This window comes from Heterocephalus glaber, unplaced genomic scaffold, assembly GCF_053883595.1.
Source record: "Heterocephalus glaber isolate CG9 unplaced genomic scaffold, H.glaber_assembly_v1.0 deba00001461, whole genome shotgun sequence".
In the NCBI taxonomy this organism is placed as follows: domain Eukaryota; kingdom Metazoa; phylum Chordata; class Mammalia; order Rodentia; family Bathyergidae; genus Heterocephalus; species Heterocephalus glaber.
This window is the reverse complement of record NW_028258308.1, coordinates 42,109,675-42,253,853: the sequence shown is the minus strand read 5'-3', so window position 1 is coordinate 42,253,853 and position 144,179 is coordinate 42,109,675. Positions and strand designations below refer to the sequence as shown.

Sequence of the window (144,179 nt, the reverse complement as noted above, 5' to 3'; positions counted from 1 at the left end):
GGGATGCAGGGATGGTTCAACATATGCAACTCAATCAATGTAATACACTATAGCAATAGAGCCAAGGACAAAAACCATATGATTATCTCCATAGATGCAGAAAAAGCATTTGACAAAATCCAACATGCATTTATGATAAAAACCCTACAAAAAATTGGAATAGATGGTCTCTACCTCAAATTGATAGAAGCCATCTATGAAAAACCAACAGCCAGTATCAGACTAAATGGTCAAAAACTGAAATCCTTCACACTAAAATCAGGAGCAAGACAAGGATGTCCACTGTCACCACTCTTGTTCAATATAGTTCTGGAAACATTAGCCATGGCAATTAGACAAGAGAAAGAAATAAAAGGAATAAAGATAGGCAATGAAGAAGTCAAATTGTCATTATTTGCAGATGACATGATACTTTATATAGAAGAGCAGAAGAACTCCACCACAAGTCTTCTAGACTTAATAACCAAATTCAGTCAAGTAGCTGGTTACAAGGTCAACACAAAAAAATCAATAGCTTTCCTCTACACCAATGACAGACTCACTGAGAGAGAAATAGGGCAAATAATTCCTTTCACAATAGCATCCAAAAAACTGAAATACTTAGGAATCATCCTAATGAAATAAATCAAAGACCTCTTCTCTGAAAACTATGGCACTCTGAAAAGAGAGATTGAAGATGATATCAGAAAATGGAAAGACATCCCCTGCTCCTGGGTAGGAAGGATTAATATAGTGAAAATGGCCATACTTCCAAAACTGCTATGTAGATTCAATGCAGCTCCAATTGAGATCCCAGCAGCAAACTTCATAGTCCTCGAGAAAATAATCCAAAAATTCATTTGGAACAAGAAGAGACCCAGAATAGCAAAAGCAATTCTAGGTAACAGAGACATGGCAGGGGGTATCACAATCCCCAACCTGCAACTCTACTACAAAGCTACTGTGATAAAAACAGCATGGTACTGGCAAAGAAACAGACCTGAGGACCAGTGGAATAGATTAGAAGATGCAAAAACTACTCCAGACACACTCAGCCATCTCATCTTCGACAAAGGAGCCAAACACCCTCAGTGGAGGAAAGATAGCCTCTTTAATAAACGGTGCTGGAAAAATTGGGCTTCAACTTGCCAAAGATTAAAACTAGACCTGTATCTCTCACCATGCACTAAACTAAAATCAAAATGGATTAAAGATCTAAATATTAAAATAGAAACTCTGAACCAGTTGGAACACAGGTTAGGTATAACCCTGAAGACATCGGTGTAGGAAAAGATTTTATGAACAAAACCTCAGTTGTCCGTGAATTAGCACAAACAATCAACAAATGGGATCTCTTCTTATTAAAAGGCTTCTGCACAGCAAGAGAAACCACCAGCAGTGTGAAGAGACAACCCACAATGTGGGAAAAAATCTTCACCTGCTCTTCCTCAGACAAAGGTCTACTATCTCGAATCTATAAAGAACTTAAAAAGATCAGACCTCCCAAATTTAAAGACCCAATCCAAAAATGGGCATCTGAAATGAACAGACATTTCTCACACAAAGAAGTAGAAATAGCAAATAAATACATGAAAAAATATTCAACATCACTGGTCATTCAAGAGATGCAAATGAAAACAACACTGAGTTTCCACTTCACTCCAGAAAGAATGGCTGCTATCATGAAATCAACAAATAACAAATGCTGGCGGGGCTGTGGGGAAAGAGGAACTCTTCTCCACTGCTGGTGGGAGGGTGGACTGGTGCACACACTGTGGAAATCAATACAGAGATACCTCAAAGAACTAGGAGAGGAAGTCCGATTTGACTCCACTATTCCACTGCTGGGGATCTTCCCCAAAGAATTAAAAGAATCATACCACAGTGATATATGTGCACTCATGTTCATAGCAGCACAGTTTGTAATAGCTAAAACTTGGAAACAGCCCAAATGCCCATCAACTGGAGACTGGATAAAGAAGATGTGGTTTTTTTTATAAAATGGAGTACTACTCAGACATAAAAAATGAGAAATTAGAGACATTTATAGCTAAGTGGATGCACATTGAGGCCATACTCTTAAGTGAAATAAATAGGACACACGTGTAAATACTGAATAGTTTCTCTGGTGTGAGAAACTGAAAGTGTAACTAAGGACTATGTATAATAGGTAATGTGAAATAGGAAGAAAAGGGGCAAAGGGGAAGGAAGTGTGAGGGCTAGGGGAAAGGATAGAAGGGAATGGGATTAATATGAGAAAATGGAAAAATAGGAACAAAATCTTTGTAAATAGGGAGGACTGGAGGGGTTGAGGGGAGGGCTGGGCAAAGGTGAAAAATAAGAACCAAGAGAGACTATGTAAAGGTGCAAATTTCTAATGATGAACGTCATTATATTGTATACCTAAAATGTACCAATGATTAGAATGAATAATCGGTAATGCAAAATAGGAAGAAAAGATCCAAAGGGGTAGGGGTAGTGGGAGGGGCAGAGGAAAGGAAAGAAGGGAAAGGAAAAATGGTGAGAAATGGAAAAAATGGAAATAAAGTCTTTGTAAATAGGGAAGGGAGGGCTAGGAATGGGGAAAAAATAAGAACCAAGATGCATTATGTAAAGGTACAATTCCCAATGAGAAATGTGGTTGTGTTGTATACCTACAATGTACCAATAAAAGAATTTAATACAAAAAAAAAAGTGTTCTGATTTTCCTGGGAACTGTTTTTTGGTAATATTTGTAAGTATTTAGATCTTTCTTTTAAAAAAATACTATTGAATAAAATATGATTTCTAATATCTATGAAATAAAACTTCTACATAAAACTCGATAGTGGACTCTACATTGAAATTGGATTGTGCATTTTCTATGTGACAAATGGATTAAAGCCAGAGATTTGCTTACTCACTGTGGAGCATATCAAGGAGAGAGAAAAGAAATGTAAATCATACAGACCTGCAGTCTCTTCTCCACACTCAAAACCAGAGTTCTGAAAATTTAAATTTTAAAAAACAAACTTGTAGCAAGTTTCTTAAGTTAAAAAAAGGAATGGAGAATAGCTACATTTTCTGTAGAAAAATTTTAATGGATTTGAGCATGAATGCTACCACCTGATCTTTTGGCAGTGGTTATGAGATATAGAACGTATGTCTGTGTTGTCCTTCTGATGTCTATATTCCCTAAGATAGCCAGTGTAACTGATGATATTGCTGAAATCTGCTTCCTACTTCTGAAAATAGGTCATAAGAAACACAGCTTTCTGCCTACTTCTCCCTCAGATTGCTTGTGCCATTACATGTCTTGAGACTCACAGCCGCCCTATGCAGAGGTCCAGTGATCCTGGAAGGGAGGCCCCCTGCAACTGGCCTGATTGTGAGCCATCCTGGAGGTGGACCCTTTGACCTCCTCCTGACTACATCCCCAGCAGGTACCCTAACTCCCAGCTGAGCTGCTGCCAACCTTTTATCTGACCCACTGGAACTGTGTGAGAAGCACTTTAATCACTGGTCAAGCCACTAAGTTTTGGGTAAGTGTCAAGTACATATTTCTTTTTAAGTTGCTGCAAATTATCCAGTTCAAAGCTTCAAAGCAGAAATGTAGGTGCATCCATTAGGTAGGCTATCTAAGGAATAAAATATTCAGAATAGGCTACTTTGGAGGGAACTTCCAATGCCATGTAATCTAGAATCGCTGTTGGTGGACTGCCCAGGGATAGAATGGGACTCTGTAGGCCCCAGTACTCCGTGTGGACATGAGCAGGATGCTCCACACTCCACCAGCTCCCCACTTCACTTCACTTATTTTTGCTGCAAATTCCTCATTTCCTACAAATAATGGATAATTAGATTATTCAGTCCAAATCAGGAAACACAACATAATTGAACAGTAAAAAACCTGGTTTTGTAATTTAAGCAAATTTCAGTGTTCTGATGAAGCCAAAACCATTATTAGTCCTTCCAATTGTTCTAAAGAGCTGCAGATAATGCTTAATTTCAGGAAAAAAAAGTTATGGAATATAAATCTTGAATTAATCCTTAGTCATGTGTAACTTATTATATTAGCTGAATTTCTTATGCTATTAGTAAGCTTTGTTTTAATATAACATTGAAGTTTGTTCTTGGTTATAAGAAGCAGCAAAAAATGTGAAAGTAAAAAACATATTACATTCTTTCAAACTTCGTGGTAGCACAAGGCGACATCAAACAACAACTAAAGATACTGTGTAAAAGTAGCACCACAAATGTGGTCATTTCTCGAACAAATAAAACTATTCATGATCTTGCCTCAAATTGAGAACAAGGAAAAATATTTGCATTCATTATAGCTTTACACATTTTAATGTGTTTTACTTAAATTGGTTTTTATATTTTTATTAATTATCCAGTAACTTAAAGTTTGAAATCAGGGACTTAAATGTGTGCACTTGTGTGTCTTTGATGGGTTTTTCAGGTACAGCCCTACCAACAATAGGCAGAGGGCAGCTGGACTGAAGTGTGCCAATAGACAAGCTCGCTTGGCACCAGTCTTGGTAGAAAATGTGACATGGAGTTAAAAGAAGTGTTTAGAACATTTCTTTTACCAAGTCTCAGTTACTTGCAAGACTATTGGGATAATTGTTAAAAACAGCGAATGAGAGACTACACAAACACTGACTTTATGTGAGCAAAAAACTGATTTAATTCTGGATGGGTCCAGACAGGCTGATATGGAGAAAGATGTCAGCAATTGGCCAGAGAAGAAGTTAAATTTTTATGGGATTTGGGATGGGGATTATAACCCTAAGAAAATGGATAGAATGCTTGAGGTCAAATTCCCAGGATGGTCAGATAATGCTGGACTTCTTGGCTCCAGGGGGATGTTATGTCCTGTGGTAAATTTTCTTTATGGCCATCTGCTCTGTTTATTGAGTATAGCATGGCCTTTTAGTGGTTTCCTATCATTGGTGGAAGGTAACATGTTTGCTGAGAGGGTCTCACTCAGATCAAACATGACAATAATTATTAAAATAATAACACTACTTAGATAAAGGTTGAACAAAGCTGTTGAAGTAATATACTTAGATTTTTTTCATATTATTAAAATTCCTTTCATTCTCAACTATTTTTAACATAACTATTAGGTTGATTTCCTCTACGGAAGACAGGATAATTCTGAATTAATAAATTAATCTAGCACTAGTATTTTCTCTCCCCTATATGTAGTTCTGATACTACATTTTCAAATATGGCCTTGTGGAATGTGTGAATAAAATATTAGGAATCTTGAGCTCTTGGTGCCAGTTAATTTTTTAAAAAGACACCCCAGGAGAATCTTGTCTATATCTGGAGACTCCGTGAGGACAGAGGTCAACAGAGGTAAGGTACCAGGCCCCAGAGAACACCTGGTTCAAGGTCTTGCTCCACACCTGTCCTTTCAGGTTCATTCCAAGAAATCAATCCTTCCCAACACAGACTTGGCTCAGCCAGGAAGCCCTGCGGTTTTCGAGCTAGGGTTCCTGACCTAGAAATTCCCATGCTACTTCTTTAAAGAAATAATATTTTCCAGCTGGGTAAGGAGCTCCACATGTATAATCCCAGGTCTCTGAAAGGCTGAGGCAGGAGGACTGTGAGTTTGGGCAACTTAATGACTTAGCAAGACCATGTCTCAAAACAAAAAAGGGCTGGGGACTCAGGAATTAAGGCCCTGGGAAGGAGAGGAGAGGAGAGGGAAGAGGTGGGCAGAGGGCAGAGAAAGGATGAGGACCAGCTTTTTCTAGCCAGATCAGTGATCAACTTTGCCAAAAGTTCCTGAAACACAGACATTTGTTAGCCTGAAAGTCAGGTTCATGAAAATACCAATTTTCAGAGTGTAGCCACAGCAGCATCCAGAGGATATAGAACCTGTGTGTGTGTGTGTGTGTGTGTGTGTGTGTGTGTGTGTGTTACAAATGCCCCACCCTGGCTTCAGGGGACAGAGGAACACACCCAGGCTGGAGTTGAAGCAGCCTCACCCCACAGTCCTTCCCCTTCAAGGAGGGGTCCCACTGGCTGCTGCCTTTTTGTGTATGAGTAAACTGCTTACACTCTGTCTCCAGCACCTTCTATATGCCAGTTCAACCCATTTCCCCAAAACCTTGCAAGCCTGGGGCCAGTGAGAAAGAAAGGTGTATCCCAGGAGAAGCCAGCCAGCTTCCTCACCCCCTGCAGATAGCTGCAGGCTCCAGGGATGGCACCTGGCTTTGTTGAGTCCTCCATTTTCATTGTTAATGCCACAAAGCGGGAAAGAGGGGAAGGATGGGTAACGTAGAGGAGGTGATCAGTTCTGCCTGTGCACTTGTCCTGGGAGAGCAGGCGGTCCTGCTTCCTATTCCAGGCTGTGTGGTTTCCTCCTGGGCTCCCTGCTCCTGGGGCCTGACCTGGCGAATGCATAGTTCCAAACACCTTAATGAGAAGAGAGCAACCACACACATCTGTGAACTCTGCAGTGTAATTGAGCTACAGCTAATGTTTATTGTGTGTGTGAAAAGTAGAGGATTAATGGTTATTTGACTATCTTTAGATGGTTTCTTATTATCTTTCACTTTCTTTTATGATGCTTTGGCAGAAGTTACAAAAAGGATCCAAAGCAAGAAGATCAGGGATCCAAGCATCTGAGAGTCATAGGATTTATGTTTGGAGTGTGTATTCTTACAGCTTCCTTAGGAATACATAATACAAGATGTAGAGGCACGTGCAAAAGCAGTTATTGACTCAGGAACTCTCTCCATGCTCAGCAAAGAAATACTGCAGAAAATTCATTATAGTTTTCCCAAGTGGTGCCAATTTTGTGTTTATTTTATTTTTTTTTAAATTTTCAGTGCTTGAGATCAAAATTAGGGCCTCATGAATACCAGGCAAGACTGAGCTATACCCACAGCCCTGGACTCTTAAAAGACAGGATCTGGCTCTGCTGCCCAGGCTGGCCTAGAGCTCCCCAGTTAAAGGGATTTTCCTTCCCCAGCCTCCCAAGAAGCAGGGACACCAGGATTCAACCAATATGCTCAGCTTCAACTTAGCTTTGCACCCTTACTTCCAAATATACTTATCAGAAAAAACTGGAACTGAAATAAGGACACGAAAATACATGGAGGATCTTTTGGACTATCCTTTGGAAGGTAAATTATCTTTTTTTTTCCTTAACAAAACTGTGTAGAAAAATGTTTCACCATCTTGACTTCCAATACAAACCATCCTCTGGGCTAGCACAATGCCATTTCTTGTGTTCCTCTGTTCTTGAGAAATCTCTTAAGGTTAAGATCACAAAACAGGCTTTCTTTCCCCAGTGAGTATTAAATCTGGAGCCCAGGAGAAGAGTTCCCAAATTGTTTTTCAGTAAAAGCTTTCCATGTGTCTGACATTTTAACTTCATTTTCATAAGAAATTTGGGCATATGTAAATTTTCCAAATCTAGACTCCAGGCTATTCCTCTTTGCTATAAAACCTATGCAGCTCACAGCTGCAGAGAAAGAAATTTCAGTAGTTAATCTTCAGAGTTACCTTCAGAAAGAACTCTATGGAAAACATGCATACAATGTAGGCATCAGAATTTCCTTGCTGGGTGAGAAATGCCTGCCAAGAGTATACCTGTGGATAGAACTGCACAAGCCCATGGACTAATTACCCCCAGCCTCTTTCCTTTAGCACTTTAGGAGCAGGGAGCCTCTGTCCACTCCTCAGCAGCCCTGAGGAGGCCAACAGCTCATTGCTCTGTTCCTCCTGCAGGGTTTCCTGCTGCCTGAAAACAGAAATACCACTTTTCTTAGGAGGCTGGGCAACGGCTTGTCACCTCAACTAGAGGACACACAAACAAAAATAACACAACAAAAGGAGAGAAACCCCTTTAGGATAAAATCCTTTTGTTCTGAGTAAGTATTTTTTTTCCTTTTGTTCTAGCTAGCAGTTTTCTTAGAGGAACCTGAAAGAAAAGGAAAAGGGGGGCTGGAAAAGACATACGTGATTGAAATTAGCTGTTATCTCCAGTGTGCCACTGGACTGCACATGGGGTAATGAATTAAATGAAGTAGAAACCATGGCCTGAACTGGAAATGTGCTTTATGCCTAATGTAATTAATCTCTATTGAAACAGCTAAGTCATTTAATTTGTGTTGCATGAATAATGAAATGAAAGGGGCATATATGAATTAACTTCTTAACCAGCAGAGAAGGTACAACCTCCAGGCTTAAAAATTGATTAGGCTTTTCCTGGCAACTCTTTAGATCTATGTTCATCAGCCACAGTCCTTCTGCCATTGGTTGGTCAAAGATTGGTCTTTGTTTTTGCCATGTCTAGTTCACCTACTGCTTTTGCAAATCTACATTACAAGCACCATCATCCAAGGTGTATGCATGTGTAGTGTGCATAGTCCAGAGAGCTGCTAGCTACAGTTCTGTTTTTCTCCCTATAAAGCATTTAATCTTTTCCTTCCAAGATGGCCTTCCTCTCTATAGCCGGAAAGGACAGATAGGAGAACCATCCTATAGACATTTATATATTGGTCTGCGCCTCTGCGATCACCATGCTCCTTTGAAAGCACTGGTGTGACACACAGCCTCAGAAGGGGGCAACACCAAGAAGCTCATTCCCCTTCTTGTTCTTGCTAAGCCTGGAAATTCACCCCCACTTCCTTAGATTTCTTTAACATTTAGCAGCTTTACTAAAAGCTTATTAATAGCACATGGTAGCTGCAAATAAAAGCAAAGCTGCATTGTAAATATACTACAGCCAACTGCTGTGCCCTCAGTAGCTTTCCCACAGATGGTCCCTCTCCTCACCCTGCCACCAGATGGCAAGTGCTTGCTTCATCATATTTGTGTCCAAACATAGGCAGAAGTAGGAGGGTAAGGAGTTGAATATTTCTCAAAAAAAAAAAGAAAAGAAAAAAACCTAAGAATTTTCTGGGACAGTCCAATTTAGATTCATATTTAGAAATGTAGGGACATGGTTCTCTAGAGGGACACTGTTGGTAATGTGTGGACATATATAAGCATATGCCCTTTCAGGTAATCTCTGCTACTTTTTGCCACCTAACTCTTTTCTTATCTGTTCCTCCTGTCATCTCTTCAATCCTGTACGCATTCACTGCTGAGTCAGGGAGCAGGACAGAGCTCTGATGATCACTGTTGAAAAAAAAGTAGAAACTTAAGGCAGCAGTGATAGAGCATAGAGACAAGGAAAAAATGGAAAGGGGAGGGATCTGGTGGTTTACAAGAATGAGGAAAAGCATTGCCAATTATAGCTATTGACTAGTTTGAGCTAGATCAGAAATGAAGCCTTGGCAGGTGTAGTCTGTCAGCATCAAGTCAGCAATCTGCACTGCAGCCCTAACAACTGTTTTAGTACAATGGATGTTAAAAAGGAGAGGCCACCATAAGAGTGTCAGTCTGGTGTTCTAAGGGTTCAAAGCATTTCTTCACACCTTCATAATATTTCCTCTTTCTCATCACCAACTGTTTCAGAGATAAGAACTCACTTTAACATTCTCTGTTCCCAACTTCCTTTGTAGGAGCTTCCTGAAATGGTGTGCTATTAATCCCGGGAAACCAAAATACCACAGTGATGTACTTAAAGCATCCAAGAGACACACAGTGTCTCCTCAGCCAAGTCCACTTGCTCAGCAAGTGGGCCTGTCCTCTACCTCTCTTTTCAATGGGCCACTGGACAGAATCCAACCTAAATAAATATAAAACTAATTCTCCTTAGTCAAAAGCAGAGTCTCCAGGTGCTGCAGAACAGACATTAAGACTGGTAAAGAAGGAAGAAGGTTTGGAGGGAAACCAGGAAGATCCCCATGCCCTAACCCATTTCCATGGTGGGCATGAAATCAAGTGCTCCCCAGACCCAGAAAAACCCTCTTCACCAGAAAAGAACCTGAGAGAAAACCCTGTTTAACACACTCAGTCCTGTTCTTTGCTAGTCATCAAATGTGACACTTCAGAGATGAGGCCATCAGAGCCATTGTAGAACCGAAATTGCTCTGTCTTGGGTCATTGGCTGTGAAGAAAGCCAGCTTCCATGCTATGATGACACTCAAGTGATACTTGGAAAGGTCTATGGCCAAGGAACTTAGGCTTTCTGCCAATGGCTATGTGATTAAATCCATCTTGAAAGCAAGTTCTCCAGCCTGTGGATGATGTAGTCTTGGCTGACTTCTCACTCAAAGGACAGGAGCCACCCTGAATGAGAACCACCCAGTTAAACTGTTCCTGCATTTCTGACACTGATTGTGAGGCTACAAATATTTGTTGCTTTAAAGCCCAGTAGGGACTGTGCTAGGGTCTCCCCTAGACTATGCCTTCTTTTTAGTCTTGTCTCTCACCTTCACGTCGAATGTCCCTTGTGGGCCTTGCATTGGTTTTCTGTGGAGCTGACATCATGGTGACAATCCTCCATACTTCCTCGTGCTCTACACTTTATTCACTTGTTAGCCAACTGTGGTGACAAGGATGGCATGCTGCCCAGAAGGGCAGAGAAAACAACCAAAGGACAATGTGCCAGCCAGCTGTGGTTCAGACCTGGCTGCTCCCCAAGGGCCATCTGTTGGTGACTTGATCTACAGCCTGAAGGCCATTGGAAGGTCCTGGAGCCTCCAGGAGGTGGAGCTGGGAACTTAGGTCACTGAGCATGTCCTTGAGGAGCCCAGAGTCTCTACCCCTTCCTCTCTCACTCTCTTTTGCTCCTGCCCATGAGGTAAAGGGGCTTCCTTCACCACACACTCCCACCATATGTCCTGCCTCCCCAAGGCCCAAAGCTTCCTCTTTCTTAAGTTTATTGGTTCAGGTATTTTGTTACAGTGAAGAAAAACTGACTGATCCATAGCTCCAGCAGAATACATGGACCGACCGAGGGGACAGTGTGTTCCAAGACTGCACCTGTGTGGGCCTCAGAGCTCAGAACCCCTTTAGGGACCTGAGAGATCCGCTGGTCATACAGTCAGCATCTGAAATACAAGACAGTGGATTTTAATGTATTTTTTGAAGTATTGTAATTCTTTTCAGATTGTACATCCATCAGCAACTTATTTTTTTAATTGGTGCATTTAGTAATTCAGAATAGCAGGATTCATTTGATTATCTTAGTGCATGGATATAACATATTTTGGATATTTTAACCCCCATTACTTCCTTCTCTCTTTTCTTCCCTCTCCCCCATTCTCTCCCCCATCAGTAAAAGTCAATCTTTTTATCTTTAGGAAACTAACACTTGTCATGTTTAGGTGGTTGTATCAAAGAAAAAATATCACAAAACTATCTGACAAGAGTTACTAATATATTCCTCCATTTTCCAACTATATGTCAACATGTGGCTGAATTTTCTTCAACCAAAATAACACAGCACAACAGACTGAGTGTGAAGCAGATATGAGGGTCCAGCTGTCCTCTGTTAATACAGATCTTAAACAGATTCACAAAATATAAAACAATGCCAATTTCTCAACAGTTTTGTAAAAACTAGTGTTTTTTATGAAGATATTTATGTCAAATAATGAATTTATTATATAAAAAATTAGTAAAATACATTTTTTAGTTTTTGTTTTAGTTTTTAATGTGATAAATCTTGGTGGACATAGGTCATACAAACAAAATCTTTATGGGGTTCTCAATAATTTTAAAAAGGGTAAAAATCCTAAAACCAAAATGTTTGAGACCCACAGTTTGAGAAGCTCTCCAGCCCCTGCCCCTTGTCAGCCAAAGCACTTGGCCTGACAGTCACCCTTTTTACTGCCCCAGGGGCTTCTCTGGTGCTTTCTGTTACCTCTAAGCCTTGCTTTTCAAAGCATCTCGATTCCCTTTGCAGATCCTTCTACAGTCAACTCCAAATCAGAGATCCTTTGTCTTGCCTCTATAATTTCCTAAAGTTACATGAAAAAAAATCTGTAATTGTGTCATTGTTTATTTTCTAAGGAGTGTTTACCCAGCTTTCCTAAATGTCACAGTGCTCAGTGGCCCTTCCAGGTCAAAAACTGTGGCTGCAATGGAATTAGTATGAGAAAATGAAAAAGTGGAAACAAAGTCTTTGTAAATAGGGAAGGGTCGAGGGGTTGAAGGGAGGGCAGGAGAATGGGGAAATAAATAAGAACCAAGACAGATTTTGTAAAGGTACAAATTTCCAAAGATAAATCTCATTATATTGTATACCTAAAATGTACCAATAAAATTAATAATAATAAAAAAGCCCCATGGCTTCAAGCGGAGAGCCAGGCTGCTCAACTTTACCTCCAAACTAACACTCTGAACACACCAAGATGCTCCTCAGGAAGGGAGCTCTGAATTCTTGATCATCTAGGTTCTGTCCAAATTCATCTAATGTGGTCACGTGTGTTTTGAGGAGGAGACTGTAGAGAGAATATGAAATTTTACAAATGTTATGCGTGGAGCAATATAAGAATATGTCCATAAGAATGGAGACTCAAAGTATGTGAAAATGGAAGAAAAAATAGCTTTGTCAAGTTTGAGAAATTACTATATACTTTCCTTATTCTAAAAATAAAAAAGAACTCTGCTTTTGCAGTTAAAGGTGATTTCATGATGAATGCTGGAAGGGGCATGGTGAGCCTTCTGGAAGCTTAGAACATTTAATGCTGGAGTGCTATACCTCTATTGGTCTGCATAGGTCTACTTTCCTCCTCCCCATCTAGAGTTTTCTTCATTTCTTTAATGATCATTATAATTTGTGCACTTTCATTATAAGTAACCTTGGATTCTTTTTGAAAACAAATTTTCAGACAAATTTGATAGATTCAGCCTTCCTAATGCATTGACTCATGTGACAATGGCAGGAGACTGAGACACTGTGTGCCTGTGACTGCTCCACATTATCTCAGCTTCTTGTCACGAGGGCACAGAAAGGGGGCACTGGGTGGCAGTAGAAAACAGGGTCTGGTATGCTGTTTGTTGTTTATGTGTCTTTCCCATGATTCATTTTCTCACATGTATATGGGAATGATGATAATTCTCAAGGACCTTGAGACTCTTGAGTATTCGAATGTTTTGATGAAATGCATCTGTCCTCTCATTTGGGATGAGGACCACTTACCCATGCATAACCAGGTTTAAAGTCTCAAATAAGTCTGTCCAATGGATTGAAGTCTAGGAATCCTTGATCTCAGATAGGCACTTGGGCCCTTCACCTGGCAAGTGCCCTCTAGGGAGGACTGGAGTCTCAAGGATAGCTGGGGAAAGGCCTGGGGGAGGACCTGCCCAGCACCAGTGGCTCCTGTGCACCTAAATTAAAAGCTTGGTAGTCTGGTTGCTGTTTGAACACAGTGCTTCCTTGTTTTGGAAAATAAAACAATAGTTATAAATATTTACATTTGAAGCCAAAACATTTTGACAATAATTGCAGCTGCTAAATGATGTATGAAACTTGTGAAATCAAATAGAGACAGATAGAAGACAAACATGCGGCTGCTCAGAAGGAAGGGTTCCATGACTTTGATTTAGCAGTTGAGCCAGGTTTCCTAGAGTGTGATTATACAGGAAATACTTCTTTAGGGAGTGTGGTTTCAAAGTATGATACATTTAATTGCCATGGGATCATTAGCATTTTGCTGTCATTAACCTGCAGCTGACAAATTACCTACTTAGAGGAGATATATTCTAATTTAAACTGTTGGAGGAGGTGGTGTACTCCATGCAGCTGGGTCAAAAGCCAGATTATGGATAAAAACAGAACTCTGGGACTCAGAGAAGCATCATCTCAGTATCTCTTTAACACTCCAAAATATAGAGGAAATTCTCAAATGATTAAATGCACTAATCAATTGTAGAGCATCTATCTCTTTTTGTAATTTTTAACATTTGGTCAAAGTGCACATGCAGTGGGCAAAGCCTGTTCAACACTGAGACCTCATTCTGTGGAAATGGATCACTTGTAAACTGAGTGACTAATCTGTCTTCCTAGAGATTTTCTCTTCCCTGGTAAACAAGCATGGCATGGGTTCAGTGCTACACGAAACTCTTCCGTGACTCTTATTAACTAATTGTCTGAGGGCAAGTCACTTCACTTCTCTGAACCTGGGGTTTGTCACCTGTGAAATAGAAAATAAGGAACTGGCTCTATGGTAATGCTGTTTATAATGAGATAATTCAACTAAAGAAGCTGGCAGCTTAATAGAAGCTGGATAAATAGTAGCTATAATTGCTGAAAGGGTTTTGAAGAAAGTTTTGAAATAATTGACTCCAAATCATTTTTATTGAGAGTTCACTAGACATAGAGACTTCCACAGAGCAAAGATCTAGGTGGTGAGACATGAGTTTTTCCACTCACCCCACCTTCCTGCTGAAGTGTAAGTGGTCATCTCTAGGACCATAGCAGTGAGCATAGATCTGCAAATCCAGTGGAAGGACTTCTAGCTGGAAAAAGAGAAGGGAAAGTCAAAGAAGGCAGAAGGCCACACTTCCCTGTTCAGCTCAGCCAAGACCTAGGATATTCACAGACATTAACAGAACTGGTTGCCTACCAGTGCCTCCTGGGTAGGGGACAGGAAGAACAGGGAGAAGCTGAGTTGGGTGTGACCCTTACCAAGGCCTCAGGGAGCCCTAAGTCTTGTGTCCTGCAGATGCTGACAGGAGGCGCTGACAGCATGTGTGTGCATGTTTGTTGGTTGGGGGTGAGGCAAGGGGACTCAAGGGAAAGGGTTCACTTGCTTAGAGCTGCACAGTATAAGTAGAGCTCCAATAAGACAATAAGAGGCAACAGTGGTGATAAAAAAAATTACTAAGAATGAGCAGATGAGGGGGCCTGGCCAAAAAACTCCAGGCCACTTGGCTTCTGTGAGAGTTAAAACTTCAGTTCAAACCCTAATGATATGCCAAATATGCCAGGTAATGGCCAGGGGCAGAAAGCAAGCCCCTGGTTGGAGAAAATGAGTGCATAAGAATTACTGAATTCTTTCATTTTCCCTGGATCTACACCCTGGACAGTGCTACTGATAAACAGATGATGAGCGAGGATGTAAGAAGGTGTGATTGGGGTCCCTGGAGCTCGAAACAGGCCTAAGGCCAAGGAGAAATCGCTTTGTGCTGGAGAGGCTGAGATAAGCTTCACTGCAGTCTGAAAAGAGATTTGACTTAGATTTAAAAAAAATAAAAGGGGGACTGCGTAATAGAGTTAACACACACTTTAATGGCAGTTTAATTAGATTTACCATGGGGAAGATGTCCCAAAGGAGATGGGATGCTTCTACATTTAGGAACCTGTATGATAACAAGAATAAAGAGAAAAATGCACAGAAAATGAAACACTGTGGAGACCAGAGCAGTTATTTCTCTTCCCTTGTTCCTCGGGGTTTAAATGCCTCTAGTGTTATTCTCCTGCAAGTGTCTAAGTGCCTTTAATGCTTATAGGAGTGAGCATGTACATGGGGAGGAGGGTCATAAAACATGTTTTATATTGGAGGAGCAAGTGTCATAGCTCCAAGAATGACTTTTAATTGATTCTACTTTTTGTTGAATAAGAAGAAAAGGCATTTTTCTCTCTACTGTGTGTGTTGGGGGCGGGCTGGATAGTCTGTGTGATCAGGAGAACCAAGGACACTCATAGATACCATTTCCCCTCAGCGCTCCAGAGACTGAAACCTCAAGAGACCTGGCATATATATTTTTAATCAGTTGTCCTATAAAGAGGCTAAAGTCTTTTTATGGGCGGCAGGTGTAAAAAGAGCATGTGGAAGGAATAATTTGTGAGTCATTTCTGCAGTTCCCACATAAAAAATATGGCCAGACACTACCATCATTTTTACACCTGCTGTGGGAGCCTGCAAGCACCAGCTTCAGGCAGCCAAGTGCTTTCTGTAGACTAAATCATCAGAGGACCCAAGTCCTGTGGGTGGCAAAACTCTGATCAGAAGATCCTGAGGAGGTGTTGAGTCTTCTTGAGCATGTTTCTTGGGGGAAAAGGAATTGAGAAATGTATCCACATGTATTCAGAAATGAAGGCTTAAGTTTTCCACATAGGATTCTTCCAGGGACGTTAGGCAGAACTGGGAACTGCCCACACATAACATAGAGGTATTTGAGAACTCTTTAAAGAAGTTTAAACTACAAAGAGTTCTCAACAAATAAATATGCCCCCAAAAACAAATTTAGTAGTACTTCAATGAATTCACTGAGCCTAATATGAGGGTGTAAGTTGATACTCGGGCCGTGCATATCTCAATGCAGTCTGAAAAACATGTGTGAGAATGGAGCAGAGGACATTGTCAGTAACACAATTTTATGTGATTCACCTCAAGTGTACTGAAAAACCTCCTGAGCATAAAGTAGAGGTGAATCTCCTGCCTAAGAACCTGAATTTTAACAGCTCCCACTGCTCACACACATGCACGCACACACACATGCACGCACACACACACACACACACCAAGTGATTCTCAGAAAACCCTTCGAAATATGGAAATTTTACCAAAGAAAGAGAGAGAGAAAGAGAGAGAAAGAATGAGAAAGAAAGAAAAAGAAAGAAAAAAGAAAGAAAGAAAGAAAGAAAGAAAGAAAGAAAGAAAGAAAGAAAGAAAGAAAGAAAGAAAGAAAAGAAAGAAAGAAAAGCAAAGTATCCTCCTCTTAGGACTTCACAATGACCTTTTTTCCTTTTCTTTAAGAACTGAGAAAGTGTGCTTTGTTGTTTAACTAAGGTCATGCTCGAAATTGACCCGAAGTGTCATGACAGAATCTGCTCAGATTGGACCAATGACTCATTGCCAACATTTTCAAGAATGATCTAAATGCTTTTCATGTATTATCTCATTTAATCCTTACAACAATCTTACCTGGAAAGCATGTGCTTTTATTATCCCCGCTTTGCATGTAGAAAATTAGATGAGATTTCTTAGATCAGGTCCTGCCCACCACAAACTATGGTCAGAGAGAAGACAAATTAGAGAAGCAGGAAAAGACTAATGGTCTTGTACATTTTCTGGCTAACTCTCCTCTGTGTAGAGAGATGAACAATATTAACTTTTAAAACAGATTTATATAAGGGATCAGAGTACTCTTTAGTCCTAGAAACAAACATAACAATTCCTTGCAGATCTAATAAAGATCTAATATCCCAAATTTCTCTTTTTCATTAATTTTTATGTATTTAGGAATGGGAGTCAGGAGAGATGGTCAAGCTTCCTTTAGTTACTTGTTTCTATATATAGAATAAAACACTGGAACAGTCCTGTAATACCCATGACAGCACTCTCCATGGATTTATTAAAAAGACCCCCTGAGAAGAAAGTTATAAAATCTCATCAAGTCAGCACTTCCAGCTGTATTATTGACATCCATTTTTTTCCATTGACTGGTGTGCAGAGCCTCAATTTCTCTAACATAAGCAGAATACCCATTTCTTTGCAAGGAGATGCCATGGGGTATGGCTAAAAATAAGATTTATCAGCAAAATCATTTCATAAATTTCCAGATACTGTTGGGAAATCTTAGACAATGGTTTCCTATATTTGTACTTCTCCTTAAATCACTTATATCTTTCAAGTCATTTCATTTGTACAGGATTCCTCCATGTGCAACATACAACATGGAGTGCATCTCCCAAGAGGATCAGAGAACAGATAAGAAAAAGGAGAGATGCTAGAGAATATCCAAGTCTCCATTTTTCCTTCTTCTATCTTTCATAGATTCTAAAAGAGGATAATAACACTTCTAAAAACAAAGTAAAACCAATATGTTGAACTTTATAAAATTATTGTCTCCATGATTACACATTATAGCTTCATGTTTTATTTTAGAAAAGAAGACATGAAATAGTTCCCTGATAAGATTTGTAAATTCCATTACTAAGTTGTAAAAAACAAAATGGGTCCCTTTGTAAGTACCAGAGAACATCTAGTAGGAAGACCTCCCTATGGCATGATCCAAAGCCAGAGAAATATGACAAAAATAGGCAACAATAGTAGTAAAAAAATTCCAAAGGTAGTCTCTGTGGGACCAGCCAAAGTTTCCAAGTTTTTAAGAGGTAATAAAAGCTTTAGTGGATTCCCCTTTATCATCAAATGTGGTTAACCTCAGGTGTGGCCTACGTAACCCTGCCAGTCCTGATATTTGCATTTCTGATGGTTTTATTCTGAGAGTTTCATTAGATAAATGAAAAGAAAAGTTTTGCCTTTCCCTTCAAATTCTTGTTCTTTTATTTTCCTTCTGCAGACATTTGCCTGTTGTAATTTTAGTATCCTTAGCAGGGTGTTAGTGAGACTATTTTTGTAAACGTTTTTTAGGGGGGGAAATACTGTGAAGTCAGCACAGAGCAAATATTAAGTAAACATAATTTTGAGCCCTCAGACAGTAAACACTTATCTTGCTCATAATCACTATTTTTCCTGGAACAGAAACTATTTCACAGTGATTACTTTCTTCAGATAAATATCCTCCACGGCATTGCCCTTTGGGAGTGTACGGAGGTTAGTTGCTGCCAAGTAGAAGTGATGAGCTTCCAGACATGTTCATGTGTTTTGTTTGTTCCAGTGTTTATTTGTTTCTTTTACAGGTGTGAGAGGTATTTGGTGAAAGCCCTTGGGTATCAGTTGTAGTTCGCCCCAGCTGTAAAAAGGGAAATGCCAACATGTGTCTGTTTTGATGCTTTCATGTTTTTTCTAGAGAATTTGGATTTTACTTACTCATCCCGATGTGCTGCCACTCACTGCCTTCTGATTCCCCCACCCTGCTCTTGTCACTCTATTTACCCTCAGTGCAGATGCCCCCATGCTCTCTCCACTCTGTCCTCTTCTGCCACCAGTCCCCAGGGCCTTTCCATATGCCCAACGACCCCTCACGTGCAGACACCCACATTTTCACCCCTGCATGACACCTGGGAGGTGGTTTAACACAACTCTATAAGTACAGTTTCAGCTCACTGCAGGCCCTCCACAAATGTGACCCCTCTTACCCCTGCAGTCCTCTCTTTCTACCTGTCCAAGGATCTTTGGGTCCTAACCCAAGATAGACCAACAAGGTAATGGCTAACACAAGAGAGAATTTACCCAAAGGTTGCATTGCAGCTACAAAGGAACAGGATTTACAAATGGAGAAAGTCACAGATTTGTGACTTTAAAAAATAAGATTTGACTTTTCTTTTATTGGAGTATAAAAATTATGAACGTTATTACTTTTATTTACTCTCCTGGCAATTTAAAGGTCTTAGTGATTGATATGTCTCCAGTCAGAGCACTGGCTCCTGTCCCCAACTGGGGCTTCTGTGCCTATCCAGGGAACCAGCAGCACAGTGTTTGTGTGTAAGTCATGTATTTTCCACTCACCCACACTGCACTGCCATCCCCAGGAAATACTTTATACATATTTCCACAGACTCTCTTTCCCTGAGAGCCTGCCAGCTTTTCAGCGAGAGCTGCTCTTCAGGGCTGATAACAGGTATAAATGATTCTCTTTGCTTTAAGTAAAACAAAGCAGTGTGATTCTCATTTCACTCCTCGAGCTCTGTGCAGGATTTCAAAGGCTCTTCTGAAGGGGGCCAAGACAGGACAGACTTTTCCTCTGCCCAGACACTAGTTATAGTCAGAAGACAGCAGGAAGGTCTTGGCCACAGCAAGCTGCTTCCATAGTTCGCTTCTTTAATGGAAGGCTCTGAAAAGGGAGTAGAGATACTCAAATTGGTGAAACTTAAAGTAAAATTTTACAGGAGCAGGAGGAAGCAGCAAAGGGAACACACAACTTCAAAACCTCAGACCTTCCTTGTCCCTCCTCATTTTGCTCTGGAGGACCTGCTTTACTCTTACTATAGATCTCAGTTGCCCGAATACAGCTGTATCTATAAGGTGCTACCACGGTATAAACACAGGGTGCATTTTTCTCTCCAGCAAAAAGTCCTGAAGCAGGTAGTTGATAGTTTTAATTCACCTATTCAGTGACACTGTTAGGGACCAGGGCTCAAACTCGCAGTAAATCCTTGTTTCATCTTAGAAAATGCCTTCTGTCATCAGGCTCTTTCCTTCAGAGATGAAGATAGATATCTATTTCCTCTAGAAACATTACACCCACATCCAAGACAGGAAGGAGAGAAGGGTGAATATCCAGCCACTTTGACACTTCCATCAGGAAAAAAAAAATATCCCAGAAAACCTCTTCTTCAGTTCTATTACTCAGAACACTATATGTGCTCAGTGCTCCCTGCCAAGTGGCCAACAAGGTAACCATGTGTCAGTTCTGCCCTCTTTGATTGTCCTGGCAGGCAAAGCAGTGATGACCACCATACTGAATGTATTATGAGCTGTTGGTGACCTTGTTCCTCCATCTCCATTTCAGTTATTCATTTGAGTCAACTGATGGCAATCTCCAACAGTGACTCAGAATTCTTAATCCTTGACTGTACTCAGCCTCCCCCCAGCCCAGCAGATCTTAGAGAAGGGCCAGAACCAACCATGCTACCTGGGATAAAATAATCAGTTATACTGAGATTAAATTAAAAACCTTCTGTGGTGAAGGCATCAGAAAAATCAAGGTCATCTCTCTCATTGGGGGGAATCATAGAGAATGGGTTCATTTCACTGGGTGTAATTATTTCTTCCCCTACCAAAATTTTAATTATCCAGGGACAGACAAAGAAAACAAATGTTCACTTGTCACTAAACCAGTGAACTTAAGTTACTCTCTGATTCTGTCCTTTGCTGAATTCTGCCTCCACTAGCCTCTCACTTTGGAGTGCTTCTCTGAAGTCCATCTTTGACTCTTTGGGGAGCACCTGCAGACCTGAGAGGGACCAGTCATTGTCTCCCTACATCCTTGGCTACTGAAGCCCACCCAGAGAAAAGACAATTCCTTCAGAAACAGTGTTCTGACAATAACTTGTGGGTAATTGTCCAATTTTGTGGCATTTTACTCTTTTCTAATAAGTGCACAAAGTGATTTTATTAGCCAGTCTTTTTGGTGTCAGGCTATTTAGGAGACATTTTATGGCAAACCCATTATTACAAAGAAATAGAACACAAGTGAAATTTATGCTTCTGTTTCAAGGTGGAGCAAAGGTGATTTTCCTTAAATGCATTATCCACTGCTTATATAAAATTAATTATAATTGAAGGTCACAGAAGAAATAGCCCAGGTTTCTGGAGTTCTGAATCTTCCAACAACACATACCAGTGAGGTTTAGACCTAAATTCATACACACTCACTGTGGCTTCTATGTTATGGATTAGCATACAAACAATTTGTGAATCAGGTCCCAGGTAGTTTGTGGTAGGGAAAGCCAAATGGTGATAGTGTGCTGTTATGGCTTTTCTCACTCAAGGTCTGAAGCTAACCACTGAATACTGAGAATTATTTCTCTCCTCTTACTCCATAATAGGACTCACTATGTACCATCCTTGACTGAATTGAGGAATGGTCACATTCATACTTTGGAAAGATGCCATGGTTGATTATTGAGGTCTGTTATGGCTCTTGGTAGGAAGGAATGTCATGAGTATTTCCAGGTCTTCTAGAATCTCTCTAATTGGCTACCCTTAAATAAATTAAACTACAAAGCAAATCTGACAAAATCCTGATAATACACATTCTTTTTAGTGATTCAGATTTTGCATTCTGAATTCTAAAAGTTACTGATACTATTAGAAGTTTTGAATATATTCATATATGATTTGGCAAAATGGTTGGGCAAATGATTTTCAATGTTCCTTTAGCCTATAGTTTTCATAACTGAATAAAGCACTGATTTTTCTATCGGTAACTCTCTTCATCTGTCTGCCTCAGTTTTACCTTAACACATTTTTAGGAGGACGATATGTCTGAAGGGTATAGATACAAACATTACCTGTTTGGTGAGGTTAACAGTCAGTTTTTCTTCATGCTGAACTCACATGACATATTTAAAGAGTTAAATGGAAGCAAACAAAAATCCTTTAATCCAGAATTCTACATCCGAAAAAAAACATACTTCAGAGATGAAGAAGCTACTAAATATCCCAAGATACATAAAAACTGCAGGTGTTGGGTTGGGGATGTAGCTCAGTGGCACTGCACCTGCCTGGCAAGTGCAAGGTCTTGTGTTCAATACCCAGTACTGAGAAAAAATTTTAAAAACCAAAAAAACCAAACTGGAAGTGTTTGTAGCTGGTAGACCTCCTTACAAACAATGCTAAAGGGACTCCGTCAGGCTAAAATGTATATCTCTAGACAGAACTCAGGCGTTGAATCCTGCTAATGGAGATAGTCACATATTCTCACAATTTTAATAATAAGGAAGAAAAATTACCTGAAAGTAGTTTTACTTCTGAACTATTGATTCTTAACCAATTTCTTCAATTTTCACAGCTTTTTGAATGGAGAATTCTATACTTTGAAGAAAGAAGGGAAAAATGTGCTAACATCAAAAATAATTATTTGATGTTTTTGATGTTTTAGTGAGTGAAAGTTATAGAGAAACACTGTTCCAGTGCTATGGAAAGGCAACATTTTTCATCACATTATTTACTGCCTCATTTCTTCAGAATTTTTAAATAAATAGGTTCTGAATCTGTGTTTCGTGAAGTGTAGCTCTCTGTTGTTGTTTTTTGCTGTTACTGACACAAAAGCACTGATGCCGCCCACCCCTAGGGCAACAGAGAAAATAAGCTGTCAACCCCGAACTGGTAACCATGAGTCAACTGAGACTTTATCCAGGCCTAGCAACATGGGAGAAGAGGCCAGGGCTGAGAGCCTTATTTTTACCCTGCCTCAGCCCTTTAGAGAAGACACAAACACTAATCTCTCTGGTAAGGATGACTTCTGCCATGTTATATGAATAGTGAATAAATGATTAAATGTCATTGCATCAAACTGTCAGTCTATAAACTTTTTCCATGAGGCAAAAACATACAAAGTATTAGGCTCAATACTGTGCCAAATACAGAGTTATCAGGCAAGAATCTAACTTTTAAGTAACTTACACTTTGAGGGAAATCTCTAAATATCAAAACAAAGCAAATATGCAAATCTTAAGTAAATATTCTGTAGTATAATATTAAACATTTCATATTTACTCTGTGTTCAATGAGTGAACTTGATTTTAGGACCAACCAGCCTAAGTTTAGAGTCAGAATCCCTTGAATTCCAATCCTTTTTATATTACTAATAAACAGTTGTGGGACACAACTACAATACAGTCTCTCTGTGATTTACTTTCCTTGTTTGAAATGAGGCTAGCAGTACCTTCCTCAGAAAATTATTGTAAAGAGAAACCATATGATGTCTGTGTATTAGTCACACAGACTATGGGCACTTTGACTTTCTGCCCACAGTGTGTGTGGACTCTGCCTCAGTAGGACTGAGTTGGCTTTGGTTCAGAACCCTGCCATGTGTGTCTTTCGTTCTGGATCCAGACTGAATGAGCAACAATCAAGTAGATCTCATGTGGATGACAAGACTGCAAAAGGGCGGACAGAAATATGTGGTGCCTTTTACTTAAAAGCTGGTACATATTCCATTGTCAAAGCTAATCACATGGCCAGTACACCATGGCAAGATAGGAGACAGAATATATAGACAGAATATATTTTATGAACCAGTAATCAACTCTGTCACTGTATATAAAGTGTGTTACAACGAGTTAAACTCCCTCCCCTCAAGCATTTGCTCTCATTGCCATTACCAGCACTCTGTCATCATCTTTCAATCCTTTATCAATCTGTTCAGCTCCAGAAAACAATTATACAGCTAGCTATGTACAGTAAGAGTAGACCTCTTTGAAGATCCATACGTCAACATTTGCTTGGATATAGTTTTCAAAGACAGTGAAAGATCCCCAGAAATAGATTCCCTACTGATATCCCAGACATCTGCTACCTCATCCTTTTCCAGCTTTCCTTCTATTAAGTTTCTTTGATCATGAATGTTGAAAACTATATCTCTCTTCTTCCTTTATACCAATATTGTCCACATATAATGTTAACCTGTGTTATATACTGTTTTCTAATAGCTATATTTTAAAAGTATTTTAAAACATTCAACAAAATTATGTAAAAATGGCTTAATCTCAACATGTAATCAATATAAGAATATTGTTATTTAAGAGGCTATTTGATACTTTTTCTTCATATGAAGTCTTCAAAACTTGTGCATATGTTATGTCATGGTGCATTTTAATTTAAATTACTCATTTGAAATTTCTCAGCAGTTTCATATATGGTCACTGATCACCATGCTAGAGTGGAGCTTACATCGTGTTTCTCCTTTCTCATGTATTATTGTGTGTCTGATTTTCTTACTTCTATTAGAATGAATTGTATTTACTTTTGTCTCTCCCACAGTACTTTGATATTTATTGAATGTTAAACTCTTTTGAGAAATGCTGGGATTAAACTTAGGGCCTTACACCTGTTAAGTACACATGCTACCACTAAGCTATATTCCCAGTCAATGGATAGGGATCTTAATCTAGGTTTAACCAGGCATTAACTACAAACACAAAAACAAAAAAGCCTCACATTTAGTGTGAGAGTTTAAAAAAACCAGAAAACTGAAGTAATTTTTAGAATAAACCTTCAGTCTTACCTGCAGATATTTAAGTCTATATTTGGTTTATACAGAACATTCAAGATACAATTTAAAGGCTAGAGTATCTTAGAATGTAACACATACGCAAATGATTTTTTAAGTCATTAATTTGATCAACCTATGAAGCCAAAATTCTATCACAAGGTAGCTGAGGTTTATTGAAGCAATTCAGCATAACTTTTATAGATACTACTTAACAGAAATGACTGCAGTGATGTTATGTACCTATAAATAAATCCATAAGAAGCAACAGTGCATGTATGGCAGTAAGTTGTGGGAAGAATCGGTATGGCCACTAGTGAGATTGGACACTAAGTAGGACAACTCATGACCTGGAGGTTAGGTTGTATTATGTATCAATGACAAATGGTTGTCTCTTGTCATCTGGGTTACTGATGCTAATGATCCTGAAGGTCCTCTCTATACTGAACTACTTATCTTGTGTTTTGTGAAAAGCTGGTTAATTATGCACGAGTGAGAAATATGTTACAAATTTATGTCATATGCAAGACAATAATTTGAGATAGTTGAAGACAATATTAAAACTTTTTTAAAAGGATATAAATCCACTCATAAAAAGAATATCTCAAACCTTAGAATTTATGTGGCAATAAAAGTCCACACACAGCTGCCTCTCAGTGTATATTAGGTCCTACTCAGCAAAAGAGGCTTAGTAGAGCACTTGAATTTGTTCAGGCACTCTGAGCTTCAAAATTGATTTTCCCACTTCCTAGCAGTGGATTACTGAACAAGCAAGTTAGCCAAGTCTGAGGTACTTTCTGTTGTAATTTTAATTTCTAAAATTGATGTAATATCAGTAAGTTTTCATAGGCATGGTTATGCTGGGGTACAGTAAACATGTGATTATATTAGCTATTCTTCTTAATTATTTTCAAAAAAAAAAGTGCTGTTAGCTACTTTTGAAAAGTCAGCAAAATTCCTTATTTGTACCTGGGGGAAAAACGTCGACTCAGTGAAAGACTGGACAATATACTAGAATGTCTTATATTCTTACTTTGTGCCTTATTTTGCCTTGATTTCTAAACATTCTTCAATTGACAAATTCTTGAACAAAATATTATCTAATAAATACATTGTAATTAATTCTTTAAATATGTTCCAACAGCATTTTTTATCTTCTATCTTGGGGGTTAAACATTATAAGAAGTATAGAAAACAGATGACTATAGAAATTTACATTCTTCCTTCACTGTGTTCATTATAGTGCTTCATCTACAATGTGGACTCCTGACTCTTACATCTCAGAACTGTTTTTCAATAATGCCAAGGCCATTATTGTGTTGGACTCTATCAATTACAAATGATGATTTATCATTTATATATATCCAATACAGCTCAAATCAGAAGAGACCAAGAAAGTTGATCCTATAAAGTAATTAACTGCTTTGTCTTCCAGGAATTGAATTAATCTATTTCCCAGCATAGAAAGTCTAGTTGATTATTTCTACTTGTGGCCTGGTATTTTTTCTCGCTGTTATATAATAAAGAATCATTGTAGTCATTTACACTTATCTTGCCAGCAAGAACACTGCCTTTGCCTACTAAGAAAATATTCCAATCCAGAGTGATTTATAATTGTACAATACTGTCTTGCGATATCAAAAAAACACTTTGCTGAAAATCAGAGGAAGGTATTCAAACTGGGGCTTATATAAGTGAAAATGGGGTTATGAACAATCACTGTCAAAGAAAATAGCTAATTCTATCAGTTTGCTCCAACAAAATTAAGCCTATTTTTTCATAGAAGTGGTTAATATATAATAGAAGCAACTCTGTCAAACATATGTTGTGTGGCATGATTCAGACATTGATTGACTTGACAGACTCTTCTTAACTTGATTTCAACTTTTTACCTGGTTGTGTATAATGGCAAAGAGTGCCAGCATTTTAAAATTCAATTTTGCTTTCTGTACCTCCTGTGAATCAGGAGTCAACCAAAACAAATTATAAAAGTGCTATTTTTACAAAGGAGGGACAAGCTTCCATGGGAGGATAAAATGAAATTTATAATCATCATTTCATCATATTGTATGAACACTTATACATGCCCAGCCTAAAATCATGCTAGTGAACTTTGTGATTCAACTATAATCATTTGGCTAATTCTGACATCAATTTAAGAGCTACTTCAATTCATCCTGAGAAGCAGTAATATGGTACCAAAAATCTCAAGTTGCCCAGGACTGAGGGGGTCGTTTCCTGAGAAGATAGACTTTCTATGTTAATCCAAGGACAAATGAGGATGATTGCCACACCAGAACACCAAACTCAAAGAGATACTTTATGATAAGGTATTAAAAACAAAGGTGTTCTGCAGAGCAAAGAGAGCCTGAGTCATTCATTATATGGTTTGTTAGTGTTTGTTAAGGTGCTTAGGATTGAACCCAGAGCCTCATGCATGTTAAGCCTGCATGGTACCACAGAGCTATATATTCAACCTCATGTTATATGTTTTTGTAGTTATATTTTCTTATGCACCTTCAATGAATCTTCATTAGCTACTAGTCTTAGCACCAAATACTGACACAAATTTTTCACATGTAGATCAAGATAAATGAATGGAGAAAGATATACCATGCTAACAGTATTTAAAAGAAAGTGGTAATAACTGTATAAATTTCAGACAAAGCTGACTTTAAAGCAAGGAAAATGGTCAGAAATAAAGAGGAGCATTACATAATGATAAAAGAGTAAATTTTTGAAGAAAATGTAACAATATTTATTTAATGTGTAAATTGTACTAAAAGCACAACATCAAAATATGTAAGACAAAAACTGATAGACGCTCAGGAAAAATTATTATTAATAATATTATAATATTAATGATATAATTATTATTATTTGAGATTACATCAATCAAAATGGATGTAATGAACATCTATAATCTACTTCGTTCAACAACAGAAAACATTCTTTTTAGTTTACATGGTACATTTGCTAAGACAGACAACATAAGAGCCATTAAACTCAAGACATTTAAAAACAGAAATTATACTGTGGTCTCAGACTACAATTAAATTACATGAGAAATTGATAACAGAAAGATATTTGTGAACTCTCAGAATATTTGGACATTAAGCAACATACCCTGTTAATAATACATAGGTCAAAGACTCTCAAAAGAAATTACAAAATATTTTTAATAAATGAAAATTAAATTACAATTTATCAAAATGTATGGTACCCCAAAATGAATATTTACAGAGATATTTGTAACACTGAATGTATATATTAAGAAAAAAGAAATGCTGAAGATCAGTCATACAGGTTTCCATTTTAGGAAAAGAGAAAAAGAAGACCAATTTTGTTTAAGCAGAAGAAAAGAAATAATTAAAAATCATTAAAATTAAAATCAATATAAAAATAGAGAAAAATAAATTAAATGAAAAGATAATTCTTTGAAAAGACAAAAAGCAAACAAACGGACAAAGAGAATGTACCCAATTACTAATATAAAAAGGAAAGAAGAGACAAGTATACAGATCTCAGTGATATTAAAGCAATAATAATAGAATATTATTTCTGAAAGGGGCACCTAGCCCAGGTCTTGATGAATTATATAAGAAGTTTAGAGGAACTCTAGTAGTGACTCCATAAATTCTTTAATGAAATTGAAAAGGAACCAACACTTCCAAAGTCATCCCTAGAAGGAAGCATTACCCTGATAGCAAAACTAGAGAAGGATCCAATCGAAAAAGAGACCTACAGGTCAATCTCCTTAATGAGCATAGATGCAAAAATCCTCAATAAGATACTGGCGGACAGAATGCACCAAATCATTAAAAGATTATTCTGTTTGACCAAGTAGGATTCATCCCAGGGATGCAAGGGTGGTTCAACATACACAAATCAATAAATGTAATGCACTACATAAAGAGAACCAAGGACAAAAACCAGATGATCATCTCAATGGACCAGAAAAAGCATTTGACAAAGTCCAACACTCATTGATGATAAAGAAAAACAATTCCTCCAGGAAATTGGAATAGAAGGGCTTTATCTCAATCTAATAAAAGCCATCTATGACAAACCAACAGCCAATATCATACTAAATAGTAAAAAAAATGAAAGCTCTCAGTCTAAATCAAGAACAAGAAAAGGATTCCCGCTATCATCACTTCTGTTCAATATAGTTTTGGAAAGAGGCAAAACAATAGAACGAGAGAGAAATACAAGCAATATGGATAAGAAAGGAAGAAGTTAAATTATCATTTTTGGTTATGACATGATATTTTACATAGAAGACTACAGAAACTCTACCAAAAGAATCCTAAATTTAATAACCAAATTCAGGGCTATCATGGCTTTCCATCAGGGTGTACTTTTATCATGCTTTTTCCTCTTTTACCCAGCCCAAGCTTACTCTCTAGAGATAGTTTCTCCTTCACTCTTCACTTTTATTTTCAATTAAACTTTGCCACTGCTTTTTGCTCATTTCATTCAATTCTTTGTTTGAGCTGAGAATAACCTGGAATTTAACTCCAGAGGGAGAGACAAGCAACACAAACACTGTAATATTGATTTGGTGAGCCACTTTTAGAAGGAGCTACCCAATAACATTTTAGTGTAGCCACCCAGCACTAAAGCTCAGGTACCAAAGATCAAGGTAAGGCCCACAATGAGCACAATTTTTGTTTTTGTCTATGAGATTTTCCTTCTTCTCTTTTACTTTCCCTCACTCTCCTAAACTGGAATCAGAAGACTCTTCCCAAGGCACCAGGGAGGAGCTTCCTGGCCCAGTGGTGAGGATGGGGGAGGGAATGTAGGTTTTTGTTTTTCTTTCTATCTGCTTGTGCTCACTCCACAGGTCCTTACTGTCTGTGCATTTGTTTGTCATACTTTACTACTCTTTGTGGAAATTAACCTGGTCTCAGCTTACCCTGGTTTTGTAAATGGCTTTCTTTTTTCTTAGCTCCCCTGGGTGTGGTGACACCAATAAGTACGTTAGACCCTTCATGGAGACAAGAGCTGGAAGTGGGCTTATGTGAACTACCACCATCTTTTCCTTCCTTTCTTTCTTACTTTCTTGTTTGCTTGCTTGCTTTTATTTTATTTCTCTTTAACTACCTAGCCTTACAAGCTAAGCTTCTGATTTTGAAGAACAAGAGTGAAGAATGTCTTTTCTTTTTTAATTCTTTCAAATGTCACAGTGGCTCTTCCCCACATGGAGGAGAAAAATTTTCCATGTTAAAAGGAATCACCTGAGGCTTTTTCATGAGCAGGACAATGGCCAGGAGAACCTGATCAACACAGTTTTACTAATTCACTTTCTCTCTGTCTTAAATCCTGCCTAGGACTAGAGTTTCCTTGCTGGATTTCTACCTCATTTAAGTGCAGTTAACTTAAAACTCTATGCCTGATGACTCAAGCAGATCAAATAACATTTAAAATTTAATTAAAGAGACTGTGAGTATACACAAGTAGAGCCACCTCCTTCCTTAGATTTTGTTATTGTTTGTTTTACTTCAATGTTTGTTTGTTTATGTGTTTTACTGTCAGAGTAAATCCAAGACACAATTTTCCCAATTGGCTCCATTCTGGTTAAGTAGAGTCATCAAGGGGCTCAGAATAAAAATAGAGCCTTCAAAAGACTATAAGTGCAAGTTAGACCATCAAAGGGTTCAACTAAGTGGCTAGGGAACTTTGCTTGGGGAAGTTCTGCCTTTACTTCACAGGAGTTAAGGGATTAGGTGAGGCCAACAAGTAGCTTCACCTCCTTCTTGATAATGAGTTAGTGGATCCAAGTATGGAGACAGAACCCCCTTAGGGGGCTTTCTTCTGTGATTAATGATGCTGGCATCACTCAGACAGAGACATGTGTCTATTGTGTATTAGGATCTCACGAGAGATATTTTGTGGAACCCTTGAGTCTCCTACTGCTGCATGTGATGTTATTTTAAGGACTCAAGACCTAGTTATCTCCTTCTCTCTATAGGCCCCAAGCTAAGCCAATGGGAAACATTTTGGAATTTTCCACTTCATAGATTTCATTTATTTTGTTACTAGGCTGTATTATTGATGTGTGGAAAGCTCTGATACTGACAATCTAAAACAGAAAGAGAGTATCTATTACTGTTATACAGTTCGGGCTCAGTTCAAACTGGGAGATGGTGAGAGATGAGTATAGGATGATACTATAAACTATGAGACTATTCTCTATAGCATACCTGCTTAAAACATACAAAGTGGAAAGAAATGCCTTATGTTCAGGCTTTTGTGGCTCTTTATCCAAGGGAATGCTCAGGAGCTATCTATGTGTTTAGAGTGGCTCCCAAAAAGGAGAATGATATTCTGGATGACTTCATCCAGAAACCCTCAATAGTCTCTCAGGGGAGGGGATGTGGATCTCTCAGACCTATTTGATGAGACTGAGAAGTCTCCTGGACCCCTCCTTATAGTCCTCAGGTCAATAAATAAGGCCCCTTTTTCACTTTCTGATGTACAAGAGGCTAGAAAATATGCAAATGAACCATGTGCTTTAAAAAGGGAAAGAAACCACTCTGGAGAGGTTATTCTTGCTTAAACAGAACTAAACTGGGACTATAGTACTAGTCCAATATGCTAGCTGCTCTTATCATGAACAGGGAATGTGAGAAATGAAAAGATGCAGTGAAAAGTCTGTAAATGTGGGGTCTTACAGGGTACAAAGAGAAATCCAGCTGACTTCCATAACTGATTAGTAGAAGTCTTTCCTAAATATATTAATATAGATCCATCTTCCAGAAAGGGAGAAGCACTAGTGGGACATAATTTCATTTGTCAGTCAGCTCCAGATATTTGCTATAAGTTACAAAAACTTTATATGGGGCCACAGACACTTATGGATTAATTGCTGGACATGGTCCTTTTCTTTGTTCAACAACTGGGACCTGGAAGAGAGACAAACAGAAAGGCTAGAATTATGGTTGTTGTAATTGTTAATGCTTTAAACCCACCTATTTCATCTAAGATAAAACCCAGTGATAGCCAGAGAAAGAGTTCCTCTTTCAAGTGCAAGAGGATTGAACACTGGGCACAAGATTGCACCAAGCCTCAGCCTGGGCCCTGCCCTGCATGTGAGGCAGCTAATGTTCTTGACTCATGGCACTGAAAGTCTGACTGTCCACCCTCCCAGAGAGGGACTAGGCCAGTCAGAACCCTCATTTCCTGCTCTGATGACTAATGAGGCCCAGGGGAACCTGCAATGCCCCTGTCCACAGACACTGCCATCTCCTCCAAGGAACTCTGGGTAATCTTAGGCATCACGGATGAGCCAATTCAACTGCTTATTGATACAGAAGTGTCTCATGCTGTTTTGATTTCCTTCTCTAATAAACTGTCCTCTATGTCTATAGACATAGTTGGGTTTGAGAGGACCCTTAATCAGAGATTCGTTACTTTTTCTCTGATGTGTTACTTTGAAGGCCAAATGTTTAACAGCAAGTTTCTAATTGTCCCACAGTGTCCTATTCTCTTGCTAGGTAGAAGTTTATTAACAAAATTTGGGGCAATTCTCAAATTCCAGCTAAGGCCAAAACAGATTTTATTGTTGGGACTACACCATGTCTCCCTGACCAAATTAGCATGATATAATAGAATGCCTGGTAGGGCAAATTCAGCTATGCAAGTAGTTATGAGAAGAAAAGACCCCAGCCAATTTCCTAGCTGAAAGCAGTATCCAATTAAGTAAGAAGCACATAAAGGTCTGCAATTTCTAATAGACAGGCTTCTCAAATATGGCCTTCTGCATCCTTGTCAGTCCCCTTGCAATACTCCCATTCTCCCTGTAGTAAAGCCCTCAGGAGATTATAGGATGGTTAAAGACCTCTGCCTCTTTAATGAGGCTGTCATTCCAACTCATCTGCTAGTGGCAGAGCCACATACAATTCTTTCCCAAATTCCAGGGTGCACTAATTGGTTCTCAGCCCTAGATTTAAAAGATGTTTTTTTCTCCATAGCCCTACATCCAGACTCCAAATTTCTTTATGCCTTTGAATGGGAGACTCTCATTTCACAAAAAGCAGCAATATACTTGGACAGTTCTCCCACAGAGATTTAGATATAGGCCTCACTTTTTTGCTCAGGTGCTAGAAAAAGACTTGAGGAATTTAAAGCTTAAAAAGGGAGCCATCCTACAGTACATAGATGAATGTAATTTGTAGTCTAACTCAGGAATTATCTAACTATAACAATGTACAGACTCAAATTTCTGGCTAAGAGGAGATACAAAGTCTCCAAAGAAAAGGCTCAGATATCCCTTCAAAAGGTTCAATATTTAGGATATATTCTTACACCTGGGGAATAAAATCTGCTTAGGGACCAGATCCATGTTATCTGTGATGTTGAAAATAACAGCTTTGCTCCTTCCTGGGGAAGGCTGGCTTTTGTAGGATGTGGCTACCTAATTTCAGACTAATGGCAAAGCCTTTATATGAGGCTGTCAAATGTCCTCAGTCTATGCTCCTGGAAAGGACCAAAGTAACTGACAATGACTTTAGGAAAATAAAGCATGTCCTTACTCAGGCTCCGGCACTTGGAATAGCTGACTTAAGTAAACATTTCTTTCTCTGTGTATCAGAGAAAGGAGGATTCACTTTGAGGTTCTTGACCCAAAGGCTAGGATACCAAGTATCCCCAATGGCATACTTTTGAATAGTTAGGCAGGGTGGTCATCCAGCAGCCACTCCATCTAAGATCAGTGGCAGTTATAGCTGTACTACCAGAGGAAGCTGCAAAGTTAAATTTGGGACAGAGATTAAAAGTCCTAGCTCTTTATCCGGCCAGAGATATTCTGGAAACAAAAAGTTGCCTGTGTTTAACAGAAAAATTGCTCACTAAGTATCAGACCATCATCTTAGACACCCCTGAGGTTATTATATATTGTGTGCTACTATTAACCCTGCTTCTTTGATGAGTACAGGTGCAGAAGTTGCCCTTCTTGTGAAAAGACATCTCTCAGACCTATTCAAGTAGGCAGAACATCAGTGATCTGCCCCTACAAGACCCTGAAGTGGTGTGGTTTACTGATGGAAGTAGCTTTGTCCAAGAAGGACATCAAATGCAAGTTATGCAGTTGTCAGTACACAACAAGACATTGAAGCTAAACCTCTTCCTCCAAGAACCTCTGCTCAAAAGGTAGAGCTAATAGCTCTTACTTGGGTATTGATATTAGGAAAAGGCACAAGGTTAAATATCTATACAGATTCCAAATATGCCTTTCTGATATTACACACCTGTGTAGAAACCTAGAAGGACAGTGGCCTACTGACTAATAAATAATCATCTATCAAGAACAGATAGGAAGTTCTACAACTTTGAGAGTCAGTCCATCTTCACAAGGAGATTACAGTCATACACTGTAAAGGGTGTCAGAGAGACATGTCTCCTTAGGAAATTAAAAGGCTGATAGGGAAGAAAAAGCACAGCCTTACAGCACCTTAAGACTCTAGCCTTAGTTCCATTTGGAACTAAGGATTTGGGCTACCTTAGTCTCTACAGAGTGACAATGGACTTTCATTTACACCTCAACTTAGGGAATGGCAAAGGCTTTAGGAATAAAGTACCACCTCCACTCCATCTGATGGCGTCAATCTTTTGAAAAGGAAGAGAAAGCCAACTAGACCCTAAAGAGAACTCTGTAAAATTTTACTAAAACTTCTTGGGGCTGAGGATTTAGCTCAGTGGTTCCAGCACTTGCCTTGCAAGCACAAGGTTGTGAGTTAGATCCCCAGTACCAAAATAAATAAATAAATAAATAAATAAAACCTCTGAGTGCTGGCTCCAATTGCTACCAATAGTGATCATAAGGCTTCATAACATTCCCATAACTGGGCTAAATTTGAGCCCATTTCAGGTATTACATGGGAAGCCATTTCTATCCTCTGATATGATAGACCCAGAGATCATGAGACTCTTACAATAGCTCATTAATCTTGGCCAAGTACAACAGGCTATCCAAATGTATGGGAACAGAGTCCTGCTAGCTTCTGGCCCAGAAGGACCACCTGCTTTCTATCCTGGAGATCAAATACTCATAAAAACTTGGAAAGAGAAGATTCTCCAGATCAATTAAAGCCAAAATGGAAGGGCCCTTTCTCAGTGATCTTTGCCACACCTACTGCAGTAAAGGTGGCAGAGGTAGATGATGGAATTCATTTTTCAAGAATAAAGTCAGTCCCACCTGAACTGTCTGAAGAACAAGTCCACCCAAAAAGAAAAAGCCACTCCTGTGAGCCTCTGGAAGACTTGAGATTTCTCTTCAAAAAGAAATACTCCAGGGCTCCATTACTGGAAATATAGAAATCTGACTGGTTCCTCATATTTGGACTAATAATAAAGTTTCTTTCTCCTATCAAACAGGCACCCCAGTGGTCATTAACTCTCCTCATGATGTTTTTTGACAGATTTTTCTTTCTTCAACCCAGCCAGGTAGGCTGAGCACCCAAAGGTAGTTGGTGAGCACATAATCCCCAGTAGGGAAAGTCTAAAATCTCTTCCAGTTTGAAGAAGTTATAGAAGACAAAAAAACTCTACTTCCTCAGCATCCCATAAAGAATTATATGGATTTGTGTCTCTCAGGGGAAAGTAGGAGAGTAGGGAATGGCAAAGTAGGTGTGGTCTGTTAATTACAAGATTCCTGAACACATACACAGAACAGTACACAAAGTCCTGCACTTGTACTTCCTGTGAGAACTTGAGGATGGCCTAGACTTGACATCAGCCTGAGGCATGGGATCCTAGTACCTCCTTTCAGGACCCATATGTAGAAGTTTATGTGGGTTTCCTCTAGATTTTGACAGCATGAAAGAAGAGGTGAGCCATGAAGAGCTTGCTATTGTGGGTTTCCTCATGATATCCCACCTTGAATTGTCCAGGGTCTTCTTTTATCTTGCCTTTTCCTCCTTTATTTGGCCCAAGCTTGCTCTGTAGAGTTAGTTTTCTCATCACTCCTCACTTTTACTTTTTCAAATAAACTTTGCTGATGCTTAAAAAAATAAACAACCAAATTCAGTAGCATAGCAGGATACAAAGTCAACATTCAGAAAGGCATCGTATTCCTGTACACAAAAACAAACTCATTGAAAGAAAAATTAGGTAAACAATGCCTTTGAAAACAGGATCAAGAAAAACAAAATACTGAGGAATGAACCTAGTGAAAGAACTGAAAGACTTTTACATTGAAAAATTACTGTACTCTGAGAAAGGAGATTGAAGAGGACATCAGAAAATGGAAAGATATCCCTGGTTCTTTGATATACAGAACCAGTGTAGTGAAAATGGCCACACTTCCAAAACTGTTATACAGATTTAGTGCAATCCTAGTCAAAATACCAATAGCATCCCTCACAGAACTAGGGAAAATGACCTTAAAATTTATATGGGACCAGAAGAGACTTAGAATAACAAAAGCAACTCTGGCCAACAAGGGCAAGGCAGGGGGCATCATAATTCCTGATGCAGTGATAGCACAAAGCAATCATGATAAAAATAGCATGGTACTGGCCAAAAATAAAAACAAAAACAGTCCTGACTATCAATGGAACAGAATAAAAGATGCAGAAACAGCTCCCAGAAATCTCTTTATCATTGACAAAGGGGCCAAATAACTTCACTAGAAGAAAGATAGCCTCTTTAATAAATGATGCTGAGAAAACTGGCTTTCCACATGCCAAAAATTGAACCTAGACTCATATCTCTCATCATGCACTAAACTAAAATTGAAATGGGTCAAAGGTCTAAACATAAAAATAGAAACACTAAATTTCCTGAAAGGTAGAATAGGTAAAACTCTTGAAGACATAGGTGCAGACAAAAACTCTAAGAAAAACCCCAATTGCACAGAAAATATTACAAAGAATCAACAATGGGGATCACATCAAATTAAAAGCTTTTGCAAAACAAAAGATACCACCAGGAGTGTGAAGAGACAACCTATGGAATGGGAAAAAACTTTACCAGCTACTACTCAGACAAAGGATTAATACACAAAGAATACATAAAGAACTTTAAAAAAAAAAGACCTGCTCATATTCAAAGACCCAATCCATAAATGGGAATCTGAAAATGAATAGACATTTTTCAGATAAAAAAGTACAAATAGCAAATAAATGTATGAAAAATGCTCAACATCACTCATCATTTGAGAAATGCAAATTAAAACAACACAGATTTCATCTCACTCCTGAAAGAACAGCTGTCATCAAGAAATCAACCAATAACAAATGCTGGTGAGGCTGTGGGGAAAAAAAGAACCCTGTTCCATTGTTGGTGGGAGTGTAAATTGATACTACCCATTTAGAAATCCGATAAACTTGAGTCATTTGTAGGTGGCTGCACCTCAAGACTATGATTTTAAGTGAAGTAAATAGGACATGCAAGTTTAAGCACCTAACAGTTTACCCTGAGTGTAACTAGGGCAGCACTTTTGTTTACATACTGACTGTCCCAAGCATCACTTGAGCAAATGTCATTTCAACCAGTCAATTTTTGTATTGAATAAACTTGATGAAATTGTCCTTTTTATATTTGCTGTTAAATTATCTTATGAAAGTTAATCAAAAATATACCATTTTTGGTCATCCTGTATTTAAATAATTGGACTGGTGAGCAGTTAAATATCACATTCTTTCTCTTGTGTGAAAACCATAGAGGTAAATAAGGAGCAAAATAGGGGATAGATATTGGGAAGTAAGAAGAATGTGTTCAAATGGGAAGAAGAATAAGAGAGTGGGAGGGGGAAGGGAAGAAAGGGAAAATAGATTTTAGAAAAGAACAGAAGAGAAAGATGGAAACAACTCTTTCTGTAAATGGGGAGAGGAATGAGAAAATAAAGAATTAAGATATAGTATCCATTAAATAAATTAAATCAATAACTAATAACCTTACAAAGTAGAAAGCATCTGTTGGGTACACTGGTGAATTCTACCAAACATTTAAAGAAGAAATAATACAAATTCTCTAAAATCTCCTTCAAGATATTACTTCTTAGTCAGTTCAGTGAAGTCAGTATCAGACCATAATATGCCACCACATACCAGAATTTTGACAGCATCAAATGTTGGCAAGGATGAAGAGCCATGGAAACTCTCATCTTTTGCTGGTGGGAACACAAATCAGTGCTGCCACTTTGAAAGACAGTTTGGCAACTTCTTACAAAGCCCATGAGATATTCTCACCATGAGACACAAGTTGTGTGCTTTGGTATTTATTGAATTGATTTGAATAATTCTGGCCATGGAAAAACCTGCATGAAGATATTCATGGCAGCTATATTCATAATTACAAGACTTTTGAGTAACCAAGGTGCTCTTTAGAAGATCAGTGGTAAAATGAACTGGTCTATCTAGAAAATAGAATAATTATTCAGTGCCAAAAAGAAACAAGCTATCAAGAAATGAAAAAACATGCAGAAAAAAATTCAAATTATTAATAAAAATAGTCAGTCTGAAGTGATTCCGTCTGATTCCAACTACATGGCATTCTGGGAAAGTCAAAATGGTGAAGACTGAAAAGTTCAGACAAGCGAAGAACAAAGGAACAAGGGAAGAAGGGAAAAATAAGCAGAGTGCAGAGGAATTTTAGGGCAGTAAAATGACATTATGGTACTATACAACAGATGTATGTCATTATATTTTACTCAAAGGCATAACACCAATAATGAGCACTAAAGTAAATTATGGACTTTAGGTAATAATGATAATGTCAATAAGTGTTTATCAAATGCTATGTGCTGCTCCACTGCTAGTGTGTGGAGAGATATACATGGAAAACATCTGCATCTTCCTCTCAAATTTGCTATGAAATTAAAATTACTTTATAAAACAAAATTTATTAAAAATGAAAAGGAGAAATTACCAATATTTATCAGAAAATTATTAGAAATCAATATCAGATAAGAAATTAACACTATCATAAATGAAAGAAAAAGTACTACTATAAATTTTCTAGACATTTAAAGAATATTGTGAACAACTATTTCCCAATAAATTTGATATTTAAGTAAAATGGACAAATTCCTTTAATTCCTACCACAGCTCAGTAGAGAAGAAATCGATAGAGTGTACCCTTGACTTATGATCTCAATTCATTCCCGATGGCTGGTTGTAACTCAAGTTGGTCAATTGAAGGCTCAGGCTCTTCTCCCCAGCCTTCAAATTCCCTCTCCTGTATACAGGCAGATCTCAGTATCCTTGGAGAAACATTGGCCCAGGATTTCTCAATTAATCTCACATGGGAAAAGATGTTGTAATGTTCCTTCCAGAACTCTTTAAGGGTTAAATCTGTATCTGAGACCATCTGGAAGCACAGGTTGCTGGCATTCTGGTTGTAATTCAAAACCGTGTTTTCAGTACATGCTGAATCAGCCCGCTGCAGACAGGCAAGTCTGCGGACACTGTAGAAGGTTGCAAGTCACACGGAACACATCGAATCAGCCCGTGCCCTGGCAGAAATCCACTGGACCACCCCCCCCACCTCCTCTGGCCTCTTCTCTGTACAGCTACCTGGTTCCACACTACAAAGATGCAGAGGACACCAGACCACCAGACCACTGCACTGGATAAGTTGGAGTCATCTTCACTTCCCATCAGGACCAGGATTATCTTCAGGGGAAGGGCAGCTGGAACCTGCAATACAACTCTGCAGAATTCAACCCTTCAGGAGGACAGGGAGCTCAACTTGAGACTTGCAACCAGAAATCTGCCTGAATCTCATGGGTCTGCAACTAGCTTGCTGAGACTCATTGACTTATATCTGCACACTGCTACCCACTGTTGTCTATTGTGACAGCAGAGACATACCCTGAAAGAGGCCCTTCATCTTCATTGTCATTTTTTATTCCCAAAATTAGTATTATTAGTTTTTTTCTCTTTTCTTTTCTTTTGCTCCTCTTATCTTTAATTTTTTTCCTACTCTTTACAAATATTTGTTTTTCTCTCCTTTTTTCTTTTTTTCTTCTTTCTTTTCTCTTTCCTTTCCCCTTCTCTTATACTCACTCTCTTGCTCTCCCACATTGCTCATCTTCCCTTTTTGTCCCTATTTTGGTCCTCATTCAGAGTTCTTCTTTATTTTCTTGTTATTCTCCTTTTCCTTCTCACCTGTGTCCTCTGGCCACACTGCTAACCTTCCCCTATCCTTCTTACCATCTGTCCCTCCCTCCCCAACCCCTTCTAACTCCCCATCCCAAAGGGTAAAGTTGTTATATTGAAGAGTTTATTCACTATATGTTGGGTTGGTCCTCAATCTTGATTTAGTTCACACAGTTAAAGGTGATAGATTAATAACTACCACAAAATGTCATTTTCGAAGATGTACTTGATGCAATAGTGTTGCTGATTGTATTACTTGGGCTAAGGTGTTGTTATTGATCTAGTCAATGAACTTTTCTAGTATAAGGAAATTTAGATAGCCTTAGAGTCATTAGAGACTCAAAACTTAAAGACCAGATATATCTGGAAGACACCTCTGAGAAGCAATCATTCCATAAGTGTTCTAATTACAAGCAACAAAGATACCTACAATAAGCAATTTCAAACTATCAACCCAGGAGTTAAACCAAGGACAGTACCAAAAACAAAAATGAGAAGATATTTAAGCAAGGCACAAACTCAGACTTCCACCACACCAAGGGTAAATCCTGGGGGAAATGAGATGGAAGAGTCCCATAACCAACCACCTGGATACCCTGAACTGATAGCACAGGAACTAACAAAACAGATGAATGAGGCTCTAGAAAAATTCAAAGCAGAAATAATCTCCCAGATATCCACAGAGATAGTGAGCAGAGTGAAAGACATGATTAGAGGATCTAGAACAGAAACAGATTTAAAAAAAGATGAGCTCAGAAACATGCTGGAAGCCAGGAATACCCAGCATAAGAAAGAAATGGAAACCATGATCGCCCAACATAAGAAAGAAATGGAATCCTTGAAAAAGATTCAAACAGATATTCAGGAGATCAAAAACTCCACTCCAAGTATCCACAGCAGATTAAGGGAATCTGAAGATAGAATATCAGATATAGAAGACAGGATCACAGTTAGAGATGATGAAAACAGCGATTTCTTAAAAATAGTAAGGGACCACAAGAAATCAACCAGACAACTGCTAGACGATGCAAAGAAGAATAACATAAGATTGATAGGAGTCCATGAAAAAACAGGAGAAAGCACAATTGATATAAAAAAAACTGTTCACAGAAGTAATAGTGGAAAACTTCCCAGACAGAGGTAGAGAATTGGACATACGGATAAGTGAGGCATATAGAATTCCAACTAGCCATGATCAAAAAAAATCTACATCTAGACGTATAATAGTCAAGATCCCAGAAACCCAACAGAAAAACAAAATCCTACAAGCAGTTAGAGAAAAGAAACAAATCACCTACAAAGGAAAGCCCATCAGAATCACAGCAGACTACTCAACACAAAACCTCAAATCAAGGAGAGCCTGGAGTGAAGTATTTCAAGCCCTAAAAGAGAATAACCTCCAACCTAGACTGTTGTATCCTGCAAAATTATCTTTCAAAATCAATGGGGAAATTAGATACTCACATGAAAAATAACACCTGAGAAATTCCATGAACACCAAACCAGCACTACAAGCAATTCTAAACAATATCCCAGAAAAAGGCAATGAAGGTCACAACTCCATGAGGCCCAACAGAGGGAAGCCACCAGGCAAGGTAAGACACTAAAGGGAAAGGGGGGAAAAATAAGAAATAAAAGAGCCAACAGAAGTAAAAGATCATGACAAGGATAAATCAATATCTATCAATTATAACCCTCAATGTTAATGGCCTCAATTCACCAATCAAAAGAAATAGACTGGCAGAATAGATTAAAAAGGAAAATGCAACAATATGCTGTGTACAAGAAACACACCAAACTCAAAAAGAAACTCATAGACTGAAAGTAAAACGATGGAAAACAGTTCTCCCCATGACAGGAACCCACAAAAAAGCAAGGGTAGCAATATTATTTGCAGACAAAGTAGATTTCAAACAAAAACTAATTAAGAGAGACAAAGATGGTCACTACATCCTTGTGAAGGGAACAATCCAAGAGGAACAGATGACAATCCTAAATATATATGCACCAAATATAAATGCCCCCAACTATGCAAAACAAATATTAATAGACATGAAAAACAAACACTAACTCAATTGTAGTGGGGGACCTCAATACCCCACTATCACAAATAGACAGGTCATCTAGACAAAAAGGAAATTCTAGAACTGAACAAAGCTATTGAACAAATGGACGTAATAGATGGTTACACAGTGTTCCATCCCACAAAATCAGAATACACATTCTTTTCAGCTGCACATGTGTCATTTTCCAGAATAGACCACATGCTAGCTCATAGGACATGTCTAAGTAAATGTAAAAGAACAGAAGTTACACCCTGTATATTATCAGACCATAGTGCAATAAAATTGGAGATCAATAGCATAAGAAATTGCAAAACCCCAACAAACACATGGAAACTGAATAACTCCCTCTTGAACAACCAATGGGTCACAGAAGTAATTAAAGAAGAAATTAGACAGTTTCTACAAGTAAATGATAATGCCAGTACAACATACAGGAATCTATGGGACACAATGAAAGCAGTTCTACACAGGAAATTCATAGCAGTGAATGCCCATATTAGGAAAACAGAGAAAACTCAGATAAATAACCTAATGCAGAACCTCAAGCTCCTAGAAAAAGAAGAGCGTAATGAATCCAAAACTCATACAAGAGAGGAAATTATAAAGATCAGGGCAGAAATCAGTGCAATGGAGACTAAGAGAACGATACAAAAAAAATCAATGAATCAAAGAGTTGGTTTTTTGAAAGAATAAATAAAATTGATAAACCTTTAGCCAACCTTATCAAAACAAAAGGAAAGAAAAGGCACAAATACATGCAATTCAGAATGAAAAAGGTGAAGTCACAACAGATCCAACAGAAATCCAGAGGATCATCAATACCTACTTTGAGAACCTCTACTCCAATAAAATGGAAAACACAGAAGAAATATGCAGATTCCTAGATACATATGAATTGCCAAAGTTAAATGAAGAAGATATAGAAATTCTAAACACTCCAATTACAATGAGTGAAATTGAAAATGTAATAAAATATTTACCAACAAAGAAAAGCCCAGGTCTGGATGGCTTCACTGATGAATTTTACAAGACATTTAAAGAAGAACCAATGCCATTACTCTTTAAACTCATCAAGAAAATTGAAAGGGAAGCAATACTTCCAAATTTATTTCTCGAAGCAAGTGTTACTTTAATTCCAAAACCAGGGAAAGACCAAACCCAAAAAGAGAACTACAGGCCAATCTCCCTAATGAACATAGATGCAAAACTCCTCAACAAGATACTGGCAAACAGAATACAGAAGGTCATCAAGAAGATCATATACCCTGACCAAGTTGGATTTATCCCAGGGATGCAAGGATGGGTCAACATTCGTAAATCAATAAATGTAATACACCATATTAACAGAGTCAAGGACAAAAATCATATGATCATCTCAATAGATGCAGAAAAGCCATTCAACAAAATCCAGCACCCACTCATGATAAAAAATCCTACTGAAAATTGGAATAGAAGGTCTTTATCTTAACCTGATTAAGGCTATCTATGAAAAAACCAACAGCCAACATCATACTAAATGGTCAAAAACTGAAAACTTTCATGCTAAAATCAGGAACAAGACAAGGATGCCCACTATTACCACTCCTGTTCAATATAGTTCTGGAAACATTAGCCACAGGAATTAGAAAAGAGAAAGAAATAAAAGGAATAAAGATAGGAAAAGAAGAAGTTAAACTGTCATTATTTGCTGATGATATGATACTTTACATAGAAGACCCAAAAAACTCTGCCACAAGACTTCTAGACTTAATTGACAGATTCAGTAGAGTAGCTGGATACAAGGTCAACACTCGAAAAACAATAGCCTTCTTGTACACAAATAACAGACTCACTGAGAGAGAAATTAGGGAAACAATTTCTTTTACAGTAGCAGCCAAAAAAATGAAATATCTAGGAATCAATCTAACAAAGGAAGCAAAAGACCTCTACACTGAAAACTACAGCACTCTGAAAAAAGAGATCGAAGAGGATACAAGAAAATGGAAAGACATCCCTTGCTCCTGGGTAGGAAGAACCAATATAGTGAAAATGGCCATACTTCCAAAACTGCTATATAGATTCAATGCAATGTGAATTGAAATTCCAACAATATACTTTGCAGAACTAGAGAAAACAATCCAAAAATTCATTTGGAACCAGAAGAGACCTAGAATAGCTAAAGCAATTCTAAGCAACAGAGACATGGCTAGGGGTATCACAATCCCCTACTTGAAACTATACTACAAAGCTACTGTGATAAAATCAGCATGGTACTGTCAAAGGATCAGACCTGAGGATCAGTGGAATAGATTAGAAGACTCAGAAACAACTCCAGACATGCTCAGCCACCTCATCTTTGACAAAGGAGCCAACCACCATCATTGGAGGAAAGATAACCTATTTAATAAATGGTGTTGGAAAAACTGGATCTCAACCTGCCAAAGATTAAAACTAGACCCATACTTATCACCATGCACTAAACTAAGATTGAAGTGGATAAAAGGTATAAATATGAAGACAGAAACACTAAACTTGCTGGAAGATAAGTTAGGTAGAACTCTTGAAGATATTGGCATAGGAAAAGACTTCATGAACAAAATCTCAGCAGCACGGGAACTAGCAGAAAGAATCAACAACTGGGATCTCATCTTACTAAAAAGCTTCTGCACTGCAAAAGAAACCACCAACAGAGCTAACAGGCAACCTAAAATGTGGGAAAAAATTTTTAGGTGGTGTACCTCAGACAAAGGACTACTATCTAAAATATATAAAGAATTGAAAAAAATCAGACCACCCAAGTTCAAAGACCCAATTCAAAAATGGGCATCTGAAATGAACAGACATTTCTCAGACAAGGAAGTAAAAGCAGCAAACAAATATATGAAAAAATGTTCAACATCACTGGTCATTTGAGAGATGTAGATGAAAACAACACTAAGATTCCACCTCACCCCAGAAAGAATGGCTGCTATCAAGAAATCAACAAATAACAAATGCTGGTGGGGTTGTGGGGAAAAAGGAACCCGTGTCCATTGTTGGTGGGAGTCCAGACTGGTGCAACCACTGTGGAAGTCACTATGGAGATACCTCAAAGAACTAGGCCTAGAGGTCCCATTGGACCCACCTATTCCCCTGCTGGGTATCTTTAGAAAAGAATTAAAAGAATCGTACCACAGTGATATATGTGCACCCATGTTCATAGCAGCACAGTTTGTAATAGCTAAAGCTTGGAAGCAGTCCAAGTGCCCATCAACTGGAAACTGGATAAAGAAAATGTGTTTTTTTTTATAAAATGGAGTACTACTCAGCCATAAAGAATGAAAAACTAGAGTCATTTATAACTAAATGGATGCATATCGAGGCCATACTCTTAAGTGAAATAAATAGGACACACATGTATAAATACCAAATTATTTCTCTAGTGTGAGAAACTGATAGTGTAAACAAGGGTTAAAGTGATTAAAATGAATAATTGATAATTTGAAATAGGAAAAATGGTCCAAAGACAAAGGAGTGAAGGGAGAGGAAGGAGAAAGGAAAAACTATGAGAAAAGAAAAATAAAATGGAAATGAAATCTATGTAAATAGGGAAGGGCAGAGGGGATGAAGGGAGCACAGGTAATGGGGAAAAAATAAGAACCAAGATATATCATGTACAGGTACAAACACCCAATGATAAATGTAATCTAATTGTATACCTAAAATGTACCAATAAAAGAACTAAAAAAAAAAAAACCTTGTTCATAAGTAAAAACTAAAATTCCAGTTGTAACTCAAGTTGTTCACATGTCAGATCAGTCAAGACACAAGGTTCCACTGTAACTGGACAAATCCTATATTTATTAAGAAATTGAATTCATGGTTAAATACCTTTAAACAAACAAACAAACAAATAAAAATTCAGACCCATATGGCTTAACTGGAAAACTTTATAATACATTTAAGAATGAAATGATACCAAACCCACAAAATTCTTCCAGAAAAAAAATACAAAGGGAAGGAGCATTTTCCAATTCATTAATGAGGCAAACATTACCTTGGTGGTAGCCAAGAGCCACAGGGGCCTCTTGAGATGTGTCAAGTCCAAACTGATACACATTGTTGTATAAAATAAACAGCAGATTTCAAGAATTTGCCGTGAATCACTTCTCAGCCTTTTGGCTATGATCAAATAGAATTTGCAGTGACAAAAAAAATTATAAAATATTTGTTAGTATTTTATAGTGATTATAAAGTTGTGAATACCGATAAATTTAGATTAAGTAAAATATCAAAATTAATTTTGATTATCTCTTTTTACTTTTCTTAATGTGACTACAAGAAAACTTTAAAGTATATATGTGCTTTTCTTTTTACTGTATATCTATCTGGCAGTGCTATAAACCAAGATTTCTCATAAATACAGATGCAAAATTTTTTTTTTCTTTTGGTTCTGTGGATTGAACTCAGGACCTTGTGCTTGCAAGGCACCACTGAGATAAATCTCCGGCCTGAGATGCAAAAATTATAAAAAACCTGAATTAAAAGGTGAATTTAAAAATACACAAAAACCAGAACCTAACAAAATGGGGTTTATTATAAAAATGCAAAATAAGTCAACATGTGAAAATCAGTTAGTATAATTCACCATATACTAATAGGCTAAAGAAGAAAAAAACACATGATCATTTCAATAGAGGCAGAGAAAGTACTTGAAAAAATTTAACATCTTTCATGGTTTAAAAAATGTCCAAAAATAAATAACCAAAGTAAAAATTAAAGGGAACATTCTCAACCTGATAAAAGGTATCTATGAAGATTTCACAAACACATTCCATGCTGCTTAATGGTGAATGATTGAATGTTTTCCCTTGCTATCAGAAATAAAGTAAGGATGTTATTCTTACCATTCCTATCAGCATATAATGGAAAAAATTCACCAATATAGTAAAAAGCAAGGAAAATGAATATTAAACAAATATAGCTAAAAAACAAATGAAAGTGTCTTTATTAACAAATACATAGTTATCTCTGTAGGAGATTAAAAATCTACAAAAAAGCTGCTAGAACTAATTCAGTTTAGTAAGGCTATAGGATATTAAGAAAACATGCAAAGGTCAGTGGCATTTCTATAGAATGAGTTAAAATGGAATGAGATAAAATGAATGAGTTAAAATTGGAATTTTTTTTCTGTACCAGAGATTGAACACTCAGGACCTTATGTTTGCAAGGCAGGTGCAGCCCCACTGAGCTAAATCCCCAACCCTGTTTTGTTTTTTTGAGACAGTCTTGCTATGTAGTTCAGGGTGGTTTTTAACTCACTGTGTAGCCCAAGCTGGCCTCCAACTTGTGGTGATCCTTCTGCCTCAGCATCCCAAGGGCCAGGATTACAGGTGTACACCACTGTAACCAACTAAAATTGAAAATTTAAGACTGCCCAAAAATGTGCAATGGAAATAAATCTAACATACTTTCCAAGACTTAAGAGCTATAAAGCATTGATGAGAGAAATGCAGCAGACTACATTGAAGGCATATACTGTGCTTACAGATTAGATAACTCAATGTTATTATTTTGTTCATTCTATCTTAATTCTCTTGTAGACTCAGTACAATCCAAAATACCCAGTAGGGTTTTATTTTGTAGAAATCAATAAGCTAATTCTAAAATTTACATGAAAATCCCATGGAATTAGAATAATTAAAATGATTTTGAAATAGAATAAAGTTGTAGGACTCACATTGCTTGACTCATTTTAAAGTTATAGTGTAAGCCAAGGGAATAGACCACAGATCAATACAAAAAACAGAGTATCCAGAAGTACATTCACACATAATATGAACAATTGATTTTTTGACACAGATGCCAAAGTAATTCCGGGAAGTATTTGTCTTTTGAAAAAATAGTCCTGAGACAACTGGATATTCATATCCAAAATGATGAACCTTAACTACTGCCTGTCATGATAAAAAAAAAAAACTCAAAATAGGTCATAGACTGTTATGGCTTGTGTCTGATGTTCCCCATTTCCTCATGCAATCATAAGGGTTGGATCTAAAGAGTGTGATGCTGAGATCAAGGGTGTGTGATTACTAAATTAGTCCACTGATTGTTTTGGCACAGTTCTGGGTAGGATTAAGGGTCCCCCACCCTGAGTGTGCATGTTAAGGCATACTAGCCTAGGTAGGGTGTGCTACCTAAGGGCAGGTAGCCCGGATAGAATATAAGGGACAGAAAGAGATCTTTGCTTGTCGCTTGCTGCTTGCCACTTTGCTGCCTTCTGCCTGCCAAGAATAGTTTCTCCTTTATGATGTCCCTGTGCCATGCCTCTCTGCTTTAGATCTAGCCAACTTTAGATTGAAATCTCTACAAACTGTGAACTGAAATAAACCTTTCCTCCTTTAATTTTCTGTATTTTGTCTCAGCAATGAGAAAAGTAACTAAGACATAGACCTAAATGTAAAAAGTAAATCTATAAAATTTCCAGAAGAAAAATCATCTTGCAACCTTGAGTGAGGCAAACATTTTTTAGATTAAACACTGAAAGCATAAACTACAAAAGGAAATAGGTAAATTGGACATCATCAACATTGAGCAACGTTGCTAAAATTAAAAGATAGGACAGATGAGGGGAAATTATTTGTAAAACACCTATGTGATAAAACACTGATATTCAGAATATCATACAAACCTTTTAAAGTCCAGCAGTAAGAAAACAAATAACCCAATAATAATGGGTAAATGATCTACACAGACACTTCAGCAAAAGCGTAAATGGACAAATAAGCACACAAAAATGTGGTGAACATCATTAGTCATAAATAAATGCAAATCATGGCTACAATAATTTACAAGTAAGCATCTGTTAGAATACTTTCAATTGCAGGAAAAACATGACCCTAACATATGCCTGCAGAGATGCCCACCAGCAGGGCTCTCGCAGCTCCTCAATGGGCACAGTGAGCTCAGCCACTTTAATGTCAAAACTCCACTTAGTATTTGACCAGAAGTTTCATTCCTAGGTATTCACGCAAGAGAAATAGAAACATATATCCACAGCAAAATTGTACAGAATTATTTCTAGTGACCTTACTGTCAAAATTGGAAGTTATCCAAATTTTCATTAACTGGAGAATGGATATATCAATTGTAGTATATCCACACAATGAAATAGTTGTAAAAATACACATGAAATAATGAGTTACTGAAAATTATTTAATATAGATGAATCTCAGATGCCCAGTGCTATGTGAGAATATCCAGAATCAAAGCACTCTAGAAATATCAAAACAAGAGGTAATGAAAACATGTCAGTATTTTCTAGGAGCCATGGTTAGGCATATGCAATTAGCTACAAATGGGCAGAAGGAAATTTATCAGGTAGTGAAAGCATTCTATACTTTTATCATGGCTGTAGACATACAACTATATGTGCTTATCACAATCCATTAAACTGTACCCTAATAAAGGTATGACTCCCTGTTTTAAATTGCAGTTCAACAATCCTGATTTAAAAATAAAAAGTATGTATAAGAAATATTTTTGTTTATTATTTCAATATGAACTTGTGTTACATAACAGAATTGTGTTTGTTACCTATCATAATTGCTGTTTCATATTCAAATTTGTGAAAATTAAATCATACATTTCAATCTCATAAAAATGCAGTCTTGGCTAACTTTAAAAAGAATATTCTCTTATAGGAAACAAACCTACATACATAATTCCTTTTATATGGTTATAAAAGTAGGCACATAACTGCTTAATTACAAATGCTCAATTGTTTGAATCAATAATGCATAAGAGAATTAATCAACAATGAGAACATTAATGAGCTAAGATAAATGTTCTGCAGTCATTTTTTCATACTAGGGGTATTTGCTCTCTAAATTACTGCATAATAAGTTTTTGTATAAATAAAAAAAGAATTTTAATAAGAATAAATTTATTTGAAAAAGAAGAGGATATTTCGAGGAAAAAATCTTTGGTTTTTTTTTTTGGAGACAGGGTCTCACTAGGTAATTCAGGCTGCCCTTGAACTCACTATGTAGTCCAAGCTGGCTTCGAACTCATGGTGATCCTCTTCCTCAGCCTCTTGCATGCTGGGACTACAGGTGTGTACCAACAGGCCCAGCTAAAAGAAAAAATTTTAAATAACAATATTAAATAAAAAATACCCTGATTTTAAGTCCCAATTCATTGAGATTTCATCATACCATATGTTACTCTTCAGAGTAATTATCCAAATTTTTCTTTCATTAAATCCAAATGAAAAGATATTTAAAAATAATAGTTCACATTTATTCTCACCACATACCCAACGTTCTTGTAAACATTTTACATCTATCAACTCATTTATTTTTAACATTAACCCTATTACCCAGATGGCAATTATGGCCATTTGGCATTGGGGGAGTCTGAGGGACAAGAGTTTACAAAATTTCTACAGAGTCATGGGACTATTTAAAGGTGAATCTGAATTGAAACACAGGAAGCCTCCCATTTTAATCACTTGTGATCAGTTGTTTTCCAGGTGCTTATAAAATAGCAATGATCACTGTACTCTTTCCCCATAGTTTACACAGGATTCCTAGGCTGTGGGTACATGGACAAGGACAGAGTAGCTTTAATATTGTCAGAGTATTAAAGGTGGCCCTTTCCTATTTTTCAAAGTCAACTTTGGTAATATTCAGAACTTAGAAAGACTAAAACAGTATCTTTCATCAAAAAATCGGCAGTTTTCTCTCTGATTTCTCAATATGCTTAACCCTTGTAAGCTAATGTCCTTCCCCAGCTGTGGTTGCATTAGCTAGTGCTGAGCAACAGGAACTTCCTTGTCTCCCCTGTGAAGAACAGGACACATCTGTCACCATTCCTGCATGATCAAGGAAAGACAACCCCCTTTTTCTGCTCTCAATCTTCCCTTCCATGAAGGATTCTTGTTATGAGATTTATCTTTTGTCCTTTTAATCATTGCCCCTCCCTGAAATGTAATTTCAATGTTACTCTGCTGGCATTTACAACTTTCTTCTTCTTTAGAGGAAACAAAGACAAATAAGCTAAACTTCTACTTCCTCACTTCCTCCCCAAACCCTGTGATTGGCATCTTTCTTCTTTCTCATTAGAACCGGTCTCCCTCAGGTAAAATTTAGCAATAACTTTCAGTTCCATAACCGCTGCCTTTTTCAGAGAGTGTCTTCATTCAACAGCATGGTGTCAACTATCAGATTAATGTGGTTAACACCTCCATTGTTCTGCCTCTCACTTTCCATTCAAGCTGAAACTCTGTCTGCCATGCTGCGCAAGGACACTTACTTGATATCTGTGCATCAAATCAGATTAAATAAGATGTTTTATTTAAAACAAACCATACTCCTCTCCCTTCTTTTCATATATTTGTCAAAAGCAAAATTCTTTAATTTCTTTTTTTCTTTTTCTTCTTTTTTGCAATATTAGAGGTGGAACTCAGAATCTTTACTCCAAGAGACCTCTTAGTCCTTTTAATTATAAATAGTACTTTAGTTCTCACCCAGCATCTCATCCCATGACTAAGTTGCCAGGGCTGGGCTTCAACTGTCTGTCCTTCTCCCTTAGGTTCCCTGAACAGTGGGACACAAGTGTGTGTCACCAGGCCCAGCTAAAGGCAAACATTTTACATTAATAGTAATCTTTCTCTTCTGATCATGTATGTTCATACTGCCTTGTTTCTATTTCCTTCACATTGTTTAGATGGGCGCCTCTCTCTTCCAATGATTACTGGACAGTCTAGTCTTTCAAATCTTCAATCTTCAATTATAATTTTGATATCTCTTTTACTACCCCCTTTTATTCCAGAATGCATATTATCATCACTATAATTTTGTCACTATTTTATTTTGAACAGATCCTTCCCAGTAATCAGATTACTATGTCCATTATTTTCTACACAAATCTCAGCTCTTCACGAGAGATTAAAATAAATTAGTGTACTTTACTTTTCAATTGTAAGCATCTTTTATTTGGGTCAACCTAGCTGTCCTTTCCTTGGGCCATATAACTTTTTGGTGCGAGTAATCATTCTTCTTATCCTATCCTTACCAGAGAGGAAACAAGACTCAGCTCTGCTCAATCATGTATCTCATCCACTCCTGAAATATTGTGACTGGATCAAGAGTTGTCACCTGACCCAAACTAAGCAAGTGGAATCCACCCATGAAATGAATGATGAACTTATGAGGAGCAATCTTCTACAGAGCTCCTGAGCCACAAGAATAATTGGCTGCATGTATTTTAGTAATGAGTGTATACTGCTAGGTGTACTCAGAAAGGGAAGAGACAGAACACGAATGATATCATTTAAGTGTGCTAAGGCCAAGTGCCAGGAGCACTTTTGGATTTCTCTGTTACAGGAGCTATTACATTCAATTTTACATTAAAATTTTTGTGTTGGATTTCAGTCACTCACACCTAAGGCTCCATTTACTCTCCAGTATCAAGGTATACATTATTTGGCTTATTACTACAAGGCCATTTATAGGCTCTGGAGATAAAGAAGAGTTAAAGGCCATGTAGTATTCAGTAAATTCAAAACAGGTCATATATGTCTGAGTTTAGTACTTGCTTGAAAAGAAGTGTTGCAACAATTCCTTTCACAATAACATCCAAAAAACCGAAATACCTAGGAATTGACCTAACAAAAGAAATCAAAGACCTCTACTATGAAAATTATAGCACTCTGAAAAAAAGAGATCAAAGAGGTTATCAGAAAATGGAAAGACATCACTTTCTCCTGGGTAGGAAGAATCAACATAGTGAAAATGGACATACTTCCAAAACTGCTATATAGATTCAATGCAATCCCAATTGAAATTCCAGGAGCACACTTCACAGACCTTGAGCAAACAATCCAAAAATTCATTTGGAACCAGAACATAACTAGAATAGGAAAAGCAATTCTAGGCAATAAAGACAAGGTAACACAATCCCCAACTTGAAACTATACTACAAAGCTAATGTGATAAAAACTATATGGTACTGGCAAAGAAACAGACCCGAGGACCAGTGGAACAGATTAGAAAGATGCAGAAACCACTCCAGACACACTCAGCCACTTCACTTTTGACAGAGGAGCCAAACACCTTATGGGAGGAAAGGCAGTCTCTTTAATAAATGGTGCTGGAAAAATTGGGTTTCAGCTTGCCAAAGATTAAAACTAGACCTATATCTCTCACCATGCACTAAACTAAAATCAAAATGCATTAAAGATCTAAATATTAAAACAGAAATGCTGAACCGGCTGAAACAGAGGTTAGGTCAAACCCTTGAAGACATTGGTGTAGGGAAAGATTTTATGAACAAAACCTCAGTTGCCCATGAACTAGCACAAACAATCAACAAAAGGGATCTCTCCTTATTAGAAAGCTTCTAAACAGAAAGAGAAACCACAAACAGTGTAAAAAGACAACCCACAATGTGGGAAAAAATTTTCACCTGCTGTTCCTCAGACAAAGGTCTACTATCTAGAACCTATAAAGAATTAAAAAAGATCAGAACTTCCAAATTTAAAGACCCAATCCAAAAATGGGCATCTGAAATGAACAGACATTTCTCACACAAAGAAGTAGAAATAGCAAATAAACACATGAAAAAATGTTCAACATCACTGGTCATATGAGAGATGCAGATGAAAACAATGCTGAGATTCCACCTCACCTCAGAAAGAACGGCTGCTATCATGAAATCAACCAATAACAAATGCTGGTGGGGCTGTGGGGAAAGAGGAACACTGATCCACTGCTGGTGGGAGTGTAGGCTGGTGCAACCACTGTGGAAATCAGTATGGAGATACCTCAAAGAACTAGGACTAGAAATCCCATTTGACCCAGCTCTTTCCCTCCTGGGTATCTTCCCCAGAGAATGAAAAGGATCATACCACAGTGATATATGTGCACCCATGTTCATAGCAGCACAATTTGTAGTAGCTAAAATTGGAAGCAGCCCAATTATCCATCAACTAGAGACTGGATAATGGAAATGTGGTTTTCTTTATAAAATGGAGTACTACTCAGCCATAAAAATGAGTGATTAGAGACATTAGCTAAATGGTTGCACATTGAGGTGATACTCTTAGTTAAAATAAATAGGACACACATGAGTAAATGCTGAATAATTTCTCTAGTATGAGAAACTGAAAGTGTAAATAAGGACTAAAAGGTATAATAGATAATGTGAAATAGGAAGAAAAGGGGCAAAGGGGAAGGGGAAGTGGGTGGGGTAGGGGCAAGGAAAGAAGGGAATGGAATTAATATGTGAAAATTAAAAAAATGGAAACAAAGTCTTTGTAAATAGGGAGGTATGGAGGGTTTGAAGGGAGGGCAGGGGAAGGGGGAAAAATAAGAACCAAGATAGATTATGTAAAGGTGCAAATTTTCAATGATGAATGCCATTATATTGTATACCTAAAATGTACCAATAAAATCAATAAAAATGAAGTGTTGCAGGCTAAGAAGCTGCAGAGAATGAAATGGTTCATTCTAGTGGGGTCAGCTGAGAAGGCTTCCAGGCATAGGACATACTTGAACTGGACCCCAAAAAACAGGAGGTCATCAATTTCAGTTCATAGCAAGCATACTTTATTATTGCCTTGTTTGTTCAAGTTCGTTTCTGTAATCCTTTTCAACTCTTTAAACTATTCTAAATTTCCTTTTTCATGAGACTCCAGTTCATAACTGCTTATTTCCTACTTTTCTTGAAAGGAGATTTTTCCACTGGAATTACTTCACACAGACATAGTGCACATCCTAACTGTACCATGCCCTACTAAAAGCAAATGTTGTAGAATTGTCTCTTCAACTTCCACCAGAGCACCTGCTCGGGTGGGGAGAGCGTTTGTCCCCACACATTTCACATGTTGGAAGCCTGGTTCTTTGTGCCATAATGTTGGTCCATGTAACCTTTGAGAAAGGGGCCTAGTGGAATCCCATAAATGACCAAGGGTACACTGAAAACAGGGAGGCAGGACCCCAAGTCTCCAGAGATATCATCTCTCTGTCTTGCATGTGCTCCTCTTATCTGGCTTGAGGGTCTTACAAGAGTTGAGCTGATGCCCCTACCATGCCTTTGAACCTGTCCCTACCATGCTCAGACCTGTGAGTTAAATAAACCTCTTTTCTTGAGAAAGTTAGCCTGTCTCAGGTATTTCATTTCAATTACATAAGTCAGATTAATATAGTAACTAGCACAAAACTGGGCAGTTAGTAAGAAAAGAAAGCAGATGCCACGTTCATGGGAATTTGACTAAATGTCTGTGTAGAATTGATTAACTTCATTACTAAAGAATCTTGAAATGTTCCTGTTATTCTCAAGTAAGAAAACCTAATAACTAGTAGAATATCTTTCTCTTCCATGGAACTATTTTAAGTACACACAGAAAAACAGATTAAATTGTGTTTGGCTGGCAGGTCTAAATTGAGACTGTTTCTGTGCCTGTTTTCACCTCTGAGGTTTTAACTGGAATCATGGGATTAACATCATTAAATAATTTAGTTTATTGGGAAAATACAACATTTGGAAAGATGATGAAAAGAGGAATAAAAGCTGAAAGTGCTCAAAATTATTACACTGAAATAGTGAGTGTGCTAAAGTAGCAGTGAAAACATGGAACACACCGGAAATTATATTACTAGACAACAGCAAGGAGCCATCAAAGCCATTAAAACACAAGACTCAGGGAGGTCAAGGCTTAGAAAGTTGAATTGACAAAGAGTTTCTGACTGCCTCGCTATGGGAGACATAACTGAAGGTCACATTCATGAGATTAAATGTGTGGAAAACAGTTCTTTCCATGGAAAGGGTAACACTCGCTAATGTGAGGCTAATCAATGTGTAACAGTAATTTCACAAATAGTATTACTGTGTAAAAGTATGACAAGATAGAGTTACAGAAAAAAATCATATCTATGTAGAGGGAAGATGGAACTATCAGCAAAGAAAGCACAATTCAGCAGACAAATGTCTGGTGGCTTAGATTAGCGCAGATACATTTTGTGAGCTCCAAAGCTGATACAGTCTGGGGACTATCTTTAAAAACTGCAGTATGGGTGTAAAATTTGATATAGGAATGAATATATATTGATAGGAAAAGAAAGGACAACAAAATTATAAATATATATGTATTTACAAGTATCCAGAAAAATATAACAAAGTGACTAATGTCCTAATACACCTATATGGTATCTTTTTTGCCCTTTTTTGGGTGTGCAATATTTGACTGCTTTCCCATGTGACAGACTTGTTTTGTTTTTGAGACAGTCACTATATTGTCCAGACTGGCTTTCAAATGACCCACCTGCCTCAGTCTCCCTGAGTATCTGGGACTACAGACACATCCTATATGCAAGATTATTTTTAAAAATAATATTCTGCACACAAATTCTAGAAATAATCTCTTCTTTAGTTTTATTGATCAAACATTTTTCTTATTAATAGTTTAGAAGAGTTTCTGCTTTTTCACTCATGTAATGAGTGGGTAATATATACAATGATTATGGTGATTGTCAGGTTTGCGAATCTTTTACCAAATGTCTTTTATATATGAACTATTACAAATATGGTTGCTCTTTGTAATACTGCTAGAGGCTTAAGCCTTACAAATAAGAATTCTGATGATTCTATTTTTCATAGTTTCCATCAAAAGAAGACAGAATGCATAATATTTTCATAATTGCATGTATTGCTGTTATGCTTTATATCTAGGTGTGCCCCCAAAGCCTCATGCACCCATAGGTGGAGCTGCTGGGAGGTGACTGTAACATGGGGGTGTGATACTCAGTGGATTAGTCCACTGGTGAATACAGCTAAACGTGACTTGGGAGGTGAAGCCTGGTTGAAAGAGGTGGGTCACTGGGGGCATAGCCTGGAATGGTTTATCTCCCTTAATCTTTCTCTCCACTTCCTGCTGCACTGCCATGAGCTGTCTCTCTCTCCCACGTCCCACTGCAATGCCTTGTATTGAAACCACTACACACTGAGCCAAAATAAACCTTTCCTACTTATAGTTGTGGGTGTTGGGTATTGTGTCTCAGCAATAAGAAAGTAAGTTAATTGTTTATGAATATCTTAATTACATGAGACACCTTTTTTCCTAGGTATTATGAAAACAGACTTCTCTACCTATAATTTTATCTAGGAAATGATTGGGAAAAAAATTCCACAGAATAGCTTGTAATTCATATTTCCATGTGGGTACTTTTATATTATGATTCAACATTCTTATCATGAAACAAACTATAGTTCTGGCTGGCTGGCAATAACTTAACTATTCTGAGAAGTCATTGGGAACCAAAAAGTATGTCTCACTAAACCCGAAATAAAGGTGCTCCAACAAACCTACCCTTAATCTCTCCCCCAGTGTCTCTGCCACTCCAATGTAACTCAACAGACACAAAGGGAGATGTAAAATAGGTCTAACTTAAAACATTAGTGCTACATTAGATTTACCTGTATTACAAAAGCAATCATGTGAAAAAATTGCCAAACTTTTCCCAAGCAGGTGCCAATGGGGTTTCCTGAGATGTAATGGTAGATATGCTTCAACTCAGAAAAATATGATTGCAAGGATAGTATGCAGTTTTCTCTTTTTATCAAATGTGTGAAAAATTTGTAGGAAACTCTCCATTTTAAAAATTGTAAGATTCAATATATAAATGGGAAAGTATATGCATGCTTTGTTAGGATTGCCATAACAAAACACCACAAACTGAGTGGCTTACACAACAGATACTAATTTTTTCACATCCTCTGGAGATCAGAAGACGAAGATCAAGGTGGCAGCTGGATGGATGTCTTCCTGGCTTCTCTCCTTGGCTTTCAGATCGGCCTTCTCCCTGTGTCTTCCTGTTATGGTTTGTGTTTAGATGTCCCACCCCAAAGTCTCATGCAGATGAGGTGAGACTCTTTTTCAGAGGTAGCTGAATCTGGAATGAATGATGCTGGGTTTAAGGGCATGTGATTATTAAACCACTACACGTGAGTGTAGTTTGGCACCACCCTAACCCTGAATCCTGGTAGCCTGAATAAGATAAAAGAGGCAGAAAGATGTTGTTAAACTCTCTTGTTAAGTAACATTGCTGCCTCATGAGCACCATGTTGTTTCTCCTCTGTGATGTTTGTTTGCCATCCCTGTTTTGGAGCCAGCTGAATATGGACTGAAACCTCTATGAACTGTAAGCCAAATAATCCCCTTCCCTTTTAACTTTGTGTTTTGGGTATTTTCAGCAATGAGAGAAAAGTAACTACACACCTCCTAGGGCCTTTCCCCATGAGCAAGCATCTCTCTTTTCTCTTCTTCTTCTAGGAGCTCACCAGTACTAGTGGATTAGGGCCTCACCTGTATGATCTCATGTAACCTTAATCACCTCTCTAAAAGCCCCATCTCCAAGCACAGTCATAGTGAAGATTAGGGCTTGAATATATGAATCTGGGGAGGAGGCGGAGTCTGCTCAGAGCAGTGCCAAAGACATACACAGATCAAGATATAGAGCATCACTATCTCCACAGCACATGGTTTGTATGCACACACCCCATGAGTCCTCTGATCTCGTCTTTCCTCACACTAAGTGGAACTGCTTGCCTGATTTTTGTAATAGTGGTTTTCTGTAATCTGACCACCAATGTAAGCAACTTTACACCATACAGGTTGATCTACTTTTGAAATTTGTGTAATGAAGGTGGGCTTCTAAAATGTTACTTGAAGTCTCCCTTTTTCTGCACAGTTTCTTTCTGAGAGTCATTGTAATGTATTTAGTTTGCTCATGCTGTTCAAGGACGAAATGTTGAATATCTAGATATGAGGGCCATGAAATCCCCTTCACAATTAATTAGTTCTACCATTGTAGGGTGAAACAGAACACACATATATAAATAAGTGGATGTGGTTATTACGATAAATCTTTATTTACAAAAACAGGTGCCAAGGGTATAAGCTGTAGTTTCTTGGCCTCTGGTATATAACATCTTTCATGCATGATACTAGTTATTTATAGTTTCTTCCTATTTCCCTCCATAGTTTTTAAAAATATTAATAGTATTTCAAAATAAAATTAACTTTTGAATGGGTCAATTTCTGGACATAGTTGCCTTTTTGATTAGTAGTATTTTCTTTCAGAAGATTCAAGACATTTCATTATCTCCTGACTTCTATTACTGCTGCTAAGAAGTTAGTGACAAATTTGTTGCTCTTTGAAGGATATAACTCATTTTTTGACTATGTTTAAGAAATTCTACTTGTCTTTGACGTTCTGTACTTTTACTGGAATATCTTTAGATTTTGGAATTAAAAATATATTTCAAAATATATTCATTGCGATTCTAGAATGTCTTTCACTATTTCTGAAAATTTCTCTGCTATCGTCTTCACAATTAACTCTGCTGTTTTCTCTCCCTTCCTTCAGAATTCCAATTATGTATATATTTTTCTGGTTTTTTCTTACTTATCTCTTAACTTCCCTATCATGCTTCCTTCTTTTTGCTTTTCTGCTCTGCTTTCTATACAATTCCCTCTGACTTATTTTCCAGTTCATTTGTTCGCTCTTCACTATGTCTTATTTGCTTTTAAGTCCATCTATTAGGTTATTCTATTTCAAACATGATAATCCAATACTCATTTCCCATATCTCTCCTTGGTACCTTTATTAGTATGCTAAATTTATAGTTTCTTTTCTTGGTAAATACTTCAAATAAGCCTTTTTTTTCTTTGTACATAGCATAACCTATTTTACAGTCCAAGTTTTATAAACAGTTGATAATTCTAATATAAAAAACATTGAAATCCCGGCACTTGGAAGGCTGAGGCAGGGGTATCATTGTAAGTTCAAGGACAGCCTGGGCTACATAGTGAATTCAAGGCCAGTCTGAACTACATAGCAAGACACTATCTCAAAAAAATTTGATAGGGCCAAGGATTTAGCTCAGCAGCACCGCACCAGCCTTGCAAGTGCAAGGTCCCAAGCTTGATCCCTGGTACCAAAAAAACCAAATTGATAGATCTATTAGTGCATTTGTTTTTCTTTTTGATGGTTCTTGTTCAAGGTTTCCTTTTCCCTATGTGTTTAATTATATTGTCTTTGAAAAATTTCATGAGTGTTCTTTGAGTTTCAGGAGAAAGCATTTATATGTAGGATTCCTATGAGAACTATCTATTTGTTTTCAAACACTTTACATTTATGCAATAAAGGGCTTGTGGCTGTTTTTTGTGTTTTGTTTTTGTTTTTGCTTTGGCTACTCAGGTGATAGGATTTTGGCTTCAAATCTCCAGGATGGCCAACTTTCATATACAATGTCTTGGGGGCAGTTTCTTCTCCTAACAGCTTACTTATAATGAAAATGACTTCATTCAAAATTGGGGTTTGAGGACAGAAGCTGCTTTGTTTTTCACCTTCCTGCAAGAGGATGACACTGGGTCTCCACCCACCTGGCAAAGGCTGTCTCTTCAGCTTCGTGACCAGGGCACTAGGCCTCCTTCCCACAGCTATGACTTACTTCAGTGAAAAGCTCAGACAAACACTCCCAGAGCAAAAAGGCCTCTGCTCTCCCTTGGTTCTCCACTGCCTTCTTTCCCTGACTTATCCTGACAGTTCCCTTCTATACATCTTCACATCTTCAATGCTCATAAAATGAAAAATTTTAATCTAAAATTCTATTACTGAGGTGTTCTGAAGTGGGAGAATTCATTCAAATAATCGAGACTAGAAAGGAAAGTTTGAAAAACCTTATGGGAGACTTTGGGTTTATTTATTTATTTATTTATTTATTGCCATTTCCTGTGTATTTTGGAGTTTTACTGGAAATGATCCTTGAATTTTCCTCTTTGTGCTGAATTACTAATCTATCATGAATTGAGACTGCAAATGTTTAAATTGAAAACATAATTCTTAGATTTGGCTCTACTTTAAAAATTCATTACCAGAAACTGAAACACCAGTGATTTTCATTGTCCCTGGTGCTGTTCTGGTCTGCTGGGTAGTAGTGGTAGCAGTGAGTGCTGCTCAAGGTGCCCAGAGCTTGGATTGCTGAGCTTCTACCCTCATCTGTCTTCATTATATAATTCTGCCTCCCAGCTCTGCCAAACACAAGTTTAGGTGAAAAGCAGCCTTCTCCTCTGTCACCTGTCAAAGCCATATGCTGTTGTTTGGTTCCAAGCCCAGAGAGGGAAGCAGGCCCTGTCCTGCTCTTTGAAACTCTCAGAGCACTTTGGATTTGGCACCAAGACAAGGGAACCAGAAAACTCATGTTTTTACCAGCCACTAAGTATAAATGCAATAACATTTTGTACTGTACAAACTACAAGCAGTGATCAAAACATAGTGAGAGTTTAATATTTTTTACATTACAGTAAAAGATACATTGCCATTAACTGGTCCCTCAAAATACTCCTCCTTGTTTTGAACATTCTTATCTATCAGTCATACCACTTTCTGAAGCTGTTTTGGAAGACTTATTTGTGAGCATCTGTATGAGGCCTGATCAAAAGTACAGTGAATCCTGAAGCCAAATGCTGTCCAATGGAAAGGCAGGCTAATAAAAACATTATGGTGTGTCCTCATCCACTTTATTCATCTGACCTGGCACCATGCTATTTCCAGCTCTCTCCCAAAGTCAAAATGTTCTGAATCCATTCAAGATATCAAACTAGCCACTAAAGCAGAATTTTTTTTTTTTTTTTTTTTTTAGTATGAGGGATCGAACGCGGGCGCTTGTGCTTGCGCAGCAGGCGGCGAAACCACTGAGCTTAATCCCTGGCCCCACCACAGCAGAATTAGATGCTCACAAAAGAGGACTTCCAGAGCTGCTTCAGAAAATGGCAAGGGGGCTGAGATTCCCGAGTTCGATCCCCGGTACAAAAAAAAAAAAATGGCAAGAATAATAGGATAAATGTGCTCAAAGCATGGGGGTGGTATTTTGAGGGAAATTAATGGCAATGTGTCTTTTACTGTAATGATTTTGTGTGTGTGTGTTGAAAATGTAATTTTAATAGATAATTCTTCATCTTACATGGGAGCACAATAAAATACACCACGTTCTGAAGAAACTCCAGAAGTTATGAGAATGAGAGTGAAGAAAATCCAGATGGGCTATAATATCTATTACTTTAAACTGCAAGAATCAATGATTCCAACCCAAAGGTTAACATTTACATATTTATGACTGGCTACATAAGACTTAAAAATAACAAAAATTGGGAATTAGATGTGGAGAGAGGTGAGAAAGAACAGTTTTGTGAGGGAAGAAACTCTTCTCTATGAAAAATTTACTAAAACTGAATTAAAAGCTCCCATAGTATACTAGAAAGGATGGATGTAAGACTCATTAACTCAAAGTCTGATGCTCTTGAAGGAAGAAATCTTTCTGATGACATGTAATGCAAGCTGCTTGAGATTACCTCTTAGTTCTGTAAGGAAAACTTGACAAATATCTCTACAAACCCCAAATGATTATCAGACTGATATTTCCTAAGCACACACCAATGGTAATACATGAAGTTTTTGGACAAAAACCAAGAAAGGTCATAACCCAAAATTGAGGCAAGAAGAAAAAAAAAACTAGCACAAAATATGTGAAAGTCCTAGATGTCAGTAACAACTGCTTTCTTTGCTGCAACTCTCCTGTACAGTGATTTTCAAACATTGTGGCAAGACACCTACGATCACCTAACCAGAAAACACAAAGTATTTATTTCAAATTTCTAGGGGATTAAGAAAAAGTCAGATACTGATGCTTTATGCATACTCAGGGCCTGTTTATAAATACACCATTCAGTAATATCTTAACACAAATTTGCATCCGTGAAAAGAAATTGGCAAATCCATCTCTTGCCATTCTATTTGTCAGATGGTGAAGACCAAAACAGAATGTTCCATCATTTTTAATTTTTAAATACAATTGTCCATTGGGAAAATGAAATAAACACAGTAAAATAAACTATACAAAGGCAAAGTAGAATAACAAAAAATATTTTACTAAAACATAAGATTTACAGAAGTTTCCAGACAAGCCATACAAAATGGTCACAAGCTTTTTTTGAAGGGGGGAATCTACACTTAACAGCAAAGTCACAATGTTATTAGTGAGGCCTGCGATGTTTGTTAATGTTCCCATTTTGGTTCAAACAATCAGCTTGTCCATCTATATCATCTAAATAAAATTAGACTTGGCTAAAGAGCATATTCTAGAGAATTGGTTAGCTGCTTTTTAACCAATGCAATTAGATCACCATAAAAGGGGAGAAAAGGAGTCCATAAAATTTTGAAACTGCTTTTCCCCTCAAAAAATAAAATAAAAAATACCCATACCTCTGCAGCTAACCCTGACAACTACCTTCATTCGCAGTGCTTTATACTTAAACCATGAGGGGGAAAATGAATAGAAGCAGAGGGCCACTGCTTTTAAACGTTTCACGACAATCTCGATACTTTTAGCCTCTGCTCATGTTTTACAACAGTGAATCAGGACAAGACATAGATTTTCTAATGTGCATTTAATCACCAAAGGACTGGAAATGTCTCAACTTTTATTCTGTAATGTTTCTAAGACCGTGTCCATTAAATGCAAACAAAAAATGAAGACGTCTTGGCAGAACAGGAGAAGTGACACAAACTTGATTATTCATGGCATACAGCCTAGTCCATGCTCTAGCTGTTTCTATGGCTTGGGCTTCCTTGGTTTTCCACTGCTCCGCTACATCGTTTGCTAATGGGTCGTCTGGATTAGGAGCACTTAACAAAGCCTGGATGGAGAGCAGAACTGTGCGGATCTGCAGTGCTGGGGACCACTTATCTTTCAAAATATCTAAACATATTCTTCCCAACTTGTCTACATTAGGGTGATAAATTTTGGTCATGAAATGTACTCTAGGTGCTGCCACTGGGTATTCTTCTGGAAGAAATAGTTCAAGCTTAAAAGTCCCTCCCTCAAAGGGGGAATCCTCGGGGCCAACAATGATCACATGAAAATAACGGGCGTTGCTCTCATCTGATTCCGCTTTAATGCCAGGAACTGGTTCTGCCAGCAAACGCTGAGTTTCCTTGATGATCCTGCGAGGCGGCCCTGCCACCTTATCAGATGCAGTCTTCAGCCTCTGGCCGGCCGAGTCTCCGGCTCCACTCGCCTCATGCAGGAGTGGAAGTTCCCGGCTCCACTTCCAGGGGACGTCTCCGTGCCCCCCACTGCCATCTCCAAGGCCCCTCGGGAAATGTAGTCCCTGCTCCGGTGCGGGTGAGCTTCCCTCCGACCTGGCCCTCCCCCTTGCTCCCCACTGTAATGATTTTTTTAAAAAATTAAGCATTACCTGTATTTGTTGATCATACCTCACGTGATGGTTCATTTTAGGGACCCACTGCACTACCTGAGAATGCCCATGTGCTGGCAGTAGGACTCTGGTGTCTCTTTTACAGTTTTCTGATCAAGCAACTGTGACACTCTCTCACAGGACAGCAGCCACAGCCAGTGCCACCAGCCAGTGTTGCATCTGTCTCAATTACTGCAGCAGACTCTCTGGACTCAACAGAGGAGACACTACTTTAGGCTGTCCTGCTGCAGCCCAAGACACTCTTACAATCAGGTCTCTCTGCACAAGTATGGCCAAACTTCCAGTTCTAAAAAGTTTTGGAAACTTCAGGAATATAAGGGTAGCCTAATAAAGAAAAAACTAAAAATGGTACTGTTCTCAACTTCAGGTTCGTTCTCATGGATTCTTACATTTGCCTTCTCCACGTCTGTGAGTGAGTGGTCAGTTTACCTCACTGTCCATATATAAACCCCAATAGCTTTTCACATTTCTCAGAGTCTCTGCCTCCTTCTTGGTTCTTGGGTCTATTCTGGGATCTCTGCCCCTGAACAGAGGCTTCCACACTAACAGGATTTCCTATACATCCTAGGGGCATAATTTAATCAGACAATGTTGGCCAAACATTGTAGGTTCTGGATTACTTCTAATAACACTGGCAACACATTCCAGATTCAGTGCCATGTCCCTGAAATCAAGGGAGAACCTGAATAAACCCTCCTTCATTTCTTTTTGTTATTTGCTTTAGTCCCCAATTTTATAGGCCCCACAGCTGAGCAACACACTCCCATTAGATTTGGTATGGTTAACACCTGTGTCATATGGGTCAGTAACAGTTGCTTGATTTGCTTCTCAGGCACTTGAAGATAGATCAAATCAGCTGAAACCACCAACCTTCGCTCTGACCTCCACAAGTATCTAACGTTAGAGAACCAAATGCTCATCCTCTGAGTGTGCATCCTAGGAAGAGCCCAGGGAAGTCTGATTACATATGTACATTTCACTTTTCCTTATCTCCTATCACCTTTCCCATGCCACTCAACTTGGTTCCATAAATACCCCTAAATTTTATGCTCAGAGAGGAAACTTAAGACCTACTCTCCCATCTCCTCAGGCTTGGCTGCCTCTTGAATGAGCTTTTTTTTTTTTTATCGTGTCCTTGATTTTCATACTGCACAGCAGACCTGGCTTGGTAACAGATTTATATCAGTGCACGTTTCATAGTGTGTCAAACAGTGGGAGCTGAAGATTTTCCTTCGCATGTCCTTTCTGCAGCTTTTAGGTCATTCTTGGGTCTCCCATAAGAAACTCCTTGAACCAAAGTACACCTCAACTGTCAAAGAAAAGAAAAGCAGGACAGTAGTTACAGTAGGAGAAGCCAATTTTAACCAGTGACTATAGCAACAGGGTAAGAGACCTTGGTATATAACTAGGCTCAATTCTGAATACAGTATGACAAAGTGGGGACTTATCATCAAAAAGCAAGTAAAGGGTACTGAATGAAATGGAGATAGATTCTTGCTAAGCTGATTTGAAAGATTCTTGATAAAGGCAGACTAAAGTGATCAGATACCAAGGGAGAAGGTTCTGGTTAACTGGACTTTTCAAGATTCTTGCTAAAATTGGACTCTTAAGGGTAAGGGCCAAGGTTTGAAAATGGCTCAGATGGGCATATTTCTTTATTTTATTTTATTTATTTATTTATTTATTTATTTTACTCTAATCCTATGGACTGTGTGTTTGGAATTTGGTCAGGGAAGTAGTCATTGTAACCACAAAAATGAGAAATAAATTGCTTTGCAAATCTATATTTGGAAATGAAATAGTTCTCTAATGAAGTTGCTTTAAAATTATGGATTACAATACAGCAGAATTCTTGAAGTCAACATGATGAGAAATCACAGACATTTTAAACAAACTAAACTAAAAATAAGAATTATTATAAACTTCTGTGTAATACCAGAAAGCTGTGTATGAGGCAGGTGTGTGTTTGCCCATCCAGTCACAGTGTGAAGTGTAATCACACTGCACCCTCCCCAGAAGGTTCTGCTTTAGTGAAGCAGCTGTGCAACCCAGAGCAGCAATCTTTTTTATTATTATTATTCTGGGCAATCCAGCCAAAGCCACTGCTTCTCCAACAACTTCATCTCTGCAGTCTTTTTAATATTTCATTTGCATAATTGAAAGTATGATCCAAATGATTTTCCTGAAAGAATGGAACTCCCCAAAGAGTATTAGTCTCCATTTCTAGAGAAAAGAGCATTGTTTCCTGCTTTTAATAAATAGCTTTTTCTCCCGTCAGCTTTCTACCTATCAAGATTTGCAAAAATGTCTTATTCAAATTTCAATTAAGGGATCTTAAATACTCTAATTAACTCTATTTTTCACACATCCATTTAAGGCCTTTTATCTGGATCCTCAATAACATAAACTAGTAGGTGCATACCCCATTTACATTTATTTCCCACTAAGATGGTACTTAAATGCGGCTTATTAAAGCTAAAACATGGTGGGTGGGATCTAGACTTAAAACACAGGCCAGCCAGACTGAGTAGTTAATGAAATGAAGGGATGATCCAGGTCAGCTGAGGAGCTGCCAGGCCAAAGTCCATCCCTACTACACAGGTCTGTCCATGTCCAAGCAGCTTTTGGTGCCATCCAGTGGTTACTGTCAGTTCCACTTGAGATATCACTGCAAGGTTGGGGATTAGAGCTGGGTTGGGTTCTGAAGACCTCCAGGCCAGCTGGTACCTGCTTCATAGGCCATTTCCATGCTAGGTGGAACAATAGAAACTGGAGTTGTGAAGACTCAGGCTCTACCTGCTGGCTTCCAAGCTAGACTCCCTCATCTGATAGTACATTTCTCTTCTACTCCTTTACCACCTCCCCTACCAACACTACTGTGTTGGAAATAGTAGCCAGGTGGATAAAGTTCATTTCATTCTATTTGAATTTTTAGTAATAGTGGAATTGAACAGTTATAGGAGAGGGGAATATATTTTTTCCCTTTACCTTCTTAGGCTTTCCTCTGGGTGGGTCCACTATAAATTATACTAACAAGAGATAGATTACCAAGAGAAAAGCATGTAGGTTTATCGGATATAAGTTTTATGTGACACAGGAACCTTCAAAAGAAAATGAAGACCTGAGAAAACAGTAAACCTGAGTATTTTTGGAGTGGGTTCCATGAAGAGTAGAAAGTCAGAGAAAAACACATGAGGGCAGAGGGTGTGAGCTCAGAGTGGTGAAGCAGGTGTAAGAGGAGTTAGCAAGCCCCTTCCACTCAGATCCTGTGTGCACCCCATCTCTGGAGATAAGAGTTGTCCTTTTCTCTAGGTGAAGGCAAGACTCACTTGAGGGTCTGATCACCTTCTTCAGGAGATAATGGAAGGTTAGTGGGGCTTCTCTACATCTGCCAAACATGCCAAGTGCCGCAGCATCGGGTCAAATGTTCCCAATCCTGTCCTAGTTCTTGTCATAGTACATGTGATCAAATATTTTAAAATATGGGCTCAAAACCACTGTAAGGTGAGGAGGAAGAGAGTGTTGGAGTGAGGGATGAGACTTGTTTGGAAAAGTGCATCAACCTAAGAATACCAGTGACTCACAGGTCAGAGAAGGGTGGTTTGCTGTAGGCAAAGGAGTAAATAAGGCTAGAAATAGCAAGATGAAACCATAGATGGAAAGTCACAGAATGTTTTGCCTGCAGCCAGCCTTATTTCCAGTGCAGATGAGCTCAGGGTGAGGGTGAAAAATTTCAGGGGCTTGGGAGAAGTTTGATTAACACTGGTTCCAACTTATTACTTATTAGGCGAGTGTTTCACCTGATTGTTCATGAGGTCAGGGATAGGAATTTGGTGGTTCTCTGTCTGGAGAATCAGACATGAATAAGGGGGAAACCCATGAGGCTTAGTCCTGTGAAAAGATGCTCCTTTTTGTTAAAAAGTCATAAACTCAAAGGGTGAGGGGGGTTTTCACTGCACTGTGCTCCAAGAGAACAACACTCAGGTACAATTCAGCAGCAGCCATCTCAAATGATAACTCCTGAGCAGAGGAGGATGTAAGTCCCCTGTGGAAATTCAGAAAGTGATGGTAGTATAAAAATGGGGCCAAGTGGAGGCCTCACATCCCAGGTGACACGTGGTCTAGAGTGCTGCTCTTGTCTTCTGACAAGTAGCTTTGCTTCTATCATTCTTTATCATCAGGAAATTTTCACAGGAAAAATAAACACTCTTCAGTGTATACCTTTCTGACTGTGCTATCAAAAGGGAATTCCATGGGCTAGCAATGGCAACATGATGAAGCTGTTAGTAGTGTTAACCTGCTGTGGTTTCAAGTGATTTTGTAGGGGCTCAGAAAATGATACCTCAAGGTGAAGTCTTTAGGAGCAACCCATGATGCAAAGTCTCACTGTGACCTTCTCCTGCCAGAAAAATCAGAATTCCTTTTCTTCAAGCCAGGTCATAGAAACAAGCACCCTTCCTCTGCAAAGCCAGCCATAAAGCCTAAAAAATATTACTCCAACCTTCTCCCTGACTCTGTGCAAACAGCTGGCCAGAGAGGAATTCTCTGACCTAACTTGTATGATTACAGGTCATAGACCCTCATTCCAGGAGTCCTGCTGTGTTCCTGGGAGGAAGAAATGCAATGGAGAGGGCCTGAGGAAAATCCAGACAGCCACGTGGGGATTTTTCCACTCTTCCTGTCAACATCAGCTCCATGTTGTTTGTCCACTTATATTTCTACACAGCTGTCCATGCTTCACTGAACCTAAATGTCAGCTTTCTATTACTGTGACAACACACCAGAGAAAATGAACTTTTAAAGAGCAAAGGTTTATTTTGGTTGTATCAGAGGTTTCAGTTTATGATCATTTGGCCTAATACCTCTGGGATTGTGGTGGAAGTATGTTGTGGAGAAGGCCTATTCCCATTATACCCAGCAGAAAAAGAGACAAGAAGGGGCCAAATCCCAGCATCACCTTAAAGAGCATTCCACCAGGGACCTAAGTTTATCCATGAAGTCCCACCTCCTAAAGATTTCACCATTTCTACTAAGCCTTCAACATACAGGCCTTTGGGGAATACTCAAGATCCAGACTACAGCACCAAGAATAAAAATGGATAGCTCACCCTGGGTCTCTGGGCTATTATTCTGAAAGCTCCTGTGTCATGTCAAACCATGATCAAATACATTTATCATGAATTTCTCTTGTTAACTTGCCCTTTGTTATAGGACGCCAGCTAGAACTCTTTATGATGGTCAGGAAAAGAGCATCCCATTCTCCTTTCTCTCCCCTACAGTCCCAAGCAAGAAAAATTTGTTAACTTGGGAGGCTGAGGCAAAGGAGGATTGCTGTGAGTCTGAGGCCAGTCTCAGCTACATAGTGAGATCAAGGCCAGCCTCCACTACATACTGAGACCTTGTTTTAAAAAAAATTAGAAACAGGTGAACTTTGAGGAAGATGGTTGAGCAGTAAGCAGCAAGTAATCAGCCTCTCCAAGATTCAGAATCTATACACTGATAATAACTTGAGAAAGAAAAGGAGGGAGATAGGTCCTTCAGACACAAGAAGGAAGATCTGAAGAGAAAATTGGAGCCCACAGAGAAAGTGAAGAGACAGACCACAATGCAGAAAAAGGAGGGGGCAATGTGTACTTTTTCCCTGGTTTCTGGCTTGTGGCATGAGAGAGAAGAATTGAATCTACAAAGATGCAATGAGGGTGAGTGGTTCCAGAGGCCTCCAGGGAAAAACACAACAGTGGAATGGATGACGGGGCCCACCGTCACTAGTCGAACAGTACCTGAGAGGAGGGGTGAGGATGAAAGAAAAAACACACTTCAAAAGAAAAAAGACAGAGTCGTCCGGGCTCCTAAGACCGAACTACGAGTTTATTTTTCTCTTCCCTTTTATACAACCCATGAGTTTGTTACAGGTGAATTTGGTTGTTACAGCTGAGTTTGGTTGTTACATCATGACCCTTATCCAGGGACACCTGCTTCCCTGCTTTCCAGTCCCTTGGCAATTCCCCACCCTCATGGGCCTTCCCATTTCTCAGGGCTACAGAACATTCATCACATTCCAGGGCAATCTCTGAAGGTAAACATCCAATTTAGGTAAGGACACGGTTCCTCATAACATAGTCTCCATAAAATGGAGGGTAAGATTCAAAATGGAGTCTCCTTAGCTACCACTGCTCCCCACATCTCCCCCTGTTTTATATATTATGATCAAGGTCCCTTGATCATGCAGATAGACTGTGCCTGTCTTAGGCGAGGAATATAAAGAAATCCCTTACCCGTCGAGTCAAGAGCATCATTGTACTCTTGCTTTGTCTTAGGTTGGTGATTTCCTGTACTCCTCTTACCCATCATTGACTACCAGCCTCTGCAGGGGATTACACCATGGGTTTAGGCGGTGTAGCATATAATTGTAAATCAGGAATACTTCCAGCCATCCTTATAAACATCTGTAATAGCGCCAGAAGGATCATGTATCTAAGAAGCAACCTTCCTCCATTAATTACTATGGAAATGAGTTACCGTGTAAATGCAGATTCCAAATCTAAGAACACATTTACAAAACCATTATCTGATTTTCTATTCGGGTGACAATTGCTCATTTAACAATTAAAGCAAATTATATCATAATAATCATTGCCTTTCTGATGACTAATATTTTCTACAAACAATACACAAAATGTATAACCATGCAGTGATATTTCTTTTGGAATGACAAGATTTTTCAGACCAGTCCAAAACGTAAATATAGAATCCAATAACATTATATCTCACAGGGGCATCCGCCACATATCTCTTCCATAGAATAGTCTTATTGGAGCATTAAAAGTCTGAGGCACTACACCAGTGGTTTTCACACCCACAGGTAGATGTAGATGGACTCCAGCGATCCCACCTTTACATTGATCTACCTGCCTTCCTGCTAGGGTGCGAGCACTTAGTCCTACACAGTCAGTTCTGATGACTTTGGAAAAACATATGGGGATTCCGGTCTCTAATTCTGTATAGTTAATGATCAGACCTTGTTCTTATCATGTGCCACCGGCTCATCCAACAGCCTGGTATTGTTCACCTATATCATTACTTCTCCATTTTTTCAGCTCGTTGGATGTACAACAGGTGGATCAGGTACATAAGTCCAATAAACTTTCCCATTAAGCATCATCATTAGATTTATCAGCAGGACAGTTGTCAGGATCATCCTGAGGGGCAGGAGAATTTCCTGCAAAACGGACCAATCTTTCAGGCACCACCTGGCACCTTCAGCGTCCTGTGGAAAAACACAAACATGCCCTCGCTCCCATATTAGTACAGGATCAGGACCATTCCATTGGCCCGTGAGGGGGTCTTTCCATTTTACTTGTGCATAGGATGTTTTTGTACTTGGATGCCATAATCGATCAGCAGGTGTTAATTTCTGTGCATCCAAGGTGAGAAAATTTAAAATGAAAAGAGCATGGTTTAGAAGATTCTGAGGAGACAAGGGGTATAACTCCCCCTTTTTTATTTTTTGAAGCTGATGTTTAAGGGTATTATGAGCTCATTCAACAATCCCCTATCCCTGGGGATTATAGGGTATACCAGTTTTATGTGAAATTTGTAGATGCATGCAGAATTGAGAAAATTGTTTACTGGTATATCCAGAACCATTATCCGTTTTAATAATTTGAGGTAAACCAATCATGGAAAAACAACATAAACAGTGGGAGACAACATGTTTTGTAGCCTCACATTGAAGAGCAGTAGCCATGATGAAGCCTGAAAAAGTATCTATACTGACGTGAACATATTTCTGTTTTCCAAACTCAGAAATATGAGTGACATCCATCTGTCATAATTGATTAGGTTTAAGACCTCGGGGGTTAATTCCATAATGGGGGGATGGTAGAAAGGAGTGGACAATGAGTAGACTGTTTGACAATTTGTCTAGCAGCCTCACGCGTAAGGCCAAATTGATAGCTCAGGCTACAACTATTTTGATGATGAATAGCATGGTGTTGTTGTGCCAATTGTAGTTGTGTAAGGGCGACAATTTTGGTGGCCTGGTCCACAAGACAATTTCCCACTGGTATGGCACCAGGGAGATTAGAATGAGCATGCACATGACCGATATAACATGGTTCTGTGGGAGAACGTAAAAATTGTTGAATCTGTGCAAAAAGAGATTGGATAGGAGTGGCGGCAGAGGCAATAAAGACACCGTTTCCAACAAGGAAATGGCCCTTGCAATATATTGGTTATCTGTATATAGATTAAAAGATTCATTATGAAAAAGATCAAAAACTATAACAACAGCTTGAAGTTCTATCACTTGTGCAGAAGAGGGAGTGAAGGAAAGAGTATGAACATCATCTCCCACAACATACACGGCACGTCCGTTGGATGAGCCATCAGTAAAAATAGACTTAGCTTGAGGGATGGGAGATTGACAAATAATTTTTGGGAAAACAAACGGATGAACATTAACAAATTGAAGTAATTTATCTGGAGGGAGATGATTACTAATAGAGCCTTTAAAGTGGGCAAAAGCGAGGCCCCAAGAGTCAACATTATAAAAAAGCCAGTTAATTTGTTGTTGTGTAAAAGGGACCCGTATTAAAGAAGGCTCAATGCCAAAATACTTGTGTGATTCTTCACATATGAGCTGTACAAGTTGGGCTACGGATTCATAATAAGGAAATAAAACCTTAGCAGGAGAAACAGGCAAATGCAACCAAAGCAGTGGGCCATTCTGCCAAAGAACAGCAGTAGGCATATGCTGTGTGGCTAAAACATAAGCCGCCCAAGGGCGGCTATAATCAAAATAATGGACGGTCCGCTCCTGAATAGCTAACTCGTCTTTATGAAGTGCTTTTCTGGCTTGTTTAGAAAGTTGTCGAGGGGAAGAAGGGTCAGGATCCCCTTTCAAAATATCAAAAAGGGGTTTTAAATCCGCCGGGAACAATTTTAAATACGGGCGCAGCCAATTTATATCTCCCAATAATTTTTGATAATCGTTCAAAGTGCGTAAGGCATCCTTTCTTAATTGAAACTTTTGAGGATAAATGACTTTAGAGTACAGAACATGACCAAGATAGGAAAAGGAGGCTGAGTTTGGATTTTTTCAGGGGCCACAACTAATCCATTTTTTACTAATGCCTGGCATAAATCAGCAAACACACGTAATAAAAGGGGTTCATTGTTAGAAGCCAGAAGAATATCATCCATATAATGGACTAAATATAATGATGGGTAATTTGTCCTGACTACCTGAATTACTCGAGCTATAAACTTTTGACACAAGGTAGGGCTATTGGCCATACCTTGTGGCAAGACCTTCCATTGAAAATGTTGAACCGGTCTTTTAAAATTAACAGAGAGTACACTGAAGGCAAAACGTCTGCAATCTTGTGGGTCAAGAAGAATTGTATAAAAACAATCCTTTAAATCCACAATTATTTTGAAAGTTTGTGCTGGAATAGCTGACGGTATCAGAAGTCCGGGCTGTAGGGCCCCCATAATTTCCATGGTTTTATTAACTGCCCTTAAATCCTGTAAAAGTTGCCATTTTCCTGATTTTTTCCTAACTACAAAGATAGGAGAATTCCATGGGGAATTAGAAGATTCAATATGTCCCACGCAGAGCTGTTCCTGCACTAACTGTTCTGCAGCGAGAATTTTTTCTTGGGTTAAAGGCCATTGATCCACCCACACAGGGTCATTAGTTTTCCATGTAATGGGATCTGCGTGGGGCACAGGAAGGTCATTAGCCCCCATCAAAAATACTCTATTCCTGTTCTATCTAATTTTTGTTTAGTTTGCAAAGGAGAAAAGGGACCCTGATCATGCACTCCGAGTCCTTGATAAGGAAGCAGGCCTTGATCAAACAATTGTTGCATGACTTGCGGGTTAGATGAATGTAAATAAACTCCCATATCTTTCGTTACATCCCTTCCCCACAAATTAATAGGCAATCCAGGGACAATGAATGGACGGAAATGTCCCTGATGGCCTTCATGATCCTGCAACTGTAAAAAATCACTGCTCTGTTCGGTACTTTTACTTTGCCCAATCCCTTGTGTGTCATAGTAACCTGTTTGGGCCATTTTGCGGGCCATTGTTTAGCAGTTAATACTGAAACATCAGCACCAGTATCAAGGAGACCCGAAAAGAGTTTCCCATTAATTTTTAAATGAAGCTCAGGTCGATGTGCCCCTATTGACTGTACCCAGTAGGCGTCTGAAGAACTGAATCCCTTTTTGCTTCTATAAGCGTTTTTAACTTTTCCTTCCTTTTTTACTAAAGGTATCAAAAGAAGCCGAGCTATATGCTGTCCGGCAGGTATAGTAGATATAGTTGTCGGGGAATGAACCATAATTTTAATTTCCTCTTTATAATCCTGATCTATAACTCCAGGGGCAACAAAAATTCCCTTAAGGGTCGTACTACTGCTGCCCAGGAGTAACCCTAGGGTGCCTTCAGGTAGGGGCCCATAGACTCCCGTAGGGAGGGCCTGGACCGCCATTTCAGGAGTTAGTACTGTGAAGGCAGTGGAACTGAGGTCCAGTCCTGCGCTGCCTGAGGTGGCTCTAAAGAGATCTTGAATGGATTGCTTTGTTGAGGAATGAAGGGTTGGAGTGCCCCATAACATTGTTTCGGGGCCTGGGGCCAGCCCCTCCTGGAGTTTCCCTTCTCCAGTGTATTGCCCAAATAATCCCTTTTTGATTGACATTCCTTTGCCCAATGATTCCCTCTTTTACATTTTGGGCATAAACCTGGCTCCCTTGGGGAGTGCGAAACAGTTTTTATTGGGAACCTTTTCTCTGGGCATTGTTTAATTCTATGCCCAACTCTTCCACACCCATAACAGCTTCCTGGGGGTCCAGCAACTCGCATCTGGGGCCCTCTACATATTCGTTGAAAAAGAACCTCTTTTACAGTTTTTCCTTGTAAAGTCGCAGCCATGGCCAGCCCTTGAGTATAGGCGGGTCCAATGTCTGCGCATAACCTTATATAATCACCTAAGTCCCCTTTTTTTCTGAAAGGGCGAATAGCAGCTTGACAGGGAGAGTTAGCATTCTCATAGGCAAGCTGTTTAACCAAAAGTAATCCAGCATCAGAATCTCCTAGCAAACGTGAAGCAGTCTGTAAAAGACGGGCAACAAATTCTTGAAAAGGTTTGTCGGGACCTTGCCTGATCTTAGAGAGGTCCTCAGAAGCTTGTCCCATCATGGGCAGCTTTTTCCAGGCTCGTTTCACCACTGTATTAATTTGGGCATATGCACCCCCAGGAAACAACAATTGATTTGCTATATCCGCATACTGTCCTTCCCCTGCTAACATAACATAAGTAATGTTGTTACTGGTGACGCGGTTAAGTTCAGCCATTTTTTGGCATTGTTCCGTGAACTCTGTTTTCCATAATAAGTAATGTCTGCCAGAGAGGCAGGCTTTAGCTATTTGTTTCCAATCCCCAGGAGGAAGGGCATCCGAGCTTAAAGACTCAAGCATGGCTTGGGTAAAGGGGGCCATAGGGCCGTACTGAGCACAAGCAGCCTTTAACTCCTTAAGTTGTTTAAAAGGAAGAGGCCTATGAACGCGGACCATCTGCCCTTGTTGGTCTGGTTCCTCAAAAACAGGACAGACCATTTGAAACCCAGCCAGGTCCTCCCCTCTCTCGGCGGCCGCCTGTAAAGTAGCCTGTAAAGCCAAGAGAGGGTGAGGAGCTGGGGATAAGAGGTGTGGGACAGGAGGGGAATCTAGCTGACGATCAGGGTGGGCAACCTCAGGGAAAGGGTCAAGCCCTGTCAGGACACTGGGCTGAAGTGACTGTTTTTTCAGCAGTTCTTGTTCCTTTTGTTTCCATTTCCAATTAAACCATAACATATCTAAAGGACTTAAGGGATGAGTATTTTCAGATTTATCTTTTTCAGCTTTTATTTTCATTTTTTCAGTAAGAACTATTAGAGAGAAGGGAGGCCATTCCTCATAGTTATGCCTAGTTGCCTTCTCCTCTAGATCTGTGACACCAGAGGGGTCGAGGGGTTCATCTAAACCTGCTACAAGAGGGGGGGCTGAAAAAGGGCACTCAGTTTCTTCATCTATATTTGGAATGTCCTTTGGACTAGAGGCAACCATGTCTGTTTCCGAATTACCCATTAAAGTTCCTTGACAAGGATCTAGACTTTCTTTGATAAGACCCCAAAGGCTAAACACATCAATAGGGATTTTGGGAGGCCCTTCTTGATCATAATAATCTTGTAATTGTTTTCCAACTTTTAGCCAAGGTTCCAAATCAATTGATCCCTCCTCGGGAAACCATGGGCAGACTCTCTCCACAAATTCTAAAAAATGACATAACTGCTGTTGCCCTACCTTAGCTCCACGGGACCGAAGCATCCTTTCTAATATCTGAGCAAACAGCATCCGACTACCAGTAGTCCCCATATCTTATAGCATCCGACTACTAGTAGTCCCCATATCTTATATCGCCGCCCCCTACTTACTTGTCTGAGCTCACAATCCAGCGGCGTCCTTCACCTTGTCCTCCGTGCTCAGGTCCCTGTTTGGGCACCACTCGTAACGGGGCCCGCCATCACTAGTCGAACAGTACCTGAGAGGAGGGGTGAGGATGAAAGAAAAAGCACACCTCAAAAGAAAAAAGACAGAGTCGTCCGGGCTCCTAAGACCGAACTACGAGTTTATTTTTCTCTTCCCTTTTATACAACCCGTGAGTTTGTTACAGGTGAATTTGGTTGCTACAGCTGTGTTTGGTTGTTACATCATGACCCTTATCCAGGGACACCTGCTTCCCTGCTTTCCAGTCCCTTGGCAATTCCCCACCCTCATGGGCCTTCCCGTTTCTCAGGGCTACAGAACGTTCATCACATTCCAGGGCAATCTCTGAAGGTAAACATTCAATTTAGGTAAGGACACGGTTCCTCATAACATAGTCTCCATAAAATGGAGGGTAAGATTCAAAATGGAGTCTCCTTAGCTACCACTGCTCCCCACAAATGGAGCAGTGGATTCTGTGTTACAACAGCTAGTGAGTGACTCCAGTCCAAGTGATGCTGTGTCCCCTGCAAAGGGTACTTGGTCAGATACCATTTTAGGGAGGGGCCAACTGAACCTAGGACTCAGAGCAGCTGTGGGTCAGCTTCATCTCAGGGCTTCCAATGTTGGAATTCCACAGTGACTAAGTGAGGGATAACTCTGGGAAACATCTAGGGTCAGAAAGCTATAGTCAGGCCAGAAAAAGACACCCAGAGTGTTGTAGGCTAAATGACTCAGGCCTCAACCCCACAACCAGAGGCCAGGATGAGCCTGAACTTCTGTGCATTTGAAAGTACCAGAATGGGTAACCTGCCCTAATCCTACCGAAGGCTTGCTGGGATTATCCCACATATATCTGGGCTCTGACTTCTTTCTTTGTCTAAATGCAAGAGCAGAGTCAGGTCCCAGATTGGACAATACCACAAAACTGTAGACCCTAGGCTTGAAATTGCAGAAAATTTTCTTTTTCCTTTGATTTTTTTTTTCTGGTGTGTGTGTGTGGGGGTGGGTGGGTGTGTGGGTGTGTGGGTGTGTTTTATTGTTTGGTTTGGGGGTGTACATGTGTGTAAACACTGTTTTTAGTATATTCTTTTGTTTTGCTTCTGGTTTTTTTCTTTCATTTGTTCCCTCTTTCACCAGTTCCCTGAAGCTTGAGTAATATTCTTTTATACTTTAGCCTTGATTCTACTCTTTTTCTCTTCCTTAAGCTCTCTATTTTTCCTCTTATTCCTTTTAAATTATTGTCCCTTAGGGTAAAATCACTCTACTAAATCAACATTTACTATATATAATTTTCTGATTTGTCTTAGATCTTGTTATTATAAATCTTGTTCTATGGTTAAATTTGACAAAGTAATAGTTATCACACAAGAAAATGAAAAAATGGAAACAAAGTTTTTGCAAATAGGGAGGGATGGAGGGGTTAGGGGGAGAGCAGGGGAATGGGGATAAAATAAGAGCCAAGAGAGATTATGTAAAGGTGCAAATTTCCAATGATGAATGTCATTATATTGTATACCTAAAATGTACCAATAAAATTAATTAAAAAATAATTATCACAGTTTTTCATTTCCTAGTCTGTGCTTGATGCTATTACTACTGATTGTACTTCTTTAACCAATGTGATATAGTTGTTGTGATCAACTGATCTTCCTTGTATGCTAATAACTAGATTGCTTGGGTGTCATGAAAACAATACCATAGTCCAGTACCAAATAAGCAGCAACACTTCATCCCTAATAAACTGAAGAGGTGGGATCTTGGGACAGACTCAAAAGTCAAAAACAACTATCCCTAGAAGACATTTTTGAAAAGTAGTAATTTCCTAAAGAGATCTCCATACCTGTAATAAAGCTACCCACCATAAAAAAATTTATAAACATTAATGTAGAAAATAAATAAACAAATTTGAAAAAATAGAAAATGAGAAAACACAAAAGCAAGATGCAACCAATAATCCTCAATTCACCTAAAGCAAATAAAAGGATCATTAGGAGAAGAAATCAAAACCAGCAAATTTATTGAAATGGTGATAGTAGAAGCAACAGAACAGATCAATAAGTCCCTTGACAAAAACAAAACAGAATTAATTAAAGAGATGACAACTATAATGAAGAAAATGATTAGTGAATGTTAAGTAGATACAGATAAACAAATAGGGGCACTTAAGAAAAATATGAAAACAACAAATGCCCAACATAGAAAAGAACTGGATTTAGTAAAACAGACTCACTCAAATAGACATCTATGAGATTAAAAATTCTACTGAAAGTATATGCAGCAGTCAACCAATGTGAAGATGGAATATCAGATCTAGAAGACAGGGTTGTGGTTGGTGATCAACAAATGAAAGATCTCTTAAAAATGACAGAAGATCATGAAAAATCAATCCAACAGCTGATAGACAACATAAACAAAACTAATATAAAATTAATTGATAGCAAAAAGGGCACATAGTACTTGTTCCCAGAAGTAACAGCAGAAAATTTTCCAAGCATGGTAAAAGATCTTGAGATACAGATAAGTGAAGAATATAGAACTCCAAATAGTAATGATCAGGAAAAAAAAAACAACACCAAAGTGTATAATAGTCAGGATTCAATAGAAATTCCACACAGAAATTTAACACAGGAACAGAATATTAAATGCTGTTAGAGAAAAGAAAAAAAATAACCTGGAAAGAAAATCCATCAGAATCACAGCAGACTTCTCAATATAAACTCTTGTCAAGGAGAGCTTGTAGTGAAGTATTTTAAGCCTTAAAAGAAACCCACTGTCATCCTGGATTGATGTACCCTGCAAAATTGTCTTTCAAAATTGATGCAAAGATAAGACACTTCCATGATGAAAAACATCTGAAGAAATTCCTGACCACCAAACAAGAACTCCAAAAAGTTCTAATGGATATTCTAGAAAAAGACAGATAATTCCAAACATCCCAATAGAACAAATCCACCAGGCAAGGAAAGCAATTAAACAGAAGGGAATGAAAGAGAAAAAACAGCAGGAAAATTATATTGCAAGGATGAGTCAATACATATGAGTTATAACCATCAATGTGAATGCTCCCAATTCACCAATCAAAAGAAACAGATTGGCAGAATGGATCAATAAACAAGGTCCAACAATATGCTGCATACACATTTAACTCAAAAAGAAACTCTTAGACCGAAAGTCAGAGGATGGAAAACAGTACTCCGAGCAACAGGAACCTGGAAAAAAGCAGGGGTAGCTATTCTATTTGCAGACAAAGTGAATTTCAAGCCAAGACTGATCAGAAGAGACAAAGATCAGTGCATCTTTGTTAAGGGTACAATCTAAGAGGAAGAGATAAAAAACATAAATATATATCCTCCAAATACTGGCACACCCAACTATATAAAACAAACACTAATGAGTATGAAAAATCAGATAAGCACAATACAATTGTAATACAGGACCTTATTACCCCACAGTCACAAATAGATCAACTAGACAAAAAAAATCAGACTACTTACTAGCTCATGGAACATGCTTATGTAAATGCAAAGGAATTAAAATTAAACATGTATATTATCAGAACATAGTGCAATGAAATTAGAAATCAATGGCAAAGGAAACCACAAAAATTGCATATACACATGGAAATTAAATAACACCTTCTTGAACAACCAATGGGTCACAGATGACATTAAAGAAGAAATTAGACAGTTCTACAATTAAAAGCTAATGCCTATGTGACATACTGGAAGTTATAGGATACAATGAAAGCAGTCCTATGAGAGAGATTTTTAACAGTGATTTCCCATATCAGAAAAACAGAGTGAGGCAGGAGGATTGCCACAAATTCAAGGTCAGCCTGGAGTACATAGTGAGTTCAAGGTCAGCCTGAATTACATAGCAAGATCTTGTCTTAAAAAAAGAAAACAGAAAAACAGAGTGAGCTCAAATAAATAATCTAATGTTGAACATCAAGTTTCTATAAAAAGAAAACCAAGCTAAAACCAAAGCATATACAAGGGAGGCAATTATAAAAATCAAAGCAGAAATTAATGCAATTGAGACTAAGAAAACAACATAAGGATCAATGAACTGAAGAGTTAGTTCTTTGAAAGATTAAATAAAATTGACAAACCCTTAGCCAACCTTATAAAAAAAGGAAAGAAAAGAGAAAATTTTAATCAGTTAGGAAATAAAAGGGAAAAATCACAATGGATCCTGCAGAAATTCAGAAGATCATTAATACATACTTTAAGAACCTTTACTCTAATAAGATGGAAAACTCAGAAGAAATGGACAGATTCCTTGATACATATCAATTACCAAAGCTGATTCAAGAAGATATATAAATTCCAAATAACCAAATATCAGTCAACAAAATTGAAGAAGCAATAAAAATAACTACCAAAAAAGAAAAGCACAGGTCCTGATAGTTTATTGCTGAATTGTATAAGAACTTTAAAGAAGATCGAAGCCATCACTCCTCAAAATCTTTAATGAAATTGAAAGGGAAGCGATACTCCCAAACTCATTCCTGGAAGCAAGCATTACCCTGATACAAAAACCAGAGAAGGATCCAACCAAATGAGAGCTACAGGCTAATCTCCTTAATGAATGTAGATGCAAAAATCCTCAATAAGATACTGAAAAACAGAATGTAGCAAATCATCAAGAAGATTACATACCATGACCAAGTAGAATTTATCCCAGAGATGCAGAAATGGTTCAACATACACAAATCAATAGATATAATACATCACATTAACAGAACCAAGGACAAAAACCACATGATCACCTCAATGGACACAGAAAAAGCATTCAACAAAGTCCAATACCCATTCATGATAAAATATCTTACAAAAAATTGGAATAGAAGGGCTTTATCTCAATCTGATAAAAGCCGTCTATCTCAAACCAACAGCTAATATTACATTAAATGGTCAAAAACTGAAAGCTTTTACTTTCAAAGACTCCAAAACACCAAAAAGGCTCCTAGAATTAATAACCAAATGCAGCAGCATAGTAGGATACAAAGTCAACACTTAAAAGTTCATAGCATTCCTGTACACAAATAACAGTCTTGCTGAGTGAGAAATTAGGGAAATAACATTCACAATAGTATCAAGAAAAATGAAATACTTAGGAATCAATCTAACAAAGGAAGTGAAATACTCCTACAATAAAAATGACAGTACTCTGAAAAATGAGATTGAAGGCAATATAAGAAAACAGAAACATTTCTTTTATTTTAGATAGAATCAAATTTCTATACTTCCCAAACTGTTATAGGATTTAATGTAATCCTAATGAAAATATCAATAGCATACCTCATAGAAATAGAGAAAACAATCCTAAAATTCATGTGGAAACAGAAGAAACCAAGAATAGCAAAAGCAAATCTGGACAACAAGGACAAGGAAGGGAGAATCACAGTTCCCTACTTGAAGTTATACTACAAAGCAACTGGGATGAAAAGAGCATAGCTGGCCGAAAAAAAAAAAAAAAAAAAAAAAAAAAAAAAAAAGACTTAAAGATCCATTGTGTAGAATAGAAGATGTAGAAACAACTCCAGGGATGCTCAGCTACCTTATCTTAGACAAAGGCCCCAAACACCTTCACTGGATGAAAGACAGCTTCTTTCATAAATGATTCTGGGGAAACTGGCTTTCCTAGATCCATATCTCTCACCATGCACTAAACTAAAATTGACAAGGATCAAATATCAAAATATAACAGAAACATTTAATCTGTTGCAAGATAGAATAAGGTTCTAGAAGACACCAGTGTAGGCAAAGATTATGAACAAAGCCCTAATTGCACAAGAAATATTATAAAGAATCAACAACTGGGGTTGCATGAAATTAAACACTTTTGCATGGCTAAAGAAACCACAGAGTGAAAAGATAACCCACAAAATAGGAGAAAGTTTTACCAACTACTCCTTAGAAAAAGGACTAACATCTAGAATATATTAAAAAATTTAAAAAATCAGACCCCCCAAATTTAAAGATCCAATCCAAAAATGGGCATCTGAAATAAATATAGATCTCTCAGAAAAAAAAAATACAAAATTAAATATGAAAATATGCTCAACAACACTGGTCATTGGAGAACTGCAAATTAAAACACCACTGAGATTCCATGTCATTCCAGAAAGAATGGCTACCATCAAGAAAACAACCAATAACAAATGTTGATGAGGAGATGGGGAAAAAGGAACCTTTCTCCTTTGCTGGTAAGTAGGTAAACTGGCACAACTGCTGTGGAAATCAGCATGAAGATTCCTCAAAAACCTAAAACTAGAGGTTCCATTTGACCAAGTTGTTCCCTTTCTAAATATCTTCCTGAAAGAGTTAAAAGCATCATACCACAGTGATATGTACACACCCATGTTTGTAGCAGCATATTTTATAATAATTAAATCTTGAAAATAACCAAGATGCTCATCAAAAGATGAATGGATAAAGAAAATGGGATATATATATATACACATATGTGTATATATATACATATGTGTGTATATATATATATATGTGTGTATATATATATATATATAAAACAATGGAGTACTACTTTGCCATAAAGAAAGATAAACTTGAGTCATTTGTAGGAAAATGGATATACCTCAAGATCATAATCTTAAGTGAAATAAATCAGGCATACATTGTTTCAATATCACATTGATTCTCTTGTGTGAGAAACCCAAAGGGTAAATAAAAAGCATAATGGAGGATAGATATTGGAAAGTAGGAAGAACATGTTCTAATGAGAAGAGGAACAAGAGACAGAGAAAAGGAAGGAAGGAAAAGAGGAAGAAAGAGAATGGAAGAAAAAAATGCAAACAAAGTTGTAAATGGGGAGGGGAAGAGGGTTGAAGGGAGGAGAGGGGAATGGGGAGAAAAGAACTAAGATATATTATGTACAGGTACAAATTTCTCTATATGAATGTGATCAATATGTATGACAATTATGTAGTAATAACAAATAAAATTTTAAAAAGGAGAGAGAATTTTGTCTAAGCTACTATATGAGATGACTGATTTACTCATTACGACATTTGAAGATTATTTTACAAATTTCCTGCTTTCCTTCATTAGAGAGGCAGTAAAATATTCCTCTGAAACATATTCTGAGGAATTTGGTGAATTGCTTAAGAGAAATGTGAATCTTAGGGTAAAGAAGATGAGAGAAGCAATGGCTAAGAAATTGGTTAGTTTTTAAAATGGAGAACTACATCATTCATAAGTATTTCTTTTGATTGCTGTCAGAATCTGTGGAAAATCTATTTTGAGAGTAAATTTTTGGCCATTTACATTAATTTGCCACCTGAGTTACTACCAAGCTATGAACTCAATTTGTCAAGTCTTAAGACAGCCTGTGCCTCTAGGATTGCAAGAATACCAATCTTCAGGTTGTCTTTTTTCATTTTTTTCCCTACCTTTTCTCTTTCTTAGGTTGATATAGGAGCAAAACTCTTGGAATTTATTTTTTTTAATGCCATGAAGTATAAATGTGCATGTTTATTAATGAGATTTTAACTAATGAAAGGGATAGGTTAGTAAAATCCAGGAGGATAATTTAGAGAGGGCATGCCTGCTTATGAGATAGCCTGTGGCTTAGGCAAATTCAATGAGCAAATTAATGGAAAAAAATGTGATGTGCTTACATTAAAATGAGAATTAAATCCTGAATTAGTGGATGTAATCTAAGGTGATAGGGAGAGATTTTTCTCTGTCTTTGAAATATTTTGTATATAGGCAGAAGCACAGGAAACCTCAAGTCAAGAAATCTGTTCTGATATAAACATTCTCAGTTTTGTGACTCTGTAGCAAGGGAGACTGCTGCACAAGGCTAAACTCACATTTCTTGGGGAAAAGGGTATGTGGTTTTCATGACTTATTGGTCCCGGCTTATGAATTAGAGAAGGATTTAGAGATTAGGATGATTGATTTCTTAAGGTCTGAATGCAGAGCAGTGAGGCAAAATTCTAAGCAAAGAAGAAGCCATCATGCAAACCACGAGTCATTCATTGGTTATAGCCATCACAGTACAGGAGGTCATGGTTCACATTCTCAGGGGTGTGGTATATACATCTTGCAATTAAGGGATAAGTCGGTATTCATTCCAGTGGGCCCCTACCCTGGTAAACTTTCTTTTCTCCACAACAACTACAAAGATAGAGTGAGTTGGTGGTCAGAGTCAGTCAAGACCACAAAGTACTGCCTCAGCCAGGCTACACCCCTCTCTCACTGATACTCCTGCACACTTCCATGGCTGAGTAGTGAAATCTTATGAGATGGTAAAACAGACATCATCAATAAAGCAGTCAATGGGATGAAAAGCATAGAAGGCAAGCACTCTCATTAGTGTGGGTGACCAATCCACTGAGACATCATAGTCTTTGTGAGATTTCTAGATTGAGTGCTGATGGGAAGCAAAGGGGGCAGTACACAGAGTTTGACTTTCAGCAACCTCTTTGAATAGAAATAAATATCAGTACAAAGGATGTAGAAGTGCCTTTAGAAAGAGAAATCCCACTTCAGCCCTTTATTGGAATATCCTGGGTACAGGCATGAAGACTGGCTCTAAGACCACTGTGGAACATGTTGGTCACATGTTTGTTTTTTGGTGCCAAGGAGTAGCATGTGAAAATGTATTCACTGAGAGGTTAAAGAAAACAATAGCTAGAACCTTAACTCCATCAGTGCAGGCAGCAGTTTAAGAAGCCTTGGTTTTGAACAGTAGAAACCAACTCTGAATGATTGTACAAACTAGGACATAAGCAGAATATTAGGTAGCTCATGGAATTACTGGCAGTGCTGAGAATCTGGGGCCGTAAAATAGCCAAGAAACAAGGTAGGTAGACAGCAGTACTGTACACATTTGTACCAAGGCTGCCAATGGCTTCGGGGTACCAGAGGCCACTGTCATTCTGCCTCTTTGATGGGGGCCAATAAAAGTAGTGAGTTTGTGTTTTCTTAATTATGAGATAGCATTGCTCATAGCTCTTCCATCGTTGTATCTTTCACTAACAATTCCAGGCCAGGAAAGGGTACCACACTGTCTAAGACAAGGCAAGAACAAAAAAAAAATTTTCATAACTTCTTAGCTCTCATTATGTTCTGATTACAGACCAGCTATCCTTCTTGGAAAACAAAAATTTCAGACACATTTTTACTGAATGAAAAATTAATTAAACTTATGAAGTCATGAAGGGAATCCAGGACAAGGATGTTTCACCTATCTCTCCCTCAGAGAGAAAAGTAACCGCAAAAGTTGTTTGTTTACTGAAAAGTAAACAGTAGCAAGAAAATCAGAAAATATGGAATTCAAACCACCACCAAATCAGTAGATTTGTATAAGACCTAGGTTAGGGCTTGTCTGAAGCCTAGTGTATTGCCTACAAGCTGGATATGGTATGCAAAAACATAATTCTGTGTGCCTCCAGTCACAAGCTGAGGCCTTTATGGTACTGTGATGCTGTGATGCTCAAGGGCAAGATTACATCAGCTGAAGATACCCTGGTTCCTTGAGAAGGAAGAAGTAATAAAAAAAGAAAGTTTCTGCCTGGGGGAAGGTCAAATTCTTTATTAACCTGCTATCTCATCCCACCCACTATTGAAAGAATGCTTTGCCCATCTCACTGCCCTCATCAGCATGATGATCCTCATCAGTTGAACACTGGGAAGGTGGGGACTAGAGACTTACTGCAGGAGTCTCTGGCACATCAATATAAGATCCTCATCAGCATAACATCACCACCCACTCTCTGTGTTGTCCAATACTCCTTCTGATTATTGTGTACACCCAATAACTAGTGGCTATCTTGGAGTGTCTTTGTCTCTGCCCATTCTGGCATTGACCTCCCAGCCCCCTACATACTTTGAGAGTGTGTCTCTTTTTCCTTCTTTCTCCTTCACCGTAGCCCTCTCTAGGGAGATCCAGGGACTGGTCAGCCTCTGATAACCCAGAGTCTCCTGAAATAATATCCAAGTTTTGGGAATACAATCCAAATGTACTAAGCACAGGAGGAACCAGGTAAGTTCCAATTCCCTTGTAAAGGCCAGCCAATACTAAGATGATGCAAATGTTAGAACTATCTTACAAAGACCTTAAAGCAGCTCTTACACAAATGATCCCATATACCAGCACACACACAAAGTGCTATGTGTCCCAAATTCTTCTCTTTCTTTTTTCTCTTAAAACTCAGTGGCTTAGACTCACACTCTTTCACAAAAATTCCACTCAAGATTACCAATGAGCTCACACTGCTACACAATGGTCAGTCCTCAGGTGCGTACATGATACATAGCTACACCTGCCTCCCTTCTCTAAGTTTCCAGACACCACCTTCTCTTGGTCTTACCCACTTGGTCTCTTCAGGTGTCTCTCCTCTCCTTTTAAACATGTGAGCTCTGTAGTCCCCAAGGCTCTGTCCTTTTCACTCCTATCTATATTCATATCCTAGGCAATATCACTTGAGGCTAATGCAGAAGCTCAAAATCACAAGATTTTTTCTGTGGTATTCTTGGCCTTTCCTTTAGGATGTAAATATGGCTGTTGTTCTCTTGGCCTGCCATCTGTGTTTAAGGCAAATAACAAATAAGACTGAAGACCAGAGTTGGAGAGGGAGAGATGTGTCTTTTTCAGAAATATAAAATCTTTGCCAGGAAATACAACAGACTGCCACTTTGGAAACATGGCCCTGCAGCTAAAATACTGCAAGGAAAGAAGCCCACATAGTGGGTTAGTTAACCCACATTTTTATTGACCATAAGATCTAGGAAAAGAACTCATTAAATTTCTAAAAACCAAAATTGCACAAAACACATTTTTGCAATACAATATCATCAAAATAAAAATTAATATAACATATTAAAACAAAGGAAAATTCCCAGCTAATGAAAATTTAAAACACTAGCATGATTAACTCTGGCTGTGGAGGAAGGAGAAATTCTTCAATTGCAAACTCTTAAAAAGCAGCATTACATCCAAGGGCAGTGGTAACAAAATGCCAACCAGCACATGCCATGTCACCCCAGTTCCCTCAGAGCCTTATATCTCATGGCAAGAGCATCATTAGCCTCCAGGTGCCCCAAACTTGCTCAGAGTCAAGCCATTGTTCCAGCTCTGAGATCACACTGACCAACCAACCCAGATATAGGAGGTAGAGCTGGCAAAGCTGCCTGGGAAAATGAGTGGGACTTCTCAATTACAAGATCTGAGGGCAACACTGTGACTCCTTATGTAGAACTTCTTGGGAGCTCCCACAAGACATAGAAAAATAAAAATAGATCAGATGCCACAGAGAGCTGCTCAGCCTAGCAACTTAGTGAAATTCATCTCCAAAGAAAAATGTCTAGGGATATTGTTCAATGTGAAGGCCCTAGGTTCAATCTCTATTAAAAACAAAACCAAACAAACAAATAAAAAATGAAGACAAATGAGAAATCTTACTAAAATTTCCTCTTTATGACAAGTCACATAAAGGACAGAGGTGAGGAAACCAAAGATTATATCTGGAGAGCTGAAGATCAATAGCCAAACAAATCTACAAGAGTCATAAATTCAAAGAACTATTTTTAATAAGTATTTTTCTCCTGTCAATCTGAATTTGGAAAGTGAAAGGCAAAGGCAGACTTTTACCACTCATTTTACTATATTCCAAAAGCAGAGGCTGCAGGGACTGATAAGTTTCTTGTTTCCTTTCTGTAGGGTTCTGTTAGTTTCTGAGGTCTTTTGGTAGAGCTTCCTATATAGGCAGAGTGAATTCAATCCAGCTGACTACATCAAACTATAGGGACATTCACCCTTTCTGAAGTTTTAATTATTTTTTAAAAATATGACAACAGATAGATCAATAGGAGAAAAATCAGACAAAATATGTTAATATGCATAGACCCAGGGAGCCTGTGCACAAAATATGGAAGCTCAAAGCAGGGCCAGGTGGGTGAAGTTCCATATCCTCTCCTAGAGGAGGGAGACATGTGGATCATAGGCCATGGTAGAGGGTAGTAAACAATTTTGAGGAGAAATAAATGAATGTGAAGATCAATGACCTGGGGCAAAATTTCTCTGGGCTCTAGATGTGGTGTTTGATTTTCAGTCTCTTGCTTCACTGTAGGAGTATTATCTTCCTAGATTAATGAAATTGAGTAACAGAGAACTTGAGAGAAAATCCCGCCCTATGTTTTAGGAAAGAGGATCAAAAATTATTTTGAGAGAGAGAGATGTGGGCATGTCCAACAAACCATAGTTCTAAAATTTATGTCACTGAGCTGGGTCTGAAGGTCCCTGGGGCTGAAATTATTATAGGCAGCTAAATTAGATAGAAATTCATAGGCAGTAAAACTGGGTTGGACTTTTGAGGAATTCAGTGAAAGGTGAAGACATCAGAATTGTGGCTAGAGGCACATAAGAAGACAAGGACTTGAGATTAAAATCACAATGGCCAGATTTACAGACTTCCCTAAGAGCTTAAGGGAAATTTGAGACTAAACTGTAATTGGTACCACCCAGTGCATTAAATCCAGATGTACATCAGACACCTGTGCAGGACACTACCCTAACCCATCCCTTCCTCAAAAGTTCCTATTTTAGAAGTCATGGATAAACCATGGTTAATGTTGTCAGCTATGTACCCTTGCTACAAGCTCCACTTCTCTACTGAGTCAATAGTAGCTAAGCACCTATATTTGTAATCTTGTTGGTTGATTATAGTTTGATCCAAGATGTACTCACCTCATGGTTTTGTACCCACCTTATGACTTTTCTCTATAAAACATTCTTATAGAAGTGACCTCAGTGATGTAATGTCTGAGGAGGATTGTGCCCCACTCTGTGCCATGCCACACCATGCCACTGCTCTGTTGGAACATGCAACTCCCATAATCCTAAACCCAGCATCAGCAAAAGAACTAAAGAAGCAGACTTTAAAATAAAATAAGACAATTTATTTGGAGGTAGGGAGAGAGAGAGAGAGAGAGAGAGAAGCAGACAGCTACTCTGGGTGAGTGGGGAGTGGGGAGCATTCCAAAGTGAGGTACTCCCTGGATTCTTCTTCTCCAGCTCCTTTTATTGAGCTCCTTCTCCCCAGGTAGGCTCTCGGAAACTGATCGGCTCCCTGGCTGTCTTTGGTCATCCCTTGGATTTCTTCTCTCATATGACCTTTCCCTGTCCTTTGGTAGAGGGTAAGATTATGGTGGGGGGGGGCTTATGACAGCTACTTTAGCCTTAAAGATTACATAAAAGGGAACTGTATGATTTTTGTGTTAATCACCCAAACCTGTTCCTGAGGCTACTTTCTTTGCCTTTACTTTCTAATTGCTCTAATTAATTATCTAATCAGCAGAGGTAGAAGCTACCTCTAGCCCTTAGTAAGTTTCTCAATTAACATTTTTTGGAGAAAGGTTTTTTTTTTCTTTATTTTTAAAATTAATTTTATTGGTACATTTTAGGTATACAGTATAATGACATTCATCATTGGAAATTTGTACCTTTACATAATCTCTCTTGGTTCTTATTTTTCCCCATTTCCCTGCCCTCCCTTCAAACCCTCCACCTCTCCCTATTTACAAAGACTTTGTTTTCATTTTTTTCATTTTCTCATATTAATTCGATTTCCTTTCCCCTACCCATTCCACTTCTCCTTACCCCTTTGCCCCTTTTCTTCCTATTTCACATTATCTATTATATCTTTTAGGCCTTTTTTACACTTTCAGTTTCTCACACTAGAGAAACTATTCAGTATTTACTCATGTGTATCTTATTTATTTTAATTAAGAGTACCACCTCAATGTGCAACCATTTAGCTATAAATGTCTCTAATTTCTCATTTTTTATGGCTGAGTAGTACTCCATTTTATAAAAGAAAACCACATTTCCATTATCCAGTCTCTAGTTGATGGACAATTGGGCTGCTTCCAGTTTTAGCTATGACAAATTGTGCTGCTGTAAACATGGGTGCACATATATCACTGTGGTATGATACTTTTAATTGTCTGGGAAAGACACCCAGCAGGAGAATAGCTAGGTCAAATGGGACTTCCAGTCCTAGTTCTTTGAGGTATCTCCGTACTGATTTCCACAGTGCTTGCATCAGTCTAAACTCCCACCAGCAGTGGAGCAGTGTTCCTCTTTCCCCACAGCCCTGCTGGCATTTGTTATTGGTTGATTTCATGATAGCAGCCATTCTTTCTGGGGTGAGGTGGAATCTCAGCCTGGTTTTTATTTGCATCACTCAAATGACCAGTGATGTTGAACATTTTTTCATATGTTTATTTGCTATTTCTACTTCTTTGTCTGAGAAATGTCTGTTCATTTCAGGTACCCATTTTTGGACTGTGTCTTTAAATTTGGGAGTTTTGATTTTTTTTTTTTTTTTAGTTCTTTCTAGATAGGAGACCTTTGTCTAAGGAACAGCAGGTGAAAATTTTTTCCTACATTGTGGGTTGTCTCTTCACACTGTTGGTGGTTCCCCTTGCTGTGCAAAAGCTTTTTAATAAGGAGAGATTCCACTTGTTAATTGCTTGGCTAGTTCACAGGAAACTGAGATTTTGTTCATAAAATCTTTTCCTACACCAATGTCTTCAAGGGTTCGACTTAACCTCTGTTCCAGCTGGTTCAGCATTTCTGTTTTAATATTTAGATCTTTCATCCACTTTGATTTTAGGTTAGTGCATGTGAGAGACATAGGTCTAGTTTTAATCTTTGGCAAGTTGAAACCCAATTTCTCCAGCAGCACTTATTAAAGAGGCTGTCTTTCCTCCCATGAGGGTGTTTGACTCATTTGTCAAAGATGAGGTGGCTGAGTGTGTCTGGAGGTGTTTCTGCATCTTCTAATCTGTTACTCTGGTCTTCAGGTCTGTTTCTTTGCTAGTACCACGCTGTTTTTATCACAGTAGCTTTGTAGCATAGTTTCAAGTTGGGGGTTGTGATACCCCCTGCCATGTCTCTATTGCCTAGAATTGCTTTTGATACTCTAGTTCTGTTCCGGTTCCAAATGAATTTTTGGATTGTTTGCTCAAGGTCTATGAAGTATTCTGCTGGAATTTCAATTGGGATTGTGTTGATCCTATATTGCAGTTTTGGAAATATGACCATTTTCAATATGTTGATCCTTCCTACCCAGGAACAGGGGATATCTTTCCATTTTCTGATATTATCTTCTATCTCTCTTTCCATAGTGCTATAGTTTTTCTGAGAAGAGGTTTTGATTTCTTTTGTTAGGGTGATTCCTAGCTATTTCAGTTTTTTGGATTGTGGAAGGAATTGTTTGCCCCATTTCTCTCTGAGTGAGGCTGTTGTTCGTGTAGAGGAAAACTATTGATTTTCGTGTGTCGACCTTGTATCCGGCTACTTTACTGAATTGGGTTTTAAGTCTAGAAGACGTTTGATGGAGTTTTGAGGGTCTTCTATATAGAGTATCATGTTATCTAAAAATAAGGACAATTTGACTCCATTTCCTGTCTTTATTCCGTTGGTTTCTTTTACTTGTCTAATTGTTCTGGCTAATGTTTCCAAAACTATATTGAGCAGGGATGGTGACAGTGGACATCCTTATCTTGTACCTGATTTTAGCATGAAGGATTTCAGTTTTTGACCATTTAGTATGATATTGGCTGTTGGTTTTTGATAGGTGACTTTTATCAGATTGAGGTAGAGACTGTTTATTTCAATTTTTTGTGGGGTTTTTATCATAAATGCATGTTAGATTTTGTCTAATGTTTTTCTGCATTTATTGAGATGATCTTATGGTTTCTGTCCTTGGCTCTATTGATGTAGTGTATTACATTGATTGTTTTGTGTATGTTGAACCATTCCTGCATCCCTGCAATGAATCCCACTTGGTCAGGGTATACGATCTTCTTGATCTTTTGCATCCTGTTTGCCGGTATTTTATGAGGATTTTTGCATCTATGTTCATTAGTGAGATTGGACTATAGTTCTCTTTTTCAGTTGGGTCTTTCTCTGCTTTGGGGATCAAGGGAGTATTTGGGAGTATTGGGAGTATTGCTTCCCTTTTAATTTCATTGAAGAGTTTAAAAAGTAGTGGCAGTAATTCCTGTCTAAGTGTTTTGTAGAATTCAGAGGTGAAGCCATCAGTACCTGGGCTTTTCTTAAGTTTTTAGTTACATTTTCAATTTCATTGATTGATATTGGGTTGTTTAGAATTTTCAGATCTTCCTCATTCATCTTTGGTAATTCATACTTATCTAAGGATCTGTCCATTTTTTCTGTGTTTTCCATCTTATTGGCGTATAGGTTCTCAAAGTAGGTATTGATGATCCTCTTGATTTCTGCTGGGTCCATTGTAATTTCATCCTTTTCATTCCTAATTGCATGGATTTTGGCCCTTTCTTTCCTTTTTCTGATAAGGTTGGCTAAAAGTTTTTCAATTTTGTTTATTCTTTTGAAGAACCAACTCTTGGCTTCATTGATTTTTTTTCTATCATTCTCTTAGTCTCCATTTCATTGATTTCTGCTCTGATCTTTATAATTTCCTCCCTTGTAGGAGCTTTGGGTTTGTCCTGCTCTTCTTTTTCTAGAAGCTTGAGGTACACCATCAGATTTTTTTGGCTTACAAATTGGCTTACTCTGTTTTCCTAATATGAGTATTCACTGACATGAATTTCCTTTGTAAGGCTGTTTTCTTTGTGTCGCATAGATTCCAGTATGTTGTATTGTTATTGTCATTTAGTTGTAGGAACTGTCTGATTTCTTCTTTAGTTTCATCTGTGACCCCCTGGTTATTCAGAAGTGTTTTGTTCAATTTCCATGTGTTTTGGAAATTCTTGAAGTTTCTTTTGTTATTGATCCCCAATTACATTGCACTATGGTCTGATAATATACAGGGGATAACTTCAAGTCCTTTGCATTTACTTAAACATGTTCTATGAGCAAGTATGTGGTCTATTTTGGAGTACCACCCTTGTGCAGCTGAAAAGAATGTGTATTCTGATTTTGTGGGTTGGAACACTCTGGAAACATCTGTTAAGTTCATTTGTTAAAGATTTTGATTGAGTTCTAATACTTTTTTTATTTTTTGTCCAGTTGATCTATCTCTTTGTGACAGTGGGTTATTGAGATTCCCCACTAGCTATTGTATTAGTGCTTACTTGATTTTTCATGTCTGTTAGTATTTGTTTTATACAGTTGGGCACACTAGTGTTTCATCCACATATGTTTATGATTGTCATCACTTCCTCTTGGATTGTTCCCTTTACAAGGATTTAGTGTCCTTCTTTGTCTCTCTTAATCAGTGTTGGTTTGAAATCCACTTCATCTGCAAAGGGGATAGATAGCTAGTCCTGCTTTTGGGGGGGTTCATGTCACATGGAGTATTGTTTTCCACCCTTCAACTTTCAATCTATGAGTTTCTTTTTGAATTAAGTGAGTTTCTTGTATTCAGCATATTGTTGGATCTTGCTTCTTGACCCACTCTGCCAGTATATTTCTTTTGATTGGTGAATTGAGGCCATTAACATTGATGGTTATAACTGATATGTATTGACTTATCATTGTCATGACTTTTTCTTTTGGATGGATTCTTCCCCTTTGCATTTAATTTCTTATCATGCCCAATGGATTCATTCTGGTCGGTTTCCTGGGGTTGTGATCTTCATTGTCTTTTCCTAGGACATTGTTTAAAATTTTTAGAAGTGAGGTTTGGTATTCGTGAAGTTCCTAAGGTGTTCTTTGTCATGAAGGTATCTAATTTCTCTATCAATTTTGAAAGATAGTTTTGCACAGTATATCAATCTGGGTTGGAGGCTGTTTTCCTTTAGGGCTTGAAATACATCACTACAAGCTCTTCTTGCCTTGATGGTTTGCGTTGAGAAGTCTGCTGTGATTCTGATGGGCTTTCCTTTGTATGTGATTTATTTCTTTTCTCTAATTGCTTGTAGAATTTTGTTCTTCTATTGGATTTCTGGAATCTTAACTATTATATGCCTATGTGTAGATTTTTTTGATCAAGGCTATTTGGAGTCCTATATGCCTCACTTATCTGTATGTCAAGTTCTTTTCCCCTGCTTGGAAAGTTTTCTCCCATCACTTCTGTCAACAGTTTCTTTTTTAGGTCATCTGCACTCTCTCCTGTTTCTTCCTTGACTCTGATTAGTCTTATGTTATTCTTCTTTGCATCATCTAGCAGCTGCTAGATGGATTTCTTGTGATCTCTTACTATTTTAAAGAAATTTTTCTTTTCCTGGTCACTAATTGCAATCTTATCTTCTATATCTGAAATCCTGTCTTCACATTGGCTCATTCTGCTGCATAAAGATTCAATGGAGTTTTTAATCTCCTGGAAATCTGTTTGCATCTCTTTTATGGATTCTATTTGTTTCCTATGTTGGGATTCCATCATTTTCCTCAGATCCTGTATTTTTTTTAATCTGTGTCCTCTCTAGATTTATTAATCATGTCTTGCACTATGGGTACAATCTCTGCTGTTATCTGAGAAATTATTTCTGATTTTATTTTTTCCAGATCCTCTTTTGTTGCCAGTTCAGGGAGTCCAGGTGGTTGAGTAGCAGAGTGTTCCATCTCATTTCCCTTTGGGGTTGCTTTAGGTGATCTGGAAGTCTGGTTTTGAGACTTGTTTACATGTCTTTTCATTTCACTCAAGGTGCGAGGGGTGTGTGTTGTTGGTGCCCATGTGGCTCACCTCCTCAGTGCTGGGGGTAGAGGTACAGAGGCCTGGAAGTCTCACCTGTTAGGCACTATGGGAGGTGGTATGTATGGCCCAGAATGTTCACCTCCTCTCATTGGAGGCAGCTCTAGTCCTAGGCCTCCATTAACTTTTAACAAAGGTCAATGAGGCCTTCATCCTATCTTTTTCTTACCTTCAGCCCCTGTCCCTACAGTGGGAACCCACTTTTGGGTCTCTTCTTTTCTCTCGGGAGCTCTCTCTCTCAATAAATCTTTCATGCCCTCAACTTCTGTTTTTATTTAAAATTCATTATTTGATTTCAGGGGACATAAACTCATGTATCTGACATCCAGCAGGCTGGGAGTTATATTTTTCCCTGCATCAAAATGACCTCAGTGGCAACCCAGTTGGGACCCCTCCTGTCTCTCAGGAGCTATTCATATTTCCTAATAAATCATTTTCTACTCTTAACTTCCTTTGTCCTTTGGAACTCATTCTTAAATTTCAGGGACAGAGTCTCAAAATATCTGACATTTAGCAGGTTGGGAGTTATACTTCTTCTATGTCAAAATAAGGAACTTAGCCAACCCTTTGAAAATGTTTGCAGGTTCATTGACTCCCATCACAGAAATGGAATTTTCATCTGTAAAAAAGACATGAGAAGGATTTATTAGAGGGTGACACATGATGAACTCATGAGCAGAGTGAAAATGCTCAAAGAAATGAGGTATGGTAGCCAGTGATTTAGCTCAGTGGCACTGCACCTGCCTCACAAGCACAAGGTCCTGATTTCAATCCCTGGTGCTGCAAAAAACAAAACAAAACAAAAAACCTGCCATACTTTAAGAAATGACATATGGGATTGAGAACTTGGGGTCTTTTATGTGTTTTGGGTGGATATCTGTGGAATTCAATAATTTAAAGTCTTAATCTTAGTGATGGGAGAGGATGGCCCAGCCCTAGTGAGATAATGGTATATTTCTAGGGGAAATCCCAAAATTCATGGGTGAGAGAGGGCCATTTGCAAGTAAAGGGGAATAGGCAGACCTCTTTGCCCCTGAAAGAGTATTGCCAAGCTTTGCTGTTATGTGAGAATAAAAAAGTAAACAAACTTCCACCAACAGTGAAGGCTCCCTTTCTTCCCACAGCCTCTCCACCATTTGTTTTTGGTTGATTTCTTGTGAGCAACCATTCTTTCTGGAATGAGATGGACTCGTGGCATTGTGTGTATGCATCTCTTGAATGACCAGTGATGTACATTTCTTCATATGTATACTTGCTGTTTTTCCTTCTTCATCTGAGAAAAGTCTATTCCTTTCAGGTGCCCATTTTTGGATTGGGTCTTTCTATTTGAGGGGGTCTGATTATTTTGAGTTCTTTATATATTCTAGATCATAGTCCTTTGTCTGAGGAACAGCTGGTAAAATTTTTTCCCACATTGTGGTTTGTCTGTTCACTCTGTTGTGATTTTGCTTGCTGTATAAAAGCTTTTTAATATGATAAGGTCCTAGTTTTTTATTCTTTTTGCCACTTCCCATGAAACCAATGTTTTCTTCATAAAGTCTTTTCCTATGCCAATTTCTTCCAGAATTCTGCCTAATCTATCTTCCACTCCACTGTTGGTGAGAATGTAGACTGGTGCAACCACTGTGCAAATCAGTGTAGAGATTCCTATAAAAAAAAAATCCTAAAACTAGAGGTTTCATTTGATCCAGATATTTCCTTTCTTGGTATCTTCCCAAAAGAATTTAAAGCATTGTACCACAGGGATATATGTACACCCATGTTTATAGCAGCACAGTTTGTAATAGCTTAACCTTGGAAACAGCCCAAATCCCCATCATTGGATAAATAAAATGTGGTTCTTTTTATAAAATGGAATACTACTCAGCCATAAAGAAAGACAAACTTAAGTCATTTATAGCTAAATGCATGCAGCTTGAGACTATAATCTTAAGTGAAATAAATAGGAAACACATTGTAAATACTGAATATCATCTCTTGGTGAGAGAAACTGAAATTGTAAATGAGGACCAAAATGTATCATAGATAATGTGAAATAGAAGAAAATGTCAAAAGAGGAAAGGGAACTGGGGAGGTGGCTTGGGGAAAAAGAAAGAAGGGAAAGAAAAACATGAGAAAAGAGGTACAAATTCCCAATGATGAATGTGATCATAATGTATACCTAAAATGTACCAATAAACTTAATGAATAATAAAAAAGTAAATAAACTGGGTGTCTGTTCTGAAGCTGCAGTTTTTCTTAATGTATAATTTTTTAAATCTTGATTTTCTTCTTTCCTTATTACCTTTATTTCTTCTATCCTATCTCACTGTTACCAGCTCATGTCAAAATTTCATACTCTGGGCTATCATTTTTCTAGGCTCAAGAAAATTATGCATAAAATTTTATGGTAAACATTAACATTATATTCAGCTAAACTTTTAAGGTTTAAATATGTCCTAATAAAAAAAGTATAAATTGGAAAAACAACTAAACAATCAATTTTTTATATGTTAAGAAAATCAAGCATATGAAATTTGGACAAGAATGAATCAGAAAAGAGAAAAACAGTTAATTGTTTCTTTTAAAATGAGTTTTAAAAATCAATATAATAGGAAAACTTGTGGCTTTTAGGATTATGTCACATTCTTTTTTTTAACAGACACATTACTATTTTTTAATATAATGATAATTATATCAAAATTTTGTACATGGTAAAATATGGACCTTATAATGATCAAAAGTTTCCAAATTTCTGTACTTGCTACATGTTAAGGTCAAAATATAAGTTAAGGATTTGGTTTTTTTGGGGGGGGGGGGTTGTTTTGAATTCATATTAAATTTTTTATTTAAAGGCTGTAACATGAAAAAAGAAGAACAAAACACAGATTATATTATGATGATCAAGTCAGTGTCCTACATGACAAAAATGAAAACAAATGTATACAGTAAATATACCAGTGCTGAACACAATACTTGAAATTTAACCCAAGCTACATATGCACAAAATGATCTGATTATAGGATTATGCAAAATAAATTTTTTTTAGAACACCAGAATGTCAACCATTCCAACTATAAACTGATTTATTCCCCTAAAGAGTATTTTGAGACAATTTCTATATGACATGAAAAGAACTGACATAACACTTAAATACTACAAAAATAGTTGAAAATATATTTGTAATGCAGTTCTCTACAAAATATACAGTTAATCTTATTACTTAAAAAATTGAAAAGCAAAAGACCACCCTGAATAATGACAAAAACCTCAACAAAGAAAAATGCTCATCATTTGGATATCATTGGCAGAAAACTGATAAGATTTTGTTAAGGGGAACAAGGAAGGTATCTAATGAAGTCATTCATGTAAAATTTGTTCAAAAATGTTCATAAAGTTGTAAATTTCTGCTTGTAACATCTTACAATATTATACCATGAACACACTTTCTGCTATTTAACTGGAGGACAAAAGAGTATCTTGAAGAAAGTGTTTCTCAAAATGAGGTTCAAAAGCCCAAAAGAATTCTAATGTGGATTCAGTAATAAACATGGTAAACACACACCCTGGGTGATTATTCTATATTCTGAAATTCCCAATGGAAAAGAGCAACACTTAAAACCAAGATCCTAAACATATTTCTGACATGTTAGAATTCTCTATAAGTTTATGTTGTGAATACTGTTTTTGTTTTAAAACAAGTTCCAGGCATTAAGAGAAACATACATGCCTTGGAAATGAACACGTGTATATCTATAAACATTTTTCTCTGATGTTTTCATTAGTTTCAAACTAAATTATATGAAGAAAAGATAATACATGACTACAAGCTTTGGAAAAGTAATACTTCTCATGAAATGGGGCATCCAAAAAAGATTAGAAGACAATTTATTAAATGTTTACAAATCTAAATCATTCTGAATTCAAAATTAGATTGTTAACTAAAATTAGGATGGTATATATCATCCTTCTGTTTTAGTATCATTTTTATGCCAAGGATTTGAAAGGTAACCATCATCATCTAAATGTAAATAAGTTATAATGGTACAATCTTAGTTTAATTTAATTTGTTAATGATCTAGTTTCAAATCTAGAACAATCTAAAATTTGTAAACATTCAAGAAACCATCCTTCAACCACCCTCAGATGCCCCATTTCATGAGAACCATCACCCCTCCAAAGCTTACAGTTGTATATTGTATTTTCTTCATATAAAAAAGATACAAGTATATGCATTTTAATTCAAAATTGTTGCTATGCTTTGGATTTTCCTGAAGACTACATAAACGGAGCCCAAAAGGTACAGGTAATATGGTTGGAGGGAAACTAGCATAGATAAGATATTTTACTGAAAAGACAAGTTGTTTTCTTGAGTCATAAGTAAAAAGAAAAAATATTAGGCATTATGTCCCACTCAACAAATGGAATGTATATACAAGTGTGGTTAACAAGTGTTAACCTCATTGTTATTTAAATCAGTTCATAAAAATCTAATCTATGAACAAAAAATTCCATATTCTCTACTATAGACTGTAAGAATCAAGTATTACATCTAAATATAACTTCAAACAATAAATTAAAATTAGCTTCCAAACAACTCTGAAATGGCTAATTCTATCCAGACTGGTAACAAGTTTCTCCAAGCATTAAATGGCAACATAAGCAAAATGCATAGTTGAAAAATGAGGATCAGACCCCTTCTTCTTCATACATCATAAGATGATTGATATACTCAAAACCTGCAAATTCATATCCATCAAGCTTCCTCAAGATGTCATTATCATCTGGGGTGAGCCAGACAGGTTGGTTAATAAATTCAGGAGCAAAGTTGTCCAAACAGAATCCCTCAGAGATATTTGGTTTAAATGGAGGCACCACCTGCTTTTGCTCCATCATGTCCCAGTCCACATTTTGAAAGAATGGATGCTCCTGAACATCAGCAAAGCCCCTGTGAGGATGACAACCCAGTCATTCTTTTGGGTCCCTGTTCAGAAAACCTCTAGGATACTTGCACCTTGGACAGACAGACAACGAGGTATGAAAATGTCTCCAAAATTTCTTGGAAGAGATTCTCAATTGAGTCTTCATAAGGGTTATCAGGACATTCATCAAGATGGAATGGAGACTCCCCGATCATTATCATATACATCAGTACTCCAAGAGCCCACCAGTCTGCACTGAAACTGTAATCTTCCTCTCTTATAATTTCTGGAGCCACAAAATGAGGAGTGCCACAGAAAGTGCAGGTTGTGTCTCCTGGCTGTAAGCCTTCCTTACTCAAGCAATAATCAGTGAGGTTTTTTTTTTTTTTTTTTTTTGGTACTGGGGATCAAACTCGGGTCCTTGTGCTTGTGCAACAGGTGACAAAACCACTGAGCTAAATCCCCGGCCCAATAATCGGTGAGTTTAATGTGCCCTTCTGAGTCCAGTAATACATTTTCCATTTTTAAATTTCTGTGAATTATTCCTTGATGATGAAGATAATTGACTGCTAAACTTATTTCTGCAGAGTAAAACCTGGCATGTTCTTCAGGAAGTGTGCTTTGTTGCTGCACATGAAACAGTAGATCTTCCCCCACTGACATAGTCTAGAACAAGGAACAGTCTGCTTTCTGTCTGGAACCATGCATGAAGTGCAACTAGAAAGGGACAATTGGATGTCTTCTGTAGAATGTGCCTCTCTCTCTGTACCCAATGACTGTAGAAATGGTCTTTTTTCACTGCTTTCATGGCATACATATAATCTGATTTTTTCAGTTGGACTAACAGTATTTTCCCATAACTCCTCTGCCAATCATGGGGAGCAAGTCAAAGTCCTCAAGAACTAGATCAGATGAAGCTTTGCCACCTTCATGGTGCTCCCTGCCTCATTGTCTTCATCAATTTGTTCTAAAGCTTCATTAGTTGAAAGGTTATGTGGGATTGCTGTGTGTGCAGGGTCTGAAGCCATGGATGATGGATCGACTGGCACCATGGGCTCTGATGGTAAAGAATGCTGCCCACATTCAATTGTGACAAGTTTGTGGCACTTCTTGTGAACTGAGAGTTTGCAATTGGTGCACTTATACACCTGGTGGCCAAGTCCCCCTACACACCCTGTTCAGACAGCACAGTGAGCTTGCCTGCTGAAGTGTTTGGCCTGAAAAGTGTGGCCATTTGCATAATACAGCTTTCTCTAGTGGTTTGCAGCTTTGTTGTGGATGGATTTCTCTCCTCCTGGACAAGGCACTTTAGGATGTTCTGGTATACAAGGCAATGAATGAATTAAGACCTCAGAATCTTTCTTTAGCTCAGAAAGCCTAATGGCCTCTTCTAACTCCAACTGAGGTGACACAGTATATGGGTCTCCTTCCTCGTCTAACCAGTCTGTGGTGAAAAGCTGTTTATTGTCCAAACACCACACATCTCAATCTTTATCACACAGGCCCTCAAAGTGGATGGAATTCTCAAGAGATCTTGTCATGATGTCTCTTCCCAAAATCAGGGCCAATTGGGTAGAGGTGTGGGTGGTGGATGTGCCTGAGAAGGAGGGACCATAGACAGGTTGGCTTCCCAAGGAAACAGACAGTCAGGGCTCAGAGAACAAGAGTGGCCTGACTGCCTGCAGGGACCACACTGGCCATTCTGCAAGGCTCTCTGTGAAGTTGTTTCCAATAGTGGTGGCCAGGCCTGAATGGATGTACACCAGGCTTCTCAGTGTCTCTCAGGGGCTGGTGACTATGACTTGGGTCTCCCCCCCGCCCCGGACTTTGACTGTCTAGGTTTTCTGTGCCTGGCTCTGGTGAGACCTGCTCAGAGCTACTGGGTGTTTCTGGGCCTGGTGATACTTGCCCTGTGCTCTTCCCAGTTTCTGTGCCATTAGTATTTGGTCTTAGGGAGACTTCACTGGGGTACCTTGATTTTTGGTAGGTCACTGGTGGTCACTCCTGGGGAGACCATCCCTGGGGTATCTGTGACAGTCATGAAGCATCTGGATGGAGTCAGCTGTCTTCTTAATCTTTCACAGATACTTTCTCTACCTGGGGTCCTGAGGCTGTGGCCTCTTGAAGTGGAGAAGCAGCTCAGCATGTTCGCTATTGACTGTCTCTGGCCAAGTGAGCTTGGAACACAGCTGTTACTAGATTGTGACACCCATTAACAAGGGTTCCAAGTTCTGTTTGGAGATGTTGCCAAGGAAGTGAGCTCATGTCTTAGTGTTCCTTAACCTGAGTCTCCATGTAATAGAAAAGCCTATAGCCCTGTAGGGATAGAGACCCCTAGGCAGGGAGAGATGAGCCACTCCACAAAGGAGTTCAGATAGCTAGGGTTAATCACTCATAAAAAGCTGACAGTCTGCTGAGGTTTCACCTCCTCTTCATGCTGTAACCTGCAAAGATTAGTTTGCTAAGATCAAAAGGAAAAAGAACTTTGGCCCTAAGATATAAAGGGCCCCTGAAAAGACCCTTCCCTGTTGTCCCTAGTAATGAGCTAAGTTAATCATTAACCAATCAAGTAGGGGTGCCCTCAGCCCAGATGCAGGATAGGCCCTATTATAAAACCAGCATCTTGAGCCCCCCTGCAATGGTGGCTCCGTTTCAGGCACCCCTGCCCATCTCTCTGAGAGAAGGCAGCTGTACTCTTGCGTGCTTGCTGAATAAAAGTACAACTTTGATTTTACATTTTTGTTCTCTTTCTGATTCTTCCACAACCTTCTGCATCATCAGGAGAGTCAGGCCCAGGACTGTGGGGACTCTCCCCCTGTCTCCACCCATGACAGCCATTTTTTCTTCATGCTAAATAAATCAGTGGCTACTTAGTTATTTTTATCTAAGTATCTATGAATACTTTTATCTATTTATCATCTGTTAGTTTTTCACTTTTGCATTACTGGGGCTTGTACTCCGCATCTCCTCAGTGAACTATATCCTCAGACATTTTACTTCAGATACCCAGTAAGGGTCTCACTAACTCACCAAATTGGTCAGGCTGGACTCCACCATGTGACCTTCTTCTCTCAGCTGTCCAGAGTGCTGAGACTGCAGTCACACACCATCCTGCCTGATTCAGTGTGCAACTACAGTGGTCTGGGGTGCCTTCATTGCAGAAATTTTCTTCACTTTTCCAATGGGCTTCCCTTTTCATCAAGGAGCTGGAGAGATGCCCTCTTTCTGTTGTTCATTTCTGCTCTATCTTCTGGAGCTCAGAACAATGTCCTTTATGACCCCCTGTGCCTCTGTGCTGTGGACCCAAATACTGTCTCAGCGCAGACACTGGGGTGCGGGGAGAGTGGTGCTGCTGGCACCCACGCAGCTCACCTCCTCGGCACTGTGGGGGGCAGCGCTCTGCTCCTCCAGTTTTTTGCTGTTTTGCACTGTGAAGTATATCTGAGGATTTTATGTGGCTATGGTGTCCCTAGGCCTACTCTAGAAAGCTGTATAACAAATTTCTTCCATGTGAGGGTCAACCTGATATGAGCAACATTGAGCTATTTAAATCTTAATTTCAGGCTCTGCAAAGAGGTGAAACTGAAGAAGATAGCTTGTACAGGACAGTCCCCTTCAAAGCACCACTTGTTTACCCTTCATGACTGTGCAGCCAGCTGGGAGCACCAGAGTTTATCAGGAAGAAAGTATCAAGTCATGTGTTGCCAGCAAATTGTTAACTACTTCCAGATGTGGTGGAGGATGCTTGTAATCCCAGCATCAGGAGACTGAGGATATGCATTTGAAGTCAGTCTCAGCTACATACTGTGTCCAAGGCCAGCCCGAACTACATAGCAAGATCCTGTGCATGGGGCTGGTGTGGCTTCCACACCTCCATCACAGGGGCCCTCTGATGTCAAGCAGCACAGCTCCTTGTCCTCCTCTCACTCCCAGATCCTGATGTCTTCACAGAAATCAGCATCCTGTTTCAATTACCACTGCCTAAGGAACCATCTCAGAATATAAAGACTTCAAATATCTTTGATATTAGGGATCATGAGTCTGGTTGCATCATGGCTTCTTCAGCTGACCCTGCCTACATCATTCTTGGAGCAACATTCCATTAATGGACATTCTCAGTAGTATCCTGTAAAAGAACATCTACAAGACATTGATGGATACTATCGCTGCTGTGCATGATGAGAGGCACAAATCTTTCTTGCTGAGATCAGAAATAAGGCAAAGATTTCTCTTACAATTTTTCTTCAATATCACATTAGAAATTGTAGCTGTGCCTCAGAGCTGAGCCCGGTGGCCACTGGATGCCAAGGCCTGAGCACCTGTGTGTGGTGGCAGGAGTGCCATGGACTCCCGCTGCAGCCGGTGTGTTCATCGGGGGGCCAGTACCTTCAGGTGCATGGCTGGCATTCATTGTTGCCCCCTCTCAGCCATGACTCCAGTCCCTGAAGGTCAAGAACAAGAAGCTGAAGGAGGGTGTAGAGCCCAGCAGCCCTGGTGGCAGTAAAGAAGTCACTGAGACAGAGGGTGCCGGATGAGCTCAAACGCTGCTACCACAGCTTCTGTCTGCTGTGGGAAAGTTAAGGTTTTGGTAACTTGATAATTACAGTAGTACATTGGTTCACGGACTTAATTCTTTCCACAGTTTTAGTTGCAAACTGAATTGGAGGGTGACCGTGCAGTTGAGCAACGTGTCTGGGAGTAGGACCTGCGCAAGCTCCAGGCTGCTGCACACCACCTTGCCCTAGACTGGCACCTCTGCCTGCTGCTCCCTCAGGGCCATCCATCTTGCTTGCAGCCCATCTTGGCACAGCCTCCTCCAACTCCTCCACCTCCTCCACCCAGCAGGGTGAACAGCGCAAGCCATAGAAGGAGCAGCAGCAGTGGCACTGGGAGAGCTCCATGCTATAGGCCCGGCCTGCAGGCCAAGAGGGGGGGCGCTGGCCTAGCGGGCGGCCTTGGAGCGCATGCAAGAGGGCACGCAGGGTGGGCTGGGCTGTGTGTGGGGCCTCCAGGTGGCTTCGGAGCAGGCCCTCCTCAGCTCTGACATGCTCCTTTGTCTGTGGCCACTGCGCTCAGCCTTGGGGAGCCACAGAGTCATGGCTGCCATGTCCCAGCACCACTGCACAGCCCCGTGGGAGCACCGCCTCTCAGCCACGCCCCTGTCACATTCTTTTTTTAAAAAGTAAACGAAAACATAAAATCTCATACTAGCAAGTTATAAACTTCTGGTTGGACGCCCCCACCCCGCTGCCCCACTAGCTGACAGCTGGGCCTAATGGAGTGGGCGGGGCCGAGTGGGGCCCAGCTGTTGCAGGCTGACCAGGAACTGCTTGCTCCCGCTTGCTCCACCAGCTTTCCACCAGCCACCAGGACAGGGTGAGGAGGACCACCACCCCCCCCGGGGGCAGGGCCACCAGCTGACAGCTGGGCACCTCCAACAATACTCCCCCCTCCCCCGCCTTACTTGGTTACACACTGAAGAGGCACAGGGGGACAAAAGCCATTGTCCTGAGCTCCAGGAGTGAACAACAGAGAGAGTGCCTGTCTCAGGCTCCCTGATGAAAACAAGCCCACTGGAAAAGTGAAGGGAACCTCTGCAATAAAGGCACACCAGACCTCCATGATTGGTAAGTTGGAGGGATTATCAGCTCCCATCAGAAACTGGACTTTCTTCAGGGGAAAAGCAGCTGAAACCTGCAGTAGAAACTTGCAGAGTGCAGCCCCTCAGGAGCACAGGGAGCTCAACTTGGGACTTGCAACCAGAAATCTGCCTGAATCTCATGGGTCTGGGACTAGCTTACTGAGACTCATTGACTTATAACTGCACACTGCTGCCCACATTCTGTATTGCAACAGCAGAGACATATCTTGAAGGAGGCCCTTTATTTTTTAAAGGTGATAGCTTAATAACTACCTCAAATTGTCATTCTTTAAGAGGTATTTGATTCTATGGTGTTGCTGCCTGTATGACTTGGGCTAAGATGTCGTGATTGATCTAAACAGTTTTCCTTTCTGGTATAATGAAAATGAGACAGCCTCAGAGTCATTAGAGACTCAAAAACTAAAGACCAGCTATATCTGGTAGACACCTCTGAGAAGTAATAATTCCATAAGGGTTTTAAATAGACCAACAAAGATACTTACAATAAACAACATCATAATATCAACCCAGGAACTAAACCAGGGACAGTACCAAAAACAAAAATGAGAAGGCATTTAAGCAAGTTACAAACCTAGACTTCCACCCCACAAAAGACAATTTCTAGGGGAAATGAGGTGCAAAAGTCTGATAATCAACCACCTGGATACCCTGAACTGATAGCACAGGAACTAACAAAACAGATGAATGAGGCTCTAGAAAAATTCAAAGCAGAAATAATCTCCCAGATATCCACAGAGATAGTGAGCAGAGTGAAAGACATGATTAGAGGATCTAGAACAGAAACAGATTTAAAAAAAGATGAGCTCAGAAACATGCTGGAAGCCAGGAATACCCAGCATAAGAAAGAAATGGAAACCATGATCGCCCAACATAAGAAAGAAATGGAATCCTTGAAAAAGATTCAAACAGATATTCAGGAGATCAAAAACTCCACTCCAAGTATCCACAGCAGATTAAGGGAATCTGAAGATAGAATATCAGATATAGAAGACAGGATCACAGTTAGAGATGATGAAAACAGCGATTTCTTAAAAATAGTAAGGGACCACAAGAAATCAACCAGACAACTGCTAGACGATGCAAAGAAGAATAACATAAGATTGATAGGAGTCCATGAAAAAACAGGAGAAAGCACAATTGATATAAAAAAAACTGTTCACAGAAGTAATAGTGGAAAACTTCCCAGACAGAGGTAGAGAATTGGACATACAGATAAGTGAGGCATATAGAATTCCAACTAGCCATGATCAAAAAAAATCTACATCTAGACGTATAATAGTCAAGATCCCAGAAACCCAACAGAAAAACAAAATCCTACAAGCAGTTAGAGAAAAGAAACAAATCACCTACAAAGGAAAGCCCATCAGAATCACAGCAGACTACTCAACACAAAACCTCAAATCAAGGAGAGCCTGGAGTGAAGTATTTCAAGCCCTAAAAGAGAATAACCTCCAACCTAGGCTGTTGTATCCTGCAAAATTATCTTTCAAAATCGATGGGGAAATTAGATACTCACATGAAAAATAACACCTGAGAAATTCCATGAACACCAAACCAGCACTACAAGCAATTCTAAACAATATCCCAGAAAAAGGCAATGAAGGTCACAACTCCATGAGGCCCAACAGAGGGAAGCCACCAAGCAAGGTAAGACACTAAAGGGAAAGGGGGGAAAAATAAGAAATAAAAGAGCCAACAGAAGTAAAAGATCATGACAAGGATAAATCAATATCTATCAATTATAACCCTCAATGTTAATGGCCTCAATTCACCAATCAAAAGAAATAGACTGGCAGAATAGATTAAAAAGGAAAATGCAACAATATGCTGTATACAAGAAACACACCAAACTCAAAAAGAAACTCATAGACTGAAAGTAAAACGATGGAAAACAGTTCTCCACATGACAGGAACCCACAAAAAAGCAAGGGTAGCAATATTATTTGCAGACAAAGTAGAGTTCAAACAAAAACTAATTAAGAGAGACAAAGATGGTCACTACATCCTTGTGAAGGGAACAATCCAAGAGGAACAGATGACAATCCTAAATATATATGCACCAAATATAAATGCCCCCAACTATGCAAAACAAATATTAATAGACATGAAAAAACAAACACTAACTCAATTGTAGTGGGGGACCTCAATACCCCACTATCACAAATAGACAGGTCATCTACACAAAAAGTTAACAAGGAAATTCTAGAACTGAACAAAGCTATTGAACAAATGGACTTAATAGATGTTTACAGAGTGTTCCATCCCACAAAATCAGAATACACATTCTTTTCAGCTGCACATGCGTCATTCTCCAGAATAGACCACATGCTAGCTCATAGGACATGTCTAAGTAAATGTAAAAGAACTGAAGTTACACCCTGTATATTATCAGACCACAGTGCAATAAAATTGGAGATCAATAACATGAAAAACTGCAAAACTCCCACAAACACCTGGAAATTGAAGAATACCCTCCTGACCAACCAATTGGTCACAGAGGAAATTAAAGAAGAAATTAGACAGTTTCTACAAGTAAATGATAATGCCAGTACAATGTACAGGAATCTATGGGACACAATGAAAGCAGTTCTATGCAGGAAATTCATAGAAGTGAATTCCCATATTAGGAAAACAGAGAGAACTCAGATAAATAATCTAAAGCAGAACCTCAAACTCCTAGAAAAAGAAGATAATAACAAACCCAAAGCCTGCACAAGAGAGGAAATTATAAAGATCAGAGCAGAAATCAATGCAATGGAGACTAAGAGAATGATAAAAAAAATTAATGTATCAAAGAGTTGGTTTTTTTGAAAGAATAAATAAAATCGATAAACCTTTAGGCAACCTTATCAAAAAAAGGAAAGAAAAGGTGCAAATACATGCAATTAAGAATGAAAAAGGGGAAGTCACAACAGAACCAGCAGAAATCCAGAGGATCCTCAATACCTACTTCGAGAACCAGTACTCTAATAAAATGGAAAACACAGAAGAAATGGACAGATTCTTAAATACATATGAATTGCCAAAGTTAAATGAGGATATAGAAATTCTAAACACCACAATTACAATGAGTGAAATTGAAAGTGTCATAAAAAATTTACTAACAAAGAAAAGCCCAGCTCCTGATGGCTTCATTGCTGAATTCTACAAGACATTTAAAGAAGAACTAATGTCATTACTCTTTTAATTCATCAAGGAAATTGAAAGGGAAGCAATACTTCCAAATTCATTCCTCGAAGCAATTGTTACTTTGATTCCAAAACCAGGGAAAGACCCAACCCAGAAAGAGAACTACAGGCCAATCTCCCTAATGAACATAGATGCAAAAATCCTCAACAAGATACTGGCAAACAGAATACAGAGGGTCATCAAGAAGATCATACACCCTGACCAAGTCAGATTTATCCCAGGGATGCAAGGATGGTTCAACATATGTAAATCAATAAATGTAATACACTATATTAACAGAGTCAAGGACAAAAACCATATGATCATCTCAATAGATGCAGAAAAGCCATTCAACAAAATCCAACACCCATTCATGATAAAACCCTACAGAAAATTGGAATAGAAGGTCTTTATCTCAACCTGATTAAGGCTATCTATGAAAAACCAACAGCCACCATCATACTAAATGGTCAAAACCTGAAAACTTTCATGCTAAAATCAGGAACAAGACAAGGATGCCCACTATCATCACTCCTGTTCAATATAGTTCTGGAAACATTAGCCACGGGAATTAGAAAAGAGAAAGAAATAAAAGGAATAAAGATAGGAAAGGAAGAAGTTAAACTCTCATTATTTGCTGATGATGTGATTCTTTACATAGAAGATGCAAAAAACTCTACGAAAAGACTTCTGGACTTAATTGACAGATTCAGTAGAGTAGCTGGATATAAGGTCAACACTCAAAAAAACAATAGCCTTCTTATACACAAAGAGCAGACTCATTGAGAGAGAAATTAGGGAAACAATTCATTTTACAATAGCAACCAAAAAAATGAAATATCTAGGAATCAATCTAACAAAGGAAGCAAAAGACTTCTATGGTGAAAACTACAGCACCCTGAAAAAGGAGATCGAGGAGGATATAAGAAAATGGAAAGATATCCCTTGTTCCTGGGTAGGAGGAATCAATATAGTGAAAATGGCCATACTTCCAAAACTGCTATATAGACTTAAAGCAATGCTGATTGAAATTCCAACAATATACTTCACAAAGCTAGAGAAAACAATCCAAAAATTCATTTGGAACCAGAAGAGACCTAGAATAGCAAAAGCAATTCCGGGCAACAAAGACATGGCTTGGGGTATCACAATACCCAACTTGAAGCTATACTACAAAGCTACTGTGATAAAAACAGCATGGTACTGGCAAAGAAACAGACCTGAGGATCAGTGGAATATATTAGATGATGCAAAAACAACTTCAGACATACTCAGCCACCCCATCTTTGACAAAGGAGCCAACCACCATCATTGGAGGAAAGATAGCCTATTTAATAAATGGTGTTGGAAAAACTGGATTTCAACCTGTCAGATATTAAAACTAGACCCATATTTATCACCATTCACTAAACTGAAATCTAAGTGGATTAAAGATGTAAATATTAAGACAGAAACACTAAACTTGCTGGAAGGTAAGTTAGGTAGAACTCTTGAAGATATTGGCATAAAGACTTTATGAACAAAACCTCAGTAGCATGGGAACTAGCAGAAAGAATCAACAACTGGGATTTCATCTTATTGAAAAGCTTTTGCACTGCAAGAGAAACCACCAACAGAGCTAACTGACAACCTACAATGTGGGAAAAAGTTTTTAGCAGCTGTAACTCAGACAAAGGGTTACTATCTAGAATATATAAAGAATCGAAAAAAAATCAGACCCCCTAAATTCAGACCCAATTCAAAAATGGGCATTTGAAATGAACAGATATTTCTCAGACAAAGAAGTAAAAGCAGCAAATAAACATATGAAAAATGTTCAACATCACTTGTCATTTGAGAGATGCAGATGAAAACAACACTGAGATTCCAACTCACCCCAGAAAGAATGGCTGCTATTAAGAAATCAACCAATAACAAATGCTGGCAGAGGTGTGGAGAAAAAGGAACCCTTCTCCATTGTTGGTGGGAGTGTAGACTGGTGCAACTACTGTGGAAATCAGTGTGGAGATATGTGAAAGAACTAGGGCTGGAGGTGTCATTTGACCCAGCTATTTCTCTGCTGGGGATCTTCCCAAAAGAATTAAAACAAATCATACCACGGAGATGTATGTGTACCCATATTTATTGCAGCACAGTTTGTAAGCTAAAGCTTGGAAACAGCCCAAGTGCCCATCAACTGGAAACTGGATAAGGAAGATGTAGGGTTTTTTTTTTTATAAAATGGAGTACTACTCAGCCATAAAGAATGAGAAACTAGAGTCATTTATAGCTAAATGGGTGCACATTGAGGCCATACTCTAAAGTGAAATAAATAAGACTCACATGTGTAAATACTGAATAGTTTCTCTAGTGTGAGAAACTGAGAAAGTAAATAAGGACTAAAAGGATTAACTAATAATTGATACTTTGAAATAGGAAAAGGTCCAAAGGTGTAGGGGTGGTGGGAGGGGAAGGGGAAAGGAAAGAATGGAAAGGAAAAATTATGAGAAAAGAAAAAAATGGAAATGAAGTATGTAAATAGGGAAGGGTTTAAGGGTGAAGGGTGCACAGTTAATGGGGAAAAAATGAGAACCAAGATACATCATGTACAGGTACAAGCACCCAAAGATAAATGTAAATGTATTGTGTACCTAAAATGTACCAATAAAGGAATTTAAGAAAAAAAAATAAACTTCTGGTTATGCAATGTCAAATTAAAAATTGGTTATACCTCTTTTCTTTGAACCCACACTAAAATTTCAGTAAGGTAATAAAAGTATCATTATTCTATAAAGAAAAAGAATAAGAGTAGGAACAACAGAACATTAGTGATGTTAAGTATTATTTGGAAGCAGGAGATATCTTTAAAAATCTGAAAAAACGATTAAAAAGAAAGAGTAAGAAAATAATAAAGATAAGAATTAGGAGTATTTAATAAAAACTGCATATCTATCAGATATATGACTATTCCAGAAAATAATGAAAGCAAAAAAAATGTGAATTAGAAAAGGACTAATTCAGAAACATTTCTGGGGAATAAAGGATCAGACTGAAAGGTCAGTTAGTGGCCCAGATTGATTGAAAAGAGGTCTACTGCAAGCAAGGTTCATCATTATAGAAATAAGCCAGAAATTACTGTAATTTTAAAAAGCAACACTGGGACCTAAAAGATAATAGAACACTGTCTGGAAAATTCCAAAAGATGTGGTTTTACTTTAGAATTATATACCAGTCAATCTAGCAATCAAACACCAAGTTGGAATGAAAACAGTTTTAGGCATTTAAGCTTTGGGAAAGAGGTGGGGAGAAAGAGGGGAGAGAGAGAAAAAAATGAAGAAGAAAATAATTAAACTCCTGTATATTTTTCCTCAGGAAAAATATGCTCCACTAGAATTGGTTGTTAAAAGAAAGCCCCAGCAAACAGATAAGCCCAATACCAGAAAGTAATGAAGGAAATTCCAAGTCTCCTCCAGGCTGCAAGCAGGGAGAGCAATTCTGTTAGGAGAGGGAAAGAAAAGGACCCTAGGATGAAAGCATTTACTGGGACAAAAAATACAGGGAAGAGGGACCAAGAAGGAAAGGAAAATGGGGAAGCCAAAAGGAAGGAAGAAAGAAATGTGTCTGCATAGCTTAGTTGTCAGAACTAAGACCTCTGTCAAAATAACTTTATTCTTTTTGCCAAGTAACAAGGCTGGAAACTAATAAATAATGTCACTCTTTAAGAAATTCCTGGAAGCCAATTTATCTATGCAAATAATTTTTCATTTTGCCAAACAGTACTTCAGTTAAAAAAAGAAACAAGTGAGCCATTCATTTATCAAATAATACTATTCTTACCAGGACTCTCTTCAAGAATATAGTATTGTCCCATTATTCTAACCAATGTTTTTCTCTTAACATTGTCCATGCACAGAAAATTCCCAACTTTACACCACTTGAGACTAAATTCCAAAGTTCTATATCCTGCACTACATTCTCTTTTCTGAGATACTATAACAGTACCAAGGTAGTCTTCTCTGTTGTGGTGATCTTCCTTCCAGTGTAGGCTAAATAAATACATCATGTGTGTATGAGGTGGGCAGGTAGGGAACCATTAACAGCTGAGTGAACAAAGCAATTATATCATATAAGACATTTGATCACATAGAAATATCTAGTCAGATTTTACAGATGTGTTGGAGGAAACCTTACCTATATATGAAAAGTATTAATTATTCATCCAACATAATTTTTCATTGTCATAACTAGTAAAAACTGATTGTCATTTAGCTGGAAATTATGAAACATATGTTAGGAGAGAGAGAAATAGGGATATGAGAGAGAATATAAGAATATAAAATCTTCCTCTACTGTAATAGGAAATTTTAAAAAGAAAAGTGGGTATATAGTACACATTGGAAAGCAAATAACAATAACAACAGAAGCTAAAAGAGTTGAGAGTATTTCCTAGTCAATTGGACTCAAATGTGCAGAATAGTGATCTAACCTCCCAGCCAAGACATCCCAGGGTGATAGTGAGTGACAAGGTCAGAGGCAGCCAGAGCAGAAGAGAGTCTGTCTTTCTCCACAATGACAACATTCTGGAGACTTCAAATACATTTTTAGCTGATTTATTCATATTGAGAATTGAACTCAGGGCCTTTGCACTGATCTATATCTTCAGCCCTTTTATTGATTTTTGTTTCACTTATTCTTATTTTGTTTGTTTGCTTGTTTATTTTGGAGACAGGATGTTATGGCTTGTAGTTAGATGTCCCCCCAAAGCCTCCTGCTTTTTCAGAGGTGGCTTAATCTAGAGTGTGTGACTGATTCATGGAGGGGCTAGGCCCAAGGGCACTAGGATTAAGGGTGTGAGTGCTACCTGCCCTAAGTAATCTGAATAAGTGAGGCAGAAGGATATTGTTAAAGTCCCTTGTTCCTTTTGCTGTCTTCTGCTGTCATGAATTTTCCCTCTGCATCCTGCCATGGAGCCAGCCAATTATGGACTGAAACTTCTATGAATTGTAAGCCAAATAAACCTTTCCCCATTTAACTTTGGGTATAAGGTATTTTGTCTCAGCAAGGAGAGAAAAGTAACTAAGACATAGGGTTTTCCTGAAAGTTTCCAGTCTGGGCTTGAACTTGCAAACTTCCTGTCTCACTCAGCCTTCCACAGTGCAGATTCAATTTTCATAGAGAACATATAGATATGTTTTTAAAAAGCAATAACTTAACTCCTTTTCTAATTTTTGAAAATAAAGACTAAAAGTAGGAATCAAACTTCAACAACAAGAAAAGAAAACACCTCATATACAATAAATAAAATAAGTCGCTGGGTACAACGCTGTCACCAAGTCATCCAAACTGCCAGGACAAGCTGCCCAATGCAATGGTGTAGGGACTGTGATAAGCAGGTTTGGCAGACAGCTCCTCAGTCTCCACCAGTTTCTTGTAGTAAGGGAGCATATACTTAATCAGACAATTTAAGCCTCCCCCCTCCCTCTCTCATTTCTGTCCTGTGGGAATATAACTAATATTACAACACAATAGAGTTCAAGTGTCAAGCCATCTTTAAAAAGCTGATAAACTCTACAAGATTCCTAGAAACTCTTCAGTTTATCTGAATATTAGAATTTTGGCAAAGACCGATGATGGAACCATTATAATCATTTCATACAATGCTTCCAAGCCCTCACCATCATTTTTCTTTTTAATATCTAAGTTCCTCTCCCCCTATTCAGTAATTGCATATATTCCATCAACTAGATCAAACTCCAGAGCCTCTGCAGAATTGCTGAAGCTGTCTTTATGACATCCCTGAACCTCTTTAGAAGAAACAAGTTAAAGACCTTTAGTCCATATGGTCACAGGCACAGCTCTTACCAATGAAATACCTTGTAATTTTCACCTGATACTAAATATGATCAGTGAAACATTTCTGAGATTGATTGTATACAGGATCTTGGGAAATCCAGCCTCCTTCAGATCAACCTTTACTGGCTGCCAACAGAATGTGATGAATGGGCTGGGGATTTAACTCAGTGGTTTGACTGCCTGCCTCACAAGTGCAAGGACCCAAGTTCAATCCCCGGTACCATAAAAAAAAAAAAAAGAAAAGAAAATCACAGAATGTGATGGGCAATTCACCTTCTTTGAGTGATTCATGGCAGCTGAGGACCTGGGAACATTGGAGAGCACCTCTGCTGGGCCTGGGTGGAAGGTGGTAAAGGCAGAAGATGCAGTGTCTGAGAATTCTCAAGATGGTCTTTCTTCCAGAATCATCAATCACAGTGCATTTTTTCTCATCTTTTTGGCACATACACAGGCTCAGAGCTATGACTGTGAGTCCTGACTCATCTGTCCTACTCACCACCCTCCTCTTTAGCATCATCTCTCTTTTTAAGGATCATCAATTCACTCAGTGCTGTTCAATTCTGATGTATTTTGCAGCATCTTGTTAGTACCTTGCCTCTCCCCCATCCCAATGATTCTACTCTGATGAAATTTTCAGTGGTGAAACATATCAATTTATAGTAAAGCCCAGTCCTTCTGCATCTAAGCATTCCTGCCAACAGCCTCACAGAATTCTTTATTCAGGTGACTGTGGCTGGTGATATTATTATATATGTCAGAAATCTCTTTATCACACTGTGCTTGGTACATTTATGTTTCACAAATGCCATTACACTTATCTGGCAATTTTTCTAAGGAAATGATACACTTTCTCAGTTAAAAAGCACATACTTTTTTAAGTCAGCCTGCTTGAATTTACATCTTCCAGTTACTAATAGTGTTTTCAGAATAGGACTATTATAAAAATATTCATTTCAAAACACTGTTGTAAGGATTAAATGAAATAATGCATGTAGATTCAGCTAAATCTTACTACATTTAAATGTTGACAATGATGAGAAAGAGGGAATCCTAACTCTAGTTTGAGACCCTGATCTTTACCACTGTTGTTCTCATTCCTTTTCTTTCTTTCTTTTTTTTTTTTTTTGAGACAAATTCACACTAAAACATTGAAAAGCTGGGCACTGAACTTACTATGTAGCTCAGGTTGGCCAAGAACTACAGTGATCCTCCTGTGTCAGCCTCCTGAATGCTAGGATTAGAAACACATACCACCAAACCTGGCTGTTCACATTTCTACAACTAACTGAGGAACTGGACTAAAGTTCTATTTCAAAATATTGCATTTAAAAAAATATATCAAAGTATTTAAAGAGCTATGCTTACCCATGAGTGCGCCAGAGTTTATAGAACATGTTTGAGAATGAAGAATTGCAGTGTACTACTTAAGAATATAACTTCTTCAGAATGCAAAATCACAAGATTCAATTGTACTCTGCTATTTATTAAGTACAAAACTTGGGTAAGTTATTTACCTACCCTGTATGCCACTTTCTGTAGCCATGTAATGGAGGAAATATTGTTACCTTTCTCACAAGTTTGACCTAAGATCTGTAAATTTTATTTATACAAATTTTAAAATCTGTTATTCTGCAATTCTGTTCCCCAAAAGAAAAGAAGAGACTTATTAGATTGGCTTATATGATCAGAGGCTGAATAGTGTAACCACAACCATCTATAGGCTGGAGAGCAGCCACTCAGTCTAAGCCTCAGAGCAAAGGGATCCCATGTTGCAGCCCTTGGGAGCTGCAAGATGCCAAAGAGCACCCTGGGGAGCTGCTAGTGCAAGACTGTCTGCATGCAAAGGCTGAAGAGTCTGGAGTGTGATGTGGACAGCAGCAGCAGTGAAAACTGACCCACTTAGGAGGGGTTGAGCATGGTGTGTAAACTGCCCCTCGCTCTGCTGTTTCATCAGTCTGGGTCTCCAGGCTTTTGGAAAGTGCTGCCCTTGGTCAAGAGGGTTTCCCTTCTCAGTTGGCTGACCTCATACCAATCTCCCATGCAGACTCCTGGGACCTGTCAATTTGACAGCTGTGACTAACCAGAACACCTGTTGCTCGAAGCTGGTAGTTTCCCATGGTTTGAGATAAGTAAACCATTGCTTACAGTCATTAAATATCTGGCACAACTTTCTACATCCAAAATTGCTCCCATTAGGACCCATTCTAGGACAAATAAACTTCATTTCTTCTAAGTAAAGCATTTATTAATTAAGTCCTGGGTACTTTCCGGGGTGGGGATAGGAAATATAAAGCAGGCCTTGTTCACTTAGAAAACATCCAATCTGTTGTGGTTTGGATCTCAAATGTTTCACAAACATTCGTGTGTTGGAGGCTTGGTCCTCAGCTGGTGACACTACTGGGAGGTGGCAGAAACAGTAGGAGATGGATTATAGACAGCAAAGTGAGATAGAAATTCATATGCAGTCAGAGAGATTGGGCCCACAAGGGAGTCAGTGGAGAAGATGAAAACAGATCAGCATTGCAGCTGGAGGTAAAACTGAAGATGTCCAGGCTTCAAGGTGGAGATGCAATAGTCAAGCCTGTGAGCCTCCCTATAGATAAACAGCAGTTTGAGAATATACTGGAATTAGCCCCCTATGGCACAGATAGGCATCAGAAGCATGAGTGGGTGACTGGAACATCTGGACCCATACTCCCATTCCTTCCCAGGAATGCCTTTGATCTATCCATGAACCCTTGCTATGTGACTCACTTCCCTATTGGATCAATATTAGCTAAATGACTATACTTACAATCCCATAGGTTGATTGTAGTTTGACCCATGTTGTATCTACACTGTGATTTTGCTGTATAAATTATCCTTGACAAAAGGTCTCAGCAGCAACCCACTCAGCACTCCCTCCTGAAAATCCAGGAGCTATTCTTCATCTCTTATGTCCAATAAAACCCTTGTAACTTCCTCCTCTGGTTCAGGACTTTGTTCCGTGATATTGTGAGACCACGAACATGGCACATCTGCCATCTAACAGGTCAGGAGTTATTTTTCCATAAGAGTGGGATCTAGTTACAGAAAGCAAGTCATAGAGAGTGTACCATTGAAGAGTACACAGGGACCCTGGTCCCTTTCTCTCCTGGCCACCATGAGGTTAGCAGCTCCAGCTCTCCCACATGCTTCCTACCATGAGATTTATCCTCACTGCAAGCCAAATCAGTGGGCTAAATGGACATGTAATGAAATATCTGAAACCAAGAGACAAAATTAATAATTTCTCCTTATAAATTAATCACCTCAGGTATTTTGTCACTGCAATGGAAAGCTAAATAAGACAGAAAAATTGGTTCCATGAAGCGAGGTCATTGCTGTGACTGTACTTGATGATATGGTTCAGAGGCTTTGGAATTGGTTTTGAAGAGAAATTTAGAAAAGTTTGGATAAACAGGCTAGAATGCTAGGAGAAAAGCTTAAATGGACAATTCTAGTAAGAGCTCAAAAGACCAGAAGGCTGATAGGAATGAGGATAGTAAATGCAGTGGTCATGAGGTTTGAGATGGAAATGAAGACTACTGGGAATTGGGCTAAAAGCCATTTGCTACAATCTGGCAAAGAACTTCCCACATTTTATCCATCCCCGGAATCTTTGTGAGAGTTTGACTTTATAGGCAATAGAGTAATTAACCTAGTAGGGGAAATTTCAAGGCTGCACAGAATGAGGCAATGAAATGGGTATTGTTGGCTTCTTTTTGCCAGCTTTACAATGAGAACTGGAAGCAAAAAGCAAGAAAAAGATTTGAACATTATTTGTTCTACTTTTGCCAGAAGAAGAGTTACTTTGAAGTTGCAAGAAGGATGTGTTGGACATTGTTAAACAGATTAGCACCATTCAAAAGAACCCAGTACTTTGCTCCCAGAAAAAAAAAAGATGTTATAAGGAAAATCCAGGGATTGTTAAAACACCACTCATTACAGGCTCATGAAGAGCCTTCTGTCACTCTGTGAAGGCAGGGCTACCCTGCCTAAGGAGCTGCGTGGAGAGTGGGGTTTGTTTCTTTATGTTCAGATGCAAAGCTGCGCAGAGGCTGCTGCAACCCAAGTTATAAGCAGATCTGCTACTGCCCAAGCTGGCAGCAGATACTACTATTATCCAAATGATGCTGGCTTCCCAGACATGGAGAATGCAAGAGTTATGGGATCATGGAGATTCCACCCAGATTTCAAAGAAAAACCTTTTCTTTCCTTCTTTCTTTACTTCTACATTTCCTATTTTTAATGAAAATACATCCAAGAGAGATCTATAAGAGATATACTGTTGGGAGATTGCTACCTATTATGACATAGGCTGATCAAAGTTTCACAACATCTGAAAAATACCAGACACTTGAGAGAATCAGAGCTGCTTCCTGGAAGGAGGAAAAGGGAAAAAGGTGTAGCCTGAAGCTGAGTTTGAGCTCTTCAAGGTGTGATTTAAGCAAGTTGGTCATAATTAAGATATTCAGAGGTCAGGAACCCGAGCCAGAACTGCTAGGGGAGAGATAAATGGTTAGAGTAGTGGAGTTGTCCTGGAAAGATGAAGAATTAGGGTTTTTTAAAAATTAATTTTACTGATACACTTTAGGTATACAATATAATAACACTCATCATTGGAAATTTGCACCTTTACATAATCTCTCTTGATTCTTATTTTTTCCCCGTTCCACTGCCCTCCCTTCAACCCCTCCACCCCTCCCTATTTACAAAGACTTTGTTTCCATTTTTTCATTTTCTCATATTAATTCCATTCCCTTCTTTCCTTTTCCCTACCTCTCCCACTTCCCTTTCCCCTTTGCCCCTTTTCTTCCTGTTTCATGTTATCTATTATACTTTTGATCCTTATTTAAACTTTCAGTTTCTCACACCAGAGAAATTACTTGATATTTACACATGTGTGTCCTATTTATTTCACTTAAGAATATGGCCTCAATGTGCATCTATTTAGCTATAAATGTCTCTAATTTCTCATTCTTTATGACTGAGTAGGACATTTTCTTTATCCACTCTCCAGTTGATGAGCAATTGGGCTGTTTCCAAGTTTTAGCTATGACAAATTGTGCTGCTATAAATATGAGTGCATATATATATAGATATAGATATAGATATAGATATAGATATAGATATATAGATATATATATCACTGTGGTATGATACTTGTAATTCTCTGGGGAAGATACCCAGCAGGGCAATAGCTGGGTCAAATGGGACTTCCAGTCCCAGTTCTTTGAGGTATCTTCATACTGATTTCCACAGTGGTTGCACCAGTCCATACTCCCAAGCAGTGGAGCAGTGCTCCTTTTTCTACACAGCCCCACCAGCATTTGCTATTGGTTGATTTCATGATAGCAGCCATTCTTTCTGGAGTGAGGTGGGATATCAGCACTGCACCTCTCATTTCATTTGCACCTCTTAAATGACCAATGATGTTGAACATTTTTTCATTTGTTTATTTGCTATTTATACTTCTTACTCTGAGAAAAGTCTGTTCATTTCAGATGCCCATTTTTGGATTGGGTCTTTAAATTTGGGAGGTCTGGTATTTTTAAATTCTTTATGTATTCTAGGTAGTAGACCTTTGTCTGAGGAAAAACTGCTAATATTTTTCCCACATTGTGGGTTGTCTCTTCACACTGCTGGTGGTTTCTTTTGCTGTGCAGAAGCTTTTTAATAAGGAGAGAGCCCACTTGTTGATTGTTCATGCTAGTTCACAGGCCACTGAAATTTTCTTCATGAAATGTTTTCCTATGCCAATGTCTTCAAGAATTCTACCTAATCTCCCTGCCATCCAGTTTAGTGTTTCTGTTTTAATATTTAAATCTTTAATCGATTTCAATTTTAGTTTACTGCATGGTGAGAGATATAGGTCTAGTTTTAATCTTTGGCAAGTTGAAACCCAATTTTTCCAGCACCACTTATGAAAGAGGCTATCTTTCCTCCAGTGATGGTGTTTGACTCCTTTGTCAAAGATGAGATGGCTGAGTGTCTCTGGAGGTGTTTCTGCATCTTCTAGTCTGATCCACTGGTCCTTAGGTCTGTTTCTTTGCCAGAACCATGCTGTTTTTATCACAGTAGCTTTGTAGTATAGTTTCAAGTTGGGGATTGTAGTACCCCCTCCTATGTCTTTGTTGCCTAGATTTGCTTTTCCTATTCTAGGTATCTTCTTGTTCCAAAAGAATTTTTGAATTGTTTTCTCAAGGTCTGTGGAGTATGCTGTTGGAATTTAAATTGGGATTGCAGGGAATCTATTTAGCAGTTTTGGAGGTATGGCCATTTTCACTATATTGGTTCTTCCTACCCAGGAGCAAGGGATGTCTTACCATTTTCTGATATCATCTTCAATCTCTTTTTTCAGAGTGCTATAGTTTTCAGAGTAGGCATCTTTGATTTCTTTTGATAGGTTGATTCCTGTGTATTTCAATTTTTTGGATGCTATTGTGAAGGGAGTTGTTACTTCAGTTCCTCTTTCAGTGAGCCTGTGGTTTGAGTACAGGAAAGCTATTGATATTTGTGTGTTGACCTTGTATCCAGCTACTTTATTGAATTTGGTTATTAAGTCTAGAAGACTTTTGGTGGAGTTTTGTTGGTCTTCTATATAGATTATCATGCCAGCTGCAAATAATGACAATTTGACTTCTTTGTTTCCTATCTTTATTCCTTTTATTTCCTTCTCTTGTCTAATTGCGGTGTTCTTTGTCATGAAAGTATCTTATTTCTCCATCAATTTTGAAAGATAGTTTTGCACAGTACATCAATCTGGGTTGGAGACTGTTTTCCTTTAGGGCTTGAAATACGTCACTCCAAGTTCTTCTTGCCTTGAGGGTTTTTGTTGAGAAGTCTGCTGTGATTCTGATGGGCTTTCCTTTGTATGTGATTTGTTTCTTTTCTCTAACTGCTTGTAGTATTTTGTTCTTCGGTTGGGTTTCTGGAATTTTAATGATTATATGCTTATATGTAGATTTTTTTTATCAAGGCTGGTCAAAGTCTTATATGCCTCACTTATCTGTGTGTCAAGTTCTTTTCTCCTGCTTAGTAAGTTTTCTGCCTTTACTTCTGTGAACATTTTTTTATTTCATTTGCACTCTGTCCTATTTCTTCATTGACTCTGATCAGTCTTATGTTATTCTTCTTTGCACTGTCTAGCAGCTGCTGGATTGATTTCTCATGTTCCCTTACTATTTTAAAGAAATTTTTCTTTTCCTGTTCACTAATTGTGATTCTATCTTCTATATTTGAAATTCTGTTCTCACTGGCTCATTCTGCTGCATAAACTTTCAATGGTTTTTTTTGTGTGTAATTTTCATGTGTCAAATAATGTATTCTTTTGATGATATTCCCCCATTCAAACAAACAAAGAAACAAACCCAATTCTTAGCTTGTGGGGTGTATAAAAACAGGCAGTGGGCCAGAATTAGCCCATGGTGATACTCTGGTGGCCTCTCCCTGATATGATTGGTTTCAAAGGGCTACTTAACAAATGAAGGGAATGCCATCATGTTGGGTAACACAAGTAACTTATTCTGGACTAAACAGTGAGGCACTAGTACAGTAAGAAGTATCTATTTTGTGGTATTTAAGGCCAGTCTATTTGGCCTTGTTTAGCATCTTATTTTCCCTTGGATTACTGGGAGTATATACATATATACATAGTGCAAGTTTTTCAAATTCTAGATGAAAACACCAGTAACAAAATTATGAATACTTATTTACAAATAAGACATTTTCCATTTGCATGACAGTTTTCATGATAAATTAAAAACATAAAGGAATATGTGCAATTTTGCATACGTAATAAAACATTCAAACTATCAATGTGCTGATAGAACTAATAAATTTCCCAGGGATTATTTTTAACTTTAGGCTTTTTATTTCCTTGCCCTCACCTTCCTGGGTGTTGCTGACAAGAGCCTGGAGATGGTGCGGCAGTGGGAAAGTAGCAGGTCATGGTCCTTATGCTGTTTGAGAAAGCACACTCAAGTGTTTGCCCAAAACTTTGCCTTTGAAATGATCTATGACTTGCTGAAGACCAAAGTACAAATCTGTATATTTATTGGCTTGGCAACTTTGCTTAGGAATAAATGCACTGGTCCCTGTCCATATTCATACTGCCCCATCTTAGATATCCTCTGCTTCCCCTTCCATACCATCCCTTGGGACACCAGTGATGTATGTCAAGGCTCTCCAGGTAGACTCTTTGCTCTGTTACAAATACACCACCATTTAATAAATAGAAGTGCAACAGTTTATCCCCACAAAGCAGCAAAGATTTTCTTACACAATGCTGTGACTTCTGTTTAGTCTATAGAAAAAGAGTCCCATTTCTAGAGAGTGGAAAAATACCCTTTCTTCACCAAAAGAGGTGAAAGTTTGAAAATTAGAGGAATGTGCTCTTTGCACCCTTTCATCCCTCTGACAAGTGGGTAAGCAGCAAAATCTGGACAGATTTTAACATTCTAGCTAGAAATGTGTAGTAGAGCTCATACAGGCATTTTTCATGTTTTTCTGATTGTTACTATTTCAATTTCACTTGTGCTTTTACTTTTCTTTGGAATGGCAGTTCCAGGAATTGTTAAATAGAATATTAACAAATGAGGATGTGAGAGTTGTAGAGATCAGCAGATCCGTCTACTGCAGTACAAGTCCAACCTTTTCAGAATCTGTTCCTGGACATCTCCAGTTGTACAAATAATACTACAAATTGCCATCTCCTACACCAAACTTGAGTTTTCCCAAGAAGGTCTTATTTTCCATCAAATTTAGTGCATTGAATAAATCAAATCCTTTCAGCTTGGCTATGATGAGCGTATCATTCATGAGGTCCAGCAGCGGCATCTCCGTGTGGATATTGTAGAAGGAGTAGGCAGCTTTGAGGCTCTTATGGGTCGGGTGGTGCATGACCGTGGAGGGGAGTATGTAGAAGCTGAGGATGTCAGTCAGCTTTCCACTGGAGCTCTCTACTACAAATGTGTCTATGATATGCTCCCAGGGGAGGAACCAGTGGGCCACTACCTCTTCATCCATCACTGGAGCCAGATGGAACTGCTTCAGGTAACTGTTGATTAATTCTTGAACTGCTTTGATATCTTTTGGTTCCATTGGTCTCAAGCTGGAGGTCTTTGTAACATCCAGCAGTCTGTAAAGCTTCATTGTTCTCTGTAATGTCATATTTCTACTCAAGTGAGAAAACTTCACTTCTACCAATTTTCTGGGGTTTAGGGATTGATGCCAGTATCTGCACATGGCCATGGGCTTAGGAAGGACCACTCCAGCAGTGTACACAGACTGGAAGATTCCTTCCAGGTTCACTCTTCTGGTTATTTCTCTAATTAACACTGGGGCTATGCGCTTCCATCTCAATTTCTTATGAACACAAAGAAAATTGATTTCTACCATCCTCTTCACACTGTCATAAATCCGGATGTTGGCTGGGATGTCACTTATGAATCCTACTAGTCTCTTATTTAAAGGCACTCTGACCTTCCTGCCACTGCAGGAGCCAGGCTGGGGGACACAAAGCCCACAACAGGAACTCCAGCAAATAATCAAAGTGGAATATATTGTCATCATCTTCTACATAATTCTCATTTAACAATGTGTATAGCACCTTGAGCACCTCTGCATTACTCAAGTCTAAAGTGTCCCACATAAAACTCTGTGGCAAAGAATATGGTTCTTGACATACACTGTCTTTGTCTGGCTCAACTGCACTATGAGAAGTTATGATTTCATTTAGTTTGGATACTGGCTGTGTGTCCCAGAACTGGTACCTGCATTTGGCTGCCTCATCAATGTTCCTGGCTGGGCCCTGGCATGCTGATAGCAGCTCCACTGCTCTCCAGATATCCTGCAGCTTCTGCATGGGGATGGTGGCATTTTTTGAAGGCTGATGAATTTTAATCTCCTGAGAATCAGATGCAGAGTCAGACTTCATGCCTCTAGAATTTGGCTTCTCCTTTTTCCTCTTCTGTTTCTTCTTTTTCTTTTTGGCTCCCAAATCTCCAGCAGGACTTCCCTTGGTGTGCTCCGTCTCCTCCTCGTTGTCCCTGTCTATCCCGCACATGTCCTGGTTGTCCAGCTCCAGGCTCTGCTGGCTGGCCACAGATTCACTGTCTTCCGCCATCATGGCAGCGCGGCTAGGAGGTGGGCGGTGGGCACGGGGGCATAGAGCAGCTCCCCCTAGCACCGCCTGCCCATCCGCATTCACTGCCCTGCCTTTCAATGGTATTTTTAATCTCCTAGAAATCTGTTTGTATCTGTTTTATGGATTGCGTTTGTTTCCTATGTTGGGATTCCATCATGTTCCTCAGCTCTTTTTTTTTTTTTTTTTTTTGTACCAGGCATCAAACTTGGAACCTTGTGCTTTGGAGTCAAGCACCCCAACCACTTAATTAAATCCCTAGCACCTCCTCTATTTTTAAAAATCTGTGTCTGCTCTAGATTTATTAACCTTTTCTTGCACTATGGACACAATCTCTGTTATTATCTAAGAAATTATTTCTGATTTCATTTTTTCCAGATCCTCTTTCATTGCCAGTTCAGGGAGAACAGGTGGTTGAGCATCAGTTTGTTTCATCTCATTGCCCTTTGGGGTTGCCTTATGTGATCTGGAAGTCTGGTTTTGAGACTTGTTTACATGTCTTCTCATTTCAACAGATGCAGCCTGCTCTGCCTTTCTTGAGGCAACTTTTTGTTCACCCAGCAGTCTTCCATTCTCAGCAAGCTACCAAGCAGCCTTTTCTCTGCTGCTCACCACTGTACCAACTTCTGGCTTCAGAACGGTGGCTTTCTGGATCACTGAGCTGACCTGTTGTCTAGGCGGGGTTCTGGCTGTGGTCTGTGCACACTTGGGATGTTATATAGGAATGCCTCTGGCTAGGGCCTGCCTCCCTACGTAGCTTTTAACTGGGAGGGCCTTTGCCTGGGTCCTGTGCACCCCAGTTGCTAATTTCTGAGTGAGCTTTTGGTTATCAACTGTGTGCACTTACAGATAGTATCAGGGCAGGCCTCTGGCTGTTGCTTGTGCACCTGTGCAGCTTTTTTCCAGGCAAGACTTTGGCTTGGGCCTGTGGGTCCAAGCAGCTGGTGTCAGGGGTGGTTCCCTGGGTGGAACTCCCTACAGCCACACCACTGTGGTCCACACCAAAGAATTAGGTTTTAGGTTTTTTCACATTAATGTTTTAAATACTAGCAAGAGAAAAATGAAAGGTGGGGAAGATCTTCATTGCTAACTCTGTTGTCAATATAATCTAGAATTTAATTCAAGAAATGTTTGTTCAACATTTAGTATATGTGGAGGGAAAAAATAACTTTACTCTTTTGAGTTCTTTTAAATTCTTTTTATTTTATGAAAAAATAAAACAAATTTTTATAACCAAGTAATAAGAGAATAACAAAAGCTATTACGCCATGTATAATTATTTTTAAAGTTACTCAGGATAAGACATACATCAAAAAATCCTTACAAAAAAGGAACAAACAGATAATACAAACTTTCTTTCCAACAACTTAGATAAACTATTATTATAAATGAAACAAATTAGCATATATATCAATATATTCTTTAAAACAAAGGAATATGTAATTTGTGGAAGTATTTGAGTTTCCTAAATCCTATTTATAAATCATAGGCAGGGGTTTTCAGAGGTTCTTGGATCTAGGATATGTGGTGCTGAGATTGTGTGATACTGGGATTGAGGGTGAGTGATTACTAAATTAGTCCACTTATTGGTTTAGTGTGTGGATAACAAGGAGGCCCACTGTGGTAGCCTGGATGAAATGTAAAGGGAGAGGGGAAAGGCGGGTGTGCTGCTGCTGGTCCTGCTTCTGCTTGCTGCCTTCTGCCTGCCATGCCATGGACTATTTCTCCTCTGTGATGCCTCTCTGCCATTCCTAGGAGCCAGCCACCTATGGACTGAAATCTTTACAAACTGTGAACTACAATATACCTTTCCTACTCTAACTTTGGGTGTCAGGCATTTTGTCTTAGCAATGAGAAAAGTAATAATAAATGTGGTGAGATTAGAGAAGCCATGCTATATTGGAGCTCATGTTTTACCTATTTCATTTAAAATTATGCTCTCAAGTTGGATCCATTTACAGACAAATGTTTCAAGTTTATCTTTCTTTATGGCAGCATAGTACTCTATTGTGCATAATTCTACACTTTCCTAATCCATTCCTCTGTTTGTGGACATAGACACCATTCTTAAGATATAGCCATTATAAGTTGTGCTGTTATAAACATAGTTGTTCATCTATCTCTCAGAAATGATGATTTTACTTCTTTTGGGAAGATACCTAGGAGGGGGATAACTGTGTCAAATTGAATTTCTACTTTTAGATTTTTAAGGAATCTAAACACTGATTTCCATAGTGGCTGTACTAGTTTATGTTCCTACCAAAAATGTAGTAGAGTTCATTTTCCCCAAACATCTTCACCAGCATGTGTTGTCATTAGATTTTTTAAGGTATCCATTGTTTTGGGGCTAATATGATATCTCAATGTAGTTTTAATTTCTCTGACTGTGAGTGATGAGCATTTTTTCATGTATTTATTAGCCCTTTGTATTTCTTCTTCAGATAAATGTTTATTCAGTTTGGTTGCCCAATTTTGATTGGTTATTTTATTTTGAGTGGTCTAATTTTTTGTATATTCTTTATATATTCTTGATGTTAGTCCTCTGTCCATGGACTAACTGGAATTTTGTGGGGTTTTTGCCATTTTGTAGATTGTAGTTTCATTCTATTGGTTGTTTCCTTTGCTGTGAAGAACCTTTTGAATTTGATGTGATTCTATTTGTTGATTCTTAATATTATTTCTTATACCATTTTGGTTCTATTCAGAAAGTCCTTGTCTGTGTCTATGTTTTCAAGATTTGTACCTTTTTTTTTCCAGTAAATTAAGTGTTTCTGTTTTAACATTTAGAGTTTTTAATTTATTTTGATTTTAGCTTAGTGAATGGCAAGATATATTGGTCTGGACTCCACCTTCTGTATGTGGCTATCCAATTTTCACAGCACCATTTATTAAAGAGTCTATCCTTCAGTCTGTGTTTTTGGCTCCTTTGTCAAAGATAAAATAGTTATGTGTACCTGGTGTTATTTCTGCTTCTTCTATTCTGTTTTATTGATCCACATGCCTGTTTTTGTGCCAGTACCATGCTGTTTTGATCACCATAGCTTCACAGTATAACTTCAAGTCTGGGACATGATGGCACCTGCTTTGCTTTTGTTGCTCAGGATTGCTTTTGCTGTTTTGGGTCTCTTCTAATTCCATATAAATTTTACAATTGTTTTCTCTGACTTTCTGAGTAATGCTATTGGGATAGCATTAAATCTGTATATCAGTCTTGAATGCATAGCCATTTTTGATTATGTCATGATTAAATTAAGTATTTAATTTTTCTGATACTATTATGAATATTCTTTTCCTAATTGCTTTTTCAATGAGTTCATTATGTGATTAATTTATACCTTCTTTAAATTCACCAAGCACTTATAGAATTATTTTATCTTTATTGATACCTTCTCAGACCTATCTGTTGTGCAATTTATGATTTACTCCCCCTCAATGCCTCCTGTACTGATTCTGGAGGAATTGGGAGTTTGGGGAGGGATTTTATTGCCTTATCTTTTCATCTTTCTTTCTTTCTTTCTTTCTTTCTTTCTTTCTTTCTTTCTTTGATTTTTGTGCTGGGGTTTGCAAATTCTTTGACTCAGCTCCCTGTATTTTGTGTGTGAGCCACAGTATTGTTTATGATGGCCTAGGCAATCCAGTATATATTGGCATAGAGAGAAAAACAATTGCTGCCCACTACTCTGTTACATTGTCTATGGTAGTAAATTCAGCAACAATGGCATCATATGTCAGCTGGATATTGACAAGCTCTAGGAACCACTCATGCACATCCCTTCACCAAAACAGAGGACTCCAATTTTAGTGAAGACAGTTAGGCCTCCCTTATATTTACCGCAGTAATTCAGAGCATTGATTTCTGCTGGATGTTGGCAGCAGTGCCAGATGTCAAACATACCAATAGGTTAAGTGCATTCTTCTTCAGGACTGCCACTTCTGACAATTACTCCCACTGAACCTGGCTTTCCACAACAGAACACAGGCCCCATAATCTTCCTGGTCTGAACCTGAGCCTCCTAGGGGATCCCAGGAGATCACTATTTATTCTCACCCTCTCCAGCCCTACCTCACAAGGCTATGTAATACCCAGTCTCTGTGGAAAGGAGCACTTCAGTCTTGAATTAAGACTCTCCCTGGGTGTTGGTCTCTTCTTCAATCAGGCTGTTCTGTTGGTGGTCAACTCTGCTGCCCTGTGCTGTGGAGAACCCATGGACTGGATAGGGGGCTTGCAGTTCCCAGGTCCTCCTGGGGAGGCCTTTTTCAATTCTTCACTGGACTTCCCATAAGAAAAGATAGATTAATAAGAAAGATATACAGAAGTCTATCAACATGATATTTCATTGTTTCCAGAAAATACCTGCAGAAATAGGAAATCTCAAAGGAGTGGTTTAGAATTTAGGTTTAAATATCATTCTCCATGGAAACAAAGTCAGATGGTGTATAGGAGCCCAATTATAGGCAGGTGACCAGGAAAAGCACAAAATGTAAGGATAAGGTTTGTTATGCTGATATAAGTCTTGTCTTCTCCATTGATAAGTTTTCTCCTGTGATTTAGGGTCATCCTTCTCTTCCATGTAGGAAAAGGGAGGCATCTTTACAAAGAGGGATTTTCTGACAGATGTAAATTACACTTTAACAAGGAAACTTCTACTCTGTTTTTAGAGTTTCTTCTGTTTGATGCTGGTCAAAATATCTCAATCTGGGGTATTCCTCTGTAGTAGAGCACTTGATTACCATCTTCAAGGCCCTGGGTTTGATCCACAGCCCTGAAAAAAAAAAAAGAAAAAATGATCAACTCAAAATAATAGCTACACCAAAGAAGTGTATTTTGAAGCGCATAGTCTGGTTTCTTACATATGCAAAGTACTTTACTCAGTTTGGAGGACATAAAGATTCAGTGGCAGGGGTATTTGTCAAAAATGATTCACTTTTAAATTTCTCTCATCTTTATAATTGTCATGTAGTGCAATGGTCCTCAATGTTTTCCTTCCCCCTCCATGATGGGGGTAATTTATATCACTATCAGTAAGAGTGATTCAATTGAAGCAGTTGTTCTCAATGGAGAATTTGGGTGAAGGGGGTTTGGGAAGAAGCCAGGTATACTTGCTACTTGAAGTGCAGACTGGTATGTGGGGGGTATGTGGAACATGGGAGTGAAGGAAAAGCCTTCCTTCTTCCCTCCAAAGCTTTGCTGAAATGAATTAACATATTTAAGAAGTCAAAAGACCCAAAATTCATTAACACTGAGAAGAAAGGAGTCATACCTAAAGTATTAAATGCAAAGGAAGGCTAAAGAATTAAAGTTTATATACCTTTTATCACAGAGGACAGGGAGATAGATGTGCATAAAAGATTGCTAGGAGAATGAATGGACCCTAAGACAGAAAATAACTTCTGAAATGATTCTATTTGGAATTTGAATGAGCCCAAGGGGAAGGCATTGTCTTGTAAAAAAAAAAAAAATCCATCCTGATATCATATGCCTGTGTTCTTCACTTTCCAGAATAGATGATGAGATTTCAGGGTGGAAATGGAAGCCAAATGATTTCTTTTCTATCGTCTTGTCTAGGAGGATCCCAGAGACAGCTCTTAGTGAGCATTACTGAGGAGAGGCAAGATGAGGTTAGAGGTACCTTGAGTCAGAGGCAGCTGCTCAGGCCTCTTAGCACACATCAAAACATCAGGCATTGGGGTATGATTTTCTGAGCCCCAACAATAGCTTGAAAAATGATTCACCAAATTTGATGTTTATACTTTGTGTTACCACACAAAGGCTCTGTTTTCTTGCTGGAGTACAGAAGCCAACTAGCTGAGAAGAAGGTGGTGTCCGAGAAAGAACTTTACTACAATGAGCTATGCATTAGTCAGTCATCTGGACATAATACCCAACACCTACAAGGAAGAGGTAGATAACTAGGTCCCAGGACCAGTGATTTACTCTACTGTAATCTGACTGTGAGGCAAAAACCTCATGGCAGACAGGCATGATGGAGCAAAGATGTTTAGTGCACATTGGTCAGGATAAGAGGGGAGGGCAGAGAGAAAGGGGCCAAGGATCATGTGTAGAGTCAAAATTCTGCCTCTATGACCCATCCAGACACACCTAAAAGTGTGCTCCACCAAACCCCTGGGTCAGATCCCAAAGCCAATCAAGTTGACACTCCACTCTTCTCACCGCTAGCTAGAACATGGCCAGACTGCAGTCCTAAGGAACAGCTCAACTAACAATCTCAAACTAAGAACTTACATTAGAAATTCAGAGAAGTGTCATTTTAGTCACAGATGGGTAGGCACCAAAGTCACATTAATCCTGCAGTGATCCATTTCTTCGATGTGTATTCTAATGTTATCTGAAGGTCACCAGATGTTCTGGGTTCTATAAATCTATAGAATATTTCCTGATTCGTAAGTCTCATGGCAAATGTTTCTTTTGTTCCTTTTTCCTAGAATAACTGACTCTAGCTGTTAATATCTTAATCATTTAGGTCCACTTTTCTTTAGAATTTAGAATGATAGGCAAAGGTAAGCAGAATAAGTTTGCAAAGTACAATTTGCAAAGGACAAGTGAACCCAGTAGGGTATCTTCTCTCCTCTTACTTCCTTTAAGAGGATTATTGTAAGTGAAAAAACAAACAAGCTCCTTTAAACTACAAACAACAATTCCACTTACTCCTGGCTCTTTACCAATATTGCATATAACTCACTTGGGTCAAACATGATCACAAGCTTTACAAATCTCTAGTTCAAGGTTTGTGCTCTTGAGCAAAACTTTCCCTCCAAATAGCTTGCTTATTGGACTATTTCTTTTTTTCCACCCCATCAGGAAATCCAGTTGATTATTCTTTTTAAATTCTTCTAAATCCTTAGCCCTCTATTTTCTTCACGCCCATCCTTATTAAACGTAGATTTCATACATCTTAAGAACACTTTTGCAAGTATCATAGATTCTTTTGCTTTCATGCGTTTTTTATCACATCTTCCCAGCAATAACCCTACTCAAGATGAAACCAATTTTATTTTTTATTACCAAAGATAGATAGCTTGCTGTCACTTACTAGTTTTTCCCTTTCCCTCATACCTCTGCAATATCCAATTCATCATTAATTTAATTATATATGAATAGGACCATCATTAATGTTTTTTGAGCAATTTTTAGCATCTCCATATGCTTAACATATTTCAAACACAACCAATTGTGGTTTTCTATTGATTTTAACTCACATACATCTTTGGGGAAAAATATTTCCCATTTTTCATCTCATAGCCAATCTGGTGCTAATTAAATCTACCTTCCATATTTCAGCTACATGATTTTTCAACCAATTATAGTTATAATTACAGACATTCCTAAGCATCAATTCCTTAAGCAAAGCCCAATTCATGTAGGTTAAAGACAAAAGTACTTAACATGGTGCACAAGCAATATGTGATTTGGCATATGCTTTTCTTTTAAACCTGACCTTATACTTTCCCGTTCATTTTCTGTAATCTAGCCATAGGGGTTTCATTTCAGAGTGCTAAATGTGTAATTTTCCCCACTTTGCATCAAGTCCTTTTTACATCTTACTGCTTCTGTCTGGAATGTTCTTCTTCATCATTTGATTGCCTCTTACTCTCTTCAGATTTAATCTCAAGTGTCACTTCCTTCAAAAGCCCTTTTTGACCTTCTGTCTAGTTCAAGTTATCTTAAGATACTCTTACAGATTCCATTTCTCCCACATTGAATTATATGCTATGTCTATATTCATATCTCTAAGAAAGAATATAATGTATTCAACATGTAGTAGAAATTCAACATCAAGCAAAATCTACTATAATACTACATTGTGATACTTTTGTTTCCAGTCTAGTGCATGACATTCTTGAGAAGATTAGTCACTCTGGAAGCATGGAAAGTTCAGTGGTGGGTGAGAAACAATGCAAGGATGTTTCAGAGATCTACCTGCTCCTGGTATGCCACTGGTCATAAACCAACACTTTGGAAAATTAGTTCTCTTCTTTTTTTTTTATTAAATTATTTTATTGGTACATTCTGGGTATACAACACAATTACATTTCTCAGTGGGAATTGTACCTTTACATAATGCATCTTGGTTCTTATTTTTTCCCCATTCCTAGCCCTCCCTTCATGCCCTCCACTCTTCCCTATTTACAAAGACTTTATTTCCATTTTTTCCATTTCTCATCATTTTTCCTTTCCCTTCTTTCCTTTCCCCTGCCCCTACCACTACCCCTACCCTTTTGGACCTTTTCTTCCTATTTTGCATTAACGATTATTCATTCTAATCAATGGTACATTTTTGGTATACAATATTATGACATTCATCATTGGAGATTTGCACCTTCACATAGTCTCCCTTGGTTCTTATTTTTCACCCTTCCCCTGCCCTTCCTTCAACCCCTCCATTCCTCCCTATTTACAAAGATTTTGTTCCTATATTTCCATTTTCTCATATTAATCCCATTCCCTTCTATCCTTTCCCCTAGCCCTCCCACTTCCTTCCCCTTTCCCCCTTTTCTTCCTATTTCACATTACCTATTATACATTTTAGTCCTTATTTACACTTTCAGTTTCTCACACCAGAGAAACTATGTGGTATTTATTCATATGTGTCCTATTTATTTCACTTAAGAGTATTGCCTCAATGTACATCCATTTAGCTATAAATGTCTCTAATATCTCATTTTTTATGGCTGAGTAGTACTCCATTTTATTTAAAAAACCACATTTTCTTTATCCAGTCTCCAGTTGATGGGCATTTGGGCTGTTTCCAAGTTTTAGCTATTATAAACTGTGCTGCTATGAACATGGGTGGACATATATCACTGTGGTATGATTCTTTCAATTCTTTGGGGAAGATCCTCAGCCCTTTGGAAAATTAGTTCTCTTCTTAAAGGAGGGGTTGTATATAGTTTTGTTGTTGTTGTTGCTGTTGTTAAAAATAAAAAAGTTAAGTCTTTTGGGTGAATATCTGCTCCCTTTACAAGATAATTGACACATTGGCCTCTAATTTTGTTTCAAGGTCTATGTTTCACAGAAATTGCTCAGTTGAAAGTGAGTATTAGAGCCTTTTCAGATTTTGAAGATTAGGGATATGTAAATATGTTTATGGCTACATTCCTAGGGGCAGAGAAGGAAAGAGAGCTGAGAGTTCTATAAAGAAAATTGTAAGTCAATCAAGAGAAAGTACCTCTGAGGCAGGGCCAAGTGGATGTGTAAATGAGAAGTTGGACTCTTAGGGAAGTTCAGCAAAGCAGGACTAAGAAGGCAAAGCCACCATTCTCCTAAGGACTCTGCCATCCTAGGAGCTGAGTGAGGGAGATTTTGCTGTGAGGTGGTCCAGCAGGAACAGAGAAATGACATTCACATCAATATTATGTGTCACCAATGGCTGTGCCTGCTTCTCAAAAGGAAGTGGGAAAAACATTATCTTTGAAAACCTTTTCAAATGCTACATAATTATTTCCCTTTATGTTTCTGAAAAGCACGGGCTTCATCCTGTTGCTGCTGATACTATAGTAATTCTCATAGGTGATGCCATTGTCACGCTCAATGAATCTGGGAAATATCTGCCTGGAGAAATCAAATCCTAAGGTCTATTGAGGATGTCACAGAGGTCCTTTATAATGCTAGCATCACAGGAATGTGCTCATTCCCAAGTCCAGAGAATTGTTAAATTATTTGTACCTCATTTTTCAAACCAGAGATGGCCTATGTGGCATGTTAGAGATAACCTCATATTATCAACATTCTTCTCTTTAAGTGATGGGGTCAGTTTCACCTCCTCTTTACCTTGGGCCGGCCTCTGACTTTTTGAGCAATAGAATCAGGAGAAGTGATGCTCTGGCAGCTCTGGGCCTAACACTGCAATGGATTAGGAAAATCTGCTTTGCTCCCCAGGGCCTCTAGCCATGAAGTAAGAAGACTGACTACCCTGCAGGACAGGCCACACAGAGAGGTTCTAAGACTTCAGGGACAGGAAGACAGAGTGACCCTGCAGAAGCTACCATTCTGCCACCCCACACACATGAATTGTGGACTAGACCAGATGCACACCAGATGAGCCACCAGGGAAGGAGCACTAAGGTGGCTCCCACACATGATACAGAGGCATAACGCAGCTGAGCCCTGCCTGCTTCTGATACACAAAATTATGACATTAATAAAATGGTTGTTGTTTATGCCACTGTGTTTGGGAATAGTTTATTACACAGCAACATTTAAATGGAACCATCTGGATAGAAAGATGAGGATAGATGATTCAATCAATCACCAAGTATTCATAAAACTCATCCTTTACTGCCCTTCTGCCCATGAGATTCTTTATAAGACTGAACATGTTAGATTTAGAGGTTATAGGTTTCAGACACTCATCACCAGAGGTATTGTAGCCTTCTGCCCTTGTATGAGCTGTTATGCCCTGAAATTCTAGCCCAGGAATAGTTGTGAGTGTATGTGATACACCTTGTAAATCTGCTGTAAATTTAAAACATATCAAAGATTAATAAATGAGATACAACAGCAAATTACAAATTGCATGAAGGAGATCAACTTCCAGTAATGGTAACGTAGATCTTGTTGAACTTGTTCTCCCTCTAACCAACAAAATACAGGCAAGATAGCTAAAGACAGCAAATTCAAAACTTTTCTCAATTGATTGAAGCCACAGAGCAACATGAAAATCACCTCTCAAGAGAATGTACTAAAACACAATTTTGGTGGGAGGGGATTCTGTGAAGTTTTAACTTGGGGCAATTCCTAGGCCCCCTCTCTCCACTGCTCTGTGGCACAGTACACAAAAGCCAGCTGCACTGCAGACAGCAGGAAGATCTGACTACTTTTAGATCTTTAAGATCATCATCTGCAGAGCACAGTCAATGTCTTGTCCATATTTTCAGCTCCCTGGAAAATTTATATTCTATTCTCAGAGCATGGTAGGTGTGAGATTTGCCTCCAAACTTAGATCAGAAAGAAGAAGAAACCTATCTCCAGGGCATTATCAAAACAACAGCAATTCCTAGAAAAATCTTGGATGCCTAAGAGATTTTAGATGAGGTGTGCTAGAGTCTGGATGAGAATTTAAATGGAGAGCAGGGAGAATGAAAAACCATAGGAACTCTATAAAACTCTCAAATATTGCTGGGCTTCTAAAAGGCAGTGTGAAATCCCAGATAAAAACTGAGAGAGGAGAAGGTACCCCTCAGATGCCCCTGGTTCACTCTTGGGCTACATACAAGCATGAAAAGAAAGCTAGGCTGCCTTTTAATCTGTCTGAAGTTGTTAGGTTTGCCTTTGCCTACACATTCCCTTTTCAAAGGGTAAAAATAAAGAGACAAGGTACAAAGGCAAGGCATTTATGAAATCTGACTGTAGCACTGGCTGACCAGATATAGACTCCAGGCATGATCCTAAGAAGATAGGCATAAGAATTTTATAAGGAAGTTTAGTAGCAGACTCAACTCAGAAATCAAACACTACAGGCAGTACAGAATCTACAGCATTAGTCCTGGAAATTCACTAAACAAATAAGCAACAATAACAGAAACATCAGTACTAATGGCCAATGAACCACAAGAAACCTTGGGGAATAGAGGAATCTAATACTAGCATTGCAACAATATATCTAAAAGGTCAATTTTTCAACCCAAAACAATGAGAACTACAAAAATATGGCACACACATAGGAAAAAAGGAAGCCAACAGAAAATGTTCCTGACATATCTAGATTGTTGACTTAGGCAAAGATTTTAAATAATCAATTATAAATAAATATGTTAAAAGAACTAAAGAAAAGTATAACATGATGGTTGATCAAAGAACAATAATACATAAGTAAAATTATTTTTAAAACTCTAAAATCAAAATAGCTGCAACTAAGTGTTCATAAGAGGAAATCAACAACAGATATGAGCTGGGAGAAGAAAGAATCAATGAACTTGAACATAGGTCAGTACATATTATTCAGTATGGGAAGAGGATAAAAGAATAGAAAGAGGCATGACAAAAAATAAAAAATAAATACTGTCCCAGTTGTCAAAAAAATTCACACATACCATTATACATCCATATAATGAGAGTTTCAGAGAAATATTGACAAAAGAAAGGGACCAAAAATATTTCAGAAATAATGGCCCAAATACTTCTAAAATTTGATGATAAAAGTATTAATCAATGTATTTAAGAAGCTCAACAAACTACACATAGAATAAATTCAGAGAGACCCATAACTGGTCATGTAAGTCAAAGTGATGGAGATTGAAGAAAAAGAGAAGATCTTAAATTAGAAAGAAAGAAATGACTTGGCACAAAGTATCTTTAATAAGATTATAGACTTTTTTATAGATATCATGCAAATACATTTTAAGTACACATTTTTAGAAATGATGCAAATAGACACACTTTAGATGAGATAGTCCCTACCGCATGCTTGTTTAGAAAGTCTACTTTCAAAGGAAACACACAAGCTGCAAATACAATGATGCAAAATTATATTCTGTGCAAACAACAGCCAAATATGAACCTGAATAGTAAGAAAAACACAAGACAAAATATATTTTAAAACAAAATTACTAGTAGGGATAAGAAGTATATTTTATATTTAGAAGAGAGTCAATGGATGATGAAGATATAATAGTAATAAACTCATACGATTTAAGCACAGAGCCTCAAGATAAATGAAGAAAATAGCAGAACTGAAGAAAGAAATAGGCAATTACAAAATAACACTCATGTATACCTGCTTCCAATAAGAGTTAGAAGAAAAACTAGGTAGAAAATTAACAAGGAAATGGAACAGTTAGCACTGTAAACCAATTGGGGCATGCAGACATTTACAGAAGAGTCCACTGCACACCAGCAGGACACATGTTCTTCTCAAGGAACTTGACTTTGTCCAGGAGACTCCATCTTCAAGTCCATAACAGAAGCCTGAATCAGTATAAAAAGATGAAAAATCTATATATAAAGTATGTGCTCCAACCACAATGAAATTAAATTTTGAAATTATCAGCAGAAGAAAACTTTGGAAATTCACAACTGTGTGAAAGAGAAACAATGCTGTTAGGAATAACCAAAAAGTTGAAGAAAAATACATCAGAAAAATTACAAAATATTTTAAAGAAATAAAGTATGAAAATACAATATTTCAAAATAGATGAGAAGCAACTAAAACACTGATCAGAGAGACGTTTATAGCTAAAAATGCATGCTTAATAATATTTCACATAAATAAGATAATCTTCTACTTTAATTATATAAAACCAAAATTCCCCAGAAAACACTAACAAATAACATACAGAAAAAAAAAAAAGCATTATACACCAAGGCAAATTAGAATTTATCCCAGTAATGGAAGGTTTGTTGAACACATTTAAAACAATTAGTATATTATACAATATTAATAGACTATGATAGTCAAAACACATGATAACCTCAGTAAACAGGGAATATGCTTTTGACATAATTCAATGACTTGAATGATAGAAAACACTAAACAAGTTATGAATAGAAGGAACTTTTTCTACCTAAAAAAGGTGGGCTATGAAAAGCCCACAGCCAGTGGAATATCCAATGAAGAAAGGGTGAAGGGTTCCCCCATAAGATCAAGAATAGGATAAGAAAATCTGCTCTTGCTGCTTCTTTCCAGTAGAAGTTCTAATCAGAGAAGTTAGGCAAGGAAATAAACAATGTGTATTCATATTGGAAAGAGAGATAGTAAATAATCTGCAAATGACTAGATGTATGGAGAAATGCCTCTATGACTTACTGAAACACTCTCAGAATTAATAAATCAGTTCCGCAATGTGGAAACATACAAGATCAATGTAAAATAATCTTTTGTGTTTCCATACACTATCAATAAACAATCCAAAATGGAAATTAAGAAAATAATTCTTTAGTGACCAGCACTTAAAAAGAAAGGAATCCCATTTATAACAATAGCAAAAAGAATAAAACATCAGAGAATAAATTTAATGAAAGAAGTGCAAGTCATTTTTATTGAATGCTACAAATTATTAACGAAAGAAATTAAAGAAAATCTAAATAATTAGAAAGAGGTTCATGTATATAGATTGGAAAACAATGTTGTGAAGATGGCAGTACTCCTCAAATTTATTGTGGTGGTTAACTCTATGTGTGAATTTGACTTGGATGTTATAATTTTCTGGTTGTCAGTGATGAGATGTAGTAGATTTCTGGGTGTTTCTGGATGAGTTGAACATTTGCATTCATAGACTGAGTAAAGCAGATTTCTCTACCCGATGTGGGCCACCCAATCTCTGGAAAGTCTCAATAGAATAAAAGGCTGAGTGAGAAATAATTCTCTCCGCAGACTGTCTTTGAGCTGGAACATCTGTTTTCTCCTGCCTTCAGATGCAAATTCAGACTAGAACTCATGCCAACAGCTGTCTCAGGGCTTCAGACTCAAACCAGCACTAAACTATTGGCTTTCCTGGGGCCATGGATTGCTAACTGCAGCACTTGGGCTTCTCAGCTTCCACAACTGTGTGATGCAGTTCTTTCTACTTATTATCTATGCATTTATTTATTTATTTACAGTAAGAGAGAGAGAGTGAGAGTCTGTTTTTTTTTCTGGAAAGTGTAAACTAATGCATTGACTCATAAATTTGATACAATCCAAATTCTGTCCACATCCTAGCTAACACACACACACACACACACACACACACACACACACACACAGAGAGAAAATGAAAAAGAAAATGCAGAGCATCCAGACAACAATTTGAAAAGGATCACAGTGAGAGAATTCATACTTTCCGCATTTCAAAACTTACTACAAAAGTGTAATCAATCGTCAAGATATGCAAATCAGTGAAACAGAATAGAGTCCAGGTATAAACTCTCTTATTTTTGATAAATTGATTTTGGCAAAGGTGCCAAGACAATTCAAAGACAATTCCACGGAAACAATATTCAGAGGTTCTAGGACAAGGTATATCCATATGCAAAACAATAAAGTTGGATCTCTACCTCACACCTTACACAAAACTTAACTCAAAATGTATCACAGACCTAAGTGTGAAGACTAAAACTATAAAATTCCTAGAAAAAATAGAGGAATAAATGTGTAATGATAGGGTAGAGAATGATTAAATAGAACACCAAAAGCACAGACAGCAAAAGATGTATACATTTTACTTCATAAAGTTAAAGGGTTTTGTGTGTCAAAGGGTACAATCAGGAAAGAGAAAATAACCTGTGTATCAAAGGACACTGTTACGATTTAGGTCTAAAATGTCCAAGTGACTGGATCATGGGGGCATTATATGCAGCAGTGGATTAGTCCAATGAAGAGTTCACAGCTGGTTTGCTGTTAGGAGCTGAAGCCTGGGTGAAGGTGGTCACTGGGGTCCTGACCTGGAAGGGTGTATCTCTCTCCCTGGCTCCCTCCTTCTCCCTCTGCCTCCTGGTTGCCATGGAGTGAACATCTGTCCCTACTCTGGCCTTTCTACCATGTGGTTTCTGCCTTTAAGCCACCCAAGCATGGACTGAAACCTTGCACCAAAATAATATCTCTTCCTTTAACATGTGGGTGTCAGGTATGGTGGCTTTATGACAGGAAAATGACCAAGACAGGTACCACCAGGAGAGAGAAATAACCTACAGAATGAACAATAGCTAATAATACGCTTGTACCAAGAATATATAACAAAATTTTTTAAACTCTGCAGTAAAAAGACAAAACAGTTTAAAATAGACAACAGATTTGAATATATAGCTCCTAAAGAATACACAAAAACTGGGCCAGGGATTTAGCTCAGTGTTTCTGCCGCCTGCCTCGGGAGTGCAAGTTCTATCCCCGGTACAAAAAAAAAAACAAAAAACAATGCACAAAAATGTTTGATAAACACATGAAAAGATGCTCAAGATCATCAGCATCATAGAAATGCAAATCAAAGCCGCATACGATGCCACTTCCTACCCACTACAATGCGTAAAAGTAAAAAGATGTATCAGGTGTTAACAAGGATGTGGAGAAATCATTGCTGATGGGAACATAAAATGATCCAAAGACTATAGAATATAGCTTGTAATTTCTCAAAATGTTTAACATAGAGTAACATTCCATTCCTAGATATGGACCCAGGATAAAATGCAAACAAATGTCCACATAAAACATGTAAATAAATGTTCATAAAAATTATTCATCGTGACCCAGAGGGACCCAGTTAATGACCATTAACTGATGAATGGGCAAACAAAACCTGATATATCCAAACAGTGGGATATTATTCAGCAATTTTAAAAAATGAATGAATGAATCTGGAAAGCATTATACCAGTGATAAAAGTCAATCATGAAAGACCAGATGTGATTCACTTCTGTGAAATATCTAGAACCGGAAAAATCCACAGTGACAGGAAACATGTTAGCACTTGCTTAGGGCTTGTGTTAGTCACTTTTCTCTCATTGCTGAGACAAAATACCCAGAGCCAAAAGTTAAAGGGGAAAGGGTTTATTTAGTTCACAGTTCATAGAGGTTTCAGTCCATAGTCAGCTGGCTCCAAGGCAGGGATGGTAAACAGGCATCACAGAGGAAAACAACATGGGGCACTGAAAGCAGCAAAGGCAACAAGGGAAACAGTTCATGGAGGCAGAGATAGCAGAAAAAAATCAAGGGAACTCAACAGTGTCTTTCTGCTCCTTTTATCTTATTCAGGCTACTGGGATTAGGGCAATACTAAACTACTCACTTGTGCAGTGGTTTAGTAATCACATGCCCTTAATTCCAGAATCACACACTCCAGATTCAGCTACCTCTCACAGAATGAGGCTTTGGGAGGACATCCAGACCCAAACCATAACAGAGCTGGTGGGAATGAAGATGGAGATGGGGAATGACTGCCTTAGTGAAAAAGCTCTAAACTTAGATTGTGCTGATGTTTACACAATTCTGAGTATACCAAACACAGAGTACATGTTGATGAATTTTAGCTATGGAAATATATCTCAGTAAAAATGGAAAAAAGCTAGTGAGAAAGATTAACCAAACTTCTGAGTAATGGTATTTGAATTATTTAATAAATTATATCTGGCTTTTTTCTTGTCTAAAGTCATCTTAACCATGGAAATATATAAACATTCATAAAGATTCAAAAGGCCCTTCAGTAAATATTTATTCAAAGAGCATTGTTTTCTTTGCACTTTTACTTTGTAACTATTCATCCACAATGGCCCTCTATGTTTTGTTCCTTTTCTCTTCAACATTACTCATTCAATTTCTGACACCGCAATCAAAAAATCATACACCCTGTGGTATCTCTCCTATGTCTCCTGCTGCCACCCAAGCTTGAACTCCTTTGCCATTCCTCAGACTACATTGCCTGTTTCTCAGACTTGTTAGCTTCAGCAAAACCCATTTGGCACCTGGAGAATAAAAGAGAAATAGACAATCAAGAGTTAATCCTTTACCTCACTCTTCACAGGATTCTATATGCTAATACATCATTTAAAAAATTTAATTTAATTGGTACATTTTAGGTATACATTCATCATTGGAAATTTGTACCTGTACATAATCTTTCTTGGTTCTTTTTCCGCCCTTCCCCTGCCCTTCCTTCAACCCCTCCATACCTTCCTATTTACAAAGACTTTGTTTCCATTTTTTCATTTTCTCATATTGATTCCATTCCCTGCTTTCCTTTCCCCTACCCCTCCCACTTCCCCTTCCCCTTCGCCCCTTTTTCTTCCTATTTTACATTATCTATTATACCTTTTAGCCCTTATTTACACTTTCAGTTTCTCACACTAGAGAAACTATTCAGTATTTACTCATGTGTGTCCTATTTATTTCACTTAAGAGTATCACCTCAATGTGCAAGCATTTAGCTATAAATGTCTCTAATTTCTCATTTTTTATGGCTGACTAGTACTCCATTTTATAAAGAAAACCACATTTCCATTATCCAGTCTCTAGTTGATGGGCAATTGGGTTGCTTCCAGTTCTACCTATGACAAATTGCGCTGCTATAAACATGGGCTCACATATATCACTGTGTTATGATCCTTTTAATTCTCTGGGGAAGATACCCAGGAGGGGAATAGCTGGATCAAATGGGACTTCCAGTCCAAGTTCTTTGAGGTATCTCCATACTGATTTCCACAGTGGTTGCACCAGCCTACACTCCCACCAGCAGTGGAGCAGGGTTCCTCTTTCCCCACAGCCCTGCCAGCATTTGTTATTCGTTGATTTCATGATAGCAGTCATTCTTTCTGGAGTGAAGTGGAATCTTAGCCTGGTTTTCATTTACATCTCTCCAATGACCAGTGATGGTGAACAGTTTTTCATATGTTTATTTGCTATTTGTACTCCTTTATCTGATAAATGACTGTTCGTTTCAGATGCTCATTTTTGGACTGGGTCTTTAAATTTGGGAGGTCTCATTTTTTTAGTTCTTTATAGATTTGAGATAGTAGACCTTTGTCTGAGGAACAGCAGGTGAAAATTTTTTCCCACATTGTGGGTTGTCTTTTCACTCTTTTGGTGGCTTCTCTTGCTCTCCAGAAGCTTTTTAGTAAGAAGAGATCCCACTTGTTGATTGTTTGTGTTAGTTCACAGGCAACTGAGGTTTTGTTCATAAAATCTTTTCCTACACGAATGTCTTCAACAGGTCTACCTAATCTCTGTTTCAGCTGGTTCAGTATTTTTGTTGTAATATTTAGATATTTAATCCATATCAATTTTAGTTTAGTGCACGATGAGAGATTTAGGTCTAGTTTTAATCCTTGGGAAGTTGAAGCCCAATTTTTCCAGCACTATTTATTAAAGAGGCTATCTTTCCTCCAGTGAGGGTGTTTGGCTCCTTTGTCAAAGATGAGGTGGCTGAGTGTGTCTGGAGTTGTTTCTGCATCTTCTAATCTATTCCACTGGTCCTCAGGTCTGTTTCTTTGCCAGTACCATGCTGTTTTTATCACAGTAGCTTTGTAGTATAGTTTCAAGATGGGGGTGGAAATACCCCCGACCATGTCTCTATTGCCTAGAATTGCTTTTGCTATTCTAGGACTCTTCTGGTTCCAAGTGAATTTTTGGATTTTTTTCTCAAGGTCCATGAAGTATGCTGCTAGGATTTCCATTGGGATTGCATTGAATCTATATAGAAGTTTTGGAAGTATGACCATTTTCACTATGTTGATCCTTCCTACCCAGGAGCAGGGGATGTCTTTCCATTTTCTGATATCATCTTCAATCTCTCTTTTTAGAGTGCTATACTTTTCCGAGAATAGGTCTTTGATTTCTTTTGTTAGGTTGATTCCAAGCTATTTCAGTTTTTTGGATGCTATTGTGAAAGGAATTTTTTTGCGCTATTTCTCGCTGAGTGAGTC

At 38.3% G+C, this 144,179-nt stretch overlaps 1 protein-coding gene and 2 pseudogenes across 2 annotated transcripts; all 3 read right to left on the bottom strand.

Annotated features, from left to right (window-relative positions):
- Positions 1 to 62,509: 62,509 nt before the first annotated feature.
- Positions 62,510 to 63,896, bottom strand: LOC101716659 (ubiquitin-conjugating enzyme E2 N pseudogene; annotated as a pseudogene).
- A 137-nt stretch (positions 63,897 to 64,033) lies between these two features.
- LOC110345671 (endogenous retrovirus group K member 10 Gag polyprotein-like) lies at positions 64,034 to 102,179 on the bottom strand. 2 transcript variants are annotated; one of them, XR_015453491.1, is made up of 3 exons: positions 101,980 to 102,179; positions 76,403 to 76,509; positions 64,034 to 65,229 (listed from the first exon to the last, which is right to left on the bottom strand). XR_015453491.1 is itself a non-coding variant. In XM_087217362.1 (2 exons), exon 2 carries the CDS (start codon positions 76,341 to 76,343, stop codon positions 74,430 to 74,432), a length of 1,914 nt encoding a protein of 637 aa, XP_087073488.1. In that variant the 5' UTR covers positions 76,344 to 76,509; positions 101,980 to 102,179; the 3' UTR covers positions 69,558 to 74,429. The 2 variants fall into 2 exon arrangements, 1 of the variants encoding a protein (XP_087073488.1); XM_087217362.1 differs by lacking the exon at positions 64,034 to 65,229 and having other exon boundaries at positions 69,558 to 76,509.
- A 21,046-nt stretch (positions 102,180 to 123,225) lies between these two features.
- On the bottom strand, positions 123,226 to 124,816 carry LOC101721985 (glycylpeptide N-tetradecanoyltransferase 2 pseudogene; annotated as a pseudogene).
- Positions 124,817 to 144,179: the final 19,363 nt, after the last annotated feature.

Bases quoted from the DNA above. Each gene is read 5' to 3' on its own strand.
- LOC110345671 (XM_087217362.1), bottom strand. From the start codon at position 76,343: ATGGGGACTACTGGTAGTCGGATGCTGTTTGCTCAGATATTAGAAAGG.